The sequence below is a fragment of the Oncorhynchus kisutch genome, linkage group LG8 (genome assembly GCF_002021735.2).
Source record: "Oncorhynchus kisutch isolate 150728-3 linkage group LG8, Okis_V2, whole genome shotgun sequence".
In the NCBI taxonomy this organism is placed as follows: Eukaryota; Metazoa; Chordata; class Actinopteri; order Salmoniformes; family Salmonidae; genus Oncorhynchus; species Oncorhynchus kisutch.
Window position 1 is genome coordinate 64,470,151 of NC_034181.2, and position 144,179 is coordinate 64,614,329.

Here is a 144,179-nt window from a genome sequence, read left to right on the forward strand (position 1 = left end):
GTGGGAGCAGAGGGCAGCCGTGGAGGAGGTGTGAGAGGGTGAGTGACCAAGTGTGAGCAGCTACTGCTCTCTCTGTCATTAAACACCACCACCGCTCTAAAAGCTCCCCTCTCTCGAAAAGGCACAAGTACAGTCTGATGGAAATTTTCATGTAGTTATTTACAAAATAGAGGATAGATCATTCTTTTTCAAATGCACAGTGAAATGTGCTAAAAACAGGTTGTGAAGTAGAAGTGATTACTGGCAGCTTTTTATCATGTAGTTTAACCTCTGTGCACTTAAATCAGCCCTTTTCTCTCTACCTCTTTCTCTCTCTCTCTCTCTTTCTCTCTCTCTCTCTCTCTCTCTCTTAGTTTATTATGCAGTAACATCACCAGATCTCCTTAGGCAGCTGTGCATCTCCTTATGACTGATGAGGGTAATTTCTCCCAAACAGCAGAATGATCACTTTGGTTTGGTCCCCCAACTCCCTCCTCCTTCTTTATATCCGAGTAGAAAGAAGACAGAGACGTTTGCTGCTATGTCTCCAGCAGTGGGTAGAATGGGTTCAGATGATGAATAGCTCTCCAGTCCCATGCATTTGAGATATGCACACATTGGCTATAATAAAGTGGTTGGTGAGAAAATAAACATAGTTGTGCACAATCAAAATAAATTGGCAAATGTGTTCTCAGTTTTCATTGGTGAAGAAATGTTGCTTCTCAATCATAGAAACTTGGACTTGAATACAACATTTAATACGGATTTAAATAACACCATGGCATGTGAAAACAGCAAACCTCCTTATTTTCTTTGATTTTCCTTTGGGGATCCAAAATAATACCCACACCAATGTGAATTACCTTCATTGACTAGTCCCAGATATAGCGTGGTTCTTATTCCCAGTGTGTGCCCTCAGAGGAGTGATTGGAGAACAGTTAGGAGTTCTGTGCCTCTCTCCTAGCCTCATAGGTTCAGCCTCAGTGGGCTGTCTTTACCAATTTTCCCATCTGTCAGTCACAGGCCAAAACAAATCCACCTGTCTTCCAGGAGGCTGGGCTCAGAGACGCTGCAGCTGTCTGGGCCGGGACAGGAGTGTGACAGCGCCCTCCTCTGGTGATGGAGGGTCCATTAGTCTGCTTATTAGCCCACCTGTCACCACTATGACACCATCTCACCTGGAGGTGCCTCCAGCACACTAATGTGCAGACCTATCCATGCCCCATCACAACAATACTTTGGTAATAGAAGTAATGGCTCTATGCTTCTGTGATCCACACGTCCTTGATCATCATGAGGTTGTTTCCAACCTGGTAACAACATAACAAATCATCCATGAGAGACATGCACCTCAGTGGACTCATGATTGCTTGAACAATGAAGCCATTAACACCACATTATGTAAATAATGATGGACAAAAACATCTAATAGGATAAAGGCTTAAGTACAGTGCAATATAATGCCGCTGACTTTAACTGGCTCTTTGAATGATGTTTTCAATTATAACCTTGCTAATGTAATTCATTGTTTCACAGCCGAAAATGCATTTTTAAAGCTTCACTGAGTCTCCATTTCAGAAATCAGGTTTAATCAGTCATGTACATTGAACACATGCACTGGAACGTCCTCTAAAGAGATTGACAAAGTTGCCTGGGATCTGTGCTCGCTACGGCTCTTAAAAGGGACATAACCCCCCTCCCCTCCATGGCAGGTTTCTATTGTGGAGGGAAAGTGTTCATCTGATATTTGAAAGGCCTGTGCCTTTAAGAGGGCTGTCCCCCCCTTTTCCTAATGCTCCCCCCCCCCAACCACACAGAGTAGACACTCCTCCTGCGAGCATTTGTGAGGCAGCTCCTGTCCCTTACGTCTCTTTGTGGGGAAACAGAGGGCACACTTTCTAGAGCATAACTGGAGACAGAGACACAGAGTTCCAGGCAGGACGCCCAGGGTTCCAGCCTACAGCCACCCCTGGCCCAGCCCTGCAGGGGACAGCTCCCCCAGAGCACCTTGGCCAAGAGGTCCACGAAAGGAGAAGAGATGCTAATCAACTGGACCGTCCCAGAAAGTGAGATGACATGAATGATGTGAATGCTGGATCTGAACCCTAAGTGAGAGGTGTATTGAGTGTGTTGTCTAAAGTAAACGTTTTCTCTTGAAAAGTTAGACTGAAGCATCGAAGTCTCCAGGTTACAAGGATAAAGGCTCATCGAGAGAAAACAAGAGAAAGGACACTTCAGCTGAGAATTTATGCATTTTCAAGTATTTTTTTTTTTTTTACATCTTGAATTGGCCCATTTGTATTCTCAATTCACCACCCAGCGTTTATCTTATTTTTTCAGCTGTCTGTAAAGCAGCATGAAAGACTCCATTGAAAGCACTTTCTGCGAGCCGGGTAATATTCTTGTCTGAAGCCTTGTAACTTTCGCAGACGTCTACAGAAAAAAACTCTAACAAGAATAAGAAAACAATGCTGTGCTGGATCCCATATGAGTAAGGGTCTCTGACTGGACTTTTATGATTGGAGAAGATACAGGAACGAAGAGATGTATTCCGGCTGTGGGGTTGGAGTGGCCAGCATTCAAAGACAGTATCAGGTCAGGGACTCTGTCAGACCATACACCGGACCTGGAGGGAATACACAGGTCCCAATGGAAACCGGTGTGATCCCAGCTAGGTGCCCAGTATATCAGGTTCAGCCTTACAGTGGGCAGCCCTCCTGCACAGTCAACAGTGTTTCCAACACACAGCCCACCCCAGTGCCTACACCTCTACCTCCACCTCCCGCCGCACTCAAACCGGGCCAGGGTGGGTTCAAGAAGGTGTGTCGCACAGAGGAGGCCAGCCCGTGCCCCTTCCCAGGATTGGCCTCAGGAGTGCTGGAGATGCGTGTCAAGGAGGGCAGTAAGATCCGTAACCTCATGGGTTTTGCCATGGCTCGCATGCAGGGGGATGTCAGTGGTGTTGGGGTTAGTGGAGGTGGTGGCCTAAGGCAGGTTGTTTTCTCTGGGTCAGGTCGTGCCGTCACCAAGACCATCACATGCGCTGAGATCATGAAGAGAAAAGTGGGGTCTCTGCACCAGCTGACCAAGCTGCGCTACAAGGGTGTAAGGGAGGTGTGGGAGAGCCACGAAGGGGGGGCATCGGAGATGACCGTTCACAGGACCGTCCCCTCCATCAGCATCCTTTTGTCCAAAGACCCCCTGGATCACCAGGAGCCCGGCTACCAGCCCCCTGAGACTCTCAGTGCTCTCTGGGAGGACAGAGACAGTGTGGATGGCCCACAGACAGCCAGCAAGAGACCTCTTGGTCTGTCCCCATACAGCAGTTTCCCTGAATCTAAGAGAGTGTGTCTGGGTCTGGATGAGGGGACTCTGGCTCTGTCCACCCCACTGGCTAACTGACTGACTGAACTGGTATCAAACAGTCGAGTGGGAAGGATCAGAGGAGTTCATTCTGCACTGCCCTCCACTGAAGCACAGTGCTGAAACAATCAGAACATTCACTCAGACAGAACCGTGCTTTCTGAGGAGAACTGAGCACCCTGCCCACCCCATCCTCCAGAGGTCAGTCAAAATAGGACCTGACCGCTTGTCTCTGTAGATACAGCATTTATTGAACCCATTTCTCAGCACAATCAATTGTTGGCCTTTGTGCCCAGAGATACTTAATATCATCACACTGTATGTCACACTGTAAGAGCTTAGACATGACAGCACACTTATCACATTTTAAAACATCAACACAACACAGAGCGACCAGTCACCCAAGATCCCAGATTTCTGCTTTCAGGAGACTGACAATACCTTTTGAACATTGTAGTTCTGTTTTCCTAATTATGTCCTACATCTGCAAATCTGTTCAAATGCACAAGGTAGGTCCACGATATTGTAATGAATACACAGGATATCTACACTCCCCTATGTATTTATTTGGACAGGGAAGCTAAAATGTTTAATTTGGCTCTATACGCCAGTAGACAGTAGAGAATGTCACCTTTGATTTGAGGGTATTTTCATGCATATCTGTTTACCTGTTTAGAAATTAAAGTACTTTATGTATCTAGTCCCCCATTTGAAGGCACTTACAGTGTATAAAATGTAGACTAATATTACACTATGAGTGAATTTGTCCAAATACTTATGGCACCGTCAAATGGGGGGACAATATACATTAAGCGCATTCATTTCTAAACTATCCATAATATGGCAAATGTATCATGTTTTCAAATATCCAAACATTCAAATAAACTATATGCAGGAAAAGTATTTTTGTGTATTTTTATCCCTCAGCCTATAGTACTGTACAAAGTCCTGATTGAAAAGGAAATCACAGCATGCTGATGTGTTGATAAGAGTAACGGGAGTGAAATTTGTCTAAGAGACAGCTGATTTAATGACATGGCCCCTGATAAGACGCAGCTTCAGAACCAAGCAGCCTGACAGATGCTGGGGGCTGAAATACAGGGACAGATTATCATTAAGATTACAACACTACATTGTAGCACACTAGAGAAAAGGATCAAAACTAAGGTTGATATAAATTCACACAGTCAGTGTCCCTCCAGAATATGAAACCATAGCAGCAGACTCAACTCCATACCATTACTACAGAGCAATTCAAGTAGAGCAGTGGTTCCCTAACTTTTTATAGTCCCGTACCCCTTCAAAACATTCAACCTCCAGCTGCGTACCCCCTCTAGCACCAGGGTCAGCTGTACCCCCTCTAGCACCAGGGTCAGCTGTACCCCCTCTAGCACCAGGGTCAGCACACTCTCAAATGTTGTTTTTTTGCCATCAATGTAAGCCTGCCACACACACACTATACAATACATTTATTAAACATAATAATGAGTGTGAGTTTTTGTAGGACCAGGACCAGGGCACAAATAATAATATAATAATAATCAATAATTTTGCTCTTTATTTAGCCATCTTACATATAAAACTTTATTTGTTCATCAAAAATTGTGAATAACTCACCACAGGTTAATGAGAAGTGTGTGCTTGAAAGGATGCACATAACTCTGCAATGTTGGGTTGTATTGGAGAGAGTCTCAGTCTGAAATCATTTTCCACACACAGTCTGTGCCTGTATCTAGTTGTCATGCTAGTGACGGCCAAGAATCCACTCTCACAAAGGTACATGGTTGCAAAGGGCATCAGTGTCTTAACAGTGCGATTTGCCAAGGCAGGATACTCTGAGTGCAGCCCTATCTAGAAATCTGGCAGTGGCTTCTGATTAAATTAAATTCTAACAGAACCGCTTGTTGCAATTTCAATGAGTCTCTCTTGTTCAGATATCTGTAAGTGGACTGGAGGCAGGGCATGAAAGGGATAACGAATCCAGTTGTTTGTGTCATCTGTATTGGGAAAGAGTCCCTGTAATCCTAGATTCAGATCATTCAGGCGAGAAAAAACATCACCCAGATAGACCAGTCATGTGAGAAACCCGTCATCATACAAGTGGTCAGACAAGTGAAAATGATGCTCAGTAAAGACAACTTTAAGCTCGTCTCTCAATTCAAACAAATGTGTCAATACTTTGCTCCTTGATAACCAGCACACTTCTGTTTGTTGTAAAACCGTTACATGGTCGCTGCCCATATATCATTGCATAGTGCAGAAAATACACGAGAGTTTAGAGGCCTTACTTTAACAAAGTTAACCATTTTCACTGTAGTGTCCAAAACGTCTTTCAAGCTGTCAGGCATTCCTTTGGCAACAAGAGCCTCTCTGAGGATGCTGCAGTGTACCCAAGTGGCGTCGGGAGCAACTCTTTGCACACGCGTTACCACTCCACTATGTCTCCCTGTCATGGCTTTTGCAGCATCAGTACAGATACCAACACATCTTGACCACCAAAGTCCATTTGATGTCACAAAGCTGTGCAGCACTTTAAAAATATCCTCTCCTGTTGTCCTGGTTTCCAGTGGTTTACAGAAGAGGATGTCTTCCTTAATTGACCCCCCCCCCCCATAAACGTAACGGACATATACCAGGAGCTGTGCCAGGCCCACCATGTCTGTTGACTCATCCAGCTGTAATGCATAGAATTCACTGGCTTGTATGCGAAGCAGTAATTGTTTCAAAACATCTCACTGATGCGTCGTGAAACAGTGTTGTTTGATGAAGACATTGTCTGTATCATTTTTTGGGGCCCTTTCCCCCAGCATGGTCCCAGCCATATCCGCAGCAGAAGGAAGAATTAAGTCCTCCACAATTGTATGGGGCTTGCCTGTCCTAGCCACTCGGTAGCTCACCATTTAAGACTCTTCTAGCCCCTTCTTATTAATGGTATCTGTTGCTTTTATTCATGTCTTACTACTTGAAAGTCGTCTTAATTCTCGATCAAAAAACTCCCGTGGCTTATTTTTCAAAATGACATTTTTTGTTTCTCAATGTCTGCGCAAAAGTGAAGGTTTCATCGAGTTGTGAGATAGTACTTTTGCACATATAGCACACTGTGGCTGAGGAAAGGTACTACTCCCAATATAAGTGAATCCCAAATCAATGTAGTTCTCATCATGTTTGCGCCTCTTCGATGGTCCAACGTCCCTGTCTGTTGTTAGGTGCTTTCCCGGGTAAGGGGGCAGTAGCTCTTTGACTGCATTTGATACACAACTGTCAGTGTCCATGCTAGCTGGGCTAACAACAAATGTAGAATTACTGATGCTAGCATTGGATGTGCTCGTGGAAGCAGAACAACTTGTGCCGTTGACAGGTGCAGTTGTAGTACTGCTGGTAGTAGCAGTGCTACCAGTAGAGCTGGTATGTGTGTCTATGGACATGGTTAAAATAAGTTAGGTTTCTGCACTATTTATCCATTTTAGAGCAAACGGAATGAGCAGCAGCTACGTTTGGCTACATACGGACTGTTAGTGGAATCCCTGCGAGAGAGTAATGGTTAATGTGATTGGATGTTAATTATTTGACTAGGCTACCTGTATTTGACATTGTGTTGTTATTTTGCTGAACACTAGATGATTGTATTTTATTTTTGGCAGTGAAACGAGGCTACTCAGGCGAGAAAAAAACCTCACCCAAATGTATTGAACCGTTCGAAAATATAAATGGACTGTTTTAAAATGTGAATAATTTTTTTGATTTTTAAAAAATAAATCAATAAATGAATCACGTTTTTATTTGGCATACCCCCGACTGCATTGCAGGTACCCCTGGGGGGTAATTTAATTTGTAATTTAATTACATTTGTTAGTTGAACTCAATTAGAATCTTGGTAGTGTTTTCAGTAGTTAATTACTTTTTAGATGTGTGGCTAACTGGAACTACACACAAAGAACATATTGGTGAAGTAGGCAAGAATTTCCTTTCTTTCACAGCATCAGACTTGCCTAATTCTAACTTGAAACAGTTTTTGTGTTGAATAGGCTAAATTACACATTCTGTTTAAGGAAACATTTTGCTAAACATTTTGGGACTGTATCAACAGTGGGCTAATGAAACAAATACCAAAAGTTTGTTTTTGAGAGGTATTTTCCTTTAAATCTGACTCCAGAGTGATATGTTATTGCAATTTGTAGTATATGACATTTCAGATTTAGACATGATAATTTATCATGAAGTAGATTGGATGTTTTTTAAAGTAACTTTAGAGTCATTCCAGCTTTAAAAAGCACAAGAAACACGATTGACAATTAATTTTCATCATGAGCAAAAGTTATTGGTTTTCTACCCAAAGTTCCAAAGAAAATGGTGATCTATTTAATAAATACAAGAGACAAGCAAAATGGATTAAAGGGTTTGGTGACAGTAGCAGGAACAGTGGCATCTAGTGGGCAAAACGTGGTACTTTCACCTAACTTACGGTAAATAATGCAAGCGACTTCAATGGCTAATTTCTCTTAACAGGGGGAAAAGACCATCACCAGATTCACATGGAATACATTAATAAGGATGAAGAAGCAATACTCCAAGCAGCAGCTCCATACTACCTGTCAGACAGAGAACTGATATTGTATACTGGTTGTTGAGTTGGGGTGTGTGGGTCCATGGGTGGCTTTTGATCGTTTTATTGGATTCCTCATGTCTAATCATTGTTAGGTAGAATTATGGTCCAAGTCGGATATTAGGTACTATATTTATTGAAGAATATATACATCCTATAACTTAAAATGGCCAATTTGGGCGCAATCAATTATCTTTATTTCAACAAAATAATGTTTCAGGAATGATAATCTTATCTGTTTCGACCTACATAAATGATTTCAGAACAATCTGAGATGATGGGTGTCATGGCTTCCTGAAATGACCCATAGTTAGGTAAACTATGTTTCTTGAGGGTAGCTTTAGTGTGCCTAAACTTCTTCTAGTGTGAAGTAATTGGTAGCTTGGTAAACTATATTTTCAGAGTACCTTCCACTTCCCTATATCTTAAGGGATATTGTACATCTGACTCAAAAAGGAGTCAAGTAGTCCTTGCTCGATCCGATTTGGACAACTCATTAAAATACTGATAAGTGTAAGAAGGTTTTCCTTTATCAAAAACGATTAGATACTGTCCCAAACCAAGATCACACTTCCCCAGAGGTATTAGTTCTATATCAGCCATGCCTGCTGAATATGATAACCTTTTACAAACAGAATGAAGTGTCCTTTCTCTTCATCATAATGAAAATCTGCAAGGACAACAATTGGCCTAATTACAATCCATTTATTGAAATGGCTTTAGAGCTCTGGAAATAGATTTGAACAATTACGATCATAGTGCAATTTGTCATGAAGTGTGATCCCATGCACTCCTAATATTTTGGCTGAGATGACATCTTTCAAAATATATATATTTTTTAAATCATGAAATACCAAACAGTGCTTTTGTAGCAAATGTCTGCCTGCGTTTCCCTGTCTAGAGCGGACACAGCCATTAACCTCCTTCTCAAACCCATTAAATCAATCTGAGCAAAGCAGAGAACCCAAGGTTGAATAAAAAAAATGCTGCGACTGCAATAAAACCCAAATGGAACAAACCGTGTGTCCTCAAGACTGGAGAAAGGTTATCACTTCAGGTCGCTGTTATCATACAGTTAACAGCTTTCAGTGAGGTGCCTGAGGGACGGCCAGTCAGTGATGCTGGTCACATAGATAGAGGCTCTATAAGTAAATCTCCTATCGACCTGCTGAATCCGTTATCAAGCATGACAAATTCTGGGCCAAGTGTAAAATCCAGAGAGGGTAATTAGGGAGAACTGGATAGTGTATACCTGAGTGAGAGGACAGATAAAAAACTGTGACAAAAGCATTACCCTAGAGCTAAATCACATGTGGCTGGTGAGAAATAGCATATCAGATGAGACAACAAGGTACCATATGAGTGTGTGGTGGACAAGAATAAACAAGCTGGAAGTCTATTTCCCCAATGACATTGGTTTTCTATGAAGTACCACAGCTTTTTGTATGGAACACGTCAAGTGATATCCTCCTAAAACATATAGGCCACAATTACACTGAACCAAAGTATAAACGCAACATGTAAAGTGTCCCATGTTTCATGAGCTGAAATAAAAGATCCCAGAAATGTTCCATATGCACAAAAAGCTTATTTCTCTCAAAAGTGGTGCACAAATGTGTTTACATCCCTGTTAGTGAGCATTTATCCTTTGACAAGATAACCCATCCACCTGACAGGTGTGGAATATCAAGAAGCTGATTAAACAGCATGATCATTACACAGGTACACCTTGTGCTGGGGAAAATAAAACGCCACTTTAAAAGGTGCAGTTTGGTCACACAACACAATGCCACAGATGTCTCAAGTTTTTAGGGAGTGTGCAATTGGCATGCTGACTGTTTCAGCATGATAATGCACGGCCCCATGAAGCAAGGATCTGCACACAATTCCTGGAAGATGACAATGTCCCAGTTCTTCCATGGCCTGCATACTCACCAGACATGTCACCCATTGAGCATGTTAGGGATGCTCTGGATCGACAGCATCATCCAGTTCCCGCCAATATGCAGCAACTTCGCCATTGAAGAGGAGTGGGACAACATTCCACAGGCCACAATCAACAGCCTGATCAACTCTATATGAAGGAGATGTGTCGTGCTGCACGAGGGAAATGGTGGTCACACCAGATACTCACTGAATTTTCTGATCCAAGACCATTTTTTATGGTATCTGTGACCAACAGATGCATATCTGTATTCCCAGTCATGTGAAATCCATTGTTCAGGGCCTAATTTATTTATTTCAATTGACTGATTTCCTTATATGAACAGTAACTCAGTAAAATCTTTGAAATTGTTGCATGTTGCGTTTATATTTTTGTTCAGTATACTACTACTACTACTACTAATAATAAATACATTTTAATATTGATTAATAATAACCCTTTTCTGTTTGCCAAAACCTACTAATGACGTGGATGTGGATTAAGGCAGCCCCCCGCACCTCTCTGATTCAGAGCGGTTGGATTAAATGCTGAAGACACATTTCAGTTGAACTGACCAGGTATCCCCGTTTCCTCTTCTTTTCCCACTGCATAAAGAATGAGAATAAATTCATTTTGAACTTGTGATAAAAGTGTGCACTCTATTCCCCCCCCCCCCGCTGCAGCAGATGCGAGGTCTCTCGGATGGCGTGGGAGTTTGCTATCACCCTGCCTCCAGATGGTTCCATCTTTTCTTATCTAGAAGAATGGGTGCTGCCTCCATTCCCTTATCTGGGAATCCTTTCAATTGAATATTTACTGGGCCTATGTTGCTTTCTGCCTGTGTTAGCCCGACTGAACACACTATTCCTCTTGCTTGGGAAGACAGGCCGAAGGGTCCCCCCCCCCCCTCCTCCTCATGCACATTCTCACTCTCCATCTCCCTAGTTAGGGAATGGGACAGTGATTGATTATGTGATTATGCCAGAAAAGAACGTAAGGTTAAGCTGGGAGCAGCACGGAGGTATTAATGAATGACCATACAGGGAATATGTTCAACAATAGAGAAAAGTATGTATGGATTATGACAGGGGGGAATACCTCCTCCATCTTGTGTCAAGAATAGAATAGATGGAGTTAATCACTTTTTCCCCCACACTCTTATTTCCTTCTTCACTTTGTACACCACGGGTTGAGGCACACTCAAACAGCAATTGAAAGCGTCTTATTGCAATATAACTGGCTGGCTGGGGTCTATCTGCATGAACAAACCAGGGCACAGCTCCTCCCTGGTAAGTGTCTCGAAATGTCTTTGCAAAAAACACTTTTCTGAAATTCCTCCATGTTGGATTAATCAGTGCAGTTGAGGATGTAATTGCAGTGCTGAAGTCAAATCTGTAAGTGCAGATAATGAAGACTGAATAAATGACTTCCAGAATTCAAAGTTTAAAAATGATGAGAATTGCAGCGACCATTGTGCCCCTGATATATATGCTCTAAAATTGTAGAGGGCCACAATACAAAATTATGGGATTTTAGTTTGTTTTATATTGATGCAAGAGTTGCAAGGGTTCACGGAATTGGTATAGAACAAATTCATCTATACCGCAAAATTCAATTTCTGATGTGCAAGCTGATGATTGAATGAGAAAATTGACAATTGAGAAGAAAAAAATTATTTGGCCTAAATGGTGGTTTTAATTATTTGCCTGTCTTCTGAAGCTTTCTCAAAATTCTCAGAGAATCTCCAATGAAATAGTTAGTCCAGGACTAAATTAATCTGTGTCCGGGAAACAGCCTCTCACTGTGTTACATGAGTTATTGTAAAATTGTGAAAGCTGTCAATTTGGATACTTGATCTGGCTGTTGCTGCCCTCTGGTGGAGGTGAAATATTATAGAGGCCTACATTTTGAGAGGACATCAGTAAATAACAGTTCTATATGCTTCATGTTCAGGCCGTAAAGGGACTAGATGATGGAAAGACATGTTTGTTTTGGCACATTTTTTCAAATGGTTCTGTACATTTATTGATTGATGATCCTCAAGTTATCGCACTTAGTCTAATTTATAGGGCTTGTCATGCCAAATAATGTCCCCCGACCAAATAGTGTCCCCCTCTAAGTCACAATGGAATTCGACAAACTATTAGCGTCCGTTGCTATATCAACGGTGTGTTGACCTAATGATTAGAATTTTGGAGATCGTTAGACTAAATTACTTTATTTCCGCAACAATTTCGCTGTTTAATTAAACAACTTTTGTTTAGCTAATAAAATGAAAACATTAATTTGAACTACTTTTGGGTACCTTGTTAACATTACAACATGAAATCCATGTCTTAAACGTTACTAAGTTTCGGAAAAGGCAAAGAAAAGGTGTCAACCGCTTGACACATGAAAGTACTTACCTTGCAGATCACGAAGTCAGCTAATATCCACTCCATTCATATGCAAATCCGTTTGATTCATTACACTGGCTTGTCTGGCTGTCATGTTTTATTTTAACCTACACTTCCCCTATCTACGCTGAAATAATATCATTTCCGTAGTCCTCTATTATGATCCTTTTTTTTCCTTCCATCTATTGTATTGTCCTAGGATACAACAATGAATAATGTAGAACAAATAAATACCATCAAAGGATACCTTACAGCTTACAATAATGAACACCTTGTGAAACAGCTGTGAAAACCAACCTGGCAATATTTAAGATTTGAATACAAACTTTGATAGTTTTTGGTACAGTTGTGTCATTCATTTATTTTCACAGATTTTCTGTACACTTATATGGCAATCATAGACTAAAATACTGAATTCTGGTGTGTGGAATTCTGTCTGTGACTTGTTCTCAACAGGCAGCCAGTCTCAGAAGGGGGACTTGAAGAGGGAGACGGCAAAGTCCAGGCACTGCTGCTCTCTTTGTTCTGTGTGTTTACAGTGCTAGTGTTTTTAGTTCATCTGTGTATCTCACATATTATGTGTCCAGTATGATAGAGCAAGGAAACTTTCTTAGCGGATAATGACAACAACAGTGTAGATGATGTAAAGAAAAGTTGGAGGATGGTTGGTAATGGGGGACATCAGGTGGGTCCACGTCTGGGTGTTGGGCAGAACCTCTAGCTGCTGGAGAACAGGAGCAGAGTTAAAAGGAACAGGGTAGGAGACAGACGTAAACAAGCAAACACACAGGTTACACTTCACTGTGAGAAAATTTGATGGATTAGTGCAGTGTTAAAAAAATTAATTAACAGCAGGTAATCATATTTACCTGGTCAAAAACCTCCACTTCCTTCTCAGTCCGTGCCTGAAGGTGGTCCTCGAAGGCGTTCTGATCTGGTTTGACAACTTCCCCCACTTCAGGTGGGGTTTCAGTGGTCTGAAAGATCGTTATACAAAAATAGCAATAGACAAACAACAACACTAAGTCAACCACAAATTTGAAATACTACAGTATATGCAATAATTGTATATACAATTGCATTGTTTACCTCAGTCAACAGCTGCGGCTCCCGTCTGCTGTTGTGTGCAAAGAGAATTACCTTCAGGTTGTTCTCCCACCCTTCCTGGTATCAAGGGGCTTGCCCATGGCAGTCTTGAGGGTCTGGTTGGTCCATTTCCCAAACCTGGAGGAGGGGGTAAGAAAGCGATATCTATTGACAATGTAAGATATTGAAATATGTCTGATTATGTACCATGGAAAACAAATTGTAAAAAATAAATAAAACAAACCATTGGTGGCAGAACATAACCTATAACATCCGTACCTTGTTCCACCGTTCATGACCTCAGTCAGGAGACCAAAGTCATGACCTCAGGAGAACTGTGGGTGTCCACCATCGCCTTGGAGGTGGCCTCGCTAGTCTCGTCCTTGATGGGTATCATACAAAACAAAAATGTATTTTTGGTTTCAAGCACCCTTTTTAATGGGTTACAGAAGGGAATTGAGAGTTAAGCACGTACTCTTCCTTTACTGACCTTAATGGGTATCGCCTCCACTGACTTGGTAAAGTGATCGGTCACCGTCAGACACCAGCTGATGCCATTCCTGGATTTCGTGAAGGGTCCGATGAGGTCCACCCCTAACATTTAAAATGTTAGAGAGAAGATGACCTTATTCTTACCCATATCTGTCATACAGTGTGCAGATTTTTGTAATTGTAAGGATACTGACACACACATTCTATGATATTGAACTGCCAAATAAAGTAACCATTACAAAACAACTTATCAGGGCAAAATTTTAATTGGATCACTTACCGATCATGTGCCATGTTGAAACAACTTTGATGGGCTTCAACTCCGGTGCCAGTCTTTGCCTTCTCAAACTTCTGGCATGCTAGACAGGATACTGACCTTTAGGAAAAAAGTGATATATTGAAACATTGTGTGCTCTCTGATATGACAATTTTTAAAATGTCTTTGTATACAATCTACAATAACAATCTAAATGGACCAAAAAGAGACAATATAAAAAACTGTCAATGGCAATGTGAGAAAATGATGGTAACTAGTCTGGCTAGTTCAGTTTATTTTCTTCTCCATACCCCCTCCACACACAGGCTGTGCTGGCTCACAGAAAGAGTGGGTCATCGTCATTTTGGTCAAGGCTCTCTATGGCAGGTTCAGCAACTGATGGAGCTGACTTAAATGAGTAAGCAGGTGATGTGCCAAAAAGCTGCAAAACATTATCAGGCAGCTGGTGCTCATAGCAAGCCTCACCAGACAGTTTCAGTCCATATCGAATGTACAGGATGGAGTTAAGGGTCTGCAAGGACTTCTGATTTCTAAGTTTGCTTTTTACATCTATTCTGGCTGAATACTCTCTCGACTTCAGCATTCGAGTGTGGCAATGACAACACAGACACAGCAGCCATGGAAAGGACAACACAGACACAGCAGCCATGGCAAGGACAACACAGACACAGCAGCCATGGCAAGTTCTTGAAACGGGTTGATATCAGCTGCATCCCTGAACTTCCAAATCTCACTCCAGAAGCCCAGTGTGTTTTTGTCTCATTCGATTTACTAAGATGGATGGCACGCCATTGCTGGACAATCTTGTCTATCTCTGTAGGGGAGTAGCCAATGAGCTTGGCTATTTTTTTCTATTTCTCCAGGGCTCTTATTGTGCTTTAGAGTTTCCTCCACATTGAAAACTTACATGTACTGCAATGCTTCGATGTTGTCTGGCAGTCTCACCCTCAACTCATTAGTGATGGGGATGGTGAAGGCTACTCACCGCTTTTGGACATTGTTTCATCCTCAGGCGCAAGGTGGAGCTCAGCTGCCTTAGACTCCAAAAGGTAACCAAGGTACGGTTTGGGACTGATGTATCCATCTAATGGCCCTTTGAGTACATCAACATTTGCCAGTGGATTCAGCACCCTGCTGCTCACAGACTTGATCAGGCTAACCAAGCTGTCAAGTAGCTTAAGAGGATCTACTAGCTCTCCCTCAAAAGCCTTGATGGCCAACTGTACCTCACCCAGCACTACTGTACCTCATCCAGCACTGACTTCAAAAAAGTAATATACAATATGTTTTGAGGATCACTGTCATGGAGTATAAAACCTCAGCCATGTAGCAGTGTTCACTGGACTTGGTGACTGCGAAATACAGCCTAAGCTCCTCCCACTGGTCCAAAATGCGTGAAACCACGGGTTCAATGGAGAGCCAACGTGTGGTACACACCCTGGTTATCTGTAAAGGTTTCCCCCCACAGTTGATGGTCTCATATATGGCCTTGTAGGCCTCCCTGCGCTTTGGAGACACTGAAAACCAGTTATAAGTCTCTCGTACCAAGTACTCCACACTACGGGAGATGGCGTCATTGGAAGCATGACTTACTGCAAGCTGCAGAGAGTGGCACACACAGCGAATAAGAACCAGATATTTGAGGCCATACTCCTTTAGCACTTTATGGACCCCATTGTTAATCCCCGTCAGAACAGAGGCATTGTCAGTCCCTATCCCCAGGAGTTTCTCTTTTTTAAGACAACGCTTCTCGAGGAAAGCCACAACAGCACAGGCATAGATTTAGCATCTCCTCCCTCCAACTCAACAAGCCCCAGAAATGTTGATACTATTGTCTGCTTGGTGTCACTAAAGTACCTTATCACAACCCCCAGGTACTTAGAAACACTTACTTCCGTGGACTCATCGAGGAGGATGCTGAAACCCTGGTCACCCACACCTGCGACCAACTTTTTCAGAAAGTATGGTGCTAGAACACCATTAATCATTTATGTGCACTTTGTCCTGTGCATTTTGAAGTGGGTAGCAGCAGTGGAGTCTGAGAAAGCAGCTCTACATGCTTCTCCAATGTGATCACATGCCAGCATGGAACAGTGTTCAGTGATAGCTAATGTCATGGTGGCCTCAGCCTTTTTTGCAGAGTAATTTTTTTAACCATAAATGGCAGCTTGTTTTGGTTGGAACTGTTAGAAGGCTTTGCCTTTATTTGAGTATGTTTTTGAGTTGTCATGTGTTTTTTTTTTTACATACAAGTTTGGCGTAGAAATCAGCCTTACAATACAGGCAGTATGCCCGTGTATCATCTCCAATAAATGGCTTCAACCAGCCTTTGAATTCAGGGTTTGATTCCCACTCCTTTCTGTATTTTTGAGTGTACAGTTTAGACTGAGACATGATGAGCTAGCCAGCTAGATGTTTAGAATATGTCACAGAGAGACACACACACAATGGACAAGGTAAGTGACTGAGGCTGTGTGAGTCAAATGCAGTGATTTATTTTAGACAAAGAACATTTTACATTTACATCGGCCAGCGGCGGCTTCCCGCATGCGCGATTCATTTGCAGTCTGGACATCTCCTGCTCTGACTGCTGTGTGAGGACTGGGCCACCTGTGAGTGCTTTGGGACAGGGGTGGGGCCCACGGCAGCACCCGCTGCTCATTGAGAAAAGTAAGAACGATGTGTGCTTTCACGTCAGTCTTCAAAAGTCACTAGATTTGTCGCTAGTCGATTTTTTTTGAAAATGTGTCGCTAGAGGGGTCTAAATACTCGCTAAATATAGCGATATGGTCGCTAATTTGGCAACACTGAATAGAACTAGAACTTCCCAAGCCCAATATTGGACTCTAACGTTACTCCTTAGTCCAAGGACCTTACATTTCATATGATATGTTACAAATTGAAATTTGTATGATATGTTACAAATTAAAATTTGTTTGGTAGCTAACAGTAACCTTAGCTAGGCGTTAGAGTTAAGGTTAGCTAACATGCTAACTAGTTGCTAATTAGCTCAAATCCTAAACCCATCCTCCTTTCGTTTGCCTTAAGTAACCTTTTGTCTCAGGTAAACATACCAAACGTAACATATACTAATTAGAGTGTCCCGGATTTGATGTACTATTTTACCTCTAGTCAATGAGACCAGGCTGTCCGTTCACACAAGGTGTTCAGAGAGGCAGATAGCTAATTAGCAAAGGTCGTCCAATCTTTCTTCCCTGTTTCCGTACACAAGCGCAGTAACATGGACATATGGCCGTCTGGGAACACTAACACTATAAAAAGGTGTGTATCAATTTAACCTTGTTTTTCGAAAATGATTTCTCACTGATTGGAAAGAGAGTTTGTATACTTCCCAAACCATACTGCAAGCAATGCATTGTTTAAATGTTTTTTATTTAATTATTATTTACAATGACGGCCTACCCCTGCCAAACACTAACGACGCTGGGCCAATTGTGCGCCGCCCTATGGGACTCCCAATCACGGCCGGTTGTGATACAGCCGGGAATTGAACCAGGGTCTATAGTGACGCCTCTAGCACTGAGATGCAGAGCTTTATATCGTTGCGCCACTCGGGAGTCCCATAGGGGTTTCCTTGTTAAAAAGAAAACTTCACCTAGAAACTGTATTTTGGCATTTGTTTCATTAGTCCATTGTTGACAAGCAAAGCATGTTGGGACTCAACAATGGACTAATTACGCATACCAAAATAGTTTTGGGTGGAATTTTCCTTTAATGTTCAGACCTAGCTTCACAACTCTTAACAAAATTCCCCCTTGCTTCATCCAATGATTTGTATGTAATGTAATCTAACCAAGTCATGATTAAGGGCTAACAGGGCCCATGAACAATCTACCGTTTTTTGGCATGCCAACCATTTGTTTTCTGCCGCTAGTTTCACTCTATTAATCATGCTTTTTGTGTATTAAAGTTACACAGTGCACATGTTTTGCAATAAGATCTATATTTATATGATAAGTAAATGGGTTAAAGCGTGCTGTAGTTTAAGGGGTGAAATGGTTATTGGTTATTCTGTCAAGTTTTATTTGGTCTCAGTTCAGGCAGGCGGTGTGTCAACCTGGGCTGTTTCCCAAAAGCATCGTAGCCCTAAAATAATCTTTCGTCCATTTGGTTTCTATAGAATTAAGAGAAGTGCTACGATGCTTTTGGGAAACCCAGCCTAGAGCTGCGTTCAGTGGGTAATGTAGCCTAGCTAAAAAGAGGTTAAGACCACCATAGTAGTGTGTAATTATATGAATGCATTACCTTAAGGTATATGTGCATTGTATGCATTTATTTCCAACTGGCAGTTGTTGATAGACCTTCAAGGTGAGACTAACAGCCTACCTCACTCTCACGGTTGTCTCCTAGCACGTAGGCCCTGCGGTTTTGCGCAGACGCAATTGCTTCCCTTTTCGATGTCCCTCTGAATCTGTTCCTTAGCATACGACACCGTTAGCCACTGATTCTCACCGGTCGGCAAGATGTTCAGAGCCGTTGTTCGACTTTCAACCTCAGGGGTACGGAGTTTAGCGCGGATACGACCATGTTACTCGGGTAAGACTGACGGCAAAGCCTATTAAATTGTCTATTTATTCAATTTATACAATTGTTTGCCTTTCGTGTTAGCCAGTTGTCCATCGCAAATAGCCAGAAAGCTAGCTAACGTTAGTCGTAAATGGTATGTAACGTTAAGGTAGTCTCACAAAACTCGACATAGTTTACACTATTAGGCTAATTCAATGCATTGCGGTAAGTATATTAAGTCACAAACTGTTAAATTGTGTATTGTGGTCCTACACATAGATGGTATTCGCTGTATGTAGCTAGCTTAAAGCTAAGTCAATGGGACTGTTTGCGTCAGGGTGACATTGATTTTCATTTGATTTAAAGTAACATTTATTGGTGCCCTTAGTGTAGTGTCATCACGTTCATAAATTTGTCATATCCAGTGTAAATTTATAGATTCCATGAGACAGCTAGTAAACTTTAGCATGTGTCCTTGTGATGACCCACGCTTCAGTTTTTCGAGGGAATCACAAGTGCACAACAATGCGCAGCAATTCTAGACCTTGCGGTCAAACCAGTGTATGGTCATGTCCTACACCATCGACTGCTCTTGATCTGTACACTCAGTTATGGCTAGATTTGTGCTGTGAAAATAAACTGAGTGTCTTGTCATTGACCTCCTGGCCCAGTTAACCAGATTGCTGTAAATATACATTCCTTCCATGCAAGCTAAGGGGATATTGCAATTATGCATTTATATGTTAAAGGTCAGTTTCCCCTAGAATAGATCTTAGTGTAGTACACAGGCAAAGTACTCAGAACATACTGGGCTGCACAAATCTTATTTGAAATCATCTGGTAGTGAGATGACATGTCTGACAGAAGGTGTAGGTTATGGCTCACCTGCTTTTTCATGAGAATGGAAGGGTGTGTTTTTTTTTCTTCAGTCAAGCATCTACGAATAGTCCTTGACCTATATAATCTAGAATTAGTTTATTTTCTATGTTGCAGCTCCTTTGGCCTCCCGATGCTACTCCCATGCCAAGGTGGAGACAGATGAGGAGTTCGATGCCCGTTGGGTCACTTATTTCAGCAAGCCAGACATTGATGCCTGGGAGCTGAAGAAAGGTGATCTTCTAAAGATGATTGAAAATAAGTTTGTACTTCTGCTGACCGGTCTGTCATTTTTTTTTCAGTCCTTGAGTTGGAGACTTAACGGATAGCCGGATAAAAATTTTAAAAAAAGGTTAACAGTATGCTTGAATCCCATTCCACATCCCATAGGCATGAACACATTAATTGGCTACGACCTGGTACCTGAAGCCAAAATCCTCGACTCAGCTCTTCGTGCTTGCCGAAGGTTGAATGACTTGGCCAGTGCCATCCGCATCCTCGAGGCAGTCAAGGTGAGCTACACAGCTTCCCCTACTGACTTCTAGTGAAGTCATATCTCAATAAAATAAACTGTATTTTTGGTATTTTACAGTGCAGTCGGGAAGTGTTCAGACCCCTTGACTTTTCCCACATTGTAATGTTGGCCTTATTCTAAAATTGATTAAATTATTTCCCCCCTCAATCTACACACAATAATGACAAAGCGAAAACAGGTTTAAATGTTTCTGCAAATGTACTAATAAAACATACCTATTCAGACCCTTTGCTATGAGACTTGAAATTGAGCTCATCTTTCCTTCCAATGATCATCCTTGATGTTTCTATAACTTGATTGGAGTCCACCTGTGGTAAATTCAATTGATTGGACATGATTTGGAAAAGCACACACACCGGCCTATGTAAGGTCACATAGTTGACAGTGCATGTCAAACCAAGCCATGAGGTCGAAGGAATTGTACTTGGCTTCGGGACAAGTCTCTGAATGTCCTTGAGTAGCCCAGCCAGCGCCCAGACTTGAACCTGTTCGAACATCTCTGGAGAGACCTGAAAGTAGATGTGCAGCGACGCTCCCCATCCAACCTGACAGAACTCGAGAGGATCTGCAAAGAGGAATGGGAGAAACTCCCCAAATACAGGTATGCCAAGCTTGTCGCTTCATACCCAAGAAGACTCGAGGCTGTAATCACTGCCAAAGGTGTTTCAACAAAGTACTGAGTAAAGGGTCTGAATACTTATGTAAATGTGTGTGTGTGTGTGTATACACACACTTTTTTTATATATATATATATATATATATATATATATACACACACACACACACAGACAGATAAACCCAAACATTTGTAAAAACCTGTTTTTGCTTTGCCATTATGGGGTATTGCATGTAGATTAGGGGGGTCTTAAGACTAATGTAATTGAAAAATGTCAAGGGTTCTGAATACTTTCCGACTGCACTGTATTAGGATCCCCATTAGCTGTAGCAGCAGCTACTCTACCTAGGGTCCACACAACATGACACAATACAGAACATTAGTAGTCAAGAACCGCTCAAGGACAGAACTACATAAGTGTGGATATACTCGCTGCTTTTATATCATATGTTAAAATGGAAAATCTCTTTACATTTCAATTTATGCCATTTGGTTAAAGGAGCTACATGTAGAATTTTTCCATTGTAATTTCTGAAAATGTCCATAAAAATATAAAAATATATTCCCTTTTGTGGGGGAGAACTCATTCTAATTAGGTGGGCCTATTGCAATTCACCTAGCTTCCACATGGGTTAGACATTCTACACGTTACAGCACCTTTATCTTATTCAGTAGGTGTTTTTGTTCCAGATGGTTAAATTAGAAAAATATACAGATGGCTGAGCATAAATTTAAATGACTTCCATTCAGACAAATCCACCAAAAGCACATTTTTGAATATTCCAGTAGCTTTGAAAACTGGTTCCTCTGAAATATGCATACTATTGACTTTTAGGGTTTGGGCTATTTCTTGTATTTGGTGTAAGCAGACTTTAATCTTCATATGAGCCACCTTGCTGTACAAAAAGAACAGTCAAACTCCTTAATTAGTAGGTGTACCAATTCCTCACCCTTTCAACATAGCCAACTAACCCTAACCCTTTTATTTAACTAGACTAGCTGGAAGGCTCACAGCATAATCTATTTTTATGCTATACTTAACGCAACATTTAACGAGTTACAGTTCATATAAGGAAATTAGGTCCTAATCTATGGATTTCACATGACTCGGCATGGGCACAATATGGGTGGGCATAGGCCCAGCAAATCAGACTTATTTTATTTTCCACCATAATTTGCAAATAAATTCATTAAAAATCCTACAATGTGATTTTCTGGATATTCTCATTTTGTCTGTCATAGTTGAAGTGTACCTATGATAAATTACAGGCCTCATCCTTTTAAATGGGAGAACTTGCACAATTGGTGGTTGGCGAATTTTTTTTTTTGCCCCACTGTATATAGAGAAATTAACATTACATTTTCTGGCAGCTCTGGTTGACATTCCTGCATTCAGCATGCCAATATCATGCTCCCTCAACTTGAGACATCAGTGGCATTGTGTTGTGACAACACTGCACATTTGAGTGGCCTTTTGTCCCCAGCACAAGGTGCACCTGTAACGATCATGCTGTTTAATCAGTTTCTTGATATGCCACAACTGTCCGGTGGATGGATTATCTTGGCAAAGGAGAAATGCTCACTAACAAAATGTAAACATTTGAGAAAAATACACTTTGTGCATATGGAACATTTCTGGGATCTTATTTCAGCTCATGGGACCAACACTTCACTTAGTGTTTATTTTTGTTCTGTATATGTCACTTTTTTGTGAAATTGGGTTTAACATGTAAAATAATTTATTGAATTTCCTTTGAATTTATTCACATATTAGTATTTTAGGAAACGTATAGAATGGTACACAATATTCAACCTGTATGCCTTTTTTGAAATATTCCCTATGGTGAACTTCATCATCCTCTCTCTGTAACAGGACAAATCTGGCCCCCACAAAGATATCTACCCATACCTGATTCAAGAACTGCAGCCCACTCTGATTGAGCTGGGTATCTCCACACCTGAGGATCTGGGCATGGACAAATTATAGACATCCTCTGGGTGAGTGCTTACACATTGAAAAGTGAATGCTCTGGGCCCAGTTTCTCAAAAGCATCTTAAGGCTAATAAGTTCATTGTTACAACCTTTGTAGGAGCATTGTTAAATCTCTGAGCCGTGTCCCAAAACCTTAGTTCCTAAAGTTGCACTTAAACGCATGTTATTTACCAACTGCCTCAGACCATTTGTAGAACAGCGAAGTGCATCGTTAAATATGTTATACAGATCCCCACTAAACATAGAATCAAGATGTTTGTCTGTGACCCCATAACTTCACAACGAAGTTGAATACAAATAAAGTTGTCAATGTCTCTGCAAATATTAAACAAGTAAAGGATGATGACTGCATTAAAAGACAAATAGCCTATCCAAAGTATAGGCTACATAGGCCTATATTTAAATTAGTTATATTTATTCAATTGAGTTTTATTTTGTGCATTATAGGGTAAGCTGCCTCAATATTAGCAGCCATAGGTGATAATCTCTAGGAGTTTATACAGCGTCAGTATTGTGGAATAATTGTAATGTTAAAGGTGCAATGTGCAGAAAAATCGCGCCTCCATTTCCTGGTTGCTAAAATTCTAGTTTGCCTAATTTCAGTTGGATAAAACAAGCAGTCATTGTGTAGAGAATCATTGTACTGCTCTGAAATAACTTTTCCATATCAATGTGAAGCTGGTGTACAAAACCAAGACACTAAAACTAAACTTGAGAACTGGAAGCATAGATATAGCGCACATAACAGATCTACCGCATCTTAGGCTTGCTTTCAATGAGTGACATCTATAACCCATTTCTATGTGAACTTGGTCTGGTCGCCCAGAAAGTTACATACTGCAGCTTTAAGGTAAGATGTCAATGGAGAAAGCTGGCCTGAGAGCAGCGCTGCCTTTCTTTTGATCCTATCAGTATTGACACATGCCTCAACTACACGATAAGCGAATGTTCTCTCTGCATGGTCTTTTGGGAAACGCATGTTGCATCTTCGGGCCCTTCACAGTTCTCTTCATTTTTAAATCAACTAATTAAATGTTTCCTTTTCATTTCCACTCAGGTCATCTGGTGGCCAACGAGATGAACCACTTCTCTTCAAGTCTCTGCCTTGTCCTGGTGTCTGTATGATGTTGATTTAATCCACTCTCCTGTTGTGTACAAAATTATGGATTTAATAAAGCAATATCTATTGACGCTGCTGTCTCAATGGTAAGCTTGATTTACTGGTGTGTAGTAACCCATTAATTCAAAAGGTGTCAATGTTCAATTTCCAAACAAACTTTTGCTCAAATAAATCAATTATGGGCTTTTCAGACCACTGACATATACAACATAATCTTATGTTTACATGAACATATGACAGACCCAAACATGTAACCTAACTAGTAGTATGTACTTTGATGCATCTCATAACACTGCTGGGTCGAAACTGATGTAAAATGGTAGTTCAAGAAAGTTGAGGACAAAGGGATTAATTCCAACAATGGGTTTGGTCAGCATTCACTTTGATTCAATGCAGAGGGGTATTGTAATTCTGTCAGGTTTTGCACAAGCTCTCAAACCCTTCTTCCCGTGGTGTAGGGTGTTCAGCGGTTAACTTCGCCACGGCTGGCTGTTAAACGTCAATGATTGCTTGTAGACCGGTTTTCGAAATATGGCCCTTTCATTTTACCGAGAAATAATCTTAAAACACTAACATCAACTAGCAGATTTGCAAATAGCCATATGTTGCGTGCTTCCTCCGTCAACGTTACACATGCTAGATTGCTAATTAGCATTGGTGGTCGTCTTCCTGAAGTGCTGTGATACGGCCGTTTGGGAACACTAACCCTAAAGGTGTGTGGTAATTTAACATTTTGTTTTCTCAAAATAATTTAACACTTATGAATGAACATACGTTCCTTATTTCCAAAACTTTACCGCAAGCGATCCATGTTAACGTTAAGAGCAAGCGTCGGGGCTCTTAACAAAATGGTCCCCGGGAAGAAGTTACCTTCATCAATAGGTGCTAGCCAAAATGTAATTTTGCACTAGCCCTGTTAGGTGGCCCCTTTTGTTGAATATTGCAATAATCAGACAGAATTTGATATTGGTAACACTATCACCAGAAAGTTTGCTACCACTGAAGTTCTCCAACCTTGTGGCTTCTGATGTCATGGGGAAGGAAGGACGATGAAAGTAGTCCAAGGCTTCTGTTGACAGGAAGCGGAAGTGGTCCTTAGACTAGCTAGCAGGAGGAAAAGACAGCAGCGATAAGACATCCTTTCATGGATGGTTGGAAATACAGTCGACATGCCTGTTTTAGCGTATAAAGCGTGAACATTCCCACCAACATGAACAACATTATGGAGGAACAGGAGAGGGTTACTCTCCTTGCTGCTGTGCCCGAATCCCAAGTTTTGACGCCGGTAACTATGTTTTGGCTAGCTAGCTAACCAATAACACGCAATCTGATTTCTGGCAACTGTTTTCAAATGACAGCCAACCTTGCTACCATTCTCTCAGCGTATAACGTTTCTTGGCTTGTTATTCACTGTTTACTGCTAACGTTAGCAAAGTTTGTAAGTTAACCATGTTAGTTACAGATTGTACACCAGATATTGAGAACGTTATTTAAATCTGTCATTTAGAAGACGCTCTTACCCATAATTGCTCTGGATAAGTGCCTTGCTCAAGGGCACATCGACATATTTTCCACCTAGTCGCCTCGGGCATTCGAACCAGCGACCTTTTTGTTAATGGCCCAACGCTCTTATCAGCTTGGCTACTTGCCCTATCCAGCAACTTGTTTAGGTTCACTGACAAATATTAAAAAGAGGGTATGTTCAACTGCGTAGAATACACACCAATATGTTTTTTTTTTTTTTTTTCAAAACGTCTTGTATAATCTTAACTATTCCGTTAACGTGGGAATATGCCTATATTGCAACCGAGGTAAACCAGATTCAGGTTGGATATTCGCCTGTAGTTTTCCTTCCCTCCACCAACAGCAGTTATTTTTTTATTTTTTTTATTTCACCTTTATTTAACCAGGTAGGCTAGTTGAGAACAAGTTCTCATTTGCAACTGCGACCTGGCCAAGATAAAGCATAGCAGTGTGAGCATACAACAAAGAGTTACACATGGAGTAAACAATTAACAAGTCAATAACACAGTAGAAAACGAAGGGGGGGTCTATATACAATGTGTGCAAAAGGCATGAGGAGGTAGGCAAATAATTACAATTTTGCAGATTAACACTGGAGTGATAAAAGATCAGATGGTCATGTACAGGTAGAGATATTGGTGTGCAGAAGAGCAGAAAAGTAAATAAATAAAAACAGTACGGGGATGAGGTAGGTGAAAAGGGTGGGCTATTTACCAATAGACTATGTACAGCTGCAGCGATCGGTTAGCTGCTCAGATAGCTGATGTTTGAAGTTGGTGAGGGAGATGAAAGTCTCCAACTTCAGCGATTTTTGCAATTCGTTCCAGTCACAGGCAGCAGAGTACTGGAACGAAAGGCGGCCAAATGAGGTGTTGGCTTTAGGGATGATCAGTGAGATACACCTGCTGGAGCGCGTGCTACGGATGGGTGTTGCCATCGTGACCAGTGAGCTGAGATAAGGCGGAGCTTTACCTAGCATAGACTTGTAGATGACCTGGAGCCAGTGGGTCTGGCGACGAATATGTAGCGAGGGCCAGCCGACTAGAGCATACAAGTCGCAGTGGTGGGTAGTATAAGGTGCTTTAGTGACAAAACGGATGGCACTGTGATAGACTGCATCCAGTTTGCTGAGTAGAGTGTTGGAAGCCATTTTGTAGATGACATCGCCGAAGTCGAGGATCGGTAGGATAGTCAGTTTTACTAGGGTAAGCTTGGCGGCTTGAGTGAAGGAGGCTTTGTTGCGGAATAGAAAGCCGACTCTTGATTTGATTTTCGATTGGAGATGTTTGATATGAGTCTGGAAGGAGAGTTTGCAGTCTAGCCAGACACCTAGGTACTTATAGACGTCCACATATTCTAGGTCGGAACCATCCAGGGTGGTGATGCTAGTCGGGCATGCAGGTGCAGGCAGCGACCGGTTGAAAAGCATGCATTTGGTTTTACTAGCGTTTAAGAGCAGTTGGAGGCCACGGAAGGAGTGTTGTATGGCATTGAAGCTTGTTTGGAGGTTAGATAGCACAGTGTCCAAAGACGGGCCGAAAGTATATAGAATGGTGTCGTCTGCGTAGAGGTGGATCAGGGAATCGCCCGCAGCAAGAGCAACATCATTGATATACACAGAGAAAAGAGTCGGCCCGAGAATTGAACCCTGTGGCACCCCCATAGAGACTGCCAGAGGACCGGACAGCATGCCCTCCGATTTGACACACTGAACTCTGTCTGCAAAGTAATTGGTGAACCAGGCAAGGCAGTCATCCGAAAAACCGAGGCTACTGAGTCTGCCGATAAGAATATGGTGATTGACAGAGTCGAAAGCCTTGGCGAGGTCGATGAAGACGGCTGCACAGTACTGTCTTTTATCGATGGCAGTCAACATAGTGACAAATCTAATTTTTCAAATTTCAATAGCTCTTTAACCATTACTCCTAAAACTTTAAAAACTGGTTCTAGCTAACCCGATGACATTGACACACATTGCACATTTTTTCAATATCTTTTTTCAATAGCTCCTTGGTCATGTGACCAAGTGACTTCAAACAAGGTTCAAAATGTACACTCAGCAGAACTACACATTGCACACACTTTAGTTTGTCCATTTTCATCTCACATGTTTTTACATTAGTTTTTCAAACTTTATAATTTCAATAGCTCAATAGTAATGTGACACACTGACCGCAAACTACTTGTCCACGGACTGGCGGAGACGGGTGCCGCGAGGCATCCAGTGCGGTAATGGGACCGGTCCCGGAGAAACTGGCGGGATCCCTGGTGAGAGTAATCTTTTTTTTTGTGAAGGGCAGAGCGCCTGGAATGCGTTCGCCCCAGGAGAGGGACCCAAGCCCTGGAAAGCTTTGTGGTTTCGGCGGGGGCTGTTGAGCTCTCCCTGCCCCTTGAAAATCTGGGGGCGAGGGTGTAAATCTCACGCCGGGCCGTACCCATATCCACAGCAGGTCTCAAAGGTGAACAGCCTCTGGCATGTTATAACAATGTAGGTAAGAAAAGTTGGCAAAAAAGATCTGTAATTTCGGTGTAAGGATTGGCTCTTAGGGCTGGGTCGGTCGGGCTGGGGTGCGAAGCGGGGCTGGGGGAGCAGTCGCTTTGTCGCCCTTTATTTTATCTTTTTATTCCACCTTTATTTAACCAGGTAGGCCAGTTGAGAACAAGTTCTCATTTCCAACTGCGACCTGGCCAAGATAAAGCAAAGCAGTGCGACAAAAACAACAACAGAGTTACACATAAACAAACATACAGTCAATGACACAATAGAAAAATCTATGTACAGTGACTGCAAATGTAGAAGATTAGGGAGGCCCTCCTCTCGCCATCATTGGAAGTTAGTTGTGCGGCCCATCTCATGGTTTCTCGTGCGTTGGCCGGCTGAAGGCGGACCGGTGGGGAGGTTGGGTCCGGCGGTTGGCGGTGGCAACTCTGGACACGATCCGGGACCTTCTTGCAGATCTCACCAGCTATGGCGCTTGCCGGCCCCATACATTGTAGGTGGGGAGGTCTCCTCTACACTCACTAGACTTGAGGCGGAGACTAAACCCATTGGCCATGCAGTGATAGGGCATTGCATGGATCTGGCTCATGCCCTACGAAGTGGGGAAAGGTATCTCCAGCTTGTCTGGGGAGGGAGGCCTACATTTGATGTGGGTAGTACCATCCACGGCCATTGATTTGCTGCGGAACAATAAAACAGATGGAAGAAGCTTAGGTTCCCACTGGTGACGGATCACTGAATGTCAACTTGATGAAATTCAAAGGAGCCTACCCAAATGTCGCAGTCTCACTCAAATCACCCGTGGAGTGACTGTGACCCCCTCATGTCAAAGTGAGGAATATCGATGAAGCGCTGGTAAAGTTGGTCGATGGTGCCGCTAGATACTGCGAGGGTTATTTGGTTCTCGATTGGGTGTAAAAACCCTATTAAAGTCCGCAGAAGGTTAGTAGCGGCAACTGATGTCCAGTTTGTAAGATAGAAAAGCCTCTGATGATACCACCAGGTTTTACTCGAATGGATGTCATTTTGACGATATCTGACCGTAGCATGCTAGCCTTCGCGGTCGCTCTCAATCCACCTTCAGGGTGGCTGTGACCCCCTCATGTCAAAATAAGGAAATTCGATGAAGCAGGGACAAAAGGTGGGACATAATTGATATTCTCTTGAGGTAGCCAAATGCATTGTCATCTAATTAGTGACGCGCATGAATGTAGGAACGAGATTCCCACTGTCCCTACCTACTGTCTAGCAAAACCACAGTCAAGGGAACGGGCTTGATGGAATCAGCGGGGAAAGAAGACCATGTTGAGCTTGACTCTAGTCTGGCACTGTGAAGAGACATGAGAGGTGTAGAATAAGTGGGAGGCCTTTGCCGCCGGTGAAATACCACTACTCTAGTCGTTTTTTCACTTACTTGGGGAGGCGAGCCCTGGGTGCTCGCGCCGGGTGCGACCCGCTCCAGGGACAGTGGCAGGTGGGGAGTTTGACTGGGGCGGTACACCTGTCAAACGGTAACGCAGGTGAGCTTATTAGGGAGGGCAAAAGCTCGCTTGATCTTGATTTTTCAGTATGAAAAGTTCATAGCGATGTCGCTTTTTGATCTTTCGATGTCGGCTCTTCCTATCATTGTGAAGCAGAATTCACCAAGCGTTGAATTGTTCACCCACTAATGGGGAACATGAGCAGAGTTTGGACCATCGTGAGACAGTTTAGTTTTACCCTACTGATGATATGTTGTTGAAATAGTAATCCTGCTCAATACGAGAGGAACCGCAGGTTCAGACATTTGGTGTACGTGCTTGGCTGAGCCAGTGATGCGAAGATACCATCTGTGGGATTATGACTGAACGCCTCTAAGTCAGAATCCCCCCCTAAACGTAACGATACCGTAGCGCCCATCCGCCAGGCCCGTCTTCTGGTGGGATTGTCAGTCAGGTTGGGACTCGCTGTAGAAGTCAAAAGGTCGCCAGGTGCACGATGAGGCCTCCCCCCAAGGCTGGGGGCACTCAGAGTCCAAGCAGGGACGGCCGGACTCGGGCTGGGGGCATCACTCAGGATGTGGAGGTTGGGTTGGGGACTTAGTCTCTGAGTGGATAAAAGCGGGCAGATTCCAAGCGTTATTATGAGCCGTCCTCCACTCAGCAGCCTCCATTGCTATATGGAAATGGCTAAATTGAAATGTTTCTTGCAGAAGAAATATGAAAAGCATAGCTATGGTAGCAATTGAAACGGAAGAGTTTCACAAAGTTAATGACACGACTGAATCCAAACAGAACACTAGTAATTTTATGATATAACCAAATATTTTGGGTGCCCTATACAAACCGCCAGCATAGATTTGAACTAACCTGTATTTGATAACACTTTTTATGGTCTTGCTTCGGGTGTGACCAGTTGCAGGTGATTCGTTTGAATTTTGAAAATGCTCAGTTATTAAAATAAATGTTTTTCTCCATGAAGTAATCCAACAATGTTTATGCCACCATCTTGTCAATTAAGCGACACTGGTGAGCGACACTGGTGAGTCCCATCATGACATGCAGCACTTTGGGAAGTGTCATGATCATGATGGCACTCACCTGTGACAAACAATGTGAGAAGATTTCAAATAGACAAAATGGCGGCGTAAACATTGTTGGATTACTTCATGGAGCAAAACATTTATTAAAAATTGATCATTTTCTAAATTGGTGGCAATATACTTGGCTAGTTATCTTTTTGAGTCAAATGAGAGGCTAATGGCAGGGCTAATTTGTTGTTGTGTAGCAGCATTAAGGGCAAGGCTGTTTTCTGTAGTTGTCTTCCAAGGATCCTCTATTTGTAACAGAATCCGCCATGACATTTCATACATTCCTGATTTTCACATGTCAAGGGTCCGGGCGATGGCAGCAGCTCAAGACCAAGGGCTACTACAGATGGGGGCATCAGACCTTTGGAGAAGAGGGGACCCTACATCATGTCCAAAGCCCCAGCCATTCACATGAAACTACGTAAGCACATCCCTGGCCCTAGATTGACACAATTCCTGTTTAAAGCCTTGTGATGATTCAGTGTTTCAGTGTCATAGCCTATGTTTTTATTTAAAGTGTTCTTCTGCATGTGACTGAATCCTGGCTTTAGAGAAACACCGTGAGATGGCCCGTAAAGCAATGAAGAAAAAAGGCCTTACCTCAGGGGGTCCAGTGATGCAACAGCCCAGGCAAGGAGGAAAGAGGTAAGAGATGTATGTTTGTAGGTGTGTATCATTGGACGCCTACAAATATGGAATTTGAGGTATTCGAGCTGTTACAATTCAGGTTTCTCTTGTTCCTCTTGTAGAAGTGTGAAGTTCAACAAAGGCTATGCTGCTTTGAGTCAGCATGCTGAAGAGACACTGGTAGCATTGGATTCAGACAGGTAAAGGTAAACTACACACATATGGCGCCGAATGTTGATCTGCCAATCGTTCGGCGCGCTGGGATTTAGGGACCACACCCTGGTGGATGTCTGACAGTGCAAATTATGGTCTCTGTTCAGAGGTGCTAAGTACTCTCTCTGGCAAACACTATTGGCAAGGCACTACTTAATGCAGACAGGGTCTTTAGAGATTGTTTTTTATTTAACCAGGCAAGTCAGAACAAATTCTTATTAACAATGACGGCCTACCTCGGCCAAACCCGGACGACGCTGGGCCAATTGTGTGCCGCCCTATGGGACTCCCAATCACAGCTGGATGTGATTCAGCCTGGAATCGAATCAGGGTCTGTGGTGATGCCTTTGTCACATTGTCCAAATCTGAGATCGGATTGAATCCCAGCCTAAGAGTTTTCCTAATGACATTATCTTGTCTTGACCTTGCAGTGATGATGAGCTAGATGTCGAGCAGTATTCCTCGGGATATTCTTCAGCCGAGGTGAGTGTGCCCAGTGTGAAAGAGTGTTTACTATACTCAGACCATGCTTCTACATAGAAAGGCTTGTTCGTTGAGCAGCAGTGCTCTCTATCAGGAACAGGGTTCAGTTTTTATATAAAATACTTGCCCTTATAGTCAACTGCACATCTATTCATATTTAAACAAGATTCAATACAAGTATATACAATGTAAAAAATTAAATCTGAAATCCACCTACAATTTATATTCTCCTCACACATTTTTCTTACACCTCCTGTCCGCATACCTTTTTTGAATTGTCATTCCATGGCTGACCTGTTGACCTCTCTGTGCAGGTACACCCAGACCTGAGCAGGCAGCTGCTGCAGGATGGATACCGGCTAGATGAGATCCCTGACGACGAGGACCTGGACCTCATTCCCCCTAAAGCCATGGGTTCCTCAGCCTGCTGCTGCGCTGAGGCCCCGTCGTGCTCCGTGCAGTGAGGAGGGCACTTAGTGCTGTGACCTGGCTGACCCTGCAGCTCTGTGTTTAAAGACTGGACCTCTGTTACCCTGACCTTAGCCACTGTTTAAGTCAAGGAAGGCCTCCTGTTACCCAAACCCTACCACTGTCTAAGCATGGAACCCCCCTAACACTTTAAACGCCTAGCCACTGTTTTTGCAGTGCTCTCTACACCCTAACTATGGACTGAAGTCATCCTAAGCCTTAGCCACTGTCCAAGCAGGGCTCTCTGTCACCCCAAAGGTTGACCTCTGTGTTATTTTGGATCTAGATGAAATGCTAACCATGCTACAGCCCCTCTGAATAGACAGGTGCAGGGTGATTCATCTCTGGACATGCACTATACTCATTCACCTGATGGAGAAGGTCACTGTCTTGTTGTCCTCTTTGGCATATCTCTCCCAGGTCTATTTAAACATAGAACATTGATATGCATACAGCAAATGTCCTAGAGCGGTTTGAACGCTAAAGTTTTTCCGCAAGCTTGTCTTGCTCCAATTCCCTTTCAAAGTAAGCCCTTTGAAAACAAACCTGAACATTCCCTAACTTTAGATATATTGATTGCCATTTTTAATACATCTTCCTAAAATTCCCTGTTTCTGTTGCAAATCCTTGGTATTAATCTTGGGTCTAACCTCAAACCCTGCTCTGTGGCTTTGACACTACATGGTTTACTTGTATGTGAATTAATGCTTTAAATTGTATAGGGAAACTAGCACTTACTCATGTCAGTCTGCCTTTCAATGCTTTAAAAAAAAGGGTTATGTTAAAGGGTTACAAAATGGCACTGTTTTTACTGTAATGTTACAGCAATGAGAACTGGTCAATCTTGTCAGGGTGTCACTGAGGTTAACTACTACCTCCTGACAATGCTGTACACAATAACCTACTTGATCCTCTGCCTACTACATATAGTAGTTACTGGATACTTACAGGGACGATCTGAACAGACAAGTCACCTACCTGTTGTTACATTTGGATCACTCTCACTCGCATGTCACTCAGCAAATTGTAAATTTACCCACCCGTATGTTAGTATTTTGGTATCTTCTGATTTTTAAATGAAGCAGTACATTGTCAGTACACTAAACATTTTGAAGAATTCTGTCTGTGTTGTCAGGCATTAGAATGGGTGATTCTCATCACTCGAGCCCTTACATGTGTGGCTAAAGATAAGTGTGTTTGCTAGTTGCTGTTTATCAGTGCAGACTTAATGTGGAAGTGTGTGTCAGTCTGGCGGTGTTTACACAAGCGACCCAATTCTGATATTTTTTTCACTAATTGGTCTTTTGACCAATCACATCAGCTTTGAAAAAGAGCTGCGGTGGAAAGTTCTGGCATGATTGGTCCAAAGACCAATTTAGCAGAAAGAATATCAGAATTGGGCTGCCTGTTTAAACGCAGCCATTGAGTGCTTGACCTGTGTGCTAGATAGATAAACATTGCACTCAACACCAACTGGTGCAGTCAGTACACTGCACTCGCCTATACTATGCAACTAATGGGACAATCTGCTTAAGTATCCTAGTTAAAACAATATACCAAGTGTTACTGAGTGCTAAATGTTTTTTTTTTAACTTGAGTTATTATGTATAGGAAACTATTTTTATTTGATTATAAAGATTGTTTTGCTATATTCAATATAATTAATATGCACACGTCCTGTTGTAATTTTCTTCTGGTTTGCTGGAGGGGATGTTACACCATTGAAAGTTATTTTCACAGAATTCAGAGTACTGTCAATCTAATCTCTGTCAAATATTTGTTATGTAGAAGAGCTTGAATGTACAGCATTGAGGATGCAGAATATGTTTATGATGAGTATTCTGGTATATTGGAAAGACATCTTGATAAAAGCAGGTTGGTTACGTTAGATCAGGGGTGTCAAACTGGGCTGTTGGTTTTTGTTTTAACCTTTCAGTTAAGACCTAGACAACCAGGTGAGGGTAGTTACTTACTAATCAGTGACCTTAATCCCACAATCAAGTACAAGGGAGGAGCGAAAACCCACAGACATTCTGCGCTCCGTGGAATGAGTTTGACATGTGGAATAAATAGATCGTTAACTGAACATAGAGACCACACATACTGTGGGGCCATAGTACCAGACCATTTCCATCCATTTGGGGGCAGTATTGAGTTGTCACAATATTATTTCATGGCGATGGAAGTAGCTAACAGGCTGTCATTACTTGCGTTACGTACATGCATCACTGTATAAATGTGTCTTTGTAGGCTATTTTATAGTTCACCGCTCAGCGGAGTAGTTTTTATCTGGGATTATAAATTGCATTAGTACTGTACCTCAATAGTTATATCATTTTAGCTTTGCATTATCAATGTTTGTCAAAAATGTAGGGCCGGCTAATTATTCAACAGGCAAGTTATCCACATGTCAAATGGAATTGTATTGAGGGAAAACGCCTGTCAGCATAACGGCCACACGCGATCTATTATGTACTATTTAATAGGCTCTAGTTTGCATGGACGGACAATGTTGCCATTCTCATAAAATTGCCATTCTCATGAGATTTGCATACGCATAGTAACTATTCAGCCAACGCTGCGCTGGAACTCTGGAACTTGTTGCTGTCACTGGGCGGGCCCTAATGATGTTGTACGCCTAGACGGGGGGTGTAATTCAAGTGAAGGAAAATCGAGTCAAGGGAGTTACCTCAACGGCTAGTTTTTCGAGATATGAGATCGGGCCATATTTCATGTTCGTCTTTCTCTAAATAAAAAAAAAAGAAGTGGCGAAAGATACAATTGAGAGTTACACAGCCAACATTCTACCTATCTGCTGGTGGACAAATTTACCCCCCCCCCCCCCCCCGTGCATGCACAATTTCTCTGTGTTTACAAGTGATTGAAACCGTGCCAGCGAAGAGGGAAAAGGATAACCTAGGAAGGAGGGATGGTGGACAATTCCGGTAGCAGCAAGGCACAAATGGTGAGTTGTTTCCCCCTGTTTGGCGCTGTGCCCTGGCTGGGTCTCGGCTGTGTCATAGCCTATAGGAGCGAGGTAGCGAACATTTATTTGCAGAGCAATATAGTCTCGTGCTTTTAGCCTATAAAAAGTAACGCTTTAAAAAAAATGGAAATCCTTATTAATATTTGGTTTTGATAGTTCAGCGTACGTCATTGCCAATGTCCTGTTTTAATTACAGTTATACATCCTACTGCAAATAAATAATGTATAGTGCGTAACCCAATAAAATAGATCAAATGCATGCATATTTTTATGCACTGTAAACTGCTCCCCTAATATGATTTAGATGGGGGGGGGGGGGGGGGAGTATATGTGCGTAGCCAGCTACGAACCTATACGCTGTTTACTCATGTACGTTTTCTGGAGCCTCGCCATATACATCCGGAAGGCAAATTTTGACTGACTGCACGAATAGAAGAGGCTGTAGGCCTATGTGTTTTGGATAAAATTATATTCGAACTTTAACAATCATCTAACGTTAATTTTGAATGTAGGATACATCTGGGTTGATTTATTGTTTCGGATTTAAGCTAAATTGACACCTTTTTGATGATAAGAAACAACTGTACGAGGCTACATGGTTCACAATTATTTCAAAGCTGTTATTGTTACTGATGTTTCTGTTAAAATCCAATGGCTTACATTGTTTTAGCTCATTCTTAAAGTGGTGCATATCTATTTCAATTGAGTGTTATGCGTTAACTCGAATTCATTTTTTTCAAATAAGAATCATAAATGCAATATGCTGTAGATCTATCTACAGGACGAAACGTGGTCTTGTAACTTCTGTATTATGTGCAGCTGTGCTGAACATTGTATCATTTTCCTATACTACACCTACGTATAAATATGTCCTGCATTTTACTACTGTACTTTTAGATACAATCACGTGTAGCACCAGATATTGCATACCATACAATCCTTTCATTTCTTTGTACTTTTTGTTGTTGTTGTTTGTTTATTAACAGTATTTTGCAGTGTCTTCTCCCCTTTCCTCAATGTCAATTAGCCTTTCCCTCATCTATTGTGCTCATGTTGAAACTTACCCATGTTATCCTCATGAAGTGGATGGTTTGTTGTAGCCTACTGTACTAAGTCTAATCCTGAAATATGGGACTTCCCTGTTTTTTTTATGTCTAAATAGTCCACTTTGTGTTATGCATGTTTTTATTAGAACCTGTAAAGCCAGACATCCAGTGGTAATTTGAGTTGTTGTTTTATGGTTGGCTATTGATGTCTTCCTCACTTCCTCTCCCAGCCCAGCATGTCACAGGAGAGTGGTCTGGGGGGTGTCTATCCTCAGGCAGGCACTGCAGGAGGAATGAAGCTGGAGGCTGTCATGGAGCAGCTGCAGCGCCAGCAGCAGGCCAGGCTGGAGATGGAGTGCAAAGAGAGGCGGCTCCGCGAGGCCCATATCATGTATGCCCAGCAGGTAGCAGCGCAGCAGGCCATCCTGGCCGCGGCCCGGGCCTCTGGAGCTGGCTTCATGGGCAAGGCCCTGGTTGGAGGTGCAGGGATACCCAGAGGAGGCCCACTGTCCCGGGTATCCAACCAGAGCAGTGTGGACTCAGAGAGGGAGGATGAGGAGGACAGAGGCAGGGATTCAGGGGATGATGAGGAGATGATGGATGGAGACGAGGAAGAGGGAGGGGCTAGTGGTCTTGAGTACCTCCGCAAGCAGACACTGGCTCTACAACAGGGTGCCTCCCGCCTCCCTTCGCATCCATTTGGCAGTTACTCTACCTCGGGCCCCCAGCAGGTGCCATTGCCACCTGTCAGGGTGAAGCAGGAGCCTGACGAGAGCCGCTCTCCTGCAGGGCCCCATTCTGCCACCTCCCCCAACGGGCAGGCTGACTGGAATAGCTTTGAGGATCAGTTCAAACAGGTAAGGCCACCTTGGCTTACCGCCATTCTACTCTCCTCATAAATGTATGTCAGTTCTCCTTTCTTAGATATATTCTCAAAATCCAATCCCAATGTAATTTTATGTCTGCCCTTGACATTAAAGAATAGATTTGTCCACATGAAGAAAGATTGGCACATTTCTTTGAATATTTCTCCTCGGTAGCTAACCTGGTATCCAAAGTTGTACTATCTCTTCCCCAAACACAGTGAGTCAACACAAAGCTGTATAATGAAAATACAAATGTCCCCCTTGGTAAGTAAGCGTCATTCCAGTCTCCTGTTGTGTGTTTTGTCTGATTTGTTTCTGCCCTCTCCTGCTGTGAGCGGGTGGGTTAATCTTAGCTTCGACACAGACCTCTCAGCCAGTATCTTTGTGAGACACTTACAATCACTGGGGAGGGCTGAGCCGCTCTATGGCTTTTGTGGCCAAAAATCCTAGAAGTGTGCACTGGCAGAGGGCCAGGCACGTGTGTCGCTCTCACTCACTGCGCTCTCTCTCTCTCTCTCTCTCTCTCTCTCTCTCTCTCTCTCGCACTCAGTGATTTCTCTCTTGCGCTCTCCTGGCAGACATGCAGCACACGGGGTGAGAAGGTAGAGGTATCCTAAGGCACAGTAGTGGTGCTACCCATCTGAAGGGTTTCAGCACTGTGCCAAGTGTACTTTTTCCATTGAAGGTAAATATTTCCTCACCGCTTTGTCACGGCGCGACAGAATGCAGAGTGGAATCCAAGCTATCCTTCATGGTTGAGTCAGCACTAGGGAAGTAGCATGTGTTGTGTAACAGCCCACCAGTGGTTGATATAAAAAGCCATGTTGCAGTGGAGTTGACAGATGTAGGAGGCAGAACAGATCTATTGCTGTGACTGACCGTTGCATTGCGTGTGCTGCACTATCATTTTCCAAGGATGTCATTACTGTCTATTTAAAGGGGAAATGGCTTTGGGACTGTCACTCCGTCTATTTCCAAATTTAGCTCCACAGGAGTGATGGTGGAAGGGGAAGTAAATAAATGACAGCAGATTGAGCCCTGGATTAGAGGCAGGCAGGCAGCAGCAGTGCTATGGTTAGAGTAGGCTACAGTTATCACAAAGAACAGACAGACAGGATAGAGGGTGTAGTAGACTTCTAGATACCACATTATTAGATCACAGTGGAAACAACCTGAATGAAAAGAAGTTTGACCACATTGTTATGTGACTGTGAACAAAAAAATGCATCATTGGCGGCAGTAGGTTAGAGGTGGTCGACATGTCTCTGTTTAGGCCAGTTGTCAGACAGCCACCAGTGATCAGAGAAGGAGAGGTGTCGCAGAGCCCTGGCCTGGCTATCTGTGGCGTGGTTCTTTTATTAGGAGAGGGGATTGAGCCTGGGGGCTTGGAGAGGCATTGTCAAATGAGAATTGGTCTGCGCATTTTTTTGTTTCCTCTCTTTTATCTTTCCTGTCATTATGTCAGTTCTGCAGTATTTAACGACTGCTCATCTCTTGTGGCAGTTTTAGGTTGCACTGCTGAAGGGGGACTTTTTTGATGGTATTGTCTTCAAGAGGCTGGAGAGAAGCCCCAGCAAATGCCACAAATACCATTCTCTGGAGGGAGTGTTGATTAATATTTTCAAAAGCAATGGCACACCATAATCTGGGTGTCACAATAGTTTGAACTAGCCTATTATATTAATTTATATTAAAGTTATAAAAAACAAATAGAACAACCTACCACTGATTTGATATTATGCAATTGTTAAATTAGCCAAGAATGGGAAAGGGGGATACCTAGTTAGTTTTACAACCTAATGCATTCAACTGAATGTCCTCTAAGTGTTTCCCAACTCCAGGTCTCCAGAACCCCCAACAGCACACATTTTTATTGTAGCCCTGGACAAGCACACCTGGTTCAACTTGTCAATTAATCATCAAGCCCTCAATGAGTTGAATTAGGTGAGTTTGTCTAGGGCTACAACAAAAATGTGTGCCGTTGGGGGTACGGGAGTTGGGAAACACTGCTCTACGACAGCACTCTGTGTCAAAGGTGCATGGTGTAAAGATTGGGGGTGGAGAGTTTGTGTTTTCTGTCATTGACTCATGTGTCGTGACCTCGCCCTTGCCCTAAACAGCAGAGTAAATAATTGTCAAACGAGAGGATGGACAAAAGCATTGCGTGGAGTGTTGGCCGGGGTGTTATTGGGCCTGGGCAGATCACTCTCTTTCCCCCCGGTCTGGGCTCCGCTGTAGGCCCACTAATTGACCTCTCGTATCCCTCTCCTCATGATAATCTCCAAGTGATTAATAGAGTAATAATCACGCCTGTGGACCGTGCCCTGGTGTGTCGGGCAGTGATAGCTAACTCCCTCCCTAGCAGCTCCATACTGGAGGGGTTGAGCTGAGCATTTTCTAATGATTATACTTGTGGTAGACTAGAGGTAGTTTTGGTTTCGCTGGTTTATCTGCCGTTTCTTCATGTTTACATCTTCGATGTTCCTTTTTTTTCTGGTGTCAAGGGAGACCTAATCAACAAAAGTTAGACTGGGGCTTCATTTGCATTGTAGTGATGACCGAGTCAGGGAGCGCTAAGTTGGGTCTAGGAGGGAGTGCTGGGAAGACCACTGGAGATGTGAGAAATGGTTTCTTTGCACTGTGACATGGTTTCTCAGAGCCCCTCTCTCATCGCATCTTTAAACTCCAAGCACTGCTGGTTTCTACTGCTGGCTGCTGCTAGTTACTGGCCAGGCATTAAAACTTGTTCGTTGAATGCATGCTGTTGCATAATTCAGCTGTCGCCCCAGCAACGCATCAGTCAGGAAATGGGGAGCTGGCTGCACAGCTGCAGCTGCCTGCGATGCGATCGATGGAGGTTGTGGGAGCTGCTTTTAGAGCAGGGAGGAGGGGGTGAATGTTAAGCCTCGTTTATGGCGGACATATTTAGCAGATGTATTCCACTATGCATTTTGACAATGAAATGTGGATCAAATGGAGCCTGATGCATCTGCCCAGCAGAGTGCTGGGAAGACCACTGGAAATGTGTGGGAAATGTTTGTTTTTTTGCACGGTGACATGGCTTCAGTTCTCAGAGATCGAGGCTGTGGTTGGAATCATGGGGCCTCTCTCCCTCCTTGCCTAGTCTGTGATACAGTACAGGTGTACGGCATCAGTATGACCTTGTTAAAGGCTTCACAATGTTGCCTTGTTTGTATTCACTATCCAATGCCACTTACTACCTGTTTTTCAATGATGTTGTATACTTGTTCAGTTTGAACCCTCCCATCTCCTTTGTTTAGCAACATCCTGTTTGTTTTCTCCTATTGACAGCTACTACTGGGGATCTGTAGCTATTATAAGCCAGATTCTTGCCGTGTTTAGTTAAGTGAACACAGTCTGCTTTTAGTTTATTTTCCTACCTGCCACAGGCTAGAGTTCTTCTCACACAGCCTTTTTTAACCAACAGAATTTCCCGGCCTAGATAATTCTTCACATCTATTTATAGAACCATTGTGAAACACCTATTTGTTGTACAGCTGAAAGCATTAAAAATACACGCACACACACAACGGTGTCTCATTAGTTCTACACAGGTTTTCTAATGGTTGTGTTTAAAGACTGGTTGAATAAGTATAGCTTAGTCCTGTTGTAGAATGTTTGTACAGTCTTTTGTCCACTCAGATGGATGTCTCTTGTGGAGCTGGCAATACCATAACTAACTTTACATTTTTCATTTCTGGTGTTCTATTGAGACTGAATCGTTGGTTACATATCAATTACTTTTTTGTGGACCATCGAGATCGCCAATGTGCTGGAGTTTCTTTTCAATTCAGAATACAGGAACTAACAGAATAAGAACCGATCAAGAACACACATCCTATGATCTGGGCTTTCTTGATGTGTCCTAATGTGATTCATGTGATTGATAGGCTGAGCGCTAAGAGGTTAACATTGCCTAATTTGGCCTTTTAATTTCAGAGCTTGTCTTAAAACAGATTAGACTGCTCAGGGCCTCCATGATTCCAGCTTTAGTTTTAGTTTGTGGTGGACAACTACCCGGTGAGATTGTGGCTGGAGCCAGGATTTATGATAATACAGTTTGAGAAGTTTATGATTATATAAATTAGGATATCCGTAGTTTATGTTGCTCTTGTGTTAGGCTGATTTAAGATGTGGCTTTAACAGTGTGTTTGAACTAAGTGTCCTTGTATACGTTTCTATTTTCATGCTTCAGGCAGTCCACATGAATGAATTATCTATGTTGATGTTTTTCTTGTGTATTTTAATCCAGTCTTTATTTTCATAACCTGGGTTTCAGTGATGGAGCATTTCTAACTCTTTAAACAAACTGGCGCTGTGATTATACGTTTGCTTCACATGGTGCCTTGCGTCTGTAGTGGGATTTTCTGTCTGTTTGTGGCCCAGTGCTTTGTGGGCCTTCGTTGTGCCTCATTAACAAAGGGCCCTGGCTGGGTGGTTTGGGTGTAGGAGGCAACACGCGAAAAGCACCCGACTCCACCATTCTAATAGCATTCTTTCCATCAGAGAATAGTCTGTACTAAATGTAACTGTGCTAGTTTGACTTGGTATAGAAACCAATACAGAACCTGTTTAGGTGTCAGATTTACAGAGATTTAGAAGGGAGACGTGAGCCTGAGTAATCTTGTGAGATGATGGAACCATGGGGCTATGGGAAGGCTCCTTTGTGGGAGTTTGCTTGCGGTATCCTGCTCCTAACAGTCAAGTGTGGAATATTCCACTAACCTAGAAATAGAGGTAGAGAGATGAAGGGGGAGACGTTGTGGAGGGGTGGGGTCAGGGGGATATTGGTCTGTCTCAACATTGCACTGCCCCACCCAAAGGAAACATTCCAGACGGAATTAAAGAGTTAACTGTTCAAACAGTGAGCATTCTCATTGTGGATCCTACAAGAGGCTGGGGGGGGGGCGTATCTGTGCTGTTCTGTCAGGGCCGTGATTGGTGATCTTTTAATTTATTTTAGTCATTGTCACAGGGGCTGTAAAAGAAAAAGGAGCGGGAGGGCTGGTGCAGGGAAAGACACTTATTTTATTTATCTCCGTCTCAAAGGGCACACCTGCTGCTGCTGGGAGAGAGCCCTCTCGGGGAGGCTGGTCTGGTCTGGGGGAACCCTTATGGCTCCTCTCCACTTCTCTCTCAGACAGACAGACAGACTGACAATGCTGTGCTAAAGATGTGCACCAGCTGACCTGACCAGAGCTTGGCCCACTCAACCTCAGCTTTATTGGCAGTGATGAGTCTACCGACCATGGATTGGCATAGTGATTTTTGTCTGAGGCTACAGGGAAGAAAGGAGTTGTTGAATTTCAAGATCCGTGCTCTTGATTGCAGCTCCAGCACTATGGCCACATGAACCAAAAAGAGGCCAAATATTATTAAAGATGGTGTTTTCTGCCACCATATGTAATAATAATAATTTGGTGGGTGTTTCTGTATTTGTCCTATTTTATACATCTACAAGTAGGGCGGGGCGATATGGCCTTAAAATCATACACATGGCCAAAAGGATTTGTTGAACGTCTCACTCCAAAATCATGGGCATTAATATGGGAAGGCTTTCCACTAGGTTTTTGAACATTTCTGCGGGGACTTACTTCCATTCAGTCATGAGCATTAGTGAGGTTGGACACTGATGTTCGGCAATTAGGTCTGGCTCGCAGTCCGCTTTCCAATTCATCCCAAAGGTGTTTGATAGGGTTGAGGTCAGAGCTCTGTACAGGCCAGTCAAGTTCTTCCACACCGATCTCACAAACCATTTCTGTGTGAACCTTGCTTTGTGCATGGGGGGGGGGGGGGCATTGTCATGCTGAAACAGGAAAGGGCCTTCCCCAAACTAGCCCGAACCATTCAAAAAATAGCCCCAGCATTACTCCTCCTCCACCAAACATTACAGTTGGCACTATGCATTGGGGCAGGTAGCATTCTTCTGGTATCTGCCAAACCCAGATTAGTCCGTCGGACTGCCAGATTGGGAAGTAAGATTCATCACTCTAGAGAACGCGTTTCCACTGCTCCAGAGTCCGAAGGCGACGAGTTTTACACCACTTCAGCCGATGCTTTGCATTGCACATGGTGATTTAAGGCTTGTGTGGGGCTGCTCGGACACAGACACCCATTTCATGAAGCTCCCAACAAACAGTTCTTGTGTTGACGTTACTTCCAGAGGCAGTTTGGAGCTCTGTAGGGAGTGCTGCAACCGAGGACAGATGATTTTTAAGTGATACGTACTTCAGCCCTCAGTGGTCCCGTTCTGTGAGCTTTTGTGGCCTACCACATCACGGCTGAGCTCTTGTTGCTCCTAGACGTTTCAACCTCACAATAACAGCATTTGACAGCATTACAGTTGACCAGGGCGGGTCAAGCAGGGCAGAAATTTGACCAACTGGAAAGATGGCATCCTATAACGGTGCCATGTTGAAGTCACTGAGCTCTTCGGTACGGGCCATTCTACTGCCAATGTCTATTTATGGAGATTGCATGGCTGTGTGCCCGATTTTATACACCTGTCACCAATGTGTGTTGCTGAAATAACCGAATCCACTAGTTGGAAGGGTCCACATACATGTAGTGTATCCCAATTTTAAAAAATGTAACTTATGGGTGATTTAATTATATATCTTGATTAATACAATACATCTCGATTAATAAAACCAATTCTCTAAAGAAACTTTATTGTACAATTTAAAGGTAAAATACGCTGCATTTCAAACAGTCAGTAATAAGCTATTGAATTCACCGCTTGTGAAATTATACCTAGGCTTTCCACAACCACAAGACCCACTAATATTTTAATTATTGTTCATTTAAGATATGAACACACCCTTCTGTCTGTCTCGGTTTGAACAGCCTGTAAATTTTGTTCAGATGTTGAAGTCAAGCAGCCTACCTTTTTTTTTCTCAGAATGAGAACAAGTTGCCATGTTGCACATGTGTAAAACAGCAACTAGACAGCTAGTATAAGTCTTTGGCTAAAATGCTCCTAGTGGTACGTGGTAGCGCAATGCCACATGTGACAAACTGAGCATTACATTTCCAGAGTCAATGTTCATTGATACAACCACAATGTGAGGAGTTGCGACATGAACAAGGGTATAATTTAGAAAAGGTCAACCTCCCCTTTTATTACGGTAAAATATTGTCTCAATGTGTTTCGGTGTCCGTATGAGTGATTCTGTTGGACCAAACCTCAAATGCAAATAGCGAGTTGAAACTGCTTGTCAGAGAGGAAGAAGTGATCTCTCATCTTTGTTGTTAGTGGCAGGGGGAGGAGCTTGGTATGCATGTGTGTAAATGGGAAGACAACGTGAGAACAAGTGGCCATAAACACACATAATAAATAAATTACCTAGATTCTTAATTCGATATATTGCCCAGCCCTATGTACAAGTGTGTATTAATATTCATGTGTGAATTGGAAATGTGTTTTTCGCATATCCCAACTGAGTCACCCTCAGAGTTGGGTCACAGCCCCCCCCTCCCGTCAGGGATTCAAACTAGCAACCTTTCGGTTAGTGGCCTATCGCTCAAACCACTAGACTACCTGCCGCCCTAACCTCAGTGATGTTTCAAATGTACGTTCTTGATAATGACAATAAGAGTATGGCTTGCTTAAATCTGATCTCTATTTCGTATCGGTTGCAATGCTGAGCACAATGTTTACCAAGGCAAAAGTTCTCACATATTAAATGCAAATGGCACATGCCCTTAGGGCTATTTCACACACCCAGTCCCAATATCAGCTACATTTGTGTGATTTGTCCAGTTCATGTACTGTTTCTCCAAGATGGCGTAGCAGTAGGTCGTCCTGTCCTGTCGTGTCCCTGTATATATCGTTTATTTTTCGTTTTTTACATATTTTCTCCACATATCTCTTTGAAAACATTTTGCTAAACCCTAAGCTTCCAAATACTCTCCTGCAACCCGACTCACCCAATGTAGCTATTTTTCCTAAAGTATTTATATTTACTTCGGGACCCCTCAACTGAAGCTAGCCAGCTAACCAGCGGGTATGCTAGCGGTCTCCAGCTAACCGGTCATCAGCTAACCTGTAGTTCGGAAAGCTCTCGCCTGTTCGTACAACGCGACTTTAACCAGAGCACAACGGACCTATTTATTTTTCATCCCCGGATTCCCACCGCAAACGGAACATCTTTCAGCTGGATTTTTCAGCAACTAGCTATCTAGCTAAACCGCAACCTCGGATTACTCCTGGCTAGCGTTTCCACCCACTTAGCTTGAAGCTAGCCCGGCCGTAGCACCTGTGCTACTCCTGAGCTACAATACCCGGGCCCACGACCGGTCTACCGATGTCATCGCATGAAGAGGAATAAACAGACTCACCCCATCGCGACGTCCCCCAAAGGCTAACTCTCTAGCCCTCGCTATCGCTAAACCTTAGGGCTATTTCCCCCCCCCCTACTGATGGCTGGTGTAATCTGATCAGTCACCAGCAACCACAAGCCCCGCTCCCTATCTCCCTATCCCCCCTCTTCTCTATTGCGCCCCCTTTTTTTCTCCCTCACTCTTCATCCTCAATGACCATATCCTTCCCACTATGACATATCTCAACAACTGCTCTTTAATGAAGCCCCCTATGCACAGACAGATGAGAGGAAATGGCCGAGTGAAACAAAGGCCTCCACCATGGCTGCAGCCAGGGAACAGAGCCAAGCTGAGCTCCGATGTCACAGCAGAGCCTCGTCATTAAACTTAACATTTCTATCTCCGTCTAGAAGTGAGTGAATTCTCACTAACACCACTGACTATTTAGTATCCGTCTGTCTTTAGAACAGACCGGAGGGAAGGGTGGGTCGGGTCTGAGTTTAATCCTGGCGTGTCGAAACCGGGCTGCGCTCCCTATTGAAAGCACAGTGTGGAGGTGAGGAGTGAAAGGCGTTTCGCTATTGTTAGTGGCCGTCTCCGAACCCTGGCGGTGGTTTGGCTCAGGTCCAGGCCAGTGGCAGGCGGGCTCTGAGTTGCTAAATGACCCGCTGTGTCAGAGGCCCTGGGTAAACAACACTGCAGCAGCAGCGCAGCTGACTGGAGCCTGGCACCCAGCCAGGCAGAGGAGCAGGAGGTGTGTAGGAGGGAGGCTTTCCTTTCACTGCTGCCTTTCTCTCCTCCCACCTCACCGCAGTCCACCCCCTGCTCTAACGGCATGTGCAGACGACCTGCCTGCCAACCTCCTGTGTAGCGTACAGTATATTACAGCGCAAGTGTGTGGCCAGGTTGTTAATCTGCCAAGTCTTCACAATACAGGCCTCCGTGTAATCGCCCCCACTTGTCAGCACCGGTCTCTTGCAGAGGAGGCAGAGGGAGAGAATTCGCCACTCGTTTATAGTGGTAAACGTAATATTTCGCCGCAAAACCAATGTCTGCTTTGCTGTGCCAGCTGATGTTTTCACACATTCGGAAATCTGAGAATTTTCACCGTGTCGAGTCGTGTTTCACCCTATTTCTGAACTAAATGCGTTCTCTGTGCTGTTGTGAAGCAGTGAAACTTGTATTTTAGAAACATTTCACTTGCAAATCAGGCACATGGGATAGATTGGACTTGCGAAGGTCTTTCTTGAGGCTTGTCTTTCTGAGCTCATGTTTCTCAACTCAAACAACCCTACTCCCAACTTTGAAATCAAGCAAACTACTTTTGTCTGATTTCTATATCAGTATGGTGAACAGTTCCTGGCTCTAGAGATTCAGATTATATTAAATGTGAGATATAGAAATGGGGGTTTGATAGATTAGGAAATACAACCTGTGATTATTTTTTGCTGATCTAGTTAGTAGACAATCACATTCTCAATAGAACTATGAACCATGTCAACTGGAGTCGATCATTTCAAAAGCCGTGTTGGTAAATGATTTAAAAGGTTGGTCCAAAAATGTTAATTATTAACCTCAAGCCTTTGAAGAGAAAGAGTTGGGACTGCATTGAATGGTAAAGATTATGTTCAGTATAAAATGGAGGATACTGTGGTATACCTGATAAGGTATGGAATGAGTAGGAAGATAAGAAGATCAACTGAAAAAAAAGAGCCTTTGCAAGTTTTGGATCCATGCAGATTTCAGAAATCAGACATTTGCATGGATCTAAATGTGAGGTCTGTGGAGGCTGTTTTCTTTCCTCACCTGAATTAGCCTAGATTGGTCCACCATCTGGTCAAACAAAAGACATCCAGTCAGACCTGCCTGACTCAAATAAATGTGTTTTAATCCTCCACCAACAATTAACCTAGAATGGTTGACGTGACTCACAGCGCAGGGAGAACTGTGACCACACTGGTCTGGAAAGGAGGAGAATTTACATGACACGAATGGAATTCAATAGAAAAGGCTTTGAGAATGTAAATGGATTTTAGAGATGCGCTTGTTTTGAAAAATAACAGGAATTTCACATGAACAGTGGATACCAAAATGTATCTCAATCTTACCTCCATTTTTTTTATGTCCTCTGGATTCTAAAAGAAAAATGACGAGTTCAACAACGGTGGGCCTGACAGTTAGCCTTAATTATTGCACAGCATCTAGCCTAGTTTACACAATTTTTCTCTGGCCTACATTGATTTTGTCACCCTAATTTTGGCCATCCTACAAGGGTAAAAACCATAATGAATTATGATAGAAAGATTAGGTTTGGACAATTTGCTTTTTATTTGTTTAATATGAAGAAAGTGCAACATTTCAGGAACATTTTTGTCAAACTTGTTTAACTGCATTACTCAAATGTTGAAAGTGTCAGTTTATCATTCTGTATGCTTTTATAGCATCAATATAGTAAATGTCAGTGGGTTGTTTACTCTTATGATTTAACTGCTAAATAAATAGTTCTTTCCTTATTTAGCAGGAACTCTATTTTTGAACCACCCAGTAGAGTATGTGAAAGGAAGGCCCGGAAAATGATTCCTGCCAACAAAGCCATAGACTGTTCTTTGCTTCTTCACGGCAAGCGGTACCGAAGCAACAAGTCTGACACCAACGGCTCCTGAACAGCATCTATATCCTTAAGCCTTAAGACTGCTAAATAGCTAACAAAGTGGCGTCACCGGCTTTCTGCTTTGACACTCTACACACACTCTACACACTCATTCACACGGACACTCCAACACACTCCAATGCTTACTTACAAGCCCTTCCCAAGAATCTAGAGAAATATTTTTTTTAAATAGAGAAAAATAATAACAAGGAATAAATACACAGTGGAACACGGGATACCAGTGCAGAGTCGATTTGCAGGGGTACTAGGTAATTGAGGTTGGTAGATGTATACAGTGCCTTTGGAAAGTATTCAGACCCCTTGGCTTTTTCCACATTTTGTAGTTTCTTATTCTAAAATTGATTACGTAGTTCCCCCCCCCCCCTCAATCTACAAACAATACTGCATAATGACAAAGCTAACTTTTTAAAATACATTAACACATTAGTGCTTTGTAGAAGAACCTTTGGCAGCGATTACAGCAGGGGTGGGCAACTCCAGTCCTCGAGTGCCTGATTGGTGTAACTTTTTCTCCATCCTTAGCAAATACAGCTGATTATTCAAATTGCATTCTAAACTGAAGATCATGATTTGGTGATTATTGGAGTCAGGTGTGTTAGCTGGAGCAAGAGCCTGATTGGTGTCACAGTTTTGCTCCAGCTAACACACCTGACTCCAATAATCACCAAATCATGATCTTCAGTTTAGAATGCAATTTGAATAATCAGCTGTATTTGCTAAGGATGGAGAAAAAGTTACACCAATCAGGCACTCGAGGACTGGAGTTGCCCACCCCTGGATTACAGCCTCAAGTCTTCTTGGGTATAATGCTACAAGCTTGGCACACCTGTATTTGGGGAGTTTCTCGCAATCTTCTCTGCAGATCCTCAAGCTCTGTCAGGTTGGATGGGGAGCATTGCTGCACAGCTATTTTCAGGTCTCTCCAGAGATGTTCAATCGGGTTCAAGTCCGGGCTCTGGCTGGGCCACTCAAGGACATTCAGAGACTTGTCCCGAAGCCACTCCTGCGTTGTCTTGGCTGTGTGCTTAGGGTTGTTGTCCTGTTGGAAGGTGAACCTTCGCCACAGTCTGAGGTACTGAGCACTCTGGAGCAGGTTTTCATCAAGGATCTCTCTGTACTTTGCTCTATTCATCTTTGCCTCGATCCTGACAAGCCTCCCAGTCCCTGAAAAATATCCCCACAGCAAGATGCTGCCACCACCATGCTTCACCGTAGGGATGGTGGCAGGTTTCCTCCAGACGTGACGATTGGCATTCATATCAAAGAGTTCAATCTTGGTTTCATCAGACCAGAGAATCTTGTTTCTCATGGTCTGAGTCTTTAGGTGCCGTTTGTCAAACTCATAGTGGGCTGTCATGCCTTTTTACTAAGGAGTGGCTTCTGTCTGGCCACTCTACCGTAAAGGCCTAATTGGTGGTGTTCTGCAGAGATGATTGTCCTTCTGGAAGGTTCTCTGATCTCCACAGAGGAACTCTAGAGCTCTGTCAGAGTTACCATCAGTTGAATTTACCAATCAAGTTGTAGAAACATCTCAAGGATGATCAATGGAAATAGGATGCTCCTGAGCTCAATTTTGAGGCTCATAGCAAAGGGTCTGAATACTTATGTAAGTAACACATTTCTTTTTTTGTTTTTAATACATTTGCAAATGTCCAGAACCCTGTTTTCACTTTGTCATTATGGGGTGTAGATTGCTGAGGAAATAGTTTTATTTAATACATTTTAGAATAAAATTAACAAAAATGTGGAAAAACTCAAAGGGGTCTGAATAGTTTCCGAAGGCACTGTATTTAGGAATTTAGTGACTAGGCAATAAACGGTTCCAGCAGCGTATGTGATTTATTTAACAAGGCATGTCAGTTAAGAACAAATTTACAATGACGGCTTACCGGGGAACAGTGGGCTAACTGCCTTGTTCAGGGGCAGAATGACAGATCTTTACCTTGTCAGCTCTGGGATTCAATCCAGCAACCTTTTGGTTACTGTCCCAACTCTCTCTAACCACTAGGCTACCTGCCGCCCCGATAAGTCAAGAGTTGATGTAAAAAGGGTCAATACAGATAGATGCCTGTATTGCAAGAATCAAGTTTTTTTTTTTATGATACCCTTATGTCTCAACTCCTGAAATTGTGTGAAGAGCAGACTACCAAAACGGGAGAGTCAATGAACATTGATTCTGGAAAATAAATGCTCTGTTTCTGTTTTGAGCTGCATTGGGGTACCACGTACCACTAGCAGCATTTTAGCCAAAGACTGGTATACTAGCTGTCTAATCTGTGTTTTATAAATGTGAAATGAGCATAAAAATCTATTATACAAGGAATTGGCAACTTAAGGTAGGCCACTTGATTGTCATCATCTGAACAAAGTGGACAGGCTAGCATGCTGTTCAAACAGTTAGAGATGGACTGAAGATTATGTCCATAACAATTACACTGTTCTACCTTGTTAGCTAGCAAATAGATTACAAGTTGGCAAAACTTGAAGTATAAAAATGAGCTTGTGTCCTCACTAGCATGTGGGTTTGTGCTTGAGAGATTGAGACCTACCTGTATTAATATTCTATGCCTGCTTCCAGAATTTCTCATTATTAGTGAATGTGCATTATGCGTGTTTTGTGGTTAAATTTTTTACAAAAATTGTGTTTTTATAGACAGACCTGAAAGCCAGATCAGTGATTATTGCAAGAAAAAAAGCATGTTAAACTATTTTGAGTCAATAAATAATGATTTGGTCTTATAATTGTTGAAGTCTTGTATTTAGCCTATGCTATGTATCATTTCACAACCCCCGAATTCGTTCGATTATTGCTGACTGTTTTGTAATGCAGTGTATTTTACAACAAAGCTTATTTCGAGAACAGTTTACGAAATCAAGATCTATATTGTGAATCACCCATAACTTTTAGAAAATAATGGAGAATTGATTTTTATTCCATATCGCCCAGCCTTACTTGGGTGGCTGGAGTCTTTGACAATTTGTACGGCTTTCCTCTGACACGGCCTGGTACAGAGGTCCTGGATGACCGGGAGCTTGGCCTAAGTAATTTACTTGGCCGTACGTACTACTCTCTGTATCGCCTTGCCGTTAAATGCCAAGCAGTTACCATACCAAGCGGTGATGCAGCCAGTCAAGATGCTCTCAATGGTGCAGCTGTAGAACGTTTTTGAGGATCTGAGGGCACATATCCATGCCACAGCTGTGGTTGAACAGAGAGTACAGGAGGAGACTGAGCATGCACCCCTGAGGGGCCCCCGTGTTGAGGGTCAGTGTGGCGTATGTGTTGTTGCCTACCCTTACCACCTGGGGGTGGGCCCGTCAGGAAGTCCAGGAACCAGTTGCAGCTGTTGTTCAGTACCAGGGTCCTCAGCTTAGTGATGAGCTTGGAGGGCACTATGGTGTTGAATTCTGATCTGTAGTCTTTAAACAGCATTCTCACATAGGTGTTCCTCTTGTCCAGGTGGGAGAGGCCAATGTGGATGCAATAGAGATTGCATCATATGTGGATCTGTTGGGGCGGTAGGTAGGGTGTACATAACATGCACACACATTCATACTGACTCTGTGTGTATGTATATATATATATATATCACCAAATATGCTGCTGCTACTCTGTTTATCATATATCCTGATGCCTAGTCATCTTACCCCTAATCATATCTACCTCAATCACTCCAGTATCCCTGCACATTGTAAATATGGTACTGGAACTGACCCTGTATATAGCTTACTTATTTTCTCGTGGTCTTATTTATGTTTCTTGTGTTTTTTGTTCTACTTGACTTTTTCATAAAATGTATAGTACTGCTGATATTGATTACTGCATTGTTGGGAAAGCACGAGAATGGCATTTAACTGTACTTGTGCATGTGACAACTTGAAACATGAAACCTAAAGGACATGTACAAGTTAAATGCTTCACTTTGGACCTAAATAAATCTTTAGAAATGTGTTTTCAAAGTGACTTCAGTGACTTCTGTTACTCAGTGTTGTAACTAATATTAAACCGCAGGCTATAGGAAAGTATGACATTTCACTTGACATCCTGATGCCTAGTCATCCAAGTGAATTATTATGTGAGACTTGATGTAACACACTTCCCTTTGCGTACTGCATTAGCCCGCCACATGAAGTGACTTTGAGAATGTACAATAGAGCTGCAGCAGCCAGTGAGCAGCAGCTGGACTCCTCTCTGCTGCCTCCCTGGGGCCTGGAGATGAGCTCCAGATGCGTGATGGCTGAGGCCGAGGCCTGGGTGGACGATGCAGGAGCCACGGGGCCACAGCTCCTCTCAACGCAACACCGGCAACGGGCCCACAGTGGAACACCAGCCTGGGTCCTCTAGGGAGCCGACCAGACTGTCAGAGGTGGAACACCCCCACACACTTAACACTAGCTGAGACAAAACCGATACCCACAGCCACTGAAAAGGGAAATCAGTCCCTATTGATTAGACCTTGCCACGTTCTGCTCTGCCAAAGGGGCTGTGTTTGAATTGGGAAAATTACTTGCGCCATCTGATACTTCACAATGGGGGAAATTCTTCCTGCTAGCTGCTATGTGACGTTAGGAGTTAAGAAGGAAAGCCTCTGCTCTGAATGAGGCACTCTGTTTTTTTTTATATCCCCACCAGACAAAGAAGTAATTTTCTAATTTAACAGCCGGGTTTGTGGCCCTGGCCCCATTTCATATGTAATTAGATGTGATGTGGCTTAATAGCAGAAAGGCCTTTGTTTATTTCTGAATGTATTGAATTCCTTTGGCTCTGCAGGGTAATGAGAATGGCTATAAAAGCCGACCGGTGACATGTGATGTCTACAGCTACCATTAGCACTGGGGTGAGGTGGATGATTGATGTGAGATATGCAACATATTTTTAGCCAAAGCTTTTAACCCAAGAAAAAAGGCTAATGGCTCTTTTGACCTGAGTAGAGCAGTGCTTGCTTGGAGCAGTCTTGACTTTAATGGTATCAAATAAATGTTGTTTTATTGTACGTATAATGTACTTAGATTCTAGTCTTAAAAGCTCCCACTTGTTTGTTCACTGGATCTGCTTTGCACGACCTTCTCGCTCCCCTACCTCTGAGAGCACTTCAAATAAAATGGTCACTACACTTCAGAGAACAAAGGTAATAGCTCCAAATCCAATTATATTAAAGGGGGGGTCTGGGTCTCACGCAAATCTGTGCATACAGTAGTTAGATTTGGAAAAGTCAACCCATTTACAGTTCAGTTCTCAGACATTCACTCCTAAAGCGACAGTGGTATGGTGCATGTTGAGCCACAGATGGAATTTTATAAGTTTACTCTGGCTCTGAAGGGGTCTTTCAACCAATGAGTGTGAACTTCTGGCCATGCCAGCCTGTAAACTTTTTGCATTTGCGTGAGGCGGGGGAAGGGGGCAGCGGGTGAGAGAGTGAGGCAGTGGGGGAGGGGATCTCTCTCTGCCTGAGGAATGTGGTATCTTGGTGAAAGGGCTGGAGCTGAACAAATGCAGACAGTTTATTTGATGAACCAGACTTACTGGTCACCAGCAGTAGAAATGTTTACCCAGAATGTTGATACACCCTGGCTTTCTCTAAGACCCTGCCTTTGTCCTCTGAGTTTGAAACCCTTACTTCTAGTGACTTGGAGAGTCTGAAGAAGCCAAGTAGGACAAGGTGAAAAAGTTGGTCAGTCAGTGTCTGGTTTGTCCTCTCTGTCTCTCTCTTTGCTCTGTAATTGGAGTGATTTAATGGAGGATGGTGGTCTGTCCTGGGGCCTACCTGCCTTTCACATGCCTCTTCTCTTTAGAGGTGCAAGACAAATTGCAGGATGGGCAGGTAGCGACATGCTCTCCCCTCTGGACGTTTGGCCCCTTGTCCCTGGCTCCCCACCGTTCTGTCTGCTGCTCCCCAAAGAAATACATCTCCCTCCAACATGACTGGACATCCAGAGGGCAGGCAGGCTCTGATCTGATTCAGAACCCTGCTGCGTTTCATGTGGTGATGTATGAGCTTTTGAATGCGTTGTGGTAGTTCTAAATGTGAACAGAGAGAATCCGGTCGTATGTGTGTGGAGGAATTCCACCATATGTTCCAGCATTGGCAGTGAGATTTATTCACTGTGCACATGGAATTGTGATTAGTGAGAACCTTTGTGCTAGCATAGCGTATGGCCGGCTCACCATGAGATCCTTTACAGCCCTATCCACTCAGCACCCCCTCCCCCACCACAGCAAGAGGCTCTATAAAGGATTATATGAGTCCCGCAGAGGGATAAAACCCAATTATTTGATTTGGATTAAAGATGGCAGCCCACTGCAATGCCAGTTTTTTTTGTTTGTATTTTTTTGTATTTTTAAGTGTGCTGAAAGGGCAGTATCACTGTCCGACATAGGGAAGTGGATTTGCAGCTGTAGGGATTTTTTAAATATTTTTTATTTTACCTTTATTTAACTAGGCAAGTCAGTTAAGAACAAATTCTTATTTTCAATGACGGCCTAGGAACAGTGGGTTAACTGCCTGTTCAGGGGCAGAACGACAGATTTGTACTTTGTCAGTTTGGGGTTTTGAACTTGCAACCTTCCGGTTACTAGTCCAACGCTCTAACCACTAGGCTACCATGCCGCCGAATACCAAGGAGAGTGACAACGCTGTATGAGAAGGTGCTTGCTGTACACATAATCTGCTTTAATCCAAGGTTTCACTTCCCAACCAGTAATTGAGTAATGTACAAAGCAAATAATTGAAGCTTTTTTTTCTTCTCACAATGGTGGAACCAAGTTAAATTATAGAAAGACTGGGAAACATTCTATTTGACTAGCTGTAATTTCATTTTGATAACTTAATTTTATAGGCATTTACTGTTAATGTGAGACACAACATAAGGAACATTTAACCACTGCATGTTTATTTTAGCACAGGGTCTTTGGACCTCATAGAAAGAACCAGTCTTTTAGCATAATTCTATAATTATGGTTTAGAGTTCACTGTATGGAGATGCACATTTGCATGTTTCTTGTCATTTATCGCCAGCGTTTTGGCTGGGTTCCAGAACGGTCTCAGAAGTCTTGTGGTATGCTTAGCCCAGAGACAACCTTGAATATGATTCAATTACCTCCCCTTCCCATGTCTGTTTCAGAGATTTCCCTCAATCTTCCAGTTTGACAGCTAGTCATTTTAGGGAAAAAGATTAGTAAGAGGAGTGTGACCTAGAGAAGGCTGTGAGATGGTGACTGCTCTGCTCCCCCAGTGTTGTGAGATCCCATGACTGTCTGTAGATTTACAGTGGGATGTGAACTGTTGCTCTATTTGAGTAAAGTCTACCTGCCATTGTTGACTAGGTCAAGCTGGGAGTACAATGGCATTTCTCTAGCCATGATTTACAACCTGCGGTTACCATAGCGATCTTGTTTGAACACCTAATCAAATGGCCTCCCAGACTATTTGCTTTGCTCCCCTCCTCCCCCTCTTTTACACCACTGCTACTCTCTGTTGTTATCATCTATGCATAGTCACCTTAACTCTACATATACAGACTACCTCAACTAACCGGTGCCCCTGCACATTGACTCTGTACCCCCCTGTATATAGTCTCACTATTGTTGTTTTACTGCTGCTCTTTAATTACTTGTTACTTTTATCACCTTATTCTTATCTGTATTTTTTTTTAAGCTGCAGTGTTGGTTGTTGGTAAGCATTTCGCTGTTGTATTCGGCACATGTGACTAATACATTTTGGTGTGTGTGTTTTTTAAAGGATGGTTGTGACTCTTTGCTCCAGCTTGTAGGTGATTATGGGTTTTTATTATTAATTCAGCCAGCTAGGGGACATGAGTTTTTCCAATGGAAATCCCCCAGTCCCAAACTTGAGGCTCTTGCTCAAGGTGATCGGTTGAAGTCACACCAGAGTCGCCACAATGATATTTTCCCCAATCTCAATTTCCCTGGTCATAGCAGTAGTATTGAGGATGATGAGTATTGACCCGTGCTGTGAGATTGTGTCCGGGGGGGGTTGGGAAGTTCACCATGTTTGCACATCCAGAGCTATTGATCGGGCTTCAGTTCGATCGCTGGCCAGGCCCCCGGGGAAAGAGCCAAGGCCTGTAGCATGAAGCTGTGGGCGGGACTGTGGCATCTAGGTCCAGTGGAGTGGAGAGGTTAGGGGGCTGCAGCAGCTCCCGCCTGCCTCCGGTTAAATACGACTCTGATATGTCAGGGACACGCGTGCCTTCGTTGATTAACCCTAGCCTAGCTCCATACGAGCATAATGCAACTCTGGAAACCAGAACTACAAGCCAGCCAGCCAGACACATGTTTAAACCAGCCAATGAGAAAATGATCTTCCCTGCGCTCCCCCCTTCCCACAAGCATGTTCAGTGTTATCTGCTAAGTTATCTACAACATGACAATGACCTAGTTCAGTAGGATGTTCTCTTGCAGTATGTGCTGCAGGTTGACCTGCTTTAGTGTGCTTGTGTAGTGTTGCTGTAGAGACGATTTGTCCAGAGCCAAGGTTTCTCTTTTTCATGTATTTCCCTTTGTAAGCACCACACAGAGCCACACCACATCATGTTGTGAACTATCTCTGTCCCTCAAAGCCCCTCTGGAGAAATGAAGGAAAATCACAAAGTGCTTTTATTGCAAACTAGCCTCTTCATCTAATAACAGCTGCTTATCAAATTGGAGAACTGCTGTCAACATCCTGAGCAATCAATTCTGTCCCCTCCCCCCTTTTAAAGCTGCCCAGCGCCTGCCATTAACCCCTCCTGTTCCAACTCGCCTGGCTTCCTCCACCAAAATGGAGGCGTGACTCTAAACATTTGTTTTTAATGGCTGTTTTGTGTTCCCCCTCAGGTATGTGTCGACATTCAACTAGGAGGAGGGATTGTAAACCTGTTTGTGTGTGTGAGATGTTGATTGAAGCATATATGTAAAGAATATAAACACATTACACACTGCAATACACAATGCTTATTTCCCGGAGATGTATTATCCATTTACAGTCAAGTCCATTTCAAGTATTATGTTTAGCACTCAAAATAAAACACACTGCATTTGTTTTGCCAGAAATGGGCCTTTTTTTCTCCAAATGATTTGCATTTCTGGCATGGTTCCTCCATCTCAACATAAGTGTGGCTCTTTGAGCTGCTCATCAAGTGTCCTTATGTATGTGTTGTGTGTGTGTGTGTGTGTGTATATATATATATATGTATGTATGTATGTATGTATGTATGTATGTATGTATGTATGTGTGTGTGTGTGTGTGTGTGTGTGTGTGTAATCGTCCCCAGGCGTAGTGCTCTTTTGTCATCAGTCCAGTTCTCTCCTCTCTGAGATGTCGTTCTATCTGTGGCAGACAGACTGCTTGTTTGTTCCCTCCTGGTGACTCACTAACACATGGATGTTCATCTGGATGATTCTCATCCCTTATTTGGTGCTGGGCCAGTCAGACACGTATGGCCATAATGTGATTATCCCTTCCACCGCCTGGCCAGTAAACCTGCTAACAGCATTACGCTGGAAGACTAGAGAGGGAGAGGGAAAGAGAAAAAAGTTTTCAGCCTCAGCAACACACACTCATGTCCCATACATGCGCGTGCACCCACACATACACCAGACCCCATCAGAGGTAGTAAGTACCCTGTTATATGTTTTTAGGATGTGGGAGCCTCATGATAAATGTGGAACTTGGGGTGGAGTGTGTACTTGTTGATGAAGGGGCAGAGATGGGCAATTTCTACAAAGTGGTCCAAAAGGCTGTGCTCCACACTAAACACTAACGACATAGTTTTAACATTCCTGGGCTGACCATTTCCCTCCAAGAGCCAACATGTCAGCCCATGAGTAGGAGGTTCATTTTGTATTGGCCCATATTTGATGTCTATTTGGGATAAAGCCCTACAACTGGGGTGACCAACCCTCCTTCTGGAAAGCTGCCCTTGTGCAGGCTTTTGTTCCAGCCTCAATCTAATTTATACTAATTCATTTTGAATAGTTTACGGAGTCAGGTGTGTTTGTAGGCCTGGAGCATAATCACAATCACCTTCATCCAGAATTTGACTTGGTGAAGTGGTGCTGTTAGCAATAGACAATATACAGACAGAATATAGACCGAGGAATTTACAGGCCTGTATACCCATTAGCTGTCCATTAGGAGGGGAAGTCCAGGGAAGGGGAAATCCTCTGGCCCCTGGAGCAGACAGTTGGTCAGACAGGTAGGCAGTACCCTAGACAGGGGCGTGGGTCAGTGCACAGGTGGGCTGGCCCAGACGCTGGAAGCCTGTCATTTAGCAGTGACATTCTATCACACAGATCATTGTTCCCTGTGATGCCACACACCTTGACCCCCGCTCTCACAGCGCAGTGCAGCACGGAGTGTCCCTTGGGGAGATTTGTGCACGTGTGTACTCTAACAAATGGCGGCCGATAACCCAACTGTCACTGCTCACTGTCAATAGTTATATTATATATTCACCCTATGGAGAGGGAGGGGGCTACTGGTAGTTAACTCTTCAGTGATGAGTCACTCACACATTCAGATTTGGTTCTCTCAAATGTCATTTTTTTCCCCTCTGGTTGAGACCTCGCTCTGTTTGGATTTGAAAATCCAGCCGTTGTAATGGAAGGGGGCGGCTCTCGGAGGGGCTGTGCGTCTGGGTGTTTGAGTGAGAAAGACAGAGGAGAGACAACCAGTAAAAGCACAGCCTCCTTCATTATCAAAGCATTGTGCCGATAACATCAAAGAGCCATTCCAGACTCTGAAGTCAGAAGGACTTTGAGAGTTCAGTGTATTCAGTGCCAGACTAGTGAAATGATTGAGTGTGACAGATCTAGGTTTATGGCTTTTTACATCACAATGACCTCTGGGCCATGGAAAAGATAACAACAATGTTGTTTATGAGATACAGATCGCAACATTTAGAATGAAAAAGTAAATACAAGTATGTGGGATTCTGCATGTTCATAATATGAATTATCTTATGTTATCATTTCTAATGGTCCAACTTGAACAAAAGCAACCAAATAGTGTGCAAGGGGGGTCAATAAAGATTTCTAAATGTACTATTTTGCATGTGTACTCTCTTGATGGTCCTGTTGTAATCTTTGTTACTTAAGGCTCGCACACATTGCACCGAATGTGGGTCTAGCGTTCATCTGCCGATTGTTAAGCGCGCTGTGATTTATGGACCACCCGTTGGTGGGTGTCTGACTGCTGAGATTTTCACAGATTCTAAATGTTAAATTGGTGTGCAAATCACAGCCGTCGCTCTGTTCAGAGGTGCAAAGTCCAGCCAATGCTATTGGTGTGTCTGAGCCCTTAGTGGAAATTTATACCTAAAGTGTTTGCTAAGGAAAACTATGCAAGATTTTTATTGTAAAAAGATATTTGTCTGACCTGTTACTTAGAAACACGAAGAGGGATATTTGGATCAGAACTGGATTGAAATCTATATGTGTTGTAAGCTGATATCAATATCTATTTAAACTGCATGACCATTGGCAACCATTTAAGATATAGATGTTCACATGCCCAGTGAGTGAGCGAGTGAAAATAACTTACTCTTTGGGGCCTTGACAACCTTTGGCCTCCTGCCTCTCGTTTTCAGGAGTTTTCTTCCGTACTGACCAATGGGCTTGGGGCTATTAACAGCCCCTCTCTTCTCTCTCCTGTCCGGATCTTGTTTTGATTCCTGATACTTTTATTGGGTTTGTCTTAAAGGAGAAATTCCTGTTCTGCACATCCTGTTTTACCTTCTACCCCTATGTTCCTTTATCTTCCGTCCTGTGGGGCCACTGAGTGACCCCCCCCCCTCCCCCTTATGACCAGTCCGCCTCTGGTTAGGGCTACTGACCAGCCTGTCTGTCAGCCCTGCTACACCCCATTAACCTGGCCGCCTGCTGCAGCTGCTTTTGGGTTGTGGGATGGGGGGGGGGGCCCAAGGTATCCAGCTGGGTTGGAAGGCCTGGTGGGGGCAGGTCTGGGTCCGGGCCCAGATGTAGATGGTTTAGGTGAAATTGAGATGTTAGCTAATGGGGGAAGGGCACAGGAGCTTCTGAGGAACACACTAACTCCTCAGGCTTCACTCACAGATCCAAATAAATGCTTTGTGAGTGTTTGTAGGGCTGTCGCGATGACCGTATTACCGCCACACTGGCAGTCATGAGTCATGACCGCAGTCAAATTCCACGTGGCCGTTGAGTCACAGTAATCTCCTCTAATGCACTCTGGGCATGTATTGGTAGTACCTAACTCGCTAACGACCATCAGGTCCTAATGGCTGGTACTCAGGGCTCTATTGTCCCTCTAATCACTTTGACATCAATGCAATCCAAAATCCATCACTGTATATTACCCACGGAAGAAAAACATTAAAAATAAAAAGATTTAAGATGTCTTTGGTACATAATTGGTCTATCCTATGCTCCAAAATGTAAACAAATTTTAGTAAATGCCTTTGAGTGTGGACTGTATTATTATGCATATAATGGACTAGTTACCTTATGAAACGCTCCAAACTTTGTATGAGTCTGGGAGAGAACGTATAGACCTAGGCGAACCTGTTGGTTCACTGGGTTGTGCAGGGCGGCTTACAGAGTTTGCCTACAATTATAGTGAATTTGTATTTTATTTTAAATAGCCTAGTAATAGGTAGTAATGCACCGATATTACATTTTGGGCTAGTACCGATATTTTTCTTGCCAAAAAAATCGATACCGATAATCAATATTTAAAATTTTTGCAGCATATTAAAGCATTCTAGTACAGTTAAATAGTTAACACACACACATGGACGCAGCTGTCTAAGGCACTGCATCTCAGTGCAAGAGGCGTCACAACAGTCCCTGGTTCATATCCAGGCTGTATCACATCCGGCCGTGATTGGGAGTCCCATAGGGCGGCGCACAATTGACCCGGCGTCGTCCGGGCGGTCATTGTAAATCAGAATTTGTCCTTAACGGACTTGCCTAGTAAAATAAAGGTTACACATATACACACCACACTGACCAAAAATATATTTAGTTGGCATTCACGTATGTCCCCATTACCAGTAAAACATAATCAAAACCTATTTTTTTTCACTTACTTGCTGTACTGTTTCGTTGTTCAGTTGTTTCATTCTCAACCAGGATTTCTATGGAACACCGTTTGCGTGTCAAAAAAGATACACGTCAAATAACACACTTTGACGTGTCAAATAAGCTTGTTGACCAATCAGGACCTGAATGTGACTGCACGTCAAATAATAATTTAATGCGTTAATACATTGTTACGTAGTTATTACGCATAGTGTAATCAATCACTCATTTCATATGTCACAATGATTAATCGATACGTATGCTATAATGCTGGTAAAGTTGTCTCGCGCACCTACAGCGCTGGTCGTAAAAAAGCTAACAATGTTCTTCCCCAAAAACAAAGCAAAACGACATCTGTTTCAGTAGCTATAGTTAGTGTGACACCTGGTTATATAGTTAGTTAGCTAACTAGGTGTCATCGTCTAAAATAACCCTAATTTATAAAACAGTTCTTATTTGATTAATGGTGGTGGGACCATCTATGTAAAGCTAGCCACAATAAGGATTAGCCATAATAGTGGACTTTGCAATTAGCCCTCAAAATAAAATTATGGCATAATTCTACTATTTGTATTAATTTGCGTCAATGACCATTTTATTTTGAAGGCAAACCGCAAATTCCACTATTGTGCCTAATCCTTATTGTGGCTAGCTTCACAACGCAACCTGGTCCGATCAAGCCTCATTAGCCAGATGAAACTTGCTGGCTGCTTAGCTTTGGGCAACAGGGTTAAGTAGCTGGCTAGCTATTCAGTTCAATTTCAATAGGCGAACAACAAGTGGCACCCTAGCTAATGCTTACTCACAAGGATTCCTAAATCATTGTTAAGAATAATGAAAATGACTGCAGTTTCTACTGGTCATTGTTTCCAGGCTGGTTGTATTGGTGCTAGCTAGGTACCAAGCTAAAGCTAGCTACCCCAGAAGTTGCAGTCGAACAAATGATGCTTTATTATCAACACGGTATTGTAGGCACATCATTCATGGCAGGTCTTTGCTTGTTTGCAGACTTTTTTTGTACAGCTTTGACAGCGCTGTATCTTTTTTGACGCGCAAAGACTCAAACGGTGTTCCATAGTATCTATGTTGTGAAGCTAATAGCAGTGATGGTATTACTGTGTAACTCCGGTAGGGTAGCATCTGAAAAATAGCGTACTTGGTAGTGTGTCCCGGTGCTCGACCAGTCGGCGAAAGCCAACATCACGCACGACAGAGAACGGTTGATTGTCAAGGGTAATGAATTCCGTTATCTTGGCTTCAATGGATTTCGCCTTTTTGAATTGTCTCGCTGAAATGTTCTTACTCTTTAAAATGACTGCTTGACTTGTTGACTGCTCGATCCACACAGCAGCCATTGTGAGCTAGATTAGGAAATCTGTGTTGCACTTGTAGCGCTACATTTTGTGTGGTGTCATTCAGTCCTGTACCTACATTATATAAACTCGGCAAAAAAAAGAAACGGCCCTTTTTCAGGAACCTGTCTTTCAACGATAATTCGTAAAAATCCAAATAGCTTCACAGATCTTCATTAAACATTAAAAGAAAGATGCCCAAGGATCCCTACTCATCTGCGTGAACGTGCCTTAGGTATGCTGCAAGGAGGCAGGAGGACTGCAGAAGTGGCCAGGGCAATAAATTGCAATGTCCGTACTGTGAGATGCCTAAGATAGCGCTACAGGGAGCCAGGACAGACTGCTGATCGTCCTCGGAGTGGCAGACCACGTGTAACAACACAGGATCGGTACATCCAAACATCACACCTGCGGGACAGGTACAGTATGGCAACAACTGCCCGAGTTACACCAGGAACGCACAATCCCTCCATCAATGCTCAGACTGTCCGCAATAGGCTGAGAGAGGCTGGACTGAGGGCTTGTAGGCCTGTTGTAAGTCAGGGCCTCACCAGACATCACCGGCAACAACGTCACCTATAGGCACAAACCCACTGTCGCTGGACCAGACAGGACTGTCAAAAAGTGCTCTTTACTGACGAGTCGCGGTTTTGTCTCACCAGGGGTGATGGTCGGATTCGCGTTTATCGTCGAAGGAATGAGCGTTACACCGAGGCCTGTACTCTGGAGCGGGATCGATTTGGAGGTGGAGGGTCCATCATGGCCTGGGGCAGTGTGTCACAGCATCATCGACTGAGCTTGTTGTCATTGCAGGCAATCTCAACACTGTGCGTAACAGGGAAGACATCCTCCTCCCTCATGTGGTACCCTTCCTGCAGGCTCATCCTGACATGACCCTCCAGCATGACAATGCCACCAGCCATACTGCTTGTTCTGTGCGTGATTTCCTGCAAGACAGGAATGTCAGTGTTCTGACATGGCCAGCGAGTTTAGGTATGAACGGTAGTTTTGACATCGGTTTTTAACATTGGCGTTAAGTTAGACATCAGGCCGATACCGATGTTTGCATTTTTAGTTAATATCGGCAGATTACGATATGTTCACCAATATATCGTGCATCCCTAGTAATAGGCCATTTTTATATTTTCTTAAAGAATATGCTGACACATGACCTTTTTAGCTATAAAATATCTCACCACCGTGCATTTCCTTCTTATCCTCTCTTACTCAAGTCCTTTCTGGAGCAGAGATAGAGGCTGTCAGTTTATTCAACAGTTTATTTACATTTGTTTCATTGTGGAAACATGTTGCTATGATGAGAGAACATGGTGTGCAGCCTGAGGCAAGGAACAGAGTGCAATATTGTATTTGCAATATGTTTTCATTTCTAAGGTTTGTATCATTCACAACTAAATTTGCCAAATCATGCTAAATCTAGCGTATAGATTTAGCACGTTTCAAATGAACACTTTTACGCATTGCCACTGAATATGCACACTCACTCCGGAATGTGAAAAATATCCTTTCTATTTTATTCAGATAAGTTCGGTTATGTTATTCTTACAATAAAATCATATAAAATAATTGCACGGAGCTTATCAGCATATCTTGTCAGCTAAATTCTTCTATTGTGTTATTGACTGTACGCTTGTTTATGTGTAAATCTGTATTGTTGTCGCACTGCTTTGCTTTATCTTGGCCAGGTCGCAGTTGTAAATGAGAACTTGTTCTCAACTGGCCTACCTGGTTAAATAAAGGTGAAATAAAATAAAAATGAGCTAGCCTATAGCATGGCGCATAGCCAGATAACATACAGTAGGCCAAAATACATTTTCTTCATATCAGGTTTCTTTGCACCTGCCTAAAATGTAAAAAATGGTTTATTGTGAGGGTGTGTATTTAAGCATTAAGGCCCGAGGGGGTGTGGTATATGGCCAATATACCACCGGTAAGGGCTGTTCTTATGCCCGATGCAACGTGGAGTGCCTGGATACAGCCCTTAGCCATGGTATATTGGCCATATGCCACAAACTCCCGAGCTGCCTTATTGCTATTATAAACTGGTTACCAATGTAATTTAAAGCAGTAAAAACAAATATTCTGTCATACCTAAGGTATACAATATAAACCACCTAGTTTATAATAACCATTTAGACCCCAATACAATTCTAGGCTGCTGCTGAGATTACTGAGAATTTAAGATGAAGCTAATTTTCTCAAACATAAATAGCTCTAAAACAAAGAGTTTTAGTTTTAAAGATCACATTCATGTCAGTAGGAATAACTCATTTTTGTCTACAATCACTATCAATAAAACACTCAACAAACCCTGGAGTTTAAATTGTAGTTCGTTACTCACTAAATGTACCAAGTATAGCATTATACTTATAAATATTATTTACATATAAATATTTTTTTTAAATAATCAGAAATGTGACCAGAGAACAATATTCAGAAAGTATTTCAAAATCCACACAAAGTAAGCTATTTGATTAACTACGATTCTTTCTTCTGTAAAAATGTCAAAATGCAAATGACTATTCGGAGACTATTTCAATAAGATTTCATACAGACTAAGCCTGACACAAAATGTAGAAATAGTAGCCTACTTTGACAACAATTCAGTGAATTGGATGTGGTGGCAGACAGGTTGGTGTTAAACAGCAGATGTGAAGAAAAAAGAACAGTCTCCTACAACTCAAAACCCCCCGCCACTGTCACTTTAGTCCCTGGTGGTGTGGTACAAGGGTGAATGGTGGGACTTGGGGCAGAAACACTCCATGGAAATGTAGGCTCCCCTCTTGGGTGTGCTCTCCCTCTGCTTCCTCTTCTCCATATTCCTCTACCTTCCCTCATCACTCTCCACTAACTCCCTCCCTCTCCCTCATCATTCTCCTCTCCCTCATCACTCCCCTCTCTCTCCCTCATCACACTCCTCTCTCTCCCTCCCTCATCACTCTCCTCACCTTCCTCCCTCATCACTCTCCTCTTCCTCCTCGCTCCACATCTCTATCTCTCCAATCATCTCTTCCTCCCTGCCTTCTGCTGCAGAGCCCTGACACTCCACATCACTTCCCTCACTTTCACTGACCTGCAGGGAGGGAGGGAAGCAACAAATAGGAAACAATTGTGGTCAGGAACATAATCTCTCTCCCTCTCACACTGTCTCTCTCTTCCTTCCTCTCTTTCTCAACCATACACATACTGTCTTCCTAATAATCACCTCTTAGGGGGTTCCATAATAAATTGTGTGGTAGTTACAGCCCTCCCATTTGACTTCTACACACTCACACCGTGAACAGTATCATCATGATGCTGTACAGCACTTTAAATCAATCAATCAAAATTATTTTATGTAGCCCTTAGTGGCCAGATTGTTTCTCAGTTCATGGTGTGTACAGTACCAGTCAAACATTTTGGACACATCTACTCATTGCAAGGTTTTTCTTTTTGTACTATTTTCTACATTGTAGAATATATATATATATATATAATATATATATAAATATTTTTATTTTTATTTATAAGCTGTCATCAAGGCAAAAGGTAGCTATTTGAAGAACCTGAAATATTAAATAATTATTCAATATATATGGATTTGTTTCACACTTTTTTTTGGTTACTACATTATTCCGTATGTGTTATTTCATAGTTTTAATGGCTTCACTCTTTATTTACAATGTAGAAATAGTAAAAAAATATATATATTTACAACCATGAGTAGGTTTGAATGAGTAGGTGTGTCCAAACTTTAGACTGGAGCTGTATGTCAGGCTGATAGATAAGCAGACAGGAGTACAGAGACGTTCATGAATGGTGAGTACACAAAGACATTGACGACTGTGTTTATAGATAGGTTAGATTATAACAATGAAGACTATATAGGGCACTTCAAGACCCATGGTCAGATTACTTTTCATAGATGGTAAGAAGTCAAAGTACAGTTGAAGTTTACATACACCTTCCCCAAATATATTTAAACTCATTTTTTTTTAACCATTTCTGACATTTAAATCTAGTAGAAAATCCCTGTTTTAGGTCAGTTAGGATCACCACTTTGTTTTAAGAATGTGAAATGTCAGAATAATAGTAGAGAGAATGATTTATTTAAGCTTTTATTTATTTAATCACATTCCCAGTGGGTCAGAAGTTTACATGAACTCAATTAGTATTTGGTAGCATTGCCATTAAATTGTTTAACTTGGTTCAAACGTTTCGGGTAGCCTTCCACAAGCTTCCCACAATAAGTTGGGTGAATTTTGGCCCATTCCTCCTGACAGAGCTTTTGTAACTGAGTCAGGTTTGTAGGCCTCCTTGCTCGTACACACTTTTTTAGTTCTTCCCACAAATGTTCTATAGGATTGAGGTCAGAGCTTTGTGATGGCCACTCCAATACCTTGACTTTGTTGTCTTTAAGCCATTTTGCCACAACTTTGGAAGTATGCTTGTCCATTTGGAAGACCCATTTGCGACCAAGCTTTAGCTTCCTGACAGATGTCTTTAGATGTTGCTTCAATATATTCACATAATATATCCACATTTTCCTTCTTCATGAGGCCATCTGTTTTGTGAAGTGCACCAGCCCCTCCTGCAGCAAAGCACCCCCACAACATGATGCTGCCACCCCCATGCTTCACAGTGTTCTTCAGCTTGCAAGCGTCCCCCTTTTTCCTCCAAACATAACGATGGTCATTATGGCCAAACAGTTCTATTTTTGTTTCATCAGACCAGAGGACATTTCTCCAAAGAGTACGATCTTTGTCCCCATGTGCAGTTGCAAACCGTAGTTTGGCTTTTTTTATGGTGGTTTTGGAGCGGTGGCTTCTTCCTTGCTGAGCGGCCTTTCAGGTTATGTCGATATACAACTCGTTTTACTGTGGATATAGGTACTTTTGTACCTGTTTCCTCCAGCATCTTCACAAAGTCCTTTGCTGCTGTTCTGGGATTGATTTGCACTTTTCACAACAAAGTACGTTCATCTCTAGGAGACAGAACGCGTCTCCTTCCTGAGCAGTATGACGTCTGCGTGGTCCCATGGTGTTTATTCTTGCGTACTATTGTTTTTACAGATGAACGTGATATCTTCAGGCATTTGGAAATTGCTCCCAAGGATGAACCAGACTTGTGGAGGTCTCCAATGTTTATTGTGAGGTCTTGGCTGATTTCTTTTGATTTTCCCATGATGTCAAGCAAGGAGGCACTGAGTTTGATGGTAGGCCTTGAAATAGAGTGGGGCAAAAAAGTATTTAGTCAGCTATCAATTGTGCAAGTTCCCCCACTTAAAAAAGATGAGAGAGGCCTGTAACTTTCATCATAGGTGTACTTCAACTATGACAGACAAAATTAGAGAAAAAATCCAGAAAATCACATTGTAGGATTTTTTATGAATTTATTTGCAAATTATGGTGGAAAATACGTTTTTGGTCAATAACAAAAGTTTATCTCAATACTTTGTTATATACCCTTTGTTGGCAATGACAGCTGTCAAATGTTTTCTGTAAGTCTTCACAAGGATTTCACACACTGTTGCTGGTATTCTGGCCCATTCCTCCATGCAGATCTCCTCTAGAGCAGTGATGTTTTGGGGCTGTTGCTGGGCAATATGGACTTTCAACTCCCTCCAAAGATTTTCTATGGGGTTGAGGGCTAGGCCACTCCAGGACCTTGAAACGCTTCTTACGAAGCCACTACTTCGTTGCCCGGGCGGTGTGTTTGGGATCATTGTCATGCTGAAAGACCCAGCCACGTTTCATCTTCAATGCCCTTGCTGAAGGAAGGAGGTTTTCACTCAATCTCACAATACATGGCCCCATTCATTCTTTCCTTTACACGGATCAGTCGTCCAGGTCCCTTTGCAGAAAAACAGCCCCAAAGCATGATGTTTCCATCCCCATGCTTCACAGTAGGTATGGTGTTCTTTGGATGCAACTCAGCATTCTTTGTCCTCCAAACACGACACAAAAAGTTATATTTTGGTTTCTAATGTCCATATGAAATTCTCCCAATCTTCTTCTGGATCATCCAAATGCTCTCTAGCAAACTTCAGACGGGCCTGAACATGTACTTGCTTAAGCAGGGGGACACGTCTGGCACTGCAGGTCCCCCCGTGTGGTTCTGGGATTTTTGCTCACAGTTCTTGTGATCATTTTGACCCCACGGGGTGAGATCTTGCGTGGAGCCCCAGATCGAGGGAGATTATCAGTGGTCTTGTATGTCTTCCATTTCCTAATAATTGCTCCCACAGTTGATTTCTTCAAACTAAGCTGCTTACCTATTGCAGATTCAGTCTTCCCAGCCTGGTGCAGGTCTACAATTTTGTTTCTGGTGTCCTTTGACAGCTCTTTGGTCTTGGCCATAGTGGAGCTTGGATTGTGACTGTTTGAGGTTGTGGACAGGTGTCTTTTATACTGATAACAAGTTCAAACACGTGTGGAGGACAGAGGAGCCTCTTAAAGAAGAAGTTACAGGTCTGTGAGAGCCAGAAATCTAGCTTGTTTGTAGGTGACCAAATACTTATTTTCCACCGTAATTTGCAAATAAATTCATAAAAAATCCTACAATGTGATTTTCTGGATTTTTTTTCTTCTCATTTTGTCTGTCATAGTTGAAGTGTACCTATGATGAAAATTACAGGCCTCATCTTTTTAAGTGGGAGAACTTGCACAATTGGTGGCTGACTAAATACTTTTTTGCCCCGCTGTACATCCACAAGTACACCGCCAATTGACTCAAATGATGTCCTTTAGCCTATCAGAAGCTTCTAAAGCCATGACATCCTTTTCTGGAATTTTCCAAGCTGTTTAAAGGCACAGTCAACTTAGTGCATGTAAACTTCTGACCCACTGGAAATGTGATGCAGTGAATTGTAAGTGAAATAATCTGTCTGTTAACAACTGTTAGAAAAATGACTTATGTCATGCACAAAGTCGATGTCCTAACCGACTTGCCAAAACTATAGTTTGTTAACAATAAATTTGTGGAGTGGTTGAAAAATGAGTTTTAATGACTCCAACCTAAGTGTCTGTAATATTCTGACCTCAATTGTATGTGGCACAACTGTTTACAGATTCAACACTTCAACTATTGTTTATTTATTTAGAATGTTGAAAGTAAAAGATTGCAAAGATGACCTTCTGCAATTTAGCCTAACCGGTTTAAAGCAAATCTTAATATATTTCTATGGGCGTAGTTAGCTGGTTGTCTTTGTATGGAAGGAGTGAGATGACCTAGTGACAGCGTCTCAAGCAAAGCACAAGGTTGACGCTTTGCGTGCGCAGCCCAAATTTACCGACACACACAACTTTTCTTGCCTAACAGGCTAGCTAGCGAGACACAGATATTCTTGCAGAAAAAAAGGCAGTTCGCGGGCGCTATAGTAATAGAAAGAAAGGTCGTTGACAGACACTATGGGTTCTAAAAGGTTAAATAGATTTATTATCCTTTTTTTCAATGTAAATGTTCCATAGGCGCGCATCAGTGGCTTGTATGTGTGGAGCCTTTGAAATGCTAAACCTGTTTTTTAATTTGTAATTTTCAGTAATTTACTGTGACACTGGCAGTCATTTGCATGAAAGAAAACAGTGGACAAAATTTCATGACTGCCACAGCCCTAAGCATGTGTATGTTTGGGTGTACTGGATGTTAATTCTCTGCGTCATCTCTCTACAGAATGGGAGTGGTGCTTGGGCAGATGAGAATGACAGTGGAAGAGGAGGAAGAGGAGAGGCCTCCAGAGACTTTGCTAAGGTACGTATCTGGTCTGGAGCACATTATGGCTGAACCAGGCTTTGGTTAGCACTCAGAACACAGCTCCAACAGGTCATCAAATACCTATCTAGCCGTAAAGAAAGAATGTTATTAATCTCGTAGAGAAGGTCACAGGTCAGATTTTATATAATGAACCCTTACTATTTATTAGTAGTGATTGCTTGATGATACTTCCTGCTTTCCTTTAGTTAGCCAATTGATTAGAAGCAATTCAATAAATACAAATGCATGTTGGACTTGAGTGGTATATTTAAAATCAAAAGATAAGACTGACTGTAACTCGATGGCTTTCACCTTCAGCTGTATGAGCTTGACAGTGACCCCAACAGAAAGGAGTTCCTGGATGACCTGTTCACCTACATGCAGAAACGAGGTAAGAAGACTGACGTTTAGAAAGCAACTTTCCCCTACTACTTCCATTTAGACGACATTCATTTCCTCTTCTATGTACTATGGTTCACTTGTAGAGATACTGAAATTCTCATAGATTGTGTCTTGCCTGTATGATTCACAACACCATAGTTTCTCTTCCACTTTCAGTCGCATGCAAGTGCACGCACGCACACACACGAAACAAGCCCTTTCTCAGAGAAAGTAGTCAACTAGAAAATAGACTTAAACTATAGAACACTGTAAATCCTGTTTCGCTGTGTTAAAAGTGAGATCAGCCTCTTGGTGTCCCCTCTAACGCGCGCACACACACACACACACACACACACACACACACACACACACACAAAACAAGCTTTTCCTCTCCTCAGAGGAAAGAGTAGTCAACTAGAAAATAGACTTAAACTATAGAACACTGTAAATCCTGTTTCGTTGTGTTAAAGGTGTTCGAGGGCTTGTCAGGTGAGATCAGTCTCCTGCTGACCCCCCCCCACACACACACACACACACACAAGTCTCAGACCTGAGAGGACCTGTTTAGGCTGTGACTAATTCACTAAGCAAACAGCCTGGAAGGCTCCACAATCAGTTTACTTTCTAAACATGGTCACTCAAATGAGAGAGACCACCTCAGACTACAGAACTGCTAAGGGATAAAAGGCTCAGTTCAATCCAACCTGTAATTTGCAGTATTTTCCCAGTATCTTATAAGCATAGCTTTTTCCCTGTGGTCATATCACATTTTCAGAATGCTTTTAGGTCATGTTCAATTGCCAGGTACACTCCTCTCTATATGTATTTGGACAGTGAATCTACATTTTTTTATTTGTCTCTATACTCCACCATTTTGGATTTGAGATCAAGTGTTTCATATAAGGCAACAGTACAGAATGTCACCTTTTATTGAAGGACATTTTCATAAATATCTGTTTTACAGTTTAGAAATGAAAGCACTTCATGTATCTAGTCTCCCTATTTGAGGAAGTCACGTATTTAGACAAATTCACTAAAAGTGTATTAAAGTAGTCAACTTTAGTATTTGGTCCCATATTCCTTGCACTCAATGACAACATCAAGCTTGTGACTCTACAAACTCGGATGCATTTGTAGTTTGTTTTGGTTGTTTCTGGTTATGTTTTGCCCAATAGGAACTGAATGGTGACCAATGTATTGTCATTTTGGAGTCACTTTTATTGTGAGTGAGAATATAATGTTTCTGAACACTTCTGCATTCATGTGGATACTACCATGATTATGGATAATCGTGAATTAATTGTGGAAAAGGTTCAGTGAGAAATTTAGAGGCACAAAGAACGTTACTTCCTCCTTTTCACTCTTTAATTTATGTTAGTATTGTGGAGTAATTACAATGTTGTTGACCCATCCACAGTTATCTCCTATCACAGCCATTCAACTCTGTAATAGTTTTAAAATCACCATTGGCCTCATGGTGAAATCCCTGAGCGCTTTCCTTCTTCTCCGGCAACTGAGTTAGGAAGGGAGCCTGTGTCTTTGTAGTGACTGGGTGCATATTTTCTCAAGGCACTCTACCATGGTGAATTTAATGAATTGGAAATTATTTAAAGAAATAAAACAAATGTAAACACAAATTCAATTTTTCAAATGGAAAAGTTTGTATTGCGAAGTGACAAGATAAGCATCTAGCATGTGAGTGTTATTTTTCAAAGCCAGTGATAATTGGTAATGGTTATATTGGGCTCATTTTTGAGAGTTCAAAGACAACTTTGGTAGTATTATAAACTTTGAAACAACGGGTTTGTTGTAGGCTACAGAATGAGAGAAAAGTTGTTTCTCTGAACCTCAGGCAATAGGCTCAAACAAGCCTGTTTCTCTCCCCAGTCAGAGGCAGCCTGCTTGTCTCATAGACTCTGACCAGTAGCAGCAACCTATCCTCCTTATTTATGTTTAGAAAACAATTTTGAAGGCCAAAATGATGTTCACCCAAGATGAAAGGGAGCCATGACTGAAAAGGTTTGGGAAGCCCTGCTCTAGCTAATGATTAGTACAAATACATATGGGCAACCCCATGTTTCTGCCTATTTATTTATAGCCACTATGCTGCATAATTTGGGCTACAGGTGATAATGCGTATTGCTAAATAACACACCAGCCTGTTAATATGGACCAATATTTTGTTAGGCACATTTGTTCAAGGGGAAATTATATTTTAAAGGTGTCACCATTTTACTTTGATTAATTTAGTTGTAGAAAATTCACCGGGGCTGCGTTTAGTAAGAAAACAAAACATAATACAACATTCAATGAAATGGAAACGGGGGTGTTCTGAACGACCGGTTGAAAACAGGGAGGGTTTCTGTTGTGGATTCAAAATGCACCGCTTCACTTAAAATATGTCACTCATTGCTTCAAGCCACACCTCAGCACACCTACCAAACGGAGCAAATGGAGGCTACCTTAAAGTCTGTTCAAGAAAGTTGAAGAACATTTTGGGGAAGTGTCATTCAGTACAAGCCGTTACGCAACGTAGCAAACATTCAATCAAACCCCAGAACTGACTTTCACAGTCATTCTACCAAGAAATGGTCAAGCATGGTTTCTTTCTTAATTGTTAGAGTTAGACCAACAGTTTAAAGTAATACAGAAATGATTGGTATTTCAGTTGTGGTTGGGATATATTGACCAAATTATCAGGAAAGTTTTGGATGTATTTTCCCTTAAAAATACTCCAGAAACATTTCAAGTCAATTTCTTCTTGTTTTATTATCCTGCCCCATGAAGGGTGTTGAACCCGGAACCCATTGACCCTGACCACCCATAATATGCAACACAAAGTTACGCACTTAGCAAAACCTAACACAAACTGCAAATAAACCCGAGTTTGTAGAGTCAAATGCTTGATGTAGTCATTGTGTACTAGGAATATGGGCCGAAATACTACACTTTTGACTACTTTAATACACTAAGTGAATTTTGTCCAAATACTTCACTTTCTCAAATGGGTGGACTAGATACATAAAGTACTTGCATTTCTAAACGGTAAAACAGATATGTATGAAAATACCCTAAAATAAAAGTTGACATTCTGTACTGTCACCTCATGAAACATTTGATCTCAAATCCAAAATGCTGGAGTATAGAGCCACATGTAAAATGTTAGTTTCAATGTGTGTGTGAACTAAGATACTGTCAAAACATTGTCACGGCGGATGCCATAGACTCCAATCCAGTCAAATGACTTGAGTCCCTGTAGAGAGAGCCTTATGTGTGTCCTCACACGGCCAGTGAAATCAGCGGTAGCTAGTGACTCCCCACCCTGGTCCCTGGGCCTGGCTGGCTTGGCCTAGCACGTGTGTTTTAGATGTCTTGTTGGGGGATAATGTATTAGTTAGAGAGGGAGAGGATCTGTCATTGTCCAATTAGCATGTCACTGCTCTGACAGTGGGGAGTGGAAGGCTGACCCTTGTACTATGTTGGTCAGATGGGAATCTTCATCAAGCCGACTAAAACTGGATAGATGATGATTTAATCAGTTTTTTGTGGTTTCCTTTTTTATCTTACATACTGCAAGTGTGTTGTTTTCACAACCAGTCAAGTTCAATCTGGTTTCATTCATGATGCATCATTTTGTTCAGAACATGGTGCCAGGATGAGTTTCAAAATCAAATTAGTTGTGTCACATGCTTCGTAAACAACAGGTGTGGAATAACAGTGAAATGCTTACTTACAGGCCCTGCAGCGAGAAAGAAATGGAGAAATAATAGAAAAGTTAAACACATAATAATATTTGTTTTATTTCACCTTTATTTAACCAGGTAGGCTAGTTGAAAACACCTTTATTTAACCAGGTAGGCTAGTTGAAAACACCTTTATTTAACCAGGTAGGCTAGTTGAAAACACCTTTATTTAACCAGGTAGGCTAGTTGAAAACACCTTTATTTAACCAGGTAGGCTAGTTGAGAACACCTTTATTTAACCAGGTAGGCTAGTTGAAAACACCTTTATTTAACCAGGTAGGCTAGTTGAAAACACCTTTATTTAACCAGGTAGGCTAGTTGAAAACACCTTTATTTAACCAGGTAGGCTAGTTGAAAACACCTTTATTTAACCAGGTAGGCTAGTTGAAAACACCTTTATTTAACCAGGTAGGCTAGTTGAAAACACCTTTATTTAACCAGGTAGGCTAGTTGAAAACACCTTTATTTAACCAGGTAGGCTAGTTGAAAACACCTTTATTTAACCAGGTAGGCTAGTTGAAAACACCTTTATTTAACCAGGTAGGCTAGTTGAAAACACCTTTATTTAACCAGGTAGGCTAGTTGAAAACACCTTTATTTAACCAGGTAGGCTAGTTGAAAACACCTTTATTTAACCAGGTAGGCTAGTTGAAAACACCTTTATTTAACCAGGTAGGCTAGTTGAAAACACCTTTATTTAACCAGGTAGGCTAGTTGAAAACACCTTTATTTAACCAGGTAGGCTAGTTGAAAACACCTTTATTTAACCAGGTAGGCTAGTTGAAAACACCTTTATTTAACCAGGTAGGCTAGTTGAAAACACCTTTATTTAACCAGGTAGGCTAGTTGAAAACACCTTTATTTAACCAGGTAGGCTAGTTGAAAACACCTTTATTTAACCAGGTAGGCTAGTTGAAAACACCTTTATTTAACCAGGTAGGCTAGTTGAAAACAAGTTCTCATTTGCAACTGCGACCTGGCCAAGATAAAGCATAGTAGTGTGAACAGACAACAACACAGAGTTACACATGGAGTAAACAATAAACAAGTCAATAACATAGTAGGGGAAAAAATAATCTATATACATTGTGTGCAAAAGGCATGATGTAGGCAATAAATAGGCCATAGGAGTGAATAATTACAATTTAGCAGATTAACACTGGAGTGATAAATGATCAGATGAACATGTGCAGGTAGAGATACTGGTGTGCAAAAGAGCAGAAAAGTAAATAAAATAAAAACAGTATGGGGATGAGGTAGGTAAATTGGGTGGGCTATATACCGATGGACTATGTACAGCTGCAGCGATCGGTTAGCTGCTTAGATAGCAGATGTTTAAAGTTGGTGAGGGAGATAAAAGTCTCCAACTTCAGAGATTTTTGCAATTCGTTCCAGTCACAGGCAGCAGAGAACTGGAAGGAAAGGCGGCTAAATGAGGTTTTGGCTTTAGGGATGATCAGTGAGATACACCTGCTGGAGCGCGTGCTGCGGGTGGGTGTTGCCATCGTGACCAGTGAACTGAGATAAGGCGGAGCTTTACCTAGCATAGACTTGTAGATGACCTGGAGCCAGTGGGTCTGGCGACGAACATGTAGCGAGGGCCAGCCGACTAGAGCATACAGGTCGCAGTGGTGGGTGGTATAAGGTGCTTTAGTAACAAAATGGATGGCACTGTGATAAACTGCATCCAGTTTGCTGAGTAGAGTATTGGAAGCTATTTTGTAGATGACATCGCCGAAGTCGAGGATCGGTAGGATAGTCAGTTTTACCAGGGTACGTTTGGCGGTGTGAGTGAAGGAGACTTTGTTGCGAAATGGAAAGCCGACTCTAGATTTGATTTTGGATTGGAGATGTTTGATATGAGTCTGGAAGGAGAGTTTGCAGTCTAGCCAGACACCTAGGTACTTATAGATGTCCACATATTCTAGGTCGGAACCATCCAGGGTGGTGATGCTAGTCGGGCGTGCGGGTGCAGGCAGCGAATGGTTGAAAAGCATGCATTTGGTTTTACTAGCGTTTAAGAGCAGTTGGAGGCCACGGAAGGAGTGTTGTATGGCATATATACACAATGAGTAAATAACTTGGCTATATACAAGTGGTACCAGTACCAATTTGATATGCAGGGTTACAAGGTAATTGAGTTAGCTAAAGGTGTACAGTACCAGTCAATATTTTGGACACACCAACTCATTCAAGGGTTTTTATTTTTTACTATTTTCTACATTGTAAAATAATAGTGAAGACATCAAAACTATGAAATAACACATGGAATCACGTAGTAACCAAAAAAGTGTTAAATAAATCAGAATATATTTTTGATTTTAGATTCTTCAAAGTAGCCACCCTTTGCCTTGATGACAGCTTTGCACATTCTTGGTATTTTCTCAACCAGCTTCACCTGGAATGCATTTCGATTAATAGGTGTGCCTTGTTAAAAGTTAATTTCTTAATGCATTTTAGCCAATCAGTTGTTGTGACAAGGTAGGGGTGGTATACAGAAGATAGTATGGACTTGGTCTCATACCAAAATAAGGCTATGGCAAGAACAGCTCAAATAAGCAAAGAGAAACGACAGTCCATCATTTCTTTAAGAGTCAATCTGGAAAAGAACTTTGAACGTTTCTTCAAGTGCAGCCACAAAAACCATCAAGCGTTATGACGAAACTGGCTCTCATGAGGACCGCCACAAGAAAAGAAGACCCTGAGTTACCTTTTCTGCAGAGGATAACTTCATTATAGTTAACTGTACCTCAGATTGCAGCCCAAATAAATGATTCACAGAGTTCAAGTAACACATCTCAACATCAACTTTTCAGAGGAGACTGCGTGAATCAGGCCTTACTTCATGGTCGAATTGCTGCAAAGAAACCAAAACTAAAGGACACAAATAAGAAGAACACTTGCTTTGTCCAAGAAACACAAGCATTGGATATTAGACAGGTGGAAATCTGTCCTTTTGGTCTGATGAGTCCAAATTTGAGATTTTTGATTCCAACCGCTGTCTCTTTGTGAGATGCAGAGTAAGTGAATGGATGATCTCAGCATGTGTGGTTCCCACCATGAAGCATGGAGGAGGAGGTGAGATGGTGTGGGGGTGCTTTGCTGGTGACATAGTCTTGAATTCTAAATAAATCACTGACAAACTTAAACAGCATGGCTACCACAGCATTCTGCAGCGATACGCCATCCCACCTGGTTTGCGCTTAGTCCCATTTTCATATATTTTTCAACAGGACAATGACCTTAAACACACCTCCAGGCTGTGTATTGGCTATTTAACCAAGGAAAGTGGTGGAGTGCTGCATCGGATTACATAGCCTCCACAATCACCGACCTCAACCCATTTTGAGATGGTTTGGGATAAGTTGGACCGCAGAGTGAAGGAAAAGCAGCCAACAAGTGCTCAGCATATGTGGGAACTCCTTCAAGACTATTGGAAAAGCATTCCTCATGAAGCTGGTTGAGAGAATGCTAGAGTGTGCAAAGCTGTCATCAAGGCAAAGGGTGGCTACTTTGAAGAGTCAAATACAAAGTCTATTTTGATTTAACTCTTTTTGGGGGGGGGGGGGGCGGTTACTACATGATTTCATAGTTTTGATGTCTTCACTATTATTCTACAATGTAGAAAATAGTAAGATTAAAGAGTAGGTGTGTCCAAACTTTTGACTGGTACTGTACATATAACTAGGAATAAAGTGACAGATATTAAACAGTAGCAGCAGTGATGAGTCAAATAAGTTATTCAAAAGTAATTTCAAGATAATTGTGAGTGGTGATGGGTGAGTCCTGATTTATAGCTGTGTTGTGTTTCCAATAAGATTCACTGAGAGAGTGATAACCCCCAGGCTTCTTTATTGATGATATCACAGGATCATTCTAGAACCAGAAGGTCAATGCTTTTAGCGGAGATGTTTTCTATCCTGTCATTACCATGGTGCAGCAAAGAATTTCACCTACGTGGCTACCCTGTCAATACCTCTTTTGTGGCCTGAGAGAGAAAGAACCCCCCTCTCCTTTTTTCTACTTCAATAAGCGGCACTTGGCTGACCTCCGCTGTCTCCTAAATCGGGGCCTTAATCATGGCGAACAAATTGCTTGGCTGTCTTCCCACTCGGCTGTGAGAACAGGGCAGCACAGCACACATTCCCCAGGACTACCGTGAGATGCAGCCCTCAGCCGCTTGCCTCGCAGGCCAGGCCGGTGATCTCTCTGACAAAATGATGTCCGGCCCTGTTATGAGGCACTGTACTCCATTTTTTTGGTTTGTTTTTGTGGCTTCTGCTGCACTATCAAATGAAAATACAGATTTATACTGGGATACTGCATTTCATTTTCAGTTGTGCTTTGAGGGTACATTTTTTTTCTCATTATTACCTTGTTTTGAAGTAGGAGAAAACACTCTAAGCTAATGATATTGAATATATTTGGACAGCTGACAGCTGATCAAAGATGTTAGTTGGAGAAGAGAGTGTGAGTTTCTGAGGAGTGAAAGAAAGAAAAGAGGAAATGGGAAGGTTGAGAGGCCCAAATGGAGGAGCAATTACCCACTTCATGCCCCCCCAAGTCCTTGGGAAGTGGGAAATAACTGAAAGGAAGCTTACGAGAGAATCCCATTTGGCCTTGTGTGCCTAAAAACAGGCGTGTTTGTGTGTTCATTGTTGAGGAATTTCACCAGCTGTCATACACCCAATGAGCCTATGAAGAGGCCCATTGACACGCCCCACATTAGAGTAGCAGCAACAGCAGCAACGTTTCCTCTTCAATTGGTGGCTGAGGACTCAGGAGTGTTTAGCTGCCGTGTTTTCCTGTAGCCTGATTGTTTATCATATCCGTTTCACTTCCTGCATTCTCTCTCGTTGGGAACGTGGAGAAAAACTTTGACACTGTTGTGTTGCTATTAACTGTCTTAAAGGCTTCGATTTAAGCAGATGGGTGATTGTTTGTTTTGGTTTGACACCCCTCCCTCACCTCTTGCTCTGAGATGGGCTGGGAGGGAGCAGTAAGGGAGACTAGGAGAAACGGGCACTTAAATTCTTTTTTTTTTAAACAGTGCAAAGCAGCCAAATGTCTGTCACCGCTGTCCACTTGAGATGATTAATGGTGCCTAGGTCTGATGGACAGAACGAGTGTGAGAGACTTCTGTTTAGGGAATCACGGGACGGAGAGAGTGGGGTTAAGACAAGTGTTTAACCCCCCCCCACACACACCTCTCCAACAAAAAGATAGACCCCTCCAAACTAGAGAATGGTTTGATCCACCCCAGTTGTCCCTGCTGCCTGTGAAGAAGTGTCCTGTCTTGTCGTATATATATATTTTTTTTCATTAACTTTGATTTATTCAGTGGAGACCAATTGAGACCAGAATCTCATTTTCAATGGTGCCCTGATGACATAAAGATAAACTACAAGATAGAATAACAAGTGCATTACATTAGAACATTACAAACATCACAGCCATTATAAACAAGTAATTAAAGTCAATATATCATAACAGTTGCATACCTTGGTGAACTATTTTCATTTTTATTTCTACTTTGCACATTCTTCCACTGCAAATCTACCATTCTAGTGTTTTACTAGCTGTATTATATTTACTTTGCCACTATGGACTTTTGTTTTTGCCTTTACCTCCCTTATCTCACCTCACTTGCTCACTTCTACTGTATTATTGACTGTATGTTTGTTTTACTCCATGTGTAACTCTGTGTCGTTGTATGTGTTGAACTGCTTTGCTTTATCTTGGCCAGGTTGCAATTGTAAATGAGAACTTGTTCTCAACTGGCCTACCTGGTTAAATAAAGGTGAAATACAATTAAAAAAATTATCATCAGGGGTTTAAACTGCTCTGGGGTAACCAGGGAATCCAAATGTAATGCATTTTGTAAGTCATTCCAAAACATGTGGAACGTTAAAACTAAAAGCATATTTACTTTGTTCGGAGGAGACCCGAGGAATGTCAAGAGTTAAGCAACCGTGTTAACAGGTTTGGGATCTCATGTTTTTATACTTTAACAACAAAGTTTAGTAATTGGGAAGCTTATATAGTAGCGCTTCTAGTGTAGGGTTGGGCAGTATCCAGACTTTCATACTGTACCACACCGGGGTGGGTATACGCTATTACCAAATGTGGCAACAAACAAAAAAATATATGTATGTATATCATTTAAAAAATGTATTTTTAAATACACACAAAACAGTTTTGACAAGACCAATCTTGATCCATGAGGTGATTTAATGTCTTTGCTGTAACCATTAAACTTGATCTTGACATCTAGCCACTTAGCTAGCAGACCAAATGAATAGCTGGAGCCCAGAGCAGGATATCATTCATTTGACACATCTTAGATTTCTTATATTTATAAGCAGTGGGTGGTGTAGCGTGCACCCTTGCAGCTGTGCCCCTAACTCCCTATAATTGTATTGAAAATCATACCGTTGGTATTATGAAATACCCTAGTATACGGTGGCGGTGTCAGAAGAAGTCCTGAAAAATTGTCAGACTCCTGTCACTCAAGTCATAAACTGTTCTCTCTGCTACCTTATGGCAAGTGGTACCGGAGGGCCACGTCTAGGTTCAAAAGGCTCCTTAACAGCTTCTACTTCCAAGCCATAAGACTGCTGAACAATGAATCAAATGGCCACCCAGACGATTTGCATAGACCCACCCCTGCCCCCCTCTCGTTTTTACACTGCTGCTACTCACTGTTTATTTTCTATGCATAGTCACTTTACCCCTACCTACATGTAAAAATGACCTCAACTAGCCTGTACCCCCGCCCATTGACTCGGTAGCCCCTGTATATAGCCTTATTGTTATTTTTTGTTATAATTTTGTTTTTTACTTTAGTTTATTTAATAAATAATCTCTTAACTCGATTTTCTTAACTGCATTGATGGTCAAGGGCTTGTAAGTAAGCATTTCACGGTTGTATTCAGTGACAAATAAAATGTGATTTGATTTGATACAGTATAAATGGTAGTCGTCTTCCAGCAGGACAATGACCCCAAACACACTTCAAAAAGCACCCAGGAAAGACTCGAGACAAAATGCTGGACTGTTCTGAAGTGGCCAGCAACAAGTCTAGATCGAAGTCCCATTGAAGACTTGTGGAGAGATCTGAAAACAGCAGTTGGGAGAAGGCACCCTTCTAATCTGGGAGAACTGGAGCAGTTTGACCAAGAGGCGTGGGCCAAACTACCAGTACAGAGGTGCAGGAAGCTCATCGATGGCTATAGGATGCGCTTGATTGCAGTTATTTTGACCAAAGGCTGTGCTACCAAATATTAAGTCTAGTGTCAATAATTTTGTCTGTTGAATGGATATATTAGGTTCTGAATTAATAACAAAGGTTCTGTAATATTAACAGTGAAATAAAGAATTGTGGAGACCAAATACTTTGTTCAATTTCAACTTATTTTTAGGGGAAATTGTGAGTTACTTGAAAAAAGTGTGAGGGTGCTAATATTTTTTTGGCCACGGCTGTATATCGCCCAAACATGGTTTAGTGTTGAGTGTACTGTAGGAAGTTGATGCGTCAAAAAACCTGATGCTGGGGGTTTGTTTGGCTATTGGAGTAAGAGGTTATTATAGGGAAATCCTCCGTAGTAAAGATTTAGATTGAAATGCTGTAAGCCGGCCTTGTCTGTGCCATTTAACCAGAACAGTGGACTGGAGAGAGGGACAGAAACTGATCTGATGGTGGTTTTGCATCATGAGTAGCCACCACTAGTCAGCTACTTGTTTCCCCCACTCAACCCCAATGGACATGTATTCTTGTTACTCACTCGTCATTCTGTGGACACGTATCCTTGTTTACGCACATCACCACTTTTAACTGCAGCAGCTGTATAGAATTTAAAACTAGTTGTAAATATACACTGAGTATACGAAATATAAAAGTCACCTTCCTGAAACCGGTGTGCCTGGTACCTACTACCATACTCAGTTCAAAGGCACTTCAATCTTTTGTCCATTCACCCCTATTCACCCTCTGAATGACACACATCCATGTCTTAATTGTCTCAAGACTTAAAAATCTTTATTTAACCTGTCTCCTCCCTTTCATCTACACTGATTTGAAGTGGATTTAACAAGTGACATCAATAAGGGATCCTAGCTTTCACCTGGATTCAGCTGGTCAGTCTGTCATGGAAATGTTTTGTACACTAGGCAGGGTAGCCTAGTGGTTAGAGCTTTGGACTAGTAACCGAAAGGTTTCATGTTCAAATCCCCAAGCTGACAAGGTACAAATCTGTCGTTCTGCCCCTGAACAGGCAGTTAACCCACTGTTCCTAGGCCGTCATTGAAAATAAGAATTTGTTCTTAACTGACTTGCCTAGTTAAATAAAGGTCAACAAAAAAATTAAAATGTTGTCTTGTGATCGTTTTCTATTCTATTATTTTACTTAGTATTATTTTATTGTTTCATTCACTTCTTTTTAACCTGTGTTGTTGGAACTCTGAGCTTAAGAATTTCACTGTACCCTGCAATTACATCTGCGACCCTGTGCATGTGACTAATAAACTCTGAATTGATTTGGATTTGTTGAAGGCAGGCTTCTCTTTGAACTACAGTAGCTCCGCCAGCCGGCTCAGCACAGCCAGGCCTATTAGCTAGTGAGTGAATCTCGAGGCTGACAGTAGTTGTGCCCTAATCGTCTTAATGTTACCAGGCTGTCGGTCAGTCAGCTGTGTTTACTGAGGGCCGGGCCACGTTGGCTTGGCGATGTGTTGGCGGCCAGGGCTGCGTAGTGTAGCGGCGTGGGAACAGTGGACGCCAGGAAGTCCCTAACAGTAACCCAGAGACGGAGTGCTCTGTCCACACCAATTACACCACAAATGGGCTCCAGGGGATCCATGTATGCATTACATTACCACTCTGAGCAGGGCTAACACTCACGCTACAGAGCCCCCCCCCCCCCATACAGGACAGGGAGGTGCGCTGTGCTGTACACACTCACACTTTAGCAGAGCTACAATGGGAACATTCTGTGGCCTGTTTAATAGGGCTTTATTTTCATTTAACAGTTTCTGGAAATGACTTGCCTGAGAGTTTTACCAGCTCTTTCATATGAGCACATCTGTCCATACTATTATAGTAGGTGTTGTGTGAGCAAAATGGTTTCCAACTGAATCCAAACCTGTTGAAACTAACCTCCCCCGCTGGTCTGAGAGGTGGTAAAACGTCAGGCTACTCATATGGTGCACTGATTTAGAAACCATTTATTTGAATTTCATTCTGGTTTCACTACGCTACTAACTCAAAACCGTGAGTGTAGCAACCGTGAGTGTAGCAACACGTTATATAGATGACTAGCTCACAGATTCAGCTCCTTGTGAGAAGTGTGTGAAACATGTCTGTAAAGAACAGTGACTGGGGCCAGAATAGAAATGTGGTGGTACTTGAAAATCTCTCCTCTGTCCTCCTCCCTCGTCTCCCCTCACCCCATTTTCCCTCTCTTCTCCCCTCACCCCATTTTCCCTCTGTTTATTGTGCTACAGTTACAGCCACTGAAACTTGATAAGACCGTGGGGGATAGGGGCTGAGGGTAGTGCGCAGGGCAGGCGGTAGGGGGAGGGGCTGGATTAAGGGGCCTCCTGTCCCGAATAGAATGATTAATGAGCCCCTAAAACTGGGGTGCCCCGCCTTTTTGATAGGGGGAACACTGACGGACAGCAGACTAGGGAAAGGCCGCCACGTGTCTGGACTGCAAGAGGGATGAAGGTAACCAACAGACAGAGGAGGAACAGGGAAAGGAGAGAGGGGAGAGGGTGCCACAACTACAGAGGCATCAGAGGGGAAGTGGAGCGAAGGGAGGCATCAGGCCTGCGTGTTTGGAAACAAGGCCACAGTCTTTCATTTCCCTTGGAAATGGGCGATCCGTCACTGGAGCAGACACTGGGGGTGTGTCCCAAACAGCACCCTATTCCCTATATAGTTTACTGCTTTTGACCCGAGCCCTATGAGCACTACTTTTGACCTGTGCCCTGGTTAAAAGTTCTGCAATATATGGGGAATATGGTGCTATTTGAGACACAGTTTGGGTCTGGGGCTGGTCCAGACAGGCAGGAGCTGGGGATGGGCTGGCAGAGTAGAGTGGGCCCCTGAGGGAGGAAAGGGTGGGAACCGCAGGGCCAACCCCAGCCCAGCGCAGTCAGAGCCACTGCTTTATAATAAATGCCTTATAGAATCTTTACAGATGCCAAAAAGGACAAGTATTCTTAGCTGCAGACATTTCTCTCTTTTTTTGATCAAAGATGTGGTCAGCGTGTTGATATGTTAGAGGTCTGAGATTGTCTTGGGTAATTTTAAAACCCCGCCCGCCCAAATTACAAAGCTGTATTTAGATGCAGGCTCATCCACAGGCAGACCCGTCTGTCCTCTGTTTTTCCACACTTCAAAACCAAAGGAAATTGGGGTTTTCCTGATGTTAGCTCGATGGGAATCTACTCCATCCTATTTGTTTTTAGTTTCGGTACCATCAGGGGCCCGCCCTTCTTTTATGTTTTAGTGTCTTTCTTTCTTTCTTCCTCTCCCCACCCCCACCTCTTCCTGTCCTTTCCTGAATCAATCTACTTGGTTGTGGGGTGTATTCAGTGATGTAAATGTTGCAGACAAAAACAAAATGAATAGAGCTGTGACGATTCCCTACTCTATTTGACAAGGTTTCAATCTGACCATTGTCCTGTTCTGTGTGCACTGGAGTTGCAATCCAGTGATGGATGGACTGAAATAGTTAACGGCCCCTGAAGGAGATCTTCACCAGCACAATAGCCCTGCACTGACATACAGTATGGTATATATAGTACCGTTACATACGACTCAGTAATGTACTGGTACACGTTGGGTTTTCAAGAGAAACAAGGAATGACAGATGTCTGTACTGTCGGGGGATAAAGGATGTCTCAAAAGAGCCTTAGTCCGCGTTGTACTCATTTACGCACACAGTCAGTGGTACAGTATCGATCCTACACCTTTTTATTGCTTTCTCTAGGTTACAATGTCAGCCCACGCTACTATGGTCCACGTATATAGACTGTTCCATTCCAGCTCAATGTTCCAATCAGCAGTTACCATAGAGAGGGTTTTGTATTGAGTTGTGAGGGGTGCCTGGTTTCCTCTCCTCCAGACCCTATGCTATCCCCAGTCCACAGCAGCTGATGCTCCTGTATTGATCTCTTGCTGGGCTCCAAATGAGGCTCGCCAGCTGATGGCTTTATCTGTCAATCTGGGTGTCCATTGATTGGGAGCAGTTATCTATGAAATAAAGTGAGGAGTGGGGGGAGCAGAGGTCCACTGAGACCCTGTCAATGGTCCACCTGCCGGTGGAGAGGTTTCTGTCCCCTACCTGCCCTCTAAACCAGCCCTGTTTTAGTTGACCGCCTCTGTGGTCACTGCTCTATTGTTATTTGAGGAGCAGCTGATTTCAGACCTGTCTCACTTGATTACCTCAGACGAGAATGATGACGTTTCATATTTTGACGGGGAGAGTAAACGTAGAAGCACAGTGGAGATCAAAAAGCCGTCTAGTAATGTGCTCATGTCAAATTTCATCAAGCCAATTTTTGCTTTAAAAAAATAAATAATTGACAGAGATTTACCCGCCAGTGCAATTTGGTTATTAGACTACTGAAACTGAATACAAATGTAAAAGTGTAGGCTATGGTTTGATCTCCGGTTGAGGGATTTGAGATCAGGGCTAGATCTCTTCCGTCTACCGGGCCATGTTTACCTGCAGGGTGAAATGAAGGTGTAAATACCCCCCCCCCCCCCCCCCCCCCCCCCCCACACCTCTTTATCTGATGCACTCTTGATTATAGTCCAGTCAGCCAGTAGTCCAAGCCAGACCCCGCTTGGCCTCGAGGGACCAAAGGGATTTGGGTTACAGTCTCACTTTTCACACTATCCACATTCCGTCCTTTCAATCCCCCTCCCCCAATTCACCAGGTGACCCATCTTTGTGACCCATCTTTATGACCCGAGAGGAGGGAGTCAGGTTTCTCTCTCTCTTGCTCCTTCTCTCACCCCTTTATCGCTGATCTTCTTACTGAACTAATTGTTCCCAAGGAGAGAGAGATTACCGTCCCCATTTTGGACTGCAGCCAGATCACGGTCTACTCTGTGAGTTGTTACTGTTGTTCCTTTATCATTGACGAGACTTGATGTATCAAAGGATTTGTCCTATAAATAAAAAAGGCTCTCATTCCCAGGCCTCAATCTAGTGATTTACATGTTGTGTACTGAGTTTAACATATAATGGAAGGTCTCTACTCCTCAAATGTTTGTTGTGGGGTTTATTTTTCATGGTTTGTCATGAGACACTACCCCCCCCCCCCCCCCTCCCAGCTGTGCTTTTATATCCTCGCCTGCCTGGTGTTATTGGCCTCCTACATATATAAGGGGTGATCTTAACTCTCGCTATAGATAGGAGGGCTGGTTGGCTGCTGTGTGTCCACGTACGTGTGCCGTACCACTTGATCTGAATTGGTCAGTCATGTGATGCATATGAATGGCTCTCCCCAGACTAAAGATAGCTGAAGAATTCCATACCGTCGTTGGACTTTACCTTCTATGTCCCTCGGCCCGGCATTAAAAATCAAACAAACACTGCTCCAGCAGCAGCATAGCAGGCCCTGACAATACCAGGCTCGACCATATGAACATGTAAACCAAATGGCCTTGGGTCCCTGGGTAAACTAAACATCCAGCAGGAGCAGTAAGGGCTGTAGTGGGCCTGAGGCAGAACAAAACAGTGGTGGGGAGCTGCAGGCCCTTGTTTGGTCTAATCTTGGATATTGCTGGTGGTGGGTTGGGATCCAAAGGGGTTTGGGGGGGAGGGTGATCATCTGAAAGGACTCAGACACTGACATGAGGCAGAGGCCATTTGTGTTTTGGCTGACACCTTTTTTTTTATAGCAGTAATCCAGGCTTTATCCAGCTGGCTGTCCCATCCACCTCATCCGCTCCTTCCCTCTCTCAGAGCATGGGGGGGTCCACAGAAAGCAATATATCCTTTAGATAATGGGCTTATAAATGCGCTCCCGCCTGTCCTTGTCTCTCTCTCACCTCTCTCCATCCTCTCTTTCCTTCCTCTTTTCCTCCTCCCTCACTTCCGAAGAGGTGGAGCAGGATGGTAGTGAAACCCCACACCTCGTGGCAGCACATTCTGTAAAAAATGCATTTCCTGTCTCTTCTCTACCCCTGTCAGCTGGAGTGCCAGTAATGTGAAGTCAGCTATATATCATTTATTTATTATAGAACTCTTTAATGCAGACAGCTGTTTTACAAAATAATTGGTCAGGGATCATCATGTAATGACCTTGTTTTTTGTCTCACGGAGATGGAAGGCATCCTTGGAACTGTAGGGAGCAGTGTGGATGGTGAAGGGGGTTAAACCTATCATGTGACGAGGGGATGCTTCAACACCAGTCTCATTGGTGTGTTTTTTCAATCCTGGAACTGTGACTCACTGATTTGACTGGTTCAGACTGCAGTAGGCTGGTCTCAGTCTCTCTTTCGGTCTTGTTCTCTATCCAGCATAATGTCTTCTAAGCTGGACTGTGCTCACTACTGAAAATAATACCTCAATTACTGTACTTTAACTCCCTCCCAGTGGGGTGCCTCCTGGGGGCCTTTCTCTGTTGGGCCCTGGCCCTGTCTGAACACTGGAAGTACCGCGACTGGAGGAAGGAGTTAGGGAGTGGCTCAGGGAGCCTTCACCACCACAGCACTTCCCACCACCATGACCCCTGACCTCCACAGCCATTAATCACTTGCCTCCTGATGGCCTTGTCCCAGGGGGAAAATCAGTCCAGGGCAAAGGACGATGGGAGGTGAAGCCTGTAGCCAATTACAAATTGTTTCGGTGCTGCTGTGGACAAATCCCTGATGCCCTTTGAGGGAAAGCAGCCAATAGTGGCCAACATTAACCCTAGCTTGAGCTAATACTTCAGCTGTTCTGTGGCCTGCTATCATGGCTACGCTGCTCTGCTACTCATTTCTGCATCGACTGACTCGGGGGTTGGGTTTCCCAGATTAAACATGAGGTGTTTAAAGTGATTGTGCCCACAGGCCTAAAAGGGCTGGAGCAGATGTTTCTCACCAAAGACTGGTGGGTTGTTAGTTCTCACTAATGTTTCTCTATCTCCTCCAGTCCAGCTGAAGGGGCTTTGGTTAATTACGTCATTTAATCATATTCGTAAATGGGTTGTTGCAGTTTGCTCACATTTCAGCAGATCCTGTTGAAACGTGTTCATATGATTCTGTACCGTTTGGTTTATTGTACCGTCAGGTTTATTGTAGTGTTTGTATTTATTACAAATTCGGAGTATAAATCTATTGTCTAAATTTAAAATACTGATTTGCTTCTTGCTATACATCGCTTCCTGATGGTCCTCTTCCTGACATTGATATTACTCTCCTGGAATGGAATAGAGGCATTGGTGTGAATTAAAGCCTAAATGCTGGGTTGTCAGTGCAGGTCAGGTCTATTGTGCTTATCTGTTCTGGCCTCATTGTCCAGGGGGACATACGGCTGGCTGTGTATGAAAACGGCTTCCTGCTGACCTGCACTTTAATTCAGACATCAATAACCCCTGGCCAACCTTTGACCCCTGCAGTTGTACTAATTGTTTGATGCAGGATTGATGTCCTTGCAGCGCTGCATTAAATAACTGTGGCCTGACCAGGGCTCAGGCTGGCCTTTTTACACCACATTCCTGCTGCTTTTGATAGGCTGTATGTTCTGGAAGCGCAGGGCTACTGGCTCCTGATCTATCTACCCTCTACCCGGCCTCTCTCTCTCTCTCTCTGTCTCTGTGTCTCTCTGTGTCTCTGTCTCTGTGTCTCTCTGTCTCTCTGTCTGTCTCTCTCTCTCTCTCTCTCTCTCTCTCTGTCTCTCTCTCTCTCTCTCTCTCTCTCTCTCTGTCTCTCTGTCTCTCTGTCTCTCTGTCTCTCTCTGTCTCTCTCTGTCTCTCTCTGTCTCTCTCTGTCTCTGTCTCTCTCTGTCTCTCTCTGTCTCTCTCTCTCTCTCTCTCTCTCTCTCTGTCTCTCTCTGTGTCTCTCTCTGTCTCTCTCTGTCTCTCTCTCTCTCTCTCTCTCTCTCTCTCTCTCTCTCTCTCTCTCTCTCTCTGTCTCTCTCTGTCTCTCTCTGTGTCTCTCTCTGTCTCTCTCTGTCTCTCTCTCTCTCTCTCTCTCTCTCTCTCTCTCTCTCTCTCTCTGTCTCTCTCTGTGTCTCTCTCTCTCTCTCTCTCTGTCTCTGTGTCTCTCTGTGTCTGTCTCTCTGTGTCTCTCTGTCTCTCTGTCTGTCTCTCTCTCTGTCTCTCTCTCTGTTCTCTCTTTGTGCTGGGCTGTGTGGTGGCTGGTGGTAGTGACACTATGCTCTCTGTGCTAATCAAACATCCTGCCTGATGTCATCTCATCCACCACACAGAGAGACAGGACTCCGGACACATTACTGGGCTGTTGGCACTTCCTTAATCTTACAGGAAACTGATATTATGTCATAGCGGCCATGTACAATCTATAGTTAATTTTATGTTATGTGTATATTGTACCCTAGTTTTGTGAAATGTCTTTCTCCTTTCAGATTTGTTTTTATTTATTATTACCACTACTGCTACTTCAACTACTACTACTGTACTATAGAACGTGGCTATTTTGGCAAAAGTACTTTCTGTTTCGGAGTCTGTTAATTGTCTCTTGAAATCAGAATGTGGAATTCCGGGAAAAGCTGAGACTTCCCACTGTCTTGTAGGAATAGGGGATTTTGATTTCCTAGCTTAGCTAGCTGTTGTTACCGCTGGCTGGCTTTGTTGATGGTCTACTGTATATAGGCTTCAGTCCTAAGGGTCTGCAGTGTTTTCTAACACACGTTCCTCTCTGAAATGAGATGAGAGGTAATGCCTCTACAGCTACACCCCGCCTCAGAGTTAGCTAGCAACACTTACACAAGCTAGCCCATGTGTCCTCCAGTCAGAGCCAATGATTCTAATGGTTTAATTAAAGACAACCTGTGCCTCGGAGGACTGGACTGACTGGCTGCTGCTAACTTGAGACATTGAATCAGGACCAGGGCTTATCTCCTCTCCTGGCCTGATCACATTGCTATTTAAAAAAAGCATTAATTGGTCTTATTCCATGTTAGAGCTGCTAGCAGCCTGCGGAGGCTGGGAGGATTGGTGCCACAAAGCTGGCCTGGCTTCAGGCTGTCTGTCCTCCCTGCCCAGCAGCCACTCAGCACCAGGCCCCAGGCAGCACTGGCACAACAGCTAACAGCCGAGGGGTGTGGATTTACTCTCCACAATCCTCTAAATAAGCTTCATTATACCGGGCTAACCATGCCCCCCGCCCCCCGCCCAAGGATTAGCAGACCTACAACCCCTATCGGGGCTGGAGAGTAGCACTTTTTTGATGCTGGTGCACACTAGGCCAGGGCTAGGCTACACCTCCCCTCCCCTCCCTCCCTCCCTCCCCCCCGACACACACACTTTCTACATGCTTTACTGCAGATAAGCTGTTAACCAGATTAATGCATCTGTATCAAAAGTCTGGAGCAGGTTCACTTTGTTTTTTGCAAATCCCTCTTTCCAGGTCCAGCTGTCTTTGCCTTAACTTGGCTAATATGTTCTCTTTGTCATTTTATACCGATGTGTTTACGTTTCCCAGTCTAATTCAACCGGCTCTCTGAGTTATGGGCCTCTGTCACCGAGGGCAGTAACGATATCACCTGTGTATTTGTTTCAGCAAACCATGGGGGTTTGCTGTTCGAAGCATGTTACAGTGCTATGACAATATTGAGTTAAAAAAAAAAAAAACAGTTTAGGTAGTTTTCAGGTTGTTAAAACGTGCAACAAGCCTCCTCACCCACACCATTCCAGCTCCTTCAGCAATGTAACGTCAACAGGATATTTGGATCCATATTGATGCGTGTGGTTCTACCTTCAGGGACTCCAGTGAACCGAATCCCCATCATGGCCAAGCAGGTTCTGGACCTGTACATGCTTTACAAGCTGGTGACGGAGAAGGGCGGCCTGGTGGAGGTCATCAACAAGAAGATCTGGAGAGAGATCACCAAGGGCCTCAGCCTGCCCACCTCTATCACCTCTGCTGCCTTCACCCTCCGCACACAGTAAGTCTCTCTCTCTACCCCATTCTGCTTAGTCGTGTGTCTCTTTCTATGATGTCTATGTGTGTGTCTGTTTGCATGTGTCCATTCATCCTGACTGTGTGTGTGTGCGCATCCCTCTTAACTACTCACCTTCTCTCTCGCTGCATTCCATCCTCTAGCCATTACATCACACGTGTGAGGAGCCCATTGATCCAGTAGATTTTGTGATGTGATTTGGGTCAGAGTTCACAGCAATTGAGGTGGGCTTTCACTGAGGGGTGAGAGCTCTGCGTTCTGTAAGCCCCTGTGTAGGGCTTTAGCTCTCTATACTACTGCCTGTATACCAGAGAGCCTTAATGAACCTTTTATGTATTTTTAATGCTAGCCTACTCAGCCTGCCTGTTCTCTCCAGCAGCAACGGTCCACTGGTCTTATCTAATGGATAGTGCTCTTCACTCCGTATTGATCCTCAGTGTTCTCTCTCTCTATTATGCTCTTTGCTTTTATACATTTTTATGGGGTGGAAAAATACCCATGCTGCTGCTGCTACTGCACGCTCACAGGCTGTTACATACCATGGTCTCTGTTAGGTAACACTTTGACCTCTCTGCCACTGCATCTACACTACCTGAACAAAAGTATGTGGACACCTGCTCGTCGAACATCTCATTCCAAAGTCATGAGCATTAACATGGAGTTGGTCCCCGCCCTCCACTCTTCTGGGAAGGCTTTCCAGTAGATTTTGGAACATTGCTGCGGGGACTTGCTTCCATTCAGCCACGAGCATTAGTGAGTTCGGGCACTGATGTTGGACGATTAGGCCTGGCTTGCTGTCGGCGTTCGAATTCATCCCAGAGGTGTTCGATGGAGTTGAGGTCAGGTCTCTGTGCAGGCCAGTCAAGATCTTCCACACTGATCTTGACAAACCATTTATGTTTTGTGCACAGGGGGATTGTCATGTTGGAACAGGAAAGAGCCTTCCCCAACTGTTGCCATAAAGTTGGAAGCACAGAATTGTCTAGATTGTCATTGTATGCTGTAGCGTTAAGATTTCAGACTGCCAGATGGTGACGCGTGATTCATCACACCAGAGAACACGTTTCCACTGCTCCAGAGTCCATTGGCGGCGAGCTGTACACCACTCCAGCCAATTCTTGGCTTTGCTCATGGTGATCTTAGGCTTGGGTGCGGCTGCTTGGCTATGGAAATCGGTTTAACGAAGCTCCCAACGTTCTTGTGATGACGTTGCTTCCAAAGGCATTTTGCAACTTGGTAGTGAATGTTGCAACCCCACTACGTGCTTCAGCACTCAAGCGGACTCTTTCTGTGAGCTTGTCTGGCCTGCCACTTCGCGGCTGAGCTGTTGTTGCTCCTAGACGTTTCCACTTCACAATAACAGCACTTACAGTTGACTGGGGCAGCTCTAACAGGGCAAAAGATTTGACGAACTGACTTGTTGGAAAGGTGGCATCCTATGACAGTGCCACGTTGAAAGTCACTGAGCTCTTCATTAAGGCCATTCTACTGCCAATGTTTGTCTATAGAGATTGTGTGGCTGTGTGCTAGATTTTATAGACCTGTCACACCACAGGTGTGGCTGAAATGGCCAAATCCACTAACTTGAAGGGGTGTCCACATACGTTTGCATATATAATGTGTGTGTGTGTACTCTGATCTGAAGACCCATGTATTCACGCATGACTGTAAGTCGCTTTGGTCTGCTAATTTGCATATATTATCTTATATCTTAATGTTTGTCTCATTCAGGTACATGAAGTACCTGTATCCCTTTGAGTGTGAGAGGAAAGGTCTAAGTTCGCCAGGCGAGCTTCAGGCGGCCATCGACAGTAACCGCCGGGAGGGCCGTCGCCCCAGCTACAGCAGCAGCCTCTTCCGCTTCTCCCCCAGCACAGCCCCTCACATCCTCTCCCCTCCCAAGATGCACCTGTCTGCACTGGGTGCCGGAGCCGCTGGGAGCCTCAATGGCCTGCTGGCCTCACCCGTCCACTCTCTCAAAAAAGGTGAGTATTAAAGGATCAGCAACTTCTCAATAAAAAACTGGAAATAAAGGATTGAGATTGGAAAATAAATAATTAGTTCAAATAAATACTGGAATTAAGATATAGCCTAAACACACAGTAGGCATCTTGACAAAAGGAAAAGAAAGACCATGCTCTTTATTGGGTTCAAATAAGATAGAAGTGAGAGTTGGGCTCCGGGTTTGCGCATCGGACTGATCGGAGCGCAACCCTCAACAAATATCCATAGTGCCTTAGCGCTCTCTGTCGCAATGGTTAGGAACTACAGGATCATTTTCTTTCATTGTCTGGATAGGATTAGACACCACAGCCTACAGACTGTAGAGAGTCAGACATTATGTACAGTACAAGTATTACAAGAAGAAATGCTCTGATTTCTTAATGGCCATTTACAGAAGTATTTTGTACTTTACACACTTTACACTCATTGGCAGGCCTTGTGTTATGTAATATCTGCAGCACAGGAGGTTGGTGACCCCTTAATTGGGGAGGACGGGCTCTTGGAAATGGCTGGAGCGGAATAAGTAGAATGGTATCAAATACATCAAACACATGGTTTCCACCACCCGAGTGGTGCAGCGGTCTAAGGCACTGCATTGCGGTGCTTGAGGCGTCACTACAGACCTGGGTTCGATCCCAGGCTGTGTCACAGCCGGCAGTGACTGGGAGACCCATGAGCCGGCATATTGGTGCGCCTGGCAGTCAAGAAGCAGTGCGGCTTGGCAGGGTTGTATTTCGGAGGACGCATGGCTCTCGGCCTTCGCCTCTCCCGAGTCCATACGGGAGTTTCAGCGATGGGACAAGACTGTAGTTACCAATTGGAGACCACGATATTGGGAAGAAAAAGGGGTAAAAGTACAAAACATGTGGTTTCTGTGTGTTTGATGCCATTCCATTCATTCCAGCCATTACTATGAGCCGTCCTCCCCTCAGCAGCCTCTACTGTTCTCCAGTGTGTGTTGTACTGTAGATTGTGTGACGATCAATGTGCTATGCACTCCCTTTGTGATCAAAGCGTCTGAGTGTGACTGAGGGTTTGACCCTGGGCTGTTCACTGTCTCTTAACCATTTACTACTGATTAATAACATGTTTCCCACAGACAGCAGGACACTTTACGGCCAGCCTGGATTACAGCTGTCTGTCCTCATCAATAGGATCTGGCTGGATCACTACCATTACCTGTTTTTCTTATCTGATCTTACCTTTGATGTTATTGGAATGCTGCTCAGTTACAGAAAATACTGCCCACATAATTGCTGTTTTTTGTGTTTTTTATTGTTTCAACAGATCTCCCTCCCTTTCTTTGGCCTCATTTTACCACGTTAAATTGTCATTTTATCAAATATTTTCTTCATATTTTACAATACTGAAATTATTCTCATTTTTGTTTCCATGAAAGTAACATATCCTACCTCTCCTACCCTGCCTCTCTTTAGAAGAGGTCACCCCCTCCATGATGGCAGCGGCTCGTGGTACCTCCATGTCCCTGTCGCTGGGGCAGCAGCAGGTGGCAGGGCTGGCGCGGGCTGCCACTCTGGAGCAGCTGAGGGAGAAGCTGGAGACTGGCGAGGGCCCTGAGAGGAAGATGGCACGCCTGGCAGAGGAGCAGCAGCAGCGTCTGATGCAGCAGGCCTTCCAACACAACCTGCTTGCCATGGCCTCCCAGGTCCCCATGAACCTGCGCCTGGGCAACAGCACCACCGCTAGAGGTACGTGCCCAGGCTGACTCCCCCTGGGCACTCTATACAGTTACATATCATAGTCAGTTTGTAACCGACACATACAGTACATTCCATAGGTTTTCAAGATTGGAGTAATTGCCTGATATGCACTAGAAATCATTTTCTCAAGGAAACGCATACATTTAAGTAGACTAGTGATGTACACTGAAGCTCCCTCAATGCCTGACTCTCTGAGCACCATGAAAAAACGCACAGCCTACACCAGATTCCCTCCGCTCCCCCGTGAGATAGAGGAGGATGACATTTAGAAGCCATTATAAAGGCAACGCAGCGGTCACTGCACAACAGAGATAAAGGCTTTCAGCCCACTCTGCTAGCTGACTCACTGACCTGTGCCTCTTCAGCTCAGCCTCTGGCTGTTTGTATATATGTCATAACACATGCTTTGTTTGGTGCCTTAATGTTATCACATGCTGGTTATTCCCCATGTCTCTCTCTCTCTCTCTCACACACACACACACACACACACACACACACACACACACACACACACACACACACACACACAGTAGAGGTTCAGCCTGTATGGGTGTTGAATGTGTGTGTGCGAGTACAACAATTAATGCATTATGACTGCTACACAAGAAATGCTTTGAGAGGGGAAGTGCAGAATGTTTTCCTGGGTTTTCCTGGGGTCACTGTGACATGATTGTGTTTCTCTCTCCTCAGTGGGTTATGCAGATGTATGCTGCAAGACACCCACAAGGAAATGTTCGTGACACCCAATTCTCACTTACTGCATGCTATTGTATAGTACCTGATTCTGCTTTCTGCCCACACTGGTTTACACTTCCTCTTTCTCTTTCTTTCCAGATGAGAAGCAGCAGGACATGGCTCTGAGCATCTCCACCAATGGATCTGCTAGCATCAGTGTGTCTGTGGAGGTCAACGGCACACTCTATTCAGGTGTGTGTGTGTGTGCGCGTGCGTGCGTGCGTGTAAGAAATAAACGGATTTGGTTGTGTTGTTTATCTTGCTGTAATATTCTGTTTGTCCTTCTGTCGTGTAGGAACCCTGTTTGCACAGAAGTCAGGCGCACCAGGGACTAGCGTGTCCACTGCAGCAACAGTGCCCTCTGCTGGACCCAGCGCTGGGTTTGGGTTCGTCACCTCTGCCCACAGCCACAGTCCCAGCTCTTCCTCTTCTTCCAAGGGGCCTTGCTCAGCCGAGCCCTCCACCAGTGGCTCCCCTTAGCTCAGGCCGCCCTACAACCCACTCTCTAGGCTTTTCATCAACACCGAGGCCTAGCATGAATACAGTACATTGATAAATCGATAAGAAAAAAAGAAACTGGTGCACAACAAATACCTCATTGCTCCTGTCAACCTTGGCTACCCGTTTATGAATACACAATTCACACACCCAATTACATCTCAAGAGAACATGAACACACACACACCTATGCATTTCACAGACACCCAGCACACAGACACTCTTATCCCAAACACATGCTAAACACAATCAGAGCTCAGCCAAAACCCACTGACAGGTGTTCACAACTGAACTTGAAGAGTTTTATTTTGTTTGTTTGTTGGCTTTTTGTTTTTTTTATTTTAGTTTTTTCGAATTAATATTATTATTATTATTAATACTATTTTTTTAGTTATCTTTTTACATACCTCAAATCAAGTAACCTGCAGTGGTATCTTTACCTCAGGAGCTGTAGTATACTTCCCCTGAATTAACTTTATTTTTGTATCCTTTTTGATCTTGTTGAAATCAGGGGAATTTCTGGGAATTTCACAACGGAACCTCACTCACCTCAGCACACCACCTACTCATTCATACAGTAACCCTATCACACCGCTCGAGTTGCCATGACGACGGGCCGTAGCCTTTTTGCTTCTGAGTGCACTACTTTATTGATCCTACAGATAGCCATGTAATACCTCATATACAGTAGTCACTCCCACAATCAATACCAGGGAGTCACCCCCTCATTCAGCCTATTTGGAATGATGTACTTAATCTTCAATCTAACACAAGAAACTGATGGGCAATGTGTCTAAAGGGCTTTGAGGATCAGAATTAGCTTTGGATATATTTTCACACACGGTATGAGGTCATAAGAACTGACTGATCCGTCTATCTGTTTAGGACTAGCAAGCCCCAAGCTCACCACCCCGGATCTATCTAATAATCAGAAAGGTAGTGAAGGTGTTCTAGTCCCTGCTCTGGGATCAGTGTGTGTCCCTAGTTCAATTCAACAGAGAGGAGAGACAAATCACCCATCAATGGTTTTCCTCCAACACTGGCAGACCAGACCTGAAGTGTTCTAACCACATACCTTTTCAAACCTCATATTCACCTCTCCGTGTGGGAGAGGGCCCTTTCTCAGGAAGCACAGTGAAGTCTCTTATTATGGACTCGCTTTGTCATTTAAAAAAGGATTCCACCGAAAGAATGCGCAAGTCTAACAGACTGTCTTCAAAGAATACCTCAGACTCTCTAGAAGGAGACATACACTACATACCTCATTGCTGCAAAGCCAGCGTGACTTGACCTGGTGGTTTGAGTCCCTGCGACGAGCAACGGTCCACAGGAGTGGACTCCTCCCGAATGCTGGACTACAAACGTAGACTTGACTACTGGGTTTTCTTGGGGACACATTATTATACCAAGCTGAACTGGGATGGGCTTGCTCTCCTCCGGTTTTCTCTGTATTTGTTTGGTTTACTTCATACTGCATTTTATGAGACAAAACCTATTTAAGAGTATTGCTCTGCATGTGTACAATCAGGTGGCCAGTATTTTACACCGTAATCCTCTGCTGTGTGGTAGCCTCTGGCCGTTGCACAGCTGAATACCAAAGACTAGCCCTGTCTCCTGCCCAGGCTGTTATGGGCTAGCTGCTGTGGGTTAGCTGAATAGGCTAGCTGAACCACTAGGTAGGATACAGTGGAGTAAAGAATGGGTTCTATGCTAGCCCATCTTCTATAGTCCATACTGTTAAAGTTGTCAGCTCTGGTCATGTTGCTTTCCTTAGCTTCTTAATCAGACATTTGCCTACCTGTGATTGAGTCTTGGGCCCGGTATGGTTCTGCCTGGCATGGGCACCCATCACCTGACATACCAGGGATATACCTCAGTGAGTTATGCTGCAGTGAACAGTGCATGATACACAAGGCCCTTTGGCCTAATCTCTACATTGAATAAGACAGAAAGGGTAGCTGTTTTGACAACTGGTTTCTGTCTCAATTCAAAGTTCAGGCCTCCCAAATTTCTCAGACACATCCACAGTTAGAGTATTTCCATTCTCAAACTGTTCAGGTAATTACTCTGCATTTTTAATAGAACATGATTTGAATGAAATTAATTTCTAGCATTATCTGTGAGGCATTTAACTGTTTCTAAACCTTTCACCCCTGATCTCCTGTAATCTCTGAGGTGGGCAGCCCTGTTGCTTTTAGTAAGCTGTGTTTTAGCTGTTATTTGTTGGCTTTTGTGGACTTTTTGTGGCGCAGACCACCGACCAGGATTACAGGACCACCACAACATATATACAATGACTAAAGAGACACCTGCAATCGTGATGAAATATTATGTCCACATTTAATAAAGGTGAAAGATGTAGTTGCTGCCTTAAAATCAGCTGTGAGAGAACAGTGAACCTTTCAGGACTCTGCTAGGAATGACTGTTTTATCTTCAAGCTTAATCCTTTGAAGAGTAAATGATCTTTATGAATTCAGTCAGGCATTAAGACATTCATAAATCATGTTATTGGTTTCAAAACCAAGGTATGCTATTTATTTGTGTAGACTTTTCTTCTTCTGATGGACCGAATTAGCTTGATCACTTAGGTGGTGTCACAAAAACCCTTTTTCGTTTCTCTCGTTTTAGAAACGGACATTTCTGTTTTTTTCCAATCAGTCTAGTCAATGACTGTCTGACATTGTATCCTTACAGCCTTTGCATGAGAGAGGGGGAGTGTGTGTATGAGTGTGAGAGCAAGTTCAGAATATGCTAGAGGAGGGTGTGTAACAACCATGTAATGCCACGTAGGAGACTGCAGGTGGTGCTGTTCTCTAAAACCACACCATGACAAGGGTGGGAAACAAGTTAGAACCACATTTACTGGGAATTCAGTTTACAGCTCAGGCTTATGTGGGCTACAATTGTTGGTGTGTGTGTGAGAGAGCTCTTGAAGACCCCCTACCTCTTACCTCGGGGCATTGGGCTGCTGTCATTGTTGCATTTGATATTGAAGTTATGCAATTGGCATGTATACTGAGGGACACATCCAAATCTTGGACGACCCAAAAATCTGTCTCTACTGACTTGCTAAATGCTATTTTAGACTGGTTCGGTTTTTGTCGCTTTTTGATTTTTGTCATCAGTTGCAGGCAAGGTCACATCACTCAAGAAACTGTGAAGTTGAAAGTCTGCAGAACCTTGTCCCTGGGATGGTTTGGATTTTATTAGATTTTTTATTATTTAAATCTAACCTGATCTGTGTAATACAAGTGCATATGCAAGTGGTTATTGAATACCTCATTTATCAATTCTATGTTGTTTTTGGCTTGTACAATGCTCCGTATATAAATCTGTGAGGTTTGTGCATATTTTTGTACTGTTATTATTATTATGGACATGGTAATGATATTATAGTTTTCTCTTTTGATTAAAACAAAATTGGGACAACGTAAATGCTTGTAAAACTGGTTTGTGCTGATTGTATTTAAAAGAGGAGCACTTTTCCAAAGTGATTTTGACATTCAGTTTTGTTCACATTAGTAATATAAAGATATGGTTCTCAGGGCTTTAAACTTGTATGTCATGATAAAGTTTTACTTTATATCTTATCTGTGTGTGTTGTTTTTGTTAAGTGTGGCTTGAATTTCCTTCCAATTGCCAGTTGGTCAGCGCATGCTCGCAGTACACGTACTGGCAATCCGTCTGGCCCTGTGGCCTTGTGAATGTTGATCTGTTTAAAGGTCTTACTCACATCGGCTGCGGAGAGTCTTCCGGAACAGCTGGTACTCTCATGCATGTTTCAGAGTTATTTCCCTCGAAGCGAGCATATAAGTCGTTTAGCTCGTCTGGTAGGCTCGTGTCACTCAGCAGCCCTCGGCTGTGCTTCCCTTTGTAGTCTGTAATGGTTTGTAAGTCCTGCCACATCCGACGAGTGCCAGAGACGGTCTTCGATTCAATCTTAGTCCTGTATTGATGCTTTGCCTGTTTGATGGTTTGTCGGAGTGCATAGCGGGATTTCTTATAAGCTTCCGGGTTAGAGTCCCGCTCCTTGAAAGAGGCAGCTCTAGCCTTTAGCTCAGTGTGGATGTTGCCTGTAATCCATGGCTTCTGGTTGGGGTATGTATGTACTGTGCTATTCCCTGTGTGAGAGATGATAAAATTCCTAAGAAGTCTCCACGTGTCATTACGAAAAGAAACTGGAAGCGGTTTGATATTCAAGGTTTTTTACATGATGTATCTAGCATTGCATGGAATAGACTGGAATTAATCCCTGATGTTCAACTAGCCTTTTCTTACTTCCACAACGCATTCCAGGATGTATGCAATAGGCATGGCCCTTTTTTTTAAATTCATGATTAAGGGCAGAGAGAACCCTTGGTTTACTAAGGAACTTACAAAAATCACAAGGGAACGAAATGCTATGTGGGCTAAAGCAAGAGGGACTGATTTGGCAGATGATTGGATGGCTTTTAAACGTCTTCAAAATATGGGTGTGGCTATGATCCGTAAATTGAAAGCAGACCACTACCTGAAATCTACTTCACATAATTTAAATAATCCATCCAATTTCTGGCAAGTAGTGAAAGGTTTGGAGTGCAAAAAAGATACACAGCTTCCCAAACAATTCTTATTAGACACACAGATAACCTCTGTTCTGAAAGCCTTGAATCAGCATTTTTTAGATGCAGGCAGTTTATTTGAAAAGGTCAAAGGTATAAGTGAGCCCCCTATGAATTTACCTGACACCCCTGTGCACTCCTTCACCAGGTTCTCCTTTTCATCCTTCTTTGTTTCAGAAGTGTGTCGAGCCCTGAAAGAAATTGATGGAAAGAAATCCCTTGGCCCTGATGAACTAGACCCCCGCTTCCTGCACCTAGCTGCAGACATCATTGCTCCCCCCTTAACATGTATTTTTAACCTCACGCTTGATGTTAAGGTAATCCCCAAGTTATGGAAATATATGCTTTTGTACTGCCTCTCCTGAAAGGTGGAGATCCTTCGCTACTGGACAACTATCGTCTCATATCCAAATTGTCTGTACTGCCTAAGGTACTGGAGTCCTTAGTAGGGAGCTAAAGGCCTACTTCCAAGAAAACAACATATTAAATGGAATGCAATCAGGTTTTAGGTCTGGACACAGCCCTTTCAGCAACATTGAAGGTTTTAAATGACATCCATTGTGCTCTTGATAAGATGTTACATTGTGTATCTGTCTTTATTGATTTGTCGAAGGCTTTTGACACCGTGGACCATGCTGTGTTAGTGCAAAGGTTAAAATGTTGTGGAGTTACTGGTCATGCTCTAGATTGGTTTATAAATTACCTATCAAATCGTACACAATGTGTAATGGCGTATGGTTGTAAATCTGAGTCCATAGACGTGTGCTCAGGTGTTCCGCAAGGTTCTGCTATGGGTTCACTATTGTTAATTTTGTATATCAACAACATTGGGGGATCTTATTGAAACAGCAGATGTTCATTTTTATGCAGATGATACTGTTCTTTATTCAAGTAGTAGTAGTTTATCTTTAGCTTTTGAAAATGCCCAAAGAGCATTTAACATCATACCACATAATCTGAATGATTTAAAGCTGGTTCTAAATTCGTGTAAAACCAAATGCATGGTATATTCAAATGTCAGGCATGTTACTAATCAAATTATTGCTACATTGGCTGGACATACTATAGAGTAAGTTAAAGTGTACAAATGTTTGGGTGTGTGGTTTGATGATAAGCTGAGCTTGACTGTGCATGTCGAGAACTTTATAAGGAAGCTCAGACTGAGAATAGGTTTTTATTACTGGCATAAGGCTTATTTTTCTTTTGAGGCCAGGAAGGAGGTAGTACGATGTACATTACTGGCGGTTTTAGTGATGTTATATATACTGCTCAAAAAATAAAGGGAACACTAAAATAACCCATCCTAGATCTGAATGAATGAAATATTCTTATTAAATACTTTTTTCTTTACATAGTTGAATGTGCTGACAACAAAATCACACAAAAATGATCAATGGAAATCAAATTTATCAACCCATGGAGGTATGGATTTGGAGTCACACTCAAAATTAAAGTGGAAAACCACACTACAGGCTGATCCAACTTTGATGTAATGTCCTTAAAACAAGTCAAAATGTGGCTCAGTAGTAGGTGTGGCCTCCACGTGCCTGTATGACCTCCCTACAACGCCTGGGCATGCTCCTGATGAGGTGGCGGATGGTCTCCTGCGGGATCTCCTCCCAGACCTGGACTAAAGCATCCGCCAACTCCTGGACAGTCTGTGGTGCAACGTGGCATTGGTGGATGGAGCGAGAAATGATGTCCAGATGTGCTCAATTGGATTCAGGTCTGGGGAACTGGTGGGCCAGTCCATAGCATCAATGCTTTCCTCTTGCAGGAACTGCTGACACAGCATATGGTCTCACAAGGGATCTGAGGATCTCATCTCGGTACCTAATGGCAGTCAGGCTACCTCTGGCGAGCACATGGAGGGCTGTGCGGCCCCCCCAAAGAAATGCCACCCCACACCATGACTGACCCACCGCCAAACTGGTCATGCTGGAGGATGTTGCAGGCAGCAGAACGTTCTCCACGGCGTCTCCAGACTCTGTCACGTCTGTCACATGTGCTCAGTGTGAACCTGCTTTCATCTGTGAAGAGCACAGGGCGCCAGTGGCGAATTCGCCAATCTTGGTGTTCTCTGGAAAATGCCAAACGTCCTGCACGGTGTTGGGCTGTAAGCACAACTCCCACCTGTGGACGTCGGGCCCTCATACCACCCTCATGGAGTCTGTTTCTGACCGTTTGAGCAGACACATGCACATTTGTGGCCTGCTGGAGGTCATTTTGCAGGGCTCTGGCAGTGCTCCTCCTTGCACAAAGGCGGAGGTAGCAGTCCTGCAGCTGGGTTGTTGTCCTCCTACGGCCTCCTCCACGTCTCCTGATGTACTGGCCTGTCTCCTGGTAGCGCCTCCATGCTCTGGACACTACGCTGACAGACACAGCAAACCTTCTTGCCACAGCTTGCATTGATGTGCCATCCTGGATGAGCTGCACTAGCTGAGCCACTTGTGTGGGTTGTAGACTCCGTCTCATGCTACCACGAGTGAAGGCACCGCCAGCATTCAAAAGTGACCAAAACATCAGCCAGGAAGCATAGGAACTGAGAAGTGGTCTGTGGTCACCACCTGCAGAACCACTCCTTTATTGGGGGTGTCTTGCTAATTGCCTATAATTTCCACCTGTTGTCTATTCCATTTGCACAACAGCATGTGAAATGTATTGTCAATCAGTGTTGCTTCCTAAGTGGACAGTTTGATTTCACAGAACAATCAGTGTTGCTTCCTAAGTGGACAGTTTGATTTCACAGAAGTGTGATTGACTTGGAGTTACATTGTGTTGTTTAAGTGTTCCCTTTATTTTTTTTGAGCAGTGTATATGCAGGTCTCAACCACTACACTGAGAGCACTTGATTCAGTGTATCATGCAGTCAGTCCTCAGGTTCATTACAAATCAATAACATCTAGCACATCATTGTGATCTCTACAGCGCTGTTGGCTGGTCGTCATTGACCTTGCATAGGCTTAAACACTGGTATACATAGGCCATATTGGGTCAAATGCCATTTTATCTCTGTTCTTTTTTAGTTAGGTTGGTAAATAAATATCAATTATGGTCCCATGCTCATTTGCTTCTAACAGTACCAAAAAAGTAGAACAGGTCATGGTAGAAATAGTTTTAGTTAACTTAGCTCCGTGGTCCTGGAATTCTCTCCTGAACATTTAAAAATTTGATGATCTAGTTTCGTTGGTGGAGTTTCAACACTTGATCGATGTATATATCATAGAAGAGTGTAATTGTCTTCAGGACAGTTGTTTTTAGTAAATACTTTCGTGTTTTTTAGGTTAAATGTTTTTGTTGTACCGTTTGTGTGTTTTTAGTTTTGTTTAATGTTGTTAGTGTATGTAAGTTGTTTTGTCTGAAACATTGTTCCGCCTGCTGCTATTGGACCAGGTCTCTCTTGGGAAATGAGAAAAACCTGTATAAATAAAGGTTTAAAGAAAATCAAAATAAATGTCACTGTGGGGATGACGTCATCGATGCACCTATTGATGAAGCCAATAACTGATGTGGTGTACTCCTCAATGCCGTTGGAGGAATCCCGGAACATACTCCAGTCTGTGCTAGCAAAACAGTCCTGTAGCTTAGCATCTGCTTCATCTGACCACTTTGTTATTGATCTAGTCACTGGTGCTTCCTGTTGAAATTTTTCAGGAGGATATAATTATGGTCAGATTTGCCAAATGGAGGGTGAGAGAAAGCTTTGTATGCGAGTCTGTGTGTGGAGTAAAGGGGGTGTAGAGTTTGTTTTCCCTCTGGTTGCACATTTAACATGCTGATAGAAATTTAGTAGAACGAAGGTTTCCCTGCATTAAAGTTCCTGGCTACTAGGAGCGCAGCCTCTGGGTGAGCATTTTCTTGTTTGCTTAGGATGGAATACAGCTCATTCAATGCTGTCTGGGTGCCAGCCTGTGACTGTGTTGGTATGTAAACAGCTATGAAAAATCCAGATAACTCTCTATATAGATAGTGTGGTCTACAGCTTATCATGAGAGACTCTACCTTAGGCGAGCAATAGCTTGAGACTTCCTTAGATATCGTGAAGCATAAGATATCACAGTTTTGAATGTCCCTTTAGTAGTTTAATCTTCCGCGTAGGTAATCTATTTTATTCTCCAAAGATTGCTTGTTTGTTATCAGAATGGAAGGATGTGGGGGTTTATTCGATCGCCTACGAATTCTCAGAAGGCAGCCCGCCCTCAGGCCCCTTTTCCCCCACCACCTCTTCACACAAATCAGGGGGATCTGGGCCTGTTCCCGAGAAAGCAGTATATCATTCGCGTCAGGCTCGTCAGACACGTTATAGGAAAAAAAGGATTCTGCCACTCTGTAATCGCAGTCCTGATGTCCAGAAGTTATTTTCATTCATAAGAGACGGTAACAGCAACATTTTGTACAAAATAAGTTTAAAAAATGAGTTACAAACAACGTAAATAGACAAACAAAAAACACAATCAGTTGGGGGCACGTAAAACGTCTGCCTTCTTCTCCAGCTCCATTTAACATGATTTTCATTGGCACATCATTTTCATTTGCACATGAATGATACAGGACTTGGAGCCATGTCTCAGCAGCTGCACCATAGAGATTAGAGTGGGAAAGTGACTCAGGCGCAGGAATGAGGCATGAAAATAGTTGATAACATTTTGTCACAGTTTTAAAAAGTTCATGATTACAAGCCGCTTCCTCTTCATATGACAGCTGTCACAAGGTTTTTATGGGAAGTTGAGGCCTATTTTGCTACAGTGGCCTAAGCCTCCTGTTACTCAAGCATGGATTAGGCATACTAATAAGGGGCTCTCACAATGAGGTGTCAGATTTTTTGTGTCGTGGATAACCCTAAAACATTTTATGGTATTTTGTAGGTTTCGGAAATGATTCAGCATGCAAAAGCCCCCCACCTCCGGAAGAGCTGACTTTCCATTGTGTGTGGTTCCTGTTAGCTACCCACACCTCTCGACTACTCACTCTTCACTCATTGACTCATGTTCACACTTACTCAAACTCAACACAAACCTTTCCATCTGATACACAACAGGTCTAAGCATTAGGACCCAATTCCGACCCGAGTTAATACACTTTTCTCCGAGTATTCTGTTTAGCATGATAATAGCAAGCTATTCATCCACTATTTGTTTAGAGTGTAGACCGAATAAATGAAGATGTGATCTCGACTTAATTTCCTCATTTTACCACCTTTACTTGTGACGAAACCATAAATAAGGTCTAGTGAACCGACCGGTTCCAGGAGTATAAAGCATTACATTTTTTCCCGATAGAATTAACACCGTTCTCCAAGGACTGTAATTTACAACTTGATAAGAGTTCAAGAGATAGGTAAATAAGAAATCCGTTTGGATAAGTTAATTGTAAATATAAATGACATTTAAAAATATATATTTTACCTTAGAGACAAATGTGAAACCAGTCATATGGCAGCAAACTGAAGCATACAGTATCACATTTCCCACAGTGAAGTTGACTAAATGCTGTGCCGTTATGCAGAATTTAAATTGCAGTCTTTTAACTTGCAGGGATGGGCGCTCTTGAATGTCTTAATTCTTGGCAACCTTGACTTTCTCTGCTTCCTGTTAAATAAAAAATCTTATTTCTATTGTATAGCCTACATTATCATGGGGGGCTCTGGTACTGGAACACATTGAGAAAAAAGTGTCAAACACAACGTAGCAGCCAAGTAGCCTACTATCTATGGTGGTGAAACGGCACTCTTCAAGTAGCCTACTATCTATGGTGGTGAAACAGCACTCTCCAAGTAGCCTACTATCTATGGTGGTGAAACAGCACTCTCCAAGTAGCCTATTATCTATGGTGGTGAAACAGCACTCTCCAAGTAGCCTATTATCTATGGTGGTGAAACGGCACTCTTCAAGTAGCCTACTATCTATGGTGGTGAAACAGCACTCTCCAAGTAGCCTACTATCTATGGTGGTGAAACAGTACTCTCCAAGTAGCCTATTATCTATGGTGGTGAAACAGCACTCTCCAAGTAGCCTATTATATATGGTGGTGAAACAGCACTCTCCATGTAGCCTATTATCTATGGTGGTGAAACAGCACTCTCCAAGTAGCCTACTATCTATGGTGGTGAAACAGCACTCTCCAAGTAGCCTATTATCTATGGTGGTGAAACAGCACTCTCCAAGTAGCCTATTATCTATGGTGGTGAAACAGCACTCTCCAAGTAGCCTACTATCTATGGTGGTGAAACAGCACTCTCCAAGTAGCCTACTATCTATGGTGGTGAAACAGCACTCTCCAAGTAGCCTATTATCTATGGTGGTGAAACAGCACTCTCCAAATAGCCTACTATCTATGGTGGTGAAACGGACAGCACTCTCCAAGTAGCCTACTATCTATGGTGGTGAAACAGCACTCTCCAAGTAGCCTACTATCTATGGTGGTGAAACGGACAGCACTCTCCAAGGTGCTAATTATTCAAAGCATTTTAGAATTCACTGATGTGAGTGTAGATGCGGGGCTTACACAAGTCTGAATTTCTTATAGCCTCATCAATGTACAGAAACATTTTTAGACGACACTGGAGAACACCAGACATATGCACACATACTCAGCTGTGGGGCTTTCAAGACCCGAATTTCATATCATTTTCAAGACAATGTAGAAGTAAAACAAATATCAAAATATCATAATATAACTTTAAATACATTAAGGCAACAGCAGAACACACATTTGAGAATTTATATGTGATAATATGAGGCTCATATTCAGATTACAAACTTGAAACTATTTTTTTTCCCTACCATGTCAACTTCTTGCTCGAAGCCATGAGCAGGCATGTGGCTGTGATGTTTAGCATCCTCCTAAGGCTGTTCTGAAGACTGGCAGTAGTGGCTATTTTTTATTACATTTTTGAGTGTTAACCTGGGTGTCCTCTACAAGGCTTGCTGTTGTTCTTCTTTTTTTTAAATCTTTTTTTTTTTTTTTTTTACATCTGATGCATAGAATGTTAATTTACCGTTCATTCCACCCACTCTTTTGCTAGTTGAATCCCTCCAGTCATTTCTAGACCGAAGCTCCCTACCTTTTTGCATGTTGTACAGCCCAACTTTGAATTCTGCTACGTTTGCTTGATCTTGAACTGCAAATTGCACCTGCTCCCGGAATATTTACATTTTGGAGAATCTCTTATAAAATGGGTTAAAGTTATGTATAGTAACCCTAGGTGTAAAATAGTAAATAATGGCTACATCTCAGAAAGAACATCTCAGAACTGGCAAATCTGGTGCAGTCCATGAGGAGGAGATGCACTGCAGTACTTAATGCAGCTGGTGGCCACACCAGATACTGACTGTTACTTTTGATTTTAACCCCCCCTTTGTTCAGGGACACATTATTCAATTTCTGTTAGTCACATGTCTGTGGAACTTGTTCAGTTTATGGCTTCTTGTTGAATGTTATGTTCATACCAATATTTACACATGTTAAGTTTGCTGAAAATAAATGCAGTTGACAGTGAGAGGACGTTTCTTTTTTTGCTGAGTTTATTTGTTTTACACTTTTTTGGTTACTACATAATTCCATATGTGTCATTTCATAGTTGTGATGTCTTCACTATTATTGTACAATGTAGAAAATAGTGAAAATAAAGAAAAACCCTTGAATGAGTAGGTGTGTCCTAACTTTTGACTGGTACTGTATATATTTACAACCATCATACTGTTAGCAAGAAAGTTAGGAGTTAATTAAAACATTTATTTCTAAAATGTAACAAATATAAGTCTGTTTTTGCTATATATACTGACATTCAGATTTTTACATTAAATATTTTAAACCCCTGAAAAGTTCCATATTGGATAACGTAGCATGATTATAAAATGCATGAGGCCAATAAATCCTTAACTCCGCAAAAGTGCAGTAGCTTTAACTTCTACAGCGTTCTGTTTTTTACCAATCGATTGTGAAAGTAACAAAGGAAACGGCTCAGCGAAATGGCTCGGACATTGACTGTCATGAACTATTCTTGAGGTAGCGTGGGTGTAAGGAAGACCAAAGTACAAGTGCAGGGATGTCCAAGTCAAGTCAGCTTGGTCATAGGGCTGGGGTGAGAGTCCACAGAGCTGATGCTAGCAGAGCAAAGTCAGGACCAGTGTTAGTACCAGAACAAGACAGGGCAGGCGGTGAGAGGCCAGGCCTGAGGCCCCACTGTCCAGCTGTAACTTGTATTGCACCAGGGTCCTGTGGTAGCCCCTCTCCTCAGACACACAGCTGTATGTTCCCTGCTGCTCAGGGCCCATGCTCTCTATTAGCAGGAGACACTGGTGCTCTGACCCTGTGGAGATGCACGGTGTTGCTGTGGTGTTGCCATGGTGCCTCCAGCTGTACTCAGCGTGGCTGGACAAGGTTGGGCAATGGAGGAAGTACTTTGAAGACTGAGAAACTCTGATTCCATCTGCAGCGCCACCTGATGACCTTAGAACGTAAACTAAGAGCAAAACATAGCTTTTTAGACTTCCATAGCTAACCATTGTGGGTGGTTTCCATCCTTTATTATAGTACATGGTCATAATAAATGGTTTTGTATTTATACAAGGGTGGCTGTAACACACTACACACCTTTACTTGCAGTAACTCCTCTGGATATGTTGCTGCATACCTGATGGTTCCCGTTCTCCACATCCTGAATTGTCTTACTGTAAAAAGACAAGCACATATGAGTTAAGGAGTCTCAACAAGCAACTCAACCAGAAAATAGTGAATGTCTATTTTCACTCAGAGGTTACTTATTCCTGTTTATGGGCCAGTAGAGTGTCTACCTTGTGGTTGGCAGTGATAGTTATTTGAAAATGCAAAGATGAACTGAAAACACATGGTATCACACCAACAGAGCATAGAGCATTTCACGACACAACAGGTAGTGTGTAGTATCGTGTGTGTGTGTAGCATGTGTTGGGGGAGTGTAGAGGAGGAAGTGTAGTATACTTTTAACAGAAGGTGGGGATCAGAGTGAGGAAGTGAGAACTAACATTTCCCACTGACACACACTGCAGACAGACTTGTATGTTATGTTTAATCAAATGAAGTATATTTTGTTTTCTTTTATGGCCTCTATCTGACACCACACTTGTTTTAAGTATATTTAATTTGTTTTCAAGGCCTCATCTGACACCACATTTGTTTGAACAAGGGCCATGTGTGTTTACATAATTCTGGAAAAACTGGCTCTGGCCATGTTGAACTGAACTGATGGAAAATAAGGTCTAGTATAATGGCCAAAATAATGCACCACTCTATATTAGCATTTTTGACAAACACTATGAAGTGTTCCAAATAAACTGTAAGGCTGACAGGAAACCACAGAGAGGAAACCATTAATGAAAAATCTGTTTTTGAATCACTACCATTAAATATCTATATAGCGGATGCTATAAGCTGCAAGCGGGCTGTGTTTGGTCTTACTTTGTTGCTGTGGTGCAGTGATGGCCATCCCAGCCACAGTAAGGGTCTCTGGCCAGGACACAGTCTTCACACTGGGCTCCATACTGCTCACAGCTGCCCAGGTCAATCTGAACCAGCTCTCTGCTGGAGCCCACATACAGCTTCCCCTGGAACACAACACCACAAGAACATTAGTACACTCTTTGGAAAAAAGGTGCTATCTAGAACCTAATATTGTAGGAAGTACTCAAACAATGACTGTTGACTGCAGAAGAATGTTGCTGATTTACAATAAGAACACCACTTCTTTTACAATATTATTATAGAGATATAAACATGGTTTGAAAGGGATCTCTTTGACTATTGTCTATTCCACTCCATGTTTCCTTATTACCACTGTTGGATCTGTGGGGAGGTTTCGGTGTGGGCTGTGTTCCTTGACTCACCGTGGAAGAGTGCAACATCATACTGAGGATGTGTGCTCTGTAGTTAAAAGGTTGTAACTCAGCGATGATGAAGGAATGACCATCCCTCTCCAGAACCTTATGAATCCCTCCATTCCCTAGTGTAGACACACACACACACGCACACACGCGCACACACACACACACACACACACACACACACACACACACACACACACACACACACACACACACACACACACACACACACACACACACACACACACACACACACACACACACACACACACACACACACACACACACACACACACAGTGTGTCAACACAGTCATTTAAGCATAACACACACACAACTGTTCATGTTTCAACATAATGTTGAGACATCCTCCAGTCATATTACACCACTCACAGTACAGATGCATGGTGAGGCATAGACTCGCCCTAAGGACACATATCTATGAGTATCTATGACTATTGTTCCAGTTATGCTTCTGATACTGTACTTCAATTACATTCATCAGTCTCATGTTTGGATTGTACTTCTCTGACGCTAACCACAACCTACAAAATGTTGTGCAAACGTGAATCTCAAGTTAGGGTTGTTTGAATAAGTCTGTGTGCCAATGATGGGAAATGAACTGCATCTCTGGTTTCCCAGCACAGTGTGATAAGAGTATACTTCCGCTTAGTTATCTTTTTAAACTAAAAAATTAACTGCTCAGACAGGCCTTTTTTTACACCTTACAAAAGATCAGTGTCAGGTAGTCAGCATGAAAAAAAGTATCACTTTACACCCATGTACGGTCAATAGTATTTCAACCTTCTGAAAGCCTCTGTCTCTTAAAACTGGTGTGAGTATAAGATGGAAATGTTCTCACCTCATCCACATTCCTATAAATATGCTGTACGTATACACAATACGGCTCCCTATCATCACTTGCTGCTGGGTCATAAGAGGTCTATGTTAAAGGTCTCCAAACATAAGGTTTCCCGTCATTCCTTTCAGACTGATCATTTCTGATTCATCGTCTAGAGATCAAAACTTCTCACCTAGAGACAGAAACAGGACATTCCCTTTGCCTTGGACTCTGTCCACGCGGATGTGGTGGTAATAGTGGTGAGTGACCAGGAGAGGCTTACTGGTGACACACTCCTCCATCTCTGAAACCTTGTCCACCATCTTCAGGACTTCCATGGGGAGTCTAGTACTGTCTTCAACACACTACAAGAGGATGGACACTTGTATGTATACTTCAACATACGAAGACATACACAGAATACAGTCCAATATAGTAAACATACAGAGTAAAGGAGTAGAGCTGACTAGAAAGTCATATTGTTGAGCATACCTTCCCAGGTCGTGGGTTTGGGATGGACCCCGTGTGTCCCTTGAAGTTGGAGGTTTTAAAGATGTGGTCAATATCTTCTACGGTGTAGACACATACAGCACTCATACCCCTAGGGGTAGACACAGAGCTCAGCAAGTTTCAACTAACCCCTTACTAAAGGTCTCTTTCGCAATGTTTCACGACTTCTGCTTTCAGTGAAGGTCAGAGAAACAGCTGACTCTCGAGATCAGAAAAGGGGAGAGGGGAAGCACAACCCAAACTTCCATGGTGATAAGAACAAAACAAAGACTATGACATTTTGGTTTTCTTAATCGTTGTGTCACTTTCAGTTTTATTTGTTTTCTCTTTCAAATTTGATTTATTTTCTTAACGGCACTGCAACTTCATGTCATAAACTGTACTATGAGTCCCTGTTACCAGCGCCTGTTGTGATGTTATTGATGATTTATGTATGTTACTAAGGTCCATTATGATCTATCTACATACAGTATGTCGTCCTACCAGCCATTCCTGAAGAGTGCATAGACCCTGGTATCCTGCCACCTCTCTGCCAGAACAGTGTTCACGTCCACTAGCTGGGTGAAGGACAGCCTGCTGTGTTGGTATCCACAGAAGAGCCTGGCACTCAGCTTGGAGGTCCACCTGAACTGCAGATAACCCTTAGGTCCTCCACGATCGGCCTGGAACACACATGCAACCACAGACATATTAAGATAATCACAGTGGGCAGTGCAAACACCACTCAAGGAGCCCCCCGATGAAATTAGTCTTAATTACGGGCTTAAATGGGCAGAAATGGAGTGGTACCGCATATGAAAGAGCTACAAAAATGTTCTGAACTAAACTGCAACACTGATGATTACATAGAGTGCAGGCATGATTCATGCTCTACAGTATGTAGTGCTTACCAGTGGAGGATGCTGGGGAGAACGGCTCATAATAATGGGCAGAACGAAGCAAATGGAATGGCATTAAAACACCTGGAAACCATGTGTTTGATGTATTTAATACCATTCCACTGATTCCTCCCAGTCATTACCACAAGCCTGTCCTCTCCAATTAAGGTGCCACCAACCTCCTGTGGTGCTTACCATGCAGACTTGAGCAACCCGGGGAACCCAGAGATCAGAGTCCAAACGCGGGTGTCGGTTCTTCTCTATGTAGAAAGCATATAGTCTGTCCTGCAGACGATCCTCTCTCTGCCCACTAGCCACCAAACTCACATATCTCTGTTCTAAGGAAAAGAACAGGAGAAATAATGACAGTCCATGGACAGTCTGATGAGATATACAGTACTATGCAAAACCATGTCAGGCCATGTCTTGTTCTCTCGCCCTGTTCCATACCTGTTCCACTATTGTCTGTCCATAGTCTGTTCTTCCCGAACCTGTTGATCCCCACGGAACCCTCTGTGCCTGAGTGAGTGGTGTAGAACTCCTCTACCCCAGAAGAACCTGGAGACACAACACATTAGCTCAATAACCACTCATGAACATTAGGTCATATTATAGGGTAATGTTTTCCAATTAGACATTTTCCTCACCAATGAGGAGTGTTGGCTCTGTTTCATTTATGTGTTGTTGAATGTTTTGGATGGCCTTGGATCGAGTGCAGTTAAACGGGTCGTCTGATGGGTTCTACAGTGGAATCGTTTTGTGTTAACATGCCAATGGCAAAATGGTATCATGAAAAGTCCTGTATACTTATATAATGAAAAGTATTTCCCATACCATGTAACAGCACAATGTGTGTTGTTGTCCATTGGTTCCACACAGGAACAGTTGGTTTGGATCGTTAGTCTTGTGTAAAACAGTGATGTTATAGTGACAGTCCTGAAGGAGAAAACAGAACTGTGTTACATGGTTGTAAACCAAATATGTGCAACTTTAGTAATGAACTATGCTATAAAACCAACATCCTCTCATCTTTTCAGATACTCACTGGTGATGTGGAATCATTACTTCTACATTCCTCTCGAAACACAGGACTCTGCAAAGGCAATCATTAAAAAGATTGTACAGGTACAGATGTAGGACCTTCATTTGAGCGAGTTTAATACAACAGGACATGTGGATTATAAGTAATGGACATTTTTTGTAGGCATTGATACATTTTCGTTAGGGTAAATCAAGTGACATTTTAAAGTGGATATTACAAAGTTTAAAAGCCTTTTTAAACATTGAATATACTACAAGTTTGCATTTCTTGCTGTGCAGCAACAAAATAGTGATCAAAGTAAGATCCTACATCTGTACATGTAGAGTACAATGTTCAATACATCCATTTCAACATAATCTAGTCCACAGCATGTAAGAGGGGAAGGACTGTTTAGCTAAATATTTAATGTAAAATATCAATATCCCTCCCTCTGTTATTACCATCATTTACATTACAGCAACTGTATTGGACAATCCTACTTAGAGCACAACCTGAATAGAGCTAAATCAATATAAAGCAACACAATACACAAGTAAGGTTTACAGTAAGGGTATGTAACTCAGTCATACTACCATTCTAGAGGTCTTAGAACTGTTGAAGTTTGTCTGGAACAGGTTTATGTGGTCTGTAGCATATACTATGTTGTCCTGAGGGCCCTGCAGGAGCTCTATACGGCTGTTATTCCAAGACAGCTGGATTCTTAGGAAGCTCACATCTGAGGACACAGAGATATAAATCATTAAGCAAACATATGACCGGATATGACTGGATATGTGTTCATGCAAAAACTGTGCTAATTGAGATTACACTCTGGAACTAGGATAACTTCTTAGAAACCACGATTGATCCTTATGAAGGACCAGGTGAAAGCTATGTCATGGAAAGAGCAGGTGTTCCTAATGTTTTGTTCACACAGTATATACTGACATTGCCAGAGTTAAATAAAAGAAGGTACCCAGTGACTGAATTTGAATAGGGTTAATGATTCCCGTTGTGCCAGATGAGTTTATCCTTCTAACTTTACCGTAGCATAGCATATTTCCATATTTTATTAAGGATAGGCCTACTGTCCTTGTATCTCACCACTGTGATAGGCTGTATGATGGACATTCCTCATTAAATATGTTCAAGCTCAGTATTAATGTAGGCTTGTATAAATAGTTTGTGTTCCTTACCAGAGTTGGCTAATGACAAAGGTATGAAATATGGTTCATGTTCTTGTACTTTTGGAGAAGCGCAAAAAGGATCCTACTCTCTTTCCTTTCTCTCCCTTGAGTCGGAACGGTACTATGTCAGAATGTGGACAGCCAGAGCCAGTATACCTCAATCCAGAGATGGAATATATCGTTGTACTTCTAATCATCACGAAATGATGAAAGGTGAATCGAGAAGATTGAAATACTGTTCATTCTTTAATTAAACTGCCATTTTCGTCAGCAAGCTAATGCTAAAGCAACCCATTGGATTCAATAACACTTCCGGTAGCTACTTACCCCAACTCTAGGCGTTGCACTTTCAATGGGTTGCTATTGCATTAGCTAGCCTAGCATGCTGGTGAAAACGTCAGTTTAATTAAAAACAAGCAGTATTTAAATATTCTCGATTCGGGATGAGTATGAGTAGAATGACATATTCCATCCCTGGATTGAGGTATGTTTTCACATTCCGGCATAGCACCACAGAGTTTCTAAACCCAGAGACCCAACATTGCGAGACTTCCGGGAACATTTGGGAAACAGACCAAGCAGACCAGGCCGGGGTTTGAGAAGTCAATGAGAGAAGTGAAATGTCTTTAAGTATTTGAATATGTTATTATTCCAACCTTGTGAAAGTGACAGAATTACATATTTTAATTTCAGTCAAAAACAACTTTATATCGAAGGAGTGCCTTTGATTTGATGGCCTGCATGAGCTTAGCTAGTCAATGTGGCCATGACATCGCCTACAAGTGTGATCTGGGATTTCTATTAGAGAAGCAGTTCCTGCCTATCTTCAGACAGTACTATCACAGATAGAACAATGAGATATTTCACTGGATGTATAAATGTGAAGCTACCGCTTGGCGTTTCAACTCACTACCGTAGCCCAGTTGCCTGCCGTGTGAGAAGATGGAACAAGATGGATTTTGGCCGACATTCTGTTAATTTTCAATACAATTTTCTGTTCCCAAAACTACAATATGTTACGAACAGAGTGGACTAAGTTTTGTATTTTTTTTTCTCCAAATGTAACCTTTATTTAACTAGGCAAGCCAGTTAAGAACACATTCTTATTTACAAAGATGCCTACGGACGACACTGGGCCAATTGGGCGCAGCCCTATGGGACTCCCAAACATGGCTGTTTGTGATAACTTTAAAAGCAGCCAATAAGTGCTCAGCATATGTGGGAGCTCCTTCAAGACTGTTGGAAGCGCATTCCTCATGAAGCTGGTTGAAAGAATGCCAAGAGTGTGCAAAGCTGTCAACAAGGCAAAGGGTGGCTACTTGAAGAATCTCAAATATAATATAAATTTTGATTTGTTTAACACTTTTTTGGTTACTACATAATTCCATATGTGTTATTTCATAGTTTTGATGTCTCCACTATTATTCTACAATGTAGCAAATAGTAAAAATAAAGAAAAACCCTGCAATGAGCAGGTGTATCTGTAACAGTATAACTTCAGACCGTTCCCTCGCCCCTACCCGGGCGCGAACCAGGGACCCTCTGCACACATCAACAACAGTCACCCACGAAGCATCGTTACCCAAACGCTACTTAGTGCGCACCACCGCTAACTAGCTAGCCGTTTCACATCAGTTACATATCCAAACTTTTAACGGGTACTGTACCTAAGTATCAAAAGTACATGTAGTTGCTAAAATATACTTAACTATCAAAAGGAAAATATCAATAGTAAAGTACAGATACCCAAAAGTAGTAGTAGTACTTTAAAGTGTTTTTACATCACTGCAAAAATCGACATTGGTCTTGTGTAATCATACCAAACATAACATATATAACGTACTAATTTGAGTGTCCCGAATTTACTTTTACTATGCTACGTCTAGTCTATGAGAACAGTCGGGTCTTTGATAGCAGTTCCAAATCAAGAGAGAGAAAGAGAACTCAAAGAGAGTCGAGTCCTTTTGGCTATTGTGGACTCAATACACTTTTCCTCCAAATGGTTTAGTATTGAATATAAATCGACCCCTTTGGCTATTGTGGACTCAATACACTTTTAGTAGCTATTGAATATAAATCGACTCCTAATAGCCCTGATCATTCAACCCTGCTGTCGTCATTCAATACTTGTACTATTGATTTAAAAGAAAAAGCTTACTTTACCTTTGTCTGTCAATGTCACTCTCGGTTTGTGGGTAAGGGTCGAAGCTTTCACTGAAAAAATGAATTGTCCTAAAAAGACCGCAAAGAGCGCGAGCGGACACATACTTTTCTGAATCTCTCCGCAATGAATTACTTGAAACGGTAGGCACGTTGATTTAGCATACAACACAGGGGTGGGGTCTGTATAGATACAGTTTGGTCTTCCATCTAGTCTCACTTTTACTATGTTACGTCTAGTCTATGAGAACAGTCTAATCTTTTCTGTATAGATACAGTCTGTTCTTCCATCTAGTCTTGTCTTCAATTTTCAATCAAGTACAGTAGCCTCAAAGTAGCTTAATTGTTCTGTAGTGAAACATACGTCACTCGGTAATATTTCTGATTGACTACCCATATTAGCCTATTTTCAGAGAAGGCTAGACTAGTCTAGACCAGGGGTTCTTAAACTTTTTCAGCCTGGGACCCAAATGAGAAATTCTGTGTTTTCCTGGGACCCAAACTTAGGAAAATATGCAACTATACATAAATATCAGTACATTTCATTGCTCTTATGTCTAAAACAAATGCAATATAGACAAAAAATAAATAACAATGAAATTAAATATCTATTCATGTTTATTTTCCCCCATTAAAAACACTCTTACATATCTGTCTAGGTTGGAACTGTTGCTGTTAAAATACAATAAATCATTTTCATTCTGAATTGGAATAAACAGATTGATCACATCACACAGATGAGTAACAGCACCCACACACAGGCTTTTCGATAGTGCAACTCTAAGTAACAGTACAGATGAAAAATCAGGCCTACTGTACATCTTACTGTAGAAATGATTGTTAAAAGAAAGTCTAGGTTGGAACTGTTGCTGTTAAAATACAATACATATTTTTTTATTCTGAACAAGAATAAAATGAACAACCCAGAACTGTGTGAGTGTGTTTGCCTCAAAAGCATCTTGCTTCAATCAAGTTTATTCCAGTTAAGAATAACAATTATTATTGTATTTTAACAGCAACAATTCCAACCTAGACTCGTTTTCAACAATCATTTCTACAGTAAGAAAGAGGTGCAGTAGGCCTGATCATGTTTCATCTTCGTCTGTACTGTTACTAGGGTCAGTGGCTAGCTAGTTTTGGAGAATGTTAGCGATTAGCTGTGTACAAGGCCAGGGGATTGTTTGAAAGAGGAACTCACATCTACTACTATGAGAGGTAGGTAGCTAGTACTCCATTATTTCTACTTATCATCACATGTTATAACATGACAACAATGCCTTGCTTGTTGACTTACTTCTCCACTGTCGAAGCACTGTTTCCTGAAGCATTATGCCCCGTTCTGAAATAACTCTCTGGGTTTAATATCACGCTGTGGATGTTTGGTCAGGACGTGTCGTTTTATTAATTTGTTCGTTATGAGAGACTCATTACTAAGCACAAAACACATTGTGGGCGTTCCTCGTTATAGGTCTGTATGAAAGAGAGAGAAACTAATCACTGTATATGCGTTTCCAAAAGCTTAATTTCCAAAGGTTTTAAGCGGTCAAAACCATCCATTTGGTAACACTACCTTTTAAGCTGTCCTTATTACAGTGTAATTACTCTGTAACAAATATTGAAGTTGTGTAACAAGTAGTTACAGTGTAATAACAACATGTACCTGGTAGTAATTGCGCTCTGTAATTACAGATGTGTAACAATGAATGCTTGTCACCATGCTTGTTACAAATGGGCATGTTTCCACTAAATTCACCAATTTATATTGTTTTGCTTCTTCTCAGCTGCAATCGATTAATTAACAGCTGTGACAAAGGTTGGGATCCCTTGTGGATGTGCTGGGTGTCTGAGAGATTTGCATAGATCCACACTGCACACTGCCCTATCCCATCTGGACAAGAGGGATACCTATGTAAGAATGCTGTTCATTGACTATAGCTCAGCCTTCAACACCATAGTACCCTCCAAGCTCATCCCTAAGCTTAGGGCCCTGGGTCTGAACCCCACCCTGTGCAACAGGGTCCTGGACTTCGTGACAGGCCGCCCCAAGGTGGTGAAGGTAGGAAACAACACCTTCACTACGCTGATCCTCAACACAGGGGCCACTGCTTATTCACCCCACTATTATCCAGAAGCCAAGATCAGTGCAGTTTCATCAAAGCTGGGACTGAGAGAATGAAAAACAGCTTCTATCTCAAGGCCATCAGACTGTTAAATAGCCATCACTAGCCAGCTACATAATGATAAATGCTCTTCAAATTGTCAATATGAGCATATTATTTTGTACAGTTAGCAATGAAAACAATTACATCAAAAAGACTGTTTGAGTTAAGGGGGTGTGTCACTATCTATTTAATTTAACCACTTTTGCAGTAGAATGTTTTTATACAACCATCCATTTCATATAGGGGATACCTTAGAGATATGGATAAACATGGTTGTGCTTTGTTATACTTCGGGTAGGGGTACCTCAAAAATTTGGGGGACTTGCCACTAGCCTCCACAGTCTCTAAAACTCACAATTTGCTTATTACTTCCAATGAGACATTGGCACCAGTCATTACTATGACAATTCTCTACATCACTAGTTCTACGTCACTACTCATACCTAATAAACGTTGTTCAAGATCAAAATACAAAAAATAAAGATGTTTCTATGTTAAATGCACATGCTTAATATTAGTGGATTGAATGCATATCTTTGCTTAGCTTTACTTCCTAAAGTGTTTCCATTCCCCTTTAAACAACAATGAGCCTTTTTGTGGGTCAAAGGAGTAAGTGAACCAGTATTTCCTCAGAGGGAAACATCCATGTTTTTATTTGTTTGTGGGGTAAAATAGTTTTATTTTTATTTTTTACCACTGACCAATAGATGGCAGCATTATCCCAGCTTAGTGATGACCCTGCATCTCTCAGTTTGATGTTACAGTACTTGGATAACATGATATAGGTTTGAGGGTTTTCCCCACCTGTAAACATGTTTTTTTAAAACTGACTGTGGACACAATCATTAGAATATTCTATCACTCAGTGTATCTCCATTTAAAATATTGTGCCATTTGGATCTGGATAGAATGTGGAGTGGAATGGAACAGCAGCCAGCATTGCAGCGTTGTTAATAAAGTAGTCCTACAAGATATGAAAGACTTGATATTCTGGATCATATTATCACATTCCTATATGTGGACAATACAGAAGACATTGAACTGCTATACCCCCTCTTTTTTACACACACACACACACACACACACACACACACACACACACACACACACACACACACACACACACACACACACACACACACACACACACACACACACACACACACACACACACACACTCACACACACACACACACCCACACATACACACACCCACACATACACACACACACATACACACACAAATTGTATTCCATAGCAGTAATTGAGGTGAACACTGAATGCAATCTAAATGCTGGCCATGGGCCAGTGAAGAGTTCACTGATTCTCTGAATGGCAGTGAGAAAGTGTGTGCAGGTGGTTTGCAGCAGAGTGAGTAAGGGTACATCTCTTCAGTCCGCAGACCGGAACTTGCTAATGGAAGTGACAGCTTGCAGGTTACAAAAGAAAGGGAGGGGGAATTGTGCTGACCGTGTGTGTGTATTGGGCATGGAGTGGGAGAGTTGGGAGCTGGGACAAGACTGCAGTTATGAGAGAAACCTGAGCAGAGATAAAAACTGCAGGACGAACAAATCTCTCTTCACTGACACTTGGCTCATTGGTATTGTGCCTACACCACCCCACCAGCCTCCCCCTCTCTGCAAGGGAGAAGGGATTACAGTCCTGGGGAGATTACAGAATAGAAAGAGGGTATTGTTGAGAAGTCATCGGGATATCAACATCACATCGCCATAATGGAGCACCTGCCACTTCACTGAATGAGAGATTATTTCAGCTGTGGAATGGAGCAACTCAGCATGGGTCAGCCAAAACAACTACTTTGTGGACTTTGAAAAGAGTCAAACAAGAAAATTCAGAGGCAACGTTTGTTGTGGCTGGTGATTTTAATGCAAGGAAACTGAAATCCGTTATCCTCTACAGGATTGGTGGGTCCAACGCGGGACTGTTGAGCTAATGTAGGCTAATGCGATTACCATGAGGTTGTAAGTAACAAGAACATTTCTCAGGACACGGAAATATCTGATATTGGCAGAAAGCTTAAATTCTTGTTAATCTAACAGCACTGTCCAATTTACAGTAGCTATTACAGTGAAAGAATACCATGCTATTGTTTGAGGAGAGTGCACAGTTATGAACATGAACATGTATTAATAAACCAATTGGGCACATTTGGGCAGTCTTGATACAAAATTTTGAACAGAAATACAATGGTTCATTGGATCCGTTTAAAACGTTGCACATACACTAGTGGCCAAAATCTAAATTGTGCCTGGGCTGGAATAATACATTCTCTTGCATTTCAAAGATGATGGTACAGAAAAATACAAAAAATGCATGTTTTTTCTTTGTGTTGTCTTTTACCAGATCTAATGTGTTATATTCTCCTACATTCATGTCACATTTTCACCAACTTCAAAGGGTTCCCTTTCAAATGGTATCAAGAATATGCATGTCCTTGCTTCAGTCCTGAGCTACAGGCAGTTAGATTTTGGTAGGCACATTTTTTTTTTAAGGGGCCGGATCCTTAAGAGGTTTTAAACAACATTTTTATCAGCATGTCACCTGTGCAACTAGAGGTGATAAAACTCTAGATCACCTTTATTCCACATACAGAAACGCATACAAGGCCCTCCCTCGCCCTCCCTTTGTGAAACCAGACCATATGTCTATCCTCCTGCTTCCTGCTTACAAGCAAAAACTCAAACAGGAAGTACCAGCGATGTGCTCAATATGGAAGTTGTCCAATGAAGTGGATGCTAAGCTACATGACTGTTTCACTGGCACAGATTGGAATATGTTCCGGGATTCGTCCGATAACGTTGAGGAGTTTACCAAATCAGTCTCTGGCTTCATGAATAAGTGCATCAACGATGTTGTCCGCACAGTGACCGTACGTAGATACCCCAACCAGAAGCCATGGATTACAGGCATTACAGCTAAAGGTTAGAGCTGCCGCTTTCAAGGAGCGGAACACTAATCGGGATGATTATAGGAAATCGCGCCGGCGAGCCATCAAACAGGCAAAGTGTCAATACAGGACTAAGAACGAATCCTACTATGCCGGCTCTGACACTCAACGGATGTGGCAGGGCTTGCAAACCTTCACAGATTGCAAAGGGAAAACCAGCCGTGAGCTGCCCAGCAAGGCGAGATTCCTAGATGAGCTAAATGCCTCCTATGCTCGCTTCGAGGCAAGCAACACTGAACCATGCATGAGAGCATGAGCTGTTCCAGACGACTTGTGTGATCATGCTCTCCGTAGCTGTTGTGAGTAAGACCTTTAAACAGGTTTACATTTGCAAGGGCACGGGGCCAGATGGAATACCAGGACACGTACACAGAGCATGCACTGACCAGCTGGCAAGTGTCTTCACTGACATTTCAAGCAGACCACCATAGTCCCCATGCCCAAGAGCGCCAAGGTAACCTACCTAAATGACTATCACCCCGTAGCACTCGCATCTATAGCCATGAAATGCTTTGAATGGTTGGTCATGGCCCACATCAACGACATCATCCCAGACACCCTGGATCCACTCCAATTCGCATACCGCCCCAACAGATCCACAGATGACAATCTCTATTGCACTCCACAATGCCCTCCCATAGTGGGGTGGCATGTAGGCTAGCGGTTAAGAGCGTTGGGCCAGTGAAGACACCCTGGTTCAAATCCCAGAGCCGGCAAGGTGGAAAAATCAGCTGTTCTGCACTTGAGCAAGGTAGTTTAACCCCCAACAACAACTGTTCCCCGGGCACCAATGATGTGGATGTCAATTAAGGCAGCTCCCTGCACCTCTCTGATTCAGAGGGGTTAGGTTAAATGTGTCAGACACATTTCGATTGAATGCATTCAGTTGTCTCTGAGTAGATATCCCCTTTCCCATTGACCCAGCTAGACAAAAGGAATGCCTATGTAAAAATGCTGTTCGTTGACTACAGGTCAGAAATTTGGCTGTGTGGTGCCAGGACATCAACCTCTCGCCCATCGTCAGCAAGACAAAGGAGCTGATCGTGGCTACATGAAACATTGATTGGGCTGTAGTAGAGCGGTTCGAAAGCTTCAAGTTCCTTTCTGTCCACATCGATGGAGCTGTAGTGGAGCGGGTCCTCTCTGTAGTGGAGCAGTTCCTCTCTGTCCACATCACCAAGGAATTAACATGGTCTACACACACCCAAACAGTTGTGAAGAGGGCACGACAGCACCTCTTCCCCCTCAGGAGGCTGAAAAGATTTGGCATGGGCCCTCAGATCCTCAAAAAGATCTACAGCTGCACCATTGAGAGCATCTTGACTGGATGCATCCCCGCTTGGAACGGCAACTGCGTGGCACTACAGAGGGTGGTGAGTATGGCCTAGTACATCACTGGGGCCGAACCCCCTGCCATTCAGGACCTCCATACCAGGCGGTGTCAGAGGAAGGCCAAAAAAACATTTTGAAAGACTCCAGCCACCCAAGCCATAGACTGTTCCTCTGCTACCGCACAGCAAGTGGTACCAGTGCACTAAGTTTGGAACCAACCATGAACAGCCTCAACCCTCAAGCTATATGACTACTAAACAAGCTACCCTTCTTTTAACAAACTCACTGGCACTGACTCTATGCACACCCACTGGACTCTACACACACACAGTACTTACACTGACACCCCAACACACACACACACACACACACACACACACACACACACCACACACACACACACACACACACACACACACACACACACACACACACACACACACACACACACACACACACACACACACACACACACACACACTGCTGCTATAGCTCAGGCTATTATCTATCCTGTTGTACATCCTATATGTATATAGCTAGCTCAATTGCCTCGAGCCCATGCACATCAATTCGGTGCTGGTGCTCCCTGTATGTAGCCATGTTATTTTTACCCGTTATTGTTGTTTACTATATACAGTGGGGCAAAAAAGTATTTAGTCAGCCACCAATTGTGCAAGTTCTCCCACTTAAAAAGATGAGAGAGGCCTGTAATTTTCATCATAGGTACACTTCAACTATGACAGACAAAATGAGGGAAAAAAATCCAGAAAATCACATTGTAGGATTTTTAATTTATTTATTTGCAAATTATGGTGGAAAATAAGTATTTGGTCAATAACAAAAGTTTATCTCAATACTTTGTTATATACCCTTTGTTGGCAATGACAGAGGTCAAACGTTTTCTGTAAATCTTCACAAGGTTTTCACACACTGTTGCTTCTATTTTGGCCCATTCCTCCATGCAGATCTCCTCTAGAGCAGTGATGTTTTGGGGCTGTTGCTGGGCAACACGGACTTTCAACTCCCTCCAAAGATTTCTATGGGGTTGAGATCTGGAGACTGGCTAGGCCACTCCAGGACCTTGAAATGCTTCTTACGAAGCCACTCCTTTGTTGCACAGGTGATGTTTTGGGATCATTGTCATGCTGAAAGACCCAGCCACGTTTCATCTTCAATGCCCTTGCTGATGGAAGGAGGTTTTCACTCAAAATCTCACGATACATGGCCAATACATACATTTTTGGACTCACCTTGTTGTGCTTGTTGTGCTGTGCTCATTTGAACAGGAAGGAGGTGCGGCGGTCCTTCATCTGGTATTCTCTGGATTTATAGCTTAAAAGGATAAACATTCGACATTGGCCATGCTGTCAATCCAGCATGACTTCTATCGCGATCAAAACAACTGGAAACCCAGAACTGGGAAATCTCAGACTTCAGTGAGTTCAAGACAATTGGAAACTCAGAACTGGGAAATCTCAGACTTCAGTGAGTTCAAGACAATTGGAAACTCAGAACTGGGAAATCTCAGACTTCAGTGAGTTCAAGACAATTGGAAACCCAGAACTGGGAAATCTCAGACTTCAGTGAGTTCAAGACAATTGGAAACTCAGAACTGGGAAATCTCAGACTTCAGTGAGTTTAAGACAATTGGAAACTCAGAACTGGGAAATCTCAGACTTCAGTGAGTTTAAGACAATTGGAAACTCAGAACTGGGAAATCTCAGACTTCAGTGAGTTCAAGACAACTGGAAACTCTGAAAAAAAAAGACGAATTATGAGGTCAGTGATCTTCAGGTCGGAGCTCTAAAAAGAGGCCCGAGTTGGAAGTCCAAGTTGGATTACCGTTCAAAACATATTTTCCCAGTCAGAGCTCCCAGTTTCCCAGTCAGAGTTCCCAGTTGTCTTAAACTTACTGAAGTCTGAGAGTTCCCAGTTTCCAGTTGTTTTGAACACAATATAAATCATGCTGGATTGACAGCATGGCCAATGTTGAATGTTTATTCTTTTAAGCTTGGGAAAGAGACCCTTAAACACAAACTTGGACCACACACCCACTCCACGGAATAGCAGGCTAGTGATTGCTTTGCAATGCTTGCAGATACCCATTGATTCCTTCCAAACCACTCATTGTGGAATTTGCGATTTCCAACTTGTGTAATGTTTATGTCCAATGGCCGATGAGCATCGATAGGTTTTATCTATAATTTCTCTTCGTAATTTTCTTCATATGACAAGGATTGAAAAGGATTTGTCAGTAGATTGCTGACTTGATTCATGATGATGACTACTAGCTTGCTAGCTAAGATTTTGAAAGTCAGTCCAATCAAAGCTAATGTAGACATAACAAGATTTTACGTAATATTATCTGTGGCCAATGAACTTGAGCACCCAAGGGGCTTGAATATCCGAGCTCTCCCCGTAGATTTTGTGGTGACGTAATGTCCCAATCATTGACAGAACACTGAGCCAATCACGGCCCAACTAGAGAATATTACCAACCCATACACTCTGTATTTTCTGCTGGCTGCCCCACCACCACAGAAAGCACTGAGCTAGGCTGAAACACCTGCATTTTGGGCTGCCTTACTCAAGAAAGCAAAAAACGGACCATGTTGGTATTTTTTTACATTGTTTGCAAACTGATTTTTGACAGCAACAAATGACATATGTACCAGTCAAAAGTTTAGACACACCTACATTTCAGGGCTTTTCTTTATTTTTACTATTTTCTACATTGTAGAATAATAGTGAAGACATCAAAACTATGAAATTACACATATGGAATCATGTTGTAACCAAATTGTTTTTGAATCCAAAATATATTTAATATTTGAGATTCTTCAAAGTAGCCACACTTTGCCTTGATGACAGCTTTGTACATTCTGGCATTCTCTCAAGCAGCTTCATGAGGTAGTCACCTGGAATGCATTTCAAATAACAGGTGTGCCTTGATAAAAGTTCATTTGTGGAATTTCTTTCCTTCTTAATGTGTTTGAGCCAATCAGTTGTGTTGTGACAAGGTAGGGGTGGTATACAGAAGATAGCCCTATTTGGTAAAAGACCCAGTCCATATTATGTTGAGAACAACTCAAATAAGCAAAGAGAAACAACAGTCCATCATTACTTTAAGAGATGAAGGTCAGACAATTCAGAAAATGTCAAGAACATTTAAAGGTTCTTCTGGTGCAGTCGCAAAAACCATCAAGCACTATGAGGAAACTGGCTCCCATGAGGACCACCACAGTAAAGGAAGACCCAGTGTTACCTCTACTGCAGATGATACATTTATTAGAGTTACCAGCCTCAGAAATTCCAGCCCAAATAAATGCTTCACAGAGTTCTCAACATCAACTGTTCAGAGGAGACTGCGTGAATCAGGTCTTCACGGTCAAATAAACCACTACTAAAGGACTCCAATAATAAGAAGAGACAAGCTTGGGCCAGGAAACACGAGCAATGGACATTAGACCAGAGGAAATCTGTCCTTTGGTCAGAGAGTCCAAATTTGAGATTTTTGGTTCCAACCTCGGTGTCCTTGTGAGATGCAGAATAGGTGAATGGATGATCTCCGCATGTGTGGTTCCCACCGTGAAGCTTGGAGGAGGAGGTGTGATGGTGTGGCGGTGCTTTGCTGGTGACACTGTCTATGATTTATTTAGAATTCAAGTTACACTTAACCAGCATGGCTATCACAGCGTTCTGCAGCGATACACCACCCCATCTGGTTTGCGCTTAGTGGGACTATCATTTTGTTTTTCAATAGGACAATGACCCAACATATCTCCAGGCTGTGTAAGGGCTATATGACCAAGAAGGAGAGTGATGGAGTGCTGCATCAGATGACCTGGCCTCCACAATCACCAGACCTCAACCCAATTGTGATGGTTTGGGATGAGTTGGACCGCAGAGTTAAGGAAAAGCAGCCAACAAGTGCTCAGCATATGTGGGAACTCCATCAAGACTGTTGGAAAATCATTCCAGGTGAAGCTGGTTGAGAGAATGCCAAGAGTGTGCAAAGCTGTCATCAAGGGAAAGGGTTACTACTTTGAAGACTCTTCAATATAAAATATATTTTGATTTGTTTAACACTTCGATTTGATTACTGAACACTTTGAACACTTTGATTACTACATGATACCATATGTGTTATTTCAAAGTTTTGATGTCTTCACTATTATTCTACAATGTAGAAAATACTAAAAATAAAGAATGAGTAGGTGTGTCCAAACCTTTGACTGGTACATATTTTTTTGTAGCTAAACAGGTGGGGCTTGAGGGGTGGTGTAATGTACTTCAGTAAAAATACTTTTAAGTACTATTTATTAAGTAGATTTTTTGGGTATCTGTGTTTTACTTTACTATTGATATTTTTTACAACTTTTACATTTACTCCATTACATTCTTAACAGAAAATAATGTACTTTTTACACAATACATTTTCCCCTGACACCTAAAAGTACTCTAAAGTAGTACTATAAAGTTTTGTCATCCCTACAGCCTCTGTTCTGGCAGACTCACGAATACAAATACTGTGTTTGTAAATGATGTCTGAGTGTAGGATTGTGCCCCTGTCTGTCCATAATTAAAAATAATATGAAAATCGTGAAGTCTGGTTTGGTTAATATAAGGAATTTGATGTAGAGCAATTACTTTTACTTTGTACTTTTACTAAAGTATGACACGTGAGTACTTTTTCTACCACTATACTTAAGTACATTTAAAACCAGATACTTTTAGATTTTTAATCAAGTAGTATTAGTATCAGCAAAACTCAAAATTATGGAATTTCTGGTGGAATAATCGTGCCAAGGCGCTGTTCTGGTGGCTCATGGTCGCCCAAAGCCCTATTAAGAAACTTTATATTGGTGTTTCCTTTATTTTGGCAGTTAACTGTAGATTCAAATAAAGTTCCTATCTATTAAATTAGGCAGAATTCTGTTTTTTTTGGCTGGTGTCAAAATTACCCCAAAGGACTTGTTTTTTGTTGTTGCTTTTTTTGGGGGGGGGGGCTTTTTTGGGGGGGGGCTTTTTGGGGGGGGGGGCTTTTTTGGGGGGGGGGGCATATTTTTTATTCAGAAACACTAAACAATGATTTAGATGTATTATTAACAAGTTATTTGACAAAGTCTAGAAATTTTGAAGAATTTGGCCTATGATCAAAAACGTGCCTCTGGGATCAAAATTACCCTAGTTGGTAGTATGAGTGTTAAATTAACTAGGCTCCTGGATATTTATAACACCTGAAATATTGTTGATATTGCTCTAATGTGCATGATGTACCTTTCACACAACAGTGACTGCTTGTCTGGTAGCTCTACTGATTGTGCAACAAGAACAAACATTTTACTCACACTGTTAAACATAGCTGAAATGGTTAGAATTAGATTTATGCCTGCCTATTCATCTGTACTCACTGAACAGATTATCTAGCTCCCACGCAAACGCTTTTCAAAAAGTTCACAAAATACTTTAGGCAAGGCAGTGTTCTTCTGTTGATCTATTCTGATTGAATGTTTTTACTATATGGCCGTGATCATATTCAAGGGATTATATCCATAGCACAACACACATGCTTCATAGACAATCAAACTCTAACTTTAAACCATATGATGTGTGCTGCCATCAGCAGGCAGGCTTGTGCATTCTTTCCACTGAGGTCATTAGAGATAAGGAAATATTGACCTATTCATCCTCATAAAGGTTTACAGAGCATGAAGTGGATGTGGTTGGAAGGAATATTCTTATGAAATTAAAATAACCGTACACTAGTTGCTTGGGCAACTGCAGTCTAGAAGGCTGGACAGTGGTGATGGCATATGAAGATGACATGATGGATTGTCTTCATGTGAATACGTGATGACTAATTGGATTTGCTGTGTCTTACATTGAGAAATAAAGAGATCTGAAAGGGACTGACAACACACCCAAGCATACACACGCACACGCAGGCAGACTGTTACAATGATTACTCATCCACCTCTCAAAGAGTCAGGGAAGCTTCTTCACAAAGAGGAGTAGGATGCATTTTCTGCCCAAAGCCAAGAGCCTGCATACTTTAAATAGATATTCATCACTGTCTTTCCCTATACAAGGGGGAGATACATTAGGAAGGGGATCATACTGCATGTGTGTGTGTGTGTGTGTGTGTCCATGTTGAATGTGAGAGGGGAATGAGGAGGGGGTTGACACAGGACAGAGAGTGGGAGAGGTAGTTGCAGATGATGGGAGATGACCATCTCTAAGTAATGGGTACCATGTAGACAAAATGCCTGTACCATTTAATAACGGATAAGTGAGATCCGAGGAAAGACAGCTTTCTTGGAGCAGCCTTTGGTCTTTCTCTGTGAGTCATACACAGAGTGTGTGTGTGTGTATTCTCTAATGAGGCTACACTATTTAATGATTATTGAATTGATGTCTTAAAATGTCAGATGATGCTTCATTAATAACTTTATCTGGCTTTTTGTATCAAGCTACGTTTGTATTAGATAATATTGTCAACAAGATATACGATGCTAATTAGCAGCAATGGTTTACTTTTAGTCCAACATATCCTCCCACGGACTCCCACGTATAGAATAGGAATAAAAGCTTAGTCACCGACTCCTCTGATTGGCTTAAAGGGCCGGTCTGTCATGTCAATGCAGTGACCCACTGTGCTAAGGAAATTCCCAGGATAAAGCGGGAATGGATCTCACGCACAAACCGCGTTCACATTGATGTCGGTGGAATATAAAAATAACATCTTAAAAATGACGCAATATGTTCTTGGAGGTAAGAAACGTAATTATAATTTTGGTCAGTTCTGTTGTACTTTGAAATTCAAGTTAAATTGATACGAATTATGTCTTATTGTGAATTTGCTTGTCTTCATCTCAAGATGGAAACAAATGACAAGCTTAATACTTTATGAAAACCAGATCTCAATTTATTAATTTATAATTCAACTTCTGTTAAGGTGGTGCATAGTTTGCATACTAATAGATACACAATTTTACGTGGCTTTGTAAATATTATTTGATGAAGACATCGAGGACCAACAGGTTGCAAACAGCAGGAAATACCAACAGCATGAAGATGACGTCTAATACAGTAACAATGTGGTACACCTTTTAATGGATTTCATTTAAATTCGATTGTGTAAGCTAAAAATGACTAGTGGAAATGTTCTGGTGTAGTTTATATACATCTGGTTATAAATGCATACATGTTGCTATATAAAATAATATATTAAATAGTATTCATTTTATTTGGGCTTTTTCTGCCTCTTTTTGATATGTAGTGGTTTAGCAGGCCATGTAATGCAAAGAGACACAGGAAATCTGTTGCTCTCTGTTTTAGAATTTATAGAGACCAACAGATTTCCTTGTAGTCATATTAGCATAGGAATTAGCTGGCGCAGTTCTTTATAAGAGGCATTGCCTTCACTTTAGAGATGTATGTAAACTGGCTAACAACATCATCCCTGACCCTGTAATGTCTAATAACACTAGCTTGAAGCATACTGTATTTCATTTGTGGTAACAGACTGCATAACAATTTCTATATTAGGCTAGTAGCTGTCTTATCGATGGCTGTGTTTCAGCAATGACTAAAATGGACCCGTGCAATAAATTACACCAGGCAATAATATTTTTCCTGATAAGGATCATCGGCTCACTGTCCACAGTAGAGAGCCTTCATCTTTTCCATCCACCATCTGGCCATGATAATGTCTCTGAATGGCTCATGCCCTGGTGAGTCTTGATCAGAGTGATCTCTGGTTCACATTCTCCTTGAATATATATTTATATATATTTTTAGAGCTTCTCATTCTCAATCAAACAGATTGGGCCTGATGGATGAGTCATAGTCGGAGACTGTCTGTCACAAAGTGTTTGTTACAGGACAAGTTACTTTTTGGTGTCTGAAATGGCACCCTATTCTCTTTATAGTGCATTGATTCTGACTAGGGCCCTGATCAAAAGTAGTGCACTAAAGAAGTAATAGGGTAACATCCCTTGGTGTCCCAATTACATTGCTTATAAATCTGTAGTCAAGTGAGATGAGATGAGAGCTGATATCGCCTCCTACACATGTACTAAGCCTCAGGAAAGCAGGAAATGTGACTCCACCGCATTCAGTTCAGTCTGCTGCTCTGGTTTAAATCAAAGCCCATAATTTCCATTTCCAATAGAGGACAATTAGTTAGGATTAGGACCCAAAACATTTCCTGTTTAATCTCATAATGGATGACGGGTGTAGAAACATAATAAATTAAGGGCTGTATTGGCAAATAAACAAGGTAAATAGAATTATGTTCAATGATTCATAATGAATAGGAGAAAATTGATGGTGGCCTCTCTCTCGCTCTCTTTTTCACTCTCTGTGTTTTTCAGTCACTAATGTAATTGAAACGTAACCCCTCCTGTGTCCAGTCCACCTGCAGATTCTGCTGGCAGTGGGTCTGGCAGTCTTCTGCTTCTGCCTGGTGCTGGGCTGTCTACTGTGTTGGCGGAGAGGGAAGTATCATCCACCAGAGGACAAAGAGGCAGCAATATCCCCTTCCTCAGCCACTTGTGAACGGGTTACCGTGTCCCTGACCCCCTCCTCTGGCACCTTACCCATCAAGCAGCAGTATGAGGAGCTAGACGGGGATGTCCTGGACCTCCCCTCCCCGAATAGCAGCTCCTCCCCCTCTGAGGATGACCTCACCGCCCTGCCCTTTGAACCTCGCCCCCGGTCGTCCTCCTCCCAGCTGAGGTCCTCCCCCAGGTCCTGCTTTCCCATGCGTCGCCTCAGCACCCCGAGTGTGTCCTCCTCCTCCCACTACAAGCCTTCAGGCCATGGCCGTGCCTCCCTGCCCTCTATCTCCAAACTGGGCCTAGTCTCCAAGACCCGTCGGGCGCTGGAACGCCGCTGCACCGTGACCGGTGACAACTTCCTGTACAGCGAACAGAGCCGCCTGACCAGCCCTGGCAATGTCATGCAGTCTCCTGGCCTTCAGGGGGAGCTGTCCCAGCCACAGTACGGCTCCAGCTCCCTATCCATCCCCACCAAGCCTGCTCCTCTCCTGCACTTCTCCCTGCTCTTCTCCCCGGCACGGGGCACTCTGACAACCAACATCATGGGCCTGTCCGGGGCGGCACGGCGGCGCAGTGGGGTGTTCGTACGAGCCAGCCTGCCCCCGCTCTGCCCCTCACCCCAGCAGGGGGCGTCTCGGCGGCTTAGCCTCAGCCCAGAGATACAGTGCCAGAGCCTTGTGCTACAGGTGGGCTCTGTGGAGGAGCTCCGTGCCTGCACCCTCCGGCTGGCTGTGTTCAGCAGGGACTTCTCAGGCCTGAGAGAGACAGCGCTGGGGGAGCTGGAGATGCCTTGTGGGGAGATGGACTGGGAGCCAGACACAACTGTCCCCTACACCAGGGAGCTCACTCCCACCAGGAGTAGGCTGAAAAAGGTAACACGTCATTTTACAAGCCTAGGGCACTATCATAGAAATAGAACAACAAGATAGATATACTGTATAGTCATTCTATTTCTATGGGCACTATAGCCTCACAATCACTATCTATCTCCCCACCATCTTAGACCACTTTTTTTCAGTTAACTTTAAGCACAGAAAAACTACACACACTGGGGCTATGAATAGTCCATATCGTGTTTTATCTATGAGGGAATGTGTCAGGCTAGTCTAATCAGAACAAGGTCTGGGCCATTAGCAGCTTTTCCACTGTTGTTGGACATGGTGACATTGTAGTTTGTGACTGGAGAGCAAACATGTGGAGTGCAGTGAGCAGTGGGCTGTGTCCTCTGTGGTGCTGTGGCGGCTGTGCCAGAAGGCATTACTGACAGCCTGAGCTGGCGAGGGTGTGGGTGAGAGGGAGAGAGCTAGGCCTCAGGCGCTGGGCTGAGCGAGCATGGTGATGTATGAATGGACATTATGTAGACACCATGTCTTATCAGTGGATCTCTGCGTGAGGCTGGGTGGCAGCATGCAGGCACCTCTGATCTCAGCTGCAAGGCACAGAGAGATGTCATGCATGCTGTACATGTATGAAGCTCAATGAGTTATCACCCAATGAGAAAACGAATAGAAGTAGAGAGATGGTAGCTGATAGGTGGTGTGAGGATGTAGTTGTGATCTCTAATGGTACTGTAGTGGTGCAATGAGATCAGATGAAAGTTGCCATATTACTGTAACCTGTTAGCATTATAACACTATTGTTTACATGATGTGGGAGGCCAGGGACTGATGTGGCAGGGTTTGGAGCTGGTGCAGAATACAGACAGGATGGTCACTTTAGTTTGAGATCCGGAATCAATGGGTTCGTCAGCCCACTTACAGGTTACTCAGCATTTGACTCTGCAATGTCATGCTTTAGCCTGATGGGACATACTGACCGAGACAGAGCAAGTGATGTCTCCCTTGTTGGGTGATCTCCCATTAGACTCCACTGGTCTCACAAACACAGGCAGGCTTACAGCTGCATGCTCACTAGGTCTGGGCCCAGGGCGCTGTCGGCTCTAAATAATCAACTAATGAGTTTCATTATGGATGATAATTTAGTGGCAACAACATGTCGTTCTTTTTACGCTGTGTTTTCTACTTTAGTTACCTCAGGACACAAAGAAGAACATGTGCTTAATAAAACAACAACACATTGTGCTCGTCTCTTCTTCTTATTAACTCAGCCTCTCCCCTCCCAGAGTATGAGTTCCCAGGAGACGTTGGGTCGTAGGAAGAGTTCGCTCTGTGCTGCTCCACGGGCCCTGGGTCAGCTCTTCATTCTGCTGCAGTACCAGACACTGGCCCACCGCATCAAGGTGATGGTCCGCAAGGCTGAGAACCTGGCCAAACTCTCCCGGATGCCAGGAGCAGCAGGTATGATAGGTCCATTTAGCTTTCATCCCAAGCAACATACAGAACTGTCGACATTGACAGTGATACACATGCAGGAATCAATACCACAACTCTGGTGTTGCCGGCACTATGCTTTAAGCCACTGAGCCATTATTTAGAACCACCCCAGTCAAGCCCTCAACCTCACAATCCCATATCCAGTCCCAGCCTTAGTCACAGTCATATTCCCAGGCCCCTGCAGCCCTGATTGAGCTCCTTATGAGATTACAGATACTGATGGGCCTCCTGTCATTTCCCCTCTCTCTCTCGCTCTCTCTCTCTCTCTCCATTTTTCATATTGATTGTTGCTCTCATGTCCCTACAGATCACTACGTAGTCATCAACCTGCGTCAGGATGGGAAGGTGATCAGTACGAAGGAGACCAAAGGGGCGGGGGGACACAACGCTGTGTGGAACGCTCCCTTTCTCTTTGACCTGCCTGTTGGTGACATCACTCAGCTGCCTCTTGCTCTGGAGTTCATCATCATGCAGGTAGGAATGACTCAGTGGTGAAGAATTAGGAGAGTGCAACCACGGATAATGTAATAACAGATAATGTAATTACTTGTTTGTCCACAGTTTTTTATTACATCCTCAATTATGTTACAAGTCTTCCATCAAATGTATATTCTGTGCATTTGCATCTTACAACTATCTGTATGTTATTTTTCTACAAAAGACATGTCTCAAACTACTTCACTGTATATGGTCAGAGAGCAACCAACAAAACATCTATCTTTTCAACAGGGGCGGCTCTACACGAAGAGCAGCATGCTGGGCTGTGTGTTGATTGGCTGCGAGGCCCCGGAGGCAGGACAGGGACACTGGAGGGACATGTGCAGGCAGGGACAGGTGGAGACAGCGCACTGGCACCCCATCACACCAGCAGTCTTTTAGGACTTTATAGCTGACCTCTACCTGTGTCAGGAGGGTCAGGGCGTTGCTGGAGAGAGGACAGGTGATAGAGGGCTTGCCAGACTAATGGGACACGCACAAAGGACGAACAGCAAATGGACTATCAGTGGTGGCACCTGTAAACATATTGTGACGTCATTGCTTTTAGACTTGTAGTATCTGATACTTACTGTTCCACACTGCCCTAACAGTGAGATACAGGCCACAGGACTGACTGACACTACTGCTGTATGATACGAGTTGCATGGATTTGTGTTATGTGTTGGTGCTGTTTGTATCATAGAGGACAATCTGTCAGTCCCACACATCTTTAAAGCTGGAATCCTTAATTGAAACAACAGCAAAGCGGACAACCCACCTGTGTTTTGGTAAAAGGCTGAGGGATGAGCCTGGAGAAAGATAACCGCTCTCAAATTCATAGTCACGACTGAACATCCATGATATCAAAATGATAGTTTTAACCATGTTTTAAGGCTATACAGTGTTTGTTTACATTTACATTGTTTACAAACACTGACGTAAAATAAGCTTGTATTTTGGGTTCTGATGGAGTAGGACAGTTGAAATAAGCTCATTGAGGCATTACCAAGTTAGATTTTTCAAGAATCAATGGGTATATACTGTATCATTAATTTATAAGTCCAAAAATGGGTGTAGCAACTAAGGATTCCAGCTTTAAAGACCATTGTCTGAATTTGCTCTACTGTCAATGATTATTAAGTCATGGCCAAAACACTTCTAGTTGTGGTTTACTGTGACGTTCTGTGTCAGTATTTGTCCCCAGCATTGATCTCTGTTTGCTTTGTTTGTGTTGTGGTCTGTGCTACTTGCATGATTGGGATCTTTGCCAGACATTAGCGTGATTGAAAAAGTGATATTGATCGTCATGCGCTATACTCTGTCATGGACTACTCATCCACCATCCACTGTGGCAGGATGATAACAGACATATGTGCAGTACTTGTATAGGTGTTGGCCTGAATCATTACATACCATATATCTTTACCTGGACATAATCAAGCCTGTACCAGAGAAGCCCTCCAAACACCTTCATGAAGACAGGAGTCTGAAAAGCCATTTGTGTACATCAATCAGCCATCAATTGATGACTGTAACTGTGTAGGCATGCTTTTTAAGGGACTTATACTGTACACATTCTGTCATGGGACTTTCAATTCTTTTAATCAGCATTGACAAATGGATGCCTGTCTTGTCTTGCTAAAACTGCATATTTCTGCTTTTTAACAGAGAAAGCTCTCACAGTTGACATGTGTCTCTGAATGATAGTGATGTGATGAAGATACCATAGGTTCTGTCATATTTATAGATAGTATATGTCCCATGCACTAGAATATTACATGTACCTAACATTATTACAAAAAAAATACCACTGTTGACTAGTGGAGTAAAATGGCTGATATGGAAAGACATGTAGAACTCAACCTTCAGTTGTTGCCGTTGTTTCTTATGTATTTCTGATGGCATGCCCTTTTGATGGTTATAAATATCCATATGTAACAGTGTTGCTGCCGTCCCTCTACTTGCTCCAACCTGGGCTCGAACCAGGGACCCTCTGAACACATCAACAACTGTTTCGCACGAACCATTGTTAGCTATCGCTCCACAAAAGCCATGATGTTTGCAGAGCAAGGGAAACAAGTACTTCAAGGTCTCCGAGTGGGTGACGTCACCGATTGAAATGCTACTAGCGTGCACCGCTAACTAGCTAGCCATTTCACACTGGTTTCACACGTTGTGTAACTGCTGCCCTTTCTACTACTGTATGTGTCACTGAAATCATGGTCCCGGATATCAATTTATAGCTCAATCACTTATACAGCACTTATATTGAATGTGACAGACAGGACATCTTTACTGTTGAATGGTCTATGATGGAGTAGGAGTTGAGAGTTAGAAGAAAATATACATTCTATATGGGTTTAATCTAGTAGAACTAAAACATGCCAATGTAAACAGTGCGATAAGGTTTGATCTGTGATTTCTATGAAAGCCCTTCACGTGATACCACAATGACATTGTTTCATTTTTTACATTTCTCTAATCTGCCACTTTCCCAGACAAGGTATCTTAATGGGTGTTTGATCATCTGTTCTCATTCCCTGTGTGAACCCTTGCTGATCCTGCACAGTAGAAACATACTGTTTGCCTGCACTACATCTAAACAGGAGTACAGGTTTCAGGATTATGGTCAAATTAGAGAGATTCACAGGATTTGAGAAAGTAGCATGGAATGCACATACCTCCAAAAGGTTTTGGATATCTCTGCTTATTTGTCAAGCCAGTATCAACTGTTGCTGAAGGCTAAGTCACTGTCACCCTCAAGAGGGTTCACCCATTAAAACAGACAGCAAAGAAGGAAATGTCTTCAAATTTAGCTCATAAAATGTGTTATTCATGTGCTCTAAGAGTCAACACACTCATATAACATACAGTACGTCATGCCCACCTTTCAGTACTCTCACATTGCGAACATCACCCATATCTATCCATAGCAACACACCAATTATCATAATTTTGAGTTCTAGAGTGACCATAATAGGCTGTGGATCCAGTCCCTGGTAGCTGTCTGTCCATTAGCCAGACTCATACAGGCAATACAGACCGGCTGGAGCTGTACCATACTCTACAATTGTGGACAGGAGGTTTAGCCATCAGTGAAAATCAGAACATGATTCTTTTCACTGCTTGCGGACATCACGCCTATTGATCATGGTTATGAGCGAAAGCAGAGCAAGGGAAGATCAATATCCTTGGCAAGGCGGGTAAAGACACAGAGGGAGGTGACTCACCTTGAGGGGACAGCTGTTTTTAAGAGAGGTTGCTCCCCCCAGAAAGAGGCTGGTGGATGGAAGTAAAGGTCAGTGAGTGAGACTCTCAGGGGAGACAGAGTTAGGCTGAATAGTAGAGGACGCGGTCCACAGTTTTGGTTTTGGATATTAGGACCCCCATTAGCTACTGCAGATGTTACAGCTACTCTTCCTGGGGTACACATAAAACATACAAATACGTAACAAAGTACAGAAGAGTTATATATAGGAAAGACACCAAGAGACAGCAAACATTATATTTACACTCTATTCATATATACGTATTCATATTATTATATACAGTACAGTTAAATTAGATCTTTAGAAAGAGGTGCTATGATATGTTTTTCAAATATTTTTTTAAAGCTAAAATACATTTTAAAAAACTGCCACCTCTGATGGTTGAGCATTCCATGAGGACATGGCGACGCATTAAAAAGTTTTTGGTTTATGTACCGTAAAGAATCCTATAGTTGTGTGTCTGGTGGGGTATGTATGTGTTACTGGCCTCAGTCTGTAGCTGAGGTGGTCTGTAACAATAAAAAGAACTGACACAAGTTTACGTCTGCAAAGTTCTGGCTCTTAATCTATTCATTAATGATGCGCGCGCTTGGCCAGAATTTGCTGTTCTGAACTACACAGCGCAACAGCGCCATCTATTGGCCCGATGTACTACTAACGCTAAAGCATGTAGAATATACCATTTAGATTAATTAAGACAAATACATAAAGAAATTGGTTTAAAAAGATAAAAAATAATAAAGGGGTCTGTTTTTAATGACTTTGTTTTCAGCTCATTACACATGTCTGTTTGAAGTATATGCAGATAGATTATACAAGCGGTTAGGCATTTTCAACACACAAATGTTTCTTTAAAAAACTAGAAGAGAAGTAGTCAATTTCTCCTCTAACCTCAACCATGAAATACTATCATCCATGTTGTTGATGTTAGTTCTGTGTGTGCATTTCAGGGCAGTAGCGGTGCATGGGTAAAATCACTGGGGAAGCCAACCTAGAAAGAAATGCCATATTAAAACCTGTGTTGTGATAATTGCATTGTTTGATCTATAACCTGTTAGTTCATATGCTTTGCGACTGTGATATATAGGCCAAAGGCCGAGACAATGAGATGCAACAGAGGCAGAATCAATTCAACCACACCTTGTGTTTCATCACAAAACCAGAGAGCAACCGTTGTCCAGTGAAGTCCACAAAGCATATTGCATGTAACAAACAGTTACACGACCTATGGTCAAGCGAGTTAGTGTTTCCGACATTTTCGGACTACTAAACAACTATTGATTTACAACCCCGGAGAGTTACAGCAAGTCGCAAAGAAAACAGGAGCTGCCTCCACTTTTCCAGCACCATTTCAATTTCAACATCATCAAGTCACCTAGGCTTAGCTTAATACAGTGACAACTAAAAGATACCAAAAACAATTGAGCCCAATCAATGTAAGCTAAATATGATGTGGCTGTCCATGGTTCTGTTTTCTGTGGGTGTATGCGCGTGCGTGTGTGCAAGTAGAAAAACATGTTGACTCACCCTACTTGTAGAGAAACGCCAATGCCAACCTCCTCTCTTTCACAAGTACACACTTTTATTTTTTGTTGTCCTAGGCTACCTGGCTAAAATGCTTGCTCGCTAGCCTAACTTCCTTTAAGGGCAACGTTAGTTAGCTAACATTAGCCTTCTACATATAGCTACATATTGAACTTACCTCTCAGACCAGGGGCACAATGTATGAATTAATGGTTGGATCAGAATCGCTGTTATAATGATTAGCCAGTACAGAGAATTAAGTAAAACCACAAATCCAAATCCCTATCTCCATCCATGGCAAATTTAGCAAAGGGACCATTTTAGCTAGCTAGCTACCCACTGGAGGACAACAACACAAAGAGATGCAACAATTCAAGTTCTTTCTGTTAATGACGTACACTCTCGATGTGATGTGATTGGTGTGAAGCCAATTTATTTTGGTATGCCAGGACCATTCACAGTTGAGCTCAATGCTGATTGTCTATTATTTTATACTATTTTATATCAAGGGAGGCCAAATGCTTGCTGTCTTCCCTTTCATTCGATACTACAGGAGGCAAAGTCATTCTCTTTTTGACCAGACAGCATCAGAAAGATGGCCTACACATACAGAGACAGAGGGGTGCTGTTTCACTCACTCGGAAGCTTTCTCCAGTGAGATATATTCAGCCTCTTGTGAATTGAAGGACAATTCTGAAACACAGAGTGACGAAAGATAATAATAATTTTTCTTTGTGAATTTATTGGGGAAGCCTGACTTCCACTGGCATCCATGAATGCACACCACTGGTTAAGGGCAAGGCATGCTGCTTGGTCTTGAGCCAGCTGCAGCTTTGCTAGGTCTTTGCTGCATCTGACAATATTATTGGACAGGAATCAAGATTGGACAAAAATCGAAGCCTGAAGAACTAGCGCAGTTGATCTTTGTGTCAAAAACACAGATCATCTTGTTATAACAGACATACCTCTCCCCAGCTTCACAAAAATTGTCAATATGACTTGACCATGATAACTAATCATCCAATGGTACTCATAGGAGTTCAGCTTCTTCAACTTGAATGGTCACACCATTTATGCACAACTCCATTTGAGGTTTAGGTCTAAGAGAATGCTTTGAACCAAATACAATGCTTTTGGTTTTAGGTTTATTTAGGACCAGTTTATTGTTAATTATCCATTCTGACACTGACTGTAACTCTTTGGTAACAGTCTCTGTGAGCTCACTGGCTGTATGTGCTAATGTGTACATTGTGCAATCATCTGAATACATAGTAATTTTAGCTTTATGTGCCAGATCATTTGCACAAATAGAGAAGAGTAATGGCCAAAGGCAACTGCCCTGAGTTATACCGCACTGTAAATATCTGATGTAAGAGAAGAACTCTCTGAGTTCTATTGGATAAGTAACTCTCCAACCATGTGATGGCAAGTGTTATAAATCCATAGCAAGCAAGTTTTTTCAATAACAAATGATGATCAATAACATCAAAGGCTTCACTGCAATCTAGCAGTACACCTCCAACTACCATATTACCATCCATTTATTTTAGCCAATCATCAGTCATTTGAGTCAGTGCAGTACAAGTTGAGTGCCCTTCCAAACATGCATGCTGAAAGTCAGTAGTTAACCTTTAAAAAAAAGTAGCATTGTATTTGTTCAAACACAATTCTCTCCATCAGTTTATTAAAACCAAGCAGCCAACTGATTGGACGGCTGTTACAGCCAGCAAAGGGTGCTTTACTATTTATATATATTCTTTGCAACATCATGGATGCATGCTGCTTGCTTTGTTCTTACTGCAGAGTGGGGACAGTCTTACAACCCTAATATGCTTATTTGACAATCACTACATCCCACAAACTTCCACAACCTCGGCACAAACACGCACAGGGGACAAAAAGCATCTACTGTGTCTTTGGTGTGATACGAGTCTAATTGGCAACTTCTCCATACACATTTATTTGCACTGTGTTATCTGTGTCACTTTCATAGGGCATGCAATGAGTTTTCAGTCATGCCCTTTTTGGTATGCATTCAATTTCTCTGGAGTCGAGCAGTGGAGAGATGTTTAATAGTCTGTTTAATGTCTAAATCACACAAGTTTAGTGTATAGACATACTGTATGACAGGCAGCCCCTCTGTCTCAATGATGTGCTTGTACATGGAATGACTCTGCCAGACAGTAGAAAGAGTGATTATGACTAATACATGGTGACATATAGCCTGAGGAGGTCAAAGACAGGTTGGGCGACAGGTAGACAGGTAGACAGGTAGCCTCTCCCTGTAGATCGAAGGTAGGACTCTGATGACAGCCAGAGGATTGAGGGAGAACTGATCAGAGTATATCAGCCAGTAAGTGTTCTTTAAAGAACAAAGCCATCTACAAAGAGAAAATTAGGTTCCAGCTGCCATCACTTACAGCAGGAGTGGGCAAAGTTTTTGGTTTGAGGGCCACATCAGGATTTCGAAATTGTCTTTTTTTTTAAACCCCAAATAATCATTTCCAAAAAACAACCACAAAAAAAAGTTTTCAATATTTATTTTTATATAAAATCTCTTGCGGGCCAAACCCTGATTTAGTGTAATCCACAACATATGTCACAATAACTCACAATTGCCCATATATTGATCTTTATGTATTGTTTTGGATAGAATTGCCCCCAAAAAATGTTATGACATGTTTTGTGAGGGGGAAGTGGGTGTACAGATCAGATCACACAGAATATCCCCCTTTTTTTAAATGGAAAAATATTATGATTATTATTTACTGACCTCCTTACAGTAAGTATTGTACTATTTTATAAAAGAGACCGCGGAAAATACAGATAGTAGTAGTAGGGATAAAGACAAAAGGTCTCGAAATCCCGTCACCATGGGGGTATGTGTGGTCCAGAGTCAGAAACGTTACCTCTGCACAATACAGTAGAATCTAGATAACTTGGATTCTGTTGGATCCCCTAGCCCTAGCCTCAATCACAACCCTAACTCTAACCCTAGCATCATGTCCACACCCCAGTTCAACCCTAACCTTAGCCTCAACCACAAGCTCCACCGTAAAGCTAACCCTAATCCTAGCTTCATGTCCACACCCCAGTTCAACCCTAACCTTAGCCTCAACCACAAGCTATACCGTAAAGCTAACCCTAATCCTAGCTTCATGTCCACACCCCAGTTCAACCCTAACCTTAGCTTCAACCACAAGCTCCACCGTAAAGCTAACCCTAATCCTAGTTTCATGTCCACGCCCCAGTTCAACCCTAACCTTAGCTTCAACCACAAGCTCCACCGTAAAGCTAACCCTAATCCTAGCTTCATGTCCACACCCCAGTTCAACTCTAACTCCAGGTAGCTGCGCCTAACTGCGCCTAACTGTTATTGGTTAATCATGAATATGATTCATGAATATGATTAACTTCTGTCTGAAAGTGAGCGGTAACTATACATAAATGTGTGATTGTAAAAATAAAAATAAATGTTGGTGAAAAGCATTTCTTGCTACGACTCCATGAATATAAATGATCTGTGAGGCTTTGTGACCACTAGGTGTCATGATTGGCACAGATAAGCAAGCACCAGGCTCAGTACAACATGGAATCTAAATAAGACAATGGTCAGAACATGGTTTGTGTTCACTGAAGGTAGCAAAGGGATTTGTGTCATGTGATGGCAAGTGTTATAAATCACTGGGTTGATGGATGAGATCAGACAGACTCAAATGGATACAGACTGAGGTTTACATTTTGTGACTGTTGATGGCTATTCCACTTTAATTATATAAGTCTATCCTACGGCCACTCTGTTGCTCATGTCGGCCATGTCTGAAATATGAGTCCTCTAAAATGTATCTTGGCCATTAATAATTATTGGAAAACAAACCTCTTGCTTTTATGTTCAAATTGGTCAAATAGAAAAATGCTCGGTATTATTTGCAACCATCTCATGACCTATTCCCAGACCCTCTGAAATCTAAGGGACACCAATGTTGCTTTTGAGACTTGAATTATTGCTTGTGCTTCAAACA

General features: G+C 42.6%; 5 protein-coding genes and 1 long non-coding RNA gene across 11 annotated transcripts; 4 read left to right on the forward strand and 2 right to left on the reverse strand.

Annotated features, from left to right (window-relative positions):
* Nucleotides 1-1,796: 1,796 nt before the first annotated feature.
* Nucleotides 1,797-4,239, forward strand: LOC109895263 (ribonuclease P protein subunit p25-like protein). Its single transcript, XM_031829475.1, has one exon. It carries the CDS (start codon nucleotides 2,524-2,526, stop codon nucleotides 3,379-3,381), a length of 858 nt encoding a protein of 285 aa, XP_031685335.1. The 5' UTR covers nucleotides 1,797-2,523; the 3' UTR covers nucleotides 3,382-4,239.
* An 8,317-nt stretch (nucleotides 4,240-12,556) lies between these two features.
* LOC109895424 (uncharacterized) lies at nucleotides 12,557-18,497 on the reverse strand. Of its 4 annotated transcripts, none has more exons than XR_002255990.2 (7): nucleotides 18,387-18,497; nucleotides 14,124-14,219; nucleotides 13,842-13,945; nucleotides 13,631-13,733; nucleotides 13,355-13,489; nucleotides 13,135-13,242; nucleotides 12,566-12,989 (listed from the first exon to the last, which is right to left on the reverse strand). It is a non-coding gene; the product is annotated as an uncharacterized LOC109895424 (long non-coding RNA). The 4 variants fall into 4 exon arrangements; XR_002255989.2 differs by having other exon boundaries at nucleotides 12,567-12,989; nucleotides 13,406-13,489; XR_004210871.1 differs by having other exon boundaries at nucleotides 12,557-12,986; nucleotides 13,135-13,489.
* On the forward strand, nucleotides 18,355-23,858 carry LOC109895423 (cytochrome c oxidase subunit 5A, mitochondrial-like). Its single transcript, XM_020489085.1, has 5 exons — nucleotides 18,355-18,677; nucleotides 19,641-19,757; nucleotides 19,914-20,035; nucleotides 22,548-22,672; nucleotides 23,725-23,858. The coding sequence occupies exons 1-4, from the start codon at nucleotides 18,605-18,607 to the stop codon at nucleotides 22,659-22,661; spliced, it is 426 nt and encodes a 141-aa protein (XP_020344674.1). The 5' UTR covers nucleotides 18,355-18,604; the 3' UTR covers nucleotides 22,662-22,672; nucleotides 23,725-23,858.
* A 950-nt stretch (nucleotides 23,859-24,808) lies between these two features.
* On the forward strand, nucleotides 24,809-100,061 carry LOC109895421 (AT-rich interactive domain-containing protein 3B). 3 transcript variants are annotated; one of them, XM_031830858.1, is made up of 15 exons: nucleotides 24,810-25,072; nucleotides 30,684-30,801; nucleotides 30,932-31,025; nucleotides 31,130-31,213; nucleotides 31,652-31,703; nucleotides 32,018-35,136; nucleotides 36,434-37,060; nucleotides 70,164-70,241; nucleotides 70,563-70,635; nucleotides 91,314-91,497; nucleotides 93,244-93,497; nucleotides 94,953-95,225; nucleotides 95,928-95,969; nucleotides 96,072-96,164; nucleotides 96,268-100,061. In XM_031830858.1, exons 6-15 carry the CDS (start codon nucleotides 35,101-35,103, stop codon nucleotides 96,450-96,452), a joined length of 1,845 nt encoding a protein of 614 aa, XP_031686718.1. In that variant the 5' UTR covers nucleotides 24,810-25,072; nucleotides 30,684-30,801; nucleotides 30,932-31,025; nucleotides 31,130-31,213; nucleotides 31,652-31,703; nucleotides 32,018-35,100; the 3' UTR covers nucleotides 96,453-100,061. The 3 variants fall into 3 exon arrangements, with proteins under 3 accessions (XP_031686717.1, XP_031686718.1, XP_031686719.1); XM_031830857.1 differs by having other exon boundaries at nucleotides 24,809-25,072; nucleotides 31,130-31,703; XM_031830859.1 differs by lacking the exon at nucleotides 95,928-95,969 and having other exon boundaries at nucleotides 31,130-31,703.
* A 5,809-nt stretch (nucleotides 100,062-105,870) lies between these two features.
* LOC109895418 (semaphorin-7A) lies at nucleotides 105,871-117,920 on the reverse strand. The gene is made up of 14 exons (XM_031830860.1): nucleotides 117,532-117,920; nucleotides 114,775-114,917; nucleotides 114,206-114,253; nucleotides 113,995-114,096; nucleotides 113,808-113,901; nucleotides 113,611-113,718; nucleotides 113,356-113,498; nucleotides 112,766-112,944; nucleotides 112,265-112,373; nucleotides 111,966-112,137; nucleotides 110,936-111,051; nucleotides 110,511-110,656; nucleotides 109,668-109,744; nucleotides 105,871-109,536 (listed from the first exon to the last, which is right to left on the reverse strand). The coding sequence occupies exons 1-14, from the start codon at nucleotides 117,632-117,634 to the stop codon at nucleotides 109,178-109,180; spliced, it is 1,899 nt and encodes a 632-aa protein (XP_031686720.1). The 5' UTR covers nucleotides 117,635-117,920; the 3' UTR covers nucleotides 105,871-109,177.
* A 12,733-nt stretch (nucleotides 117,921-130,653) lies between these two features.
* Nucleotides 130,654-137,307, forward strand: LOC109895002 (synaptotagmin-4-like). The gene is made up of 5 exons (XM_020488659.2): nucleotides 130,654-130,764; nucleotides 132,408-133,426; nucleotides 134,677-134,851; nucleotides 135,195-135,361; nucleotides 135,617-137,307. Exons 1-5 carry the CDS (start codon nucleotides 130,710-130,712, stop codon nucleotides 135,764-135,766), a joined length of 1,566 nt encoding a protein of 521 aa, XP_020344248.2. The 5' UTR covers nucleotides 130,654-130,709; the 3' UTR covers nucleotides 135,767-137,307.
* The last annotated feature ends 6,872 nt before the right edge of the window (nucleotides 137,308-144,179 follow it).

What these genes read in the sequence shown, in the direction of transcription:
- LOC109895263 (XM_031829475.1), top strand. Translation starts at nt 2,524, where the DNA reads ATGTATTCCGGCTGTGGGGTTGGAGTGGCCAGCATTCAAAGACAGTAT.
- LOC109895418 (XM_031830860.1), bottom strand. Translation starts at nt 117,634, where the DNA reads ATGTGTCCGCTCGCGCTCTTTGCGGTCTTTTTAGGACAATTCATTTTT. An exon ending in GGGTTGCTCAAGTCTGCATG is followed by an intron (nt 112,945 to 113,355) that starts GTAAGCACCACA and finishes TGTGTGTTCCAG; the next exon opens with GCCGATCGTGGAGGACCTAA. An exon ending in TGATGTTGCACTCTTCCACG is followed by an intron (nt 110,657 to 110,935) that starts GTGAGTCAAGGA and finishes GTTGTGTTCCAG; the next exon opens with GGGAAGCTGTATGTGGGCTC.
- LOC109895002 (XM_020488659.2), top strand. Translation starts at nt 130,710, where the DNA reads ATGTCGGTGGAATATAAAAATAACATCTTAAAAATGACGCAATATGTT. An exon ending in GACGCAATATGTTCTTGGAG is followed by an intron (nt 130,765 to 132,407) that starts GTAAGAAACGTA and finishes TCCTGTGTCCAG; the next exon opens with TCCACCTGCAGATTCTGCTG. An exon ending in TGGAGTTCATCATCATGCAG is followed by an intron (nt 135,362 to 135,616) that starts GTAGGAATGACT and finishes TCTTTTCAACAG; the next exon opens with GGGCGGCTCTACACGAAGAG.
- LOC109895421 (XM_031830857.1), top strand. Translation starts at nt 35,101, where the DNA reads ATGGTGGACAATTCCGGTAGCAGCAAGGCACAAATG. An exon ending in CACCTACATGCAGAAACGAG is followed by an intron (nt 70,636 to 91,313) that starts GTAAGAAGACTG and finishes TTCTACCTTCAG; the next exon opens with GGACTCCAGTGAACCGAATC. An exon ending in CGTCCACTCTCTCAAAAAAG is followed by an intron (nt 93,498 to 94,952) that starts GTGAGTATTAAA and finishes GCCTCTCTTTAG; the next exon opens with AAGAGGTCACCCCCTCCATG.
- LOC109895423 (XM_020489085.1), top strand. Translation starts at nt 18,605, where the DNA reads ATGTTCAGAGCCGTTGTTCGACTTTCAACCTCAGGGGTACGGAGTTTA. An exon ending in GATACGACCATGTTACTCGG is followed by an intron (nt 18,678 to 19,640) that starts GTAAGACTGACG and finishes TCTATGTTGCAG; the next exon opens with CTCCTTTGGCCTCCCGATGC. An exon ending in TGCCTGGGAGCTGAAGAAAG is followed by an intron (nt 19,758 to 19,913) that starts GTGATCTTCTAA and finishes CACATCCCATAG; the next exon opens with GCATGAACACATTAATTGGC.